Source organism: Amaranthus tricolor, chromosome 4, assembly GCF_026212465.1.
Source record: "Amaranthus tricolor cultivar Red isolate AtriRed21 chromosome 4, ASM2621246v1, whole genome shotgun sequence".
In the NCBI taxonomy this organism is placed as follows: domain Eukaryota; kingdom Viridiplantae; phylum Streptophyta; class Magnoliopsida; order Caryophyllales; family Amaranthaceae; genus Amaranthus; species Amaranthus tricolor.
Genome location: NC_080050.1, coordinates 25,016,932 through 25,161,110, shown reverse-complemented (window position 1 = coordinate 25,161,110; position 144,179 = coordinate 25,016,932). Strand labels below are relative to the sequence as shown.

General features: G+C 32.4%; 12 protein-coding genes across 26 annotated transcripts in view; 6 read left to right on the top strand and 6 right to left on the bottom strand.

Moving 5' to 3' along the window:
• Window positions 1–11,816, bottom strand: part of LOC130810300 (AP-4 complex subunit mu) — a 13,221-nt gene extending 1,405 nt beyond the window's left edge. Inside the window, exons 1-9 of one of the 2 annotated variants that reach the window (XM_057676303.1) lie at window positions 11,595–11,816; window positions 8,566–8,660; window positions 2,901–3,104; window positions 2,504–2,620; window positions 2,260–2,388; window positions 1,641–1,767; window positions 1,445–1,545; window positions 1,252–1,356; window positions 37–131 (exon numbers count right to left, since the gene is read on the bottom strand). In XM_057676303.1, coding sequence (XP_057532286.1) covers window positions 37–131; window positions 1,252–1,356; window positions 1,445–1,545; window positions 1,641–1,767; window positions 2,260–2,388; window positions 2,504–2,620; window positions 2,901–3,104; window positions 8,566–8,660; window positions 11,595–11,652 — 1,031 coding nt within the window. In that variant the 5' untranslated portion in view covers window positions 11,653–11,816. Of the gene's footprint in view, window positions 1–36; window positions 132–1,251; window positions 1,357–1,444; window positions 1,546–1,640; window positions 1,768–2,259; window positions 2,389–2,503; window positions 2,621–2,900; window positions 3,105–8,561; window positions 8,661–11,594 lie in introns of both variants that reach the window. The other variant, XM_057676304.1, reaches the window with a different exon arrangement.
• Window positions 11,817–18,589: 6,773 nt separating this feature from the next.
• Window positions 18,590–25,048, bottom strand: LOC130809674 (uncharacterized). Of its 5 annotated transcripts, none has more exons than XM_057675430.1 (8): window positions 24,929–25,048; window positions 22,663–22,981; window positions 22,470–22,561; window positions 22,337–22,379; window positions 22,138–22,194; window positions 21,973–22,027; window positions 19,957–20,045; window positions 18,590–18,982 (listed from the first exon to the last, which is right to left on the bottom strand). In XM_057675430.1, exons 2-8 carry the CDS (start codon window positions 22,807–22,809, stop codon window positions 18,860–18,862), a joined length of 606 nt encoding a protein of 201 aa, XP_057531413.1. In that variant the 5' UTR covers window positions 22,810–22,981; window positions 24,929–25,048; the 3' UTR covers window positions 18,590–18,859. The 5 variants fall into 5 exon arrangements, with proteins under 5 accessions (XP_057531413.1, XP_057531417.1, XP_057531414.1 ...); XM_057675434.1 differs by having other exon boundaries at window positions 24,944–25,029; XM_057675431.1 differs by having other exon boundaries at window positions 24,653–25,027.
• A 2,479-nt stretch (window positions 25,049–27,527) lies between these two features.
• Window positions 27,528–29,416, top strand: LOC130809672 (uncharacterized). The gene has a single exon (XM_057675427.1). The coding sequence runs from the start codon at window positions 27,841–27,843 to the stop codon at window positions 29,116–29,118; it is 1,278 nt and encodes a 425-aa protein (XP_057531410.1). The 5' UTR covers window positions 27,528–27,840; the 3' UTR covers window positions 29,119–29,416.
• Window positions 29,417–30,947: 1,531 nt separating this feature from the next.
• LOC130809673 (uncharacterized) lies at window positions 30,948–36,145 on the bottom strand. Of its 2 annotated transcripts, XM_057675428.1 has the most exons (6): window positions 35,895–36,145; window positions 34,605–34,764; window positions 31,981–32,049; window positions 31,703–31,778; window positions 31,549–31,613; window positions 30,948–31,458 (listed from the first exon to the last, which is right to left on the bottom strand). In XM_057675428.1, the coding sequence occupies exons 2-6, from the start codon at window positions 34,749–34,751 to the stop codon at window positions 31,375–31,377; spliced, it is 441 nt and encodes a 146-aa protein (XP_057531411.1). In that variant the 5' UTR covers window positions 34,752–34,764; window positions 35,895–36,145; the 3' UTR covers window positions 30,948–31,374. The 2 variants fall into 2 exon arrangements, with proteins under 2 accessions (XP_057531411.1, XP_057531412.1); XM_057675429.1 differs by lacking the exon at window positions 31,981–32,049 and having other exon boundaries at window positions 35,895–36,139.
• Window positions 36,146–39,678: 3,533 nt separating this feature from the next.
• On the top strand, window positions 39,679–54,252 carry LOC130811035 (MADS-box protein AGL24). 4 transcript variants are annotated; one of them, XM_057677180.1, is made up of 10 exons: window positions 39,685–39,810; window positions 40,367–40,436; window positions 40,570–40,774; window positions 46,197–46,275; window positions 47,427–47,488; window positions 49,798–49,897; window positions 50,006–50,047; window positions 52,928–52,966; window positions 53,293–53,398; window positions 54,055–54,252. In XM_057677180.1, exons 3-10 carry the CDS (start codon window positions 40,593–40,595, stop codon window positions 54,132–54,134), a joined length of 690 nt encoding a protein of 229 aa, XP_057533163.1. In that variant the 5' UTR covers window positions 39,685–39,810; window positions 40,367–40,436; window positions 40,570–40,592; the 3' UTR covers window positions 54,135–54,252. The 4 variants fall into 4 exon arrangements, with proteins under 4 accessions (XP_057533164.1, XP_057533163.1, XP_057533166.1 ...); XM_057677181.1 differs by lacking the exon at window positions 40,367–40,436 and having other exon boundaries at window positions 39,679–39,810; XM_057677183.1 differs by lacking the exon at window positions 54,055–54,252 and having other exon boundaries at window positions 53,269–53,408.
• Window positions 54,253–66,156: 11,904 nt separating this feature from the next.
• Window positions 66,157–82,305, top strand: LOC130811034 (probable ubiquitin-like-specific protease 2B). 2 transcript variants are annotated; one of them, XM_057677178.1, is made up of 16 exons: window positions 66,157–66,479; window positions 72,570–72,901; window positions 72,982–73,063; window positions 73,152–73,201; window positions 73,361–73,552; window positions 73,652–73,727; window positions 75,948–76,056; window positions 77,238–77,309; window positions 77,425–77,556; window positions 77,959–78,159; window positions 78,251–78,306; window positions 78,381–78,474; window positions 79,161–79,251; window positions 80,017–80,136; window positions 80,716–81,084; window positions 81,188–82,300. In XM_057677178.1, exons 1-16 carry the CDS (start codon window positions 66,335–66,337, stop codon window positions 81,758–81,760), a joined length of 2,694 nt encoding a protein of 897 aa, XP_057533161.1. In that variant the 5' UTR covers window positions 66,157–66,334; the 3' UTR covers window positions 81,761–82,300. The 2 variants fall into 2 exon arrangements, with proteins under 2 accessions (XP_057533161.1, XP_057533162.1); XM_057677179.1 differs by having other exon boundaries at window positions 66,169–66,479; window positions 72,741–72,901; window positions 81,188–82,305.
• A 5,496-nt stretch (window positions 82,306–87,801) lies between these two features.
• On the top strand, window positions 87,802–93,703 carry LOC130811032 (UDP-galactose transporter 1). Its single transcript, XM_057677176.1, has 5 exons — window positions 87,802–88,251; window positions 89,570–89,819; window positions 89,906–90,113; window positions 92,675–92,906; window positions 93,323–93,703. The coding sequence occupies exons 1-5, from the start codon at window positions 88,144–88,146 to the stop codon at window positions 93,542–93,544; spliced, it is 1,020 nt and encodes a 339-aa protein (XP_057533159.1). The 5' UTR covers window positions 87,802–88,143; the 3' UTR covers window positions 93,545–93,703.
• Window positions 93,704–95,631: 1,928 nt separating this feature from the next.
• Window positions 95,632–98,735, bottom strand: LOC130811175 (uncharacterized). Its single transcript, XM_057677366.1, has 3 exons — window positions 98,112–98,735; window positions 96,389–96,510; window positions 95,632–96,048 (listed from the first exon to the last, which is right to left on the bottom strand). Exons 1-3 carry the CDS (start codon window positions 98,481–98,483, stop codon window positions 95,898–95,900), a joined length of 645 nt encoding a protein of 214 aa, XP_057533349.1. The 5' UTR covers window positions 98,484–98,735; the 3' UTR covers window positions 95,632–95,897.
• Window positions 98,736–108,609: 9,874 nt separating this feature from the next.
• LOC130809815 (uncharacterized) lies at window positions 108,610–124,989 on the bottom strand. 4 transcript variants are annotated; one of them, XM_057675638.1, is made up of 18 exons: window positions 124,802–124,989; window positions 122,479–122,651; window positions 122,114–122,281; window positions 121,767–121,979; window positions 121,563–121,654; window positions 120,166–120,250; window positions 119,782–119,991; window positions 119,048–119,107; window positions 118,606–118,683; window positions 114,848–114,927; window positions 114,461–114,765; window positions 114,243–114,334; window positions 114,019–114,148; window positions 113,176–113,931; window positions 111,719–113,091; window positions 111,333–111,631; window positions 108,996–109,160; window positions 108,610–108,889 (listed from the first exon to the last, which is right to left on the bottom strand). In XM_057675638.1, exons 1-18 carry the CDS (start codon window positions 124,821–124,823, stop codon window positions 108,754–108,756), a joined length of 4,437 nt encoding a protein of 1,478 aa, XP_057531621.1. In that variant the 5' UTR covers window positions 124,824–124,989; the 3' UTR covers window positions 108,610–108,753. The 4 variants fall into 4 exon arrangements, with proteins under 4 accessions (XP_057531621.1, XP_057531619.1, XP_057531622.1 ...); XM_057675636.1 differs by having other exon boundaries at window positions 111,719–113,931; XM_057675639.1 differs by lacking the exon at window positions 118,606–118,683.
• Window positions 124,990–126,495: 1,506 nt separating this feature from the next.
• Window positions 126,496–127,213, bottom strand: LOC130811199 (serine/threonine-protein phosphatase 7 long form homolog). The gene is made up of 2 exons (XM_057677397.1): window positions 126,825–127,213; window positions 126,496–126,745 (listed from the first exon to the last, which is right to left on the bottom strand). Exons 1-2 carry the CDS (start codon window positions 127,176–127,178, stop codon window positions 126,656–126,658), a joined length of 444 nt encoding a protein of 147 aa, XP_057533380.1. The 5' UTR covers window positions 127,179–127,213; the 3' UTR covers window positions 126,496–126,655.
• A 6,790-nt stretch (window positions 127,214–134,003) lies between these two features.
• On the top strand, window positions 134,004–142,670 carry LOC130810243 (general transcription and DNA repair factor IIH subunit TFB4). 2 transcript variants are annotated; one of them, XM_057676224.1, is made up of 13 exons: window positions 134,004–134,164; window positions 135,973–136,110; window positions 136,193–136,290; window positions 136,380–136,659; window positions 136,859–136,905; window positions 138,521–138,558; window positions 138,641–138,686; window positions 140,898–140,951; window positions 141,034–141,102; window positions 141,362–141,438; window positions 141,549–141,644; window positions 142,338–142,450; window positions 142,530–142,670. In XM_057676224.1, the coding sequence occupies exons 2-12, from the start codon at window positions 136,080–136,082 to the stop codon at window positions 142,405–142,407; spliced, it is 906 nt and encodes a 301-aa protein (XP_057532207.1). In that variant the 5' UTR covers window positions 134,004–134,164; window positions 135,973–136,079; the 3' UTR covers window positions 142,408–142,450; window positions 142,530–142,670. The 2 variants fall into 2 exon arrangements, with proteins under 2 accessions (XP_057532207.1, XP_057532208.1); XM_057676225.1 differs by lacking the exon at window positions 142,530–142,670 and having other exon boundaries at window positions 134,018–134,164; window positions 141,362–141,415.
• Window positions 142,671–143,095: 425 nt separating this feature from the next.
• Window positions 143,096–143,956, top strand: LOC130810245 (uncharacterized). The gene has a single exon (XM_057676226.1). The coding sequence runs from the start codon at window positions 143,096–143,098 to the stop codon at window positions 143,954–143,956; it is 861 nt and encodes a 286-aa protein (XP_057532209.1).
• Window positions 143,957–144,179: the final 223 nt, after the last annotated feature.

Here is a 144,179-nt window from a genome sequence, read left to right as displayed (position 1 = left end):
AAAATATTGCTTATTTCACTCAGAGCAGAAGTATACCTAGTAGTATAACTTGGCAGTGGCATTTGAACTAGAATAGTGTTTGCAGTGGAGCTAGATGAAAATTCAGCATATATTTTAATAAGTACTTCAGCCTGTTCAACAAGAAAAAGATGAACTTCAGTTTATAAATAGGATAAAAGAAAAAGGAAAATTAAATAGACAGAAAACACTCTACATCCAGAAGAATGAAATCAAGTAAATTGAGATCTTTTCCTGGAAAATATGAAGAATTGCTGACACATGCATTACAAAGGCACATAAGATGATATGCAACGTGTAAACTGTAAACCATCACATGAAAATTCATTTTACACAAAATAGAGCATCCCTTGCTACAATCAACACTGAACCTAAGCGTCTTCAGTCAAAGAGCATTTTTTTTCTTGCATAACATAATCTAAACAGGACGAAGTACACATGGGGATCGTGTTGGGTCGTGTCTTGGCGGTCCTCTCATAGGAACGGGCCGGGTTTATAAAATCAAACCAAGACATATGCACAACACAAAATTTAGTTCATAAAATGGCAGGTTAAGCCTACAGGCTACCAGGCCGTACTCATGCCTCCCAAGTGCCAGCTCAACCTGTGCCTATGTACGATTAAATTCAAAAATTAATAATTTAAAAAACTAAAATTAGAAAAAATAACTTGATTAAACATATCAGAAAATATAAAATACAGTTTGAATTAGAATATAGATACAAAATAATCGTTAAATGCATAATCATGTATCTTTTTTATATTGATATTCTAACATTAATAGTCGAAATAATCGTCTATTTGTAATATTATTGTTGTCTATTTCATTTTCATCAAAAATTAGTCCATTCTGCAAAAACATTTTGTTCATTGTTGCTCCAAATACATTGTTTGTCATTATTGAAATGTAACAAATCATACCATTAAAGTGATCAAATCATATTTTTGGTTTTATTAGTCTCTTTTATAATTTCTAAACTAATCTTATCTTCTATGAATGATTATAAGTCCAAAATATTGATAAGACAAAGGGACACCCACCCTATAAAGTTTCAACCATGTGCAACTTCTTTTAAAACACTTTCAAACTTAGAGATGCAGTTAAAATTTATAACGCTCTGACACAAGTTTAACCCACAAGGAAAGTTCATTTTTACATTAAAAGGAAATTGAGCTATCGTTTTAAGGAAGGAAATACACAAACTTTTCAAATGTCATAATAATATAACGCACCTTGAGGGCTCCAGCTTCTTCAATCAGAGCTGTAATCCGGAAAGGGGGTTTGAACTCCTGTGTCATGCGATAATTCATAACTGAAAATTCTCCATCTGAAGGCACCTGTATATGTGAAAGAAACAATTAGACCCTTGTAAAATGAGGTACAAAATTGAACAGATTCTTGAATCTAAGCTGCACACATACTGACCAGGCTTAAAGTTCTGTCTAAATCAAAGGTATCAAGGTGTACAGATTCGTGAAAATTGCAGTCATCAAGTAGTACAGCACCAGAACCCGAACTACTATATCCTGCATACAAGAAAAAGAAGGGCTTCAGCCTATAGTGTGAAGGCAGAACACCACAAAATCTACATTCCCATAAACAAAAAAAAAATCATAAATACCATATCCTGAACTTCCACCTCTTCCAATCGTCACATCCTCATTTAAGGCTAATTTGATTTCAGGGTTACCAGTAAGATAGCTTTTCATTTGAATTGTTCCATCAATTTCTGAAGTTAAAATATACCCCTGCGAATTCGCACATTACATTTAGAACTTAAACAAAACCAGCAATGTATAACATTAACAAGAGAGCTTTCACCAGCTGCAGCTACTATAATGGTTCTGTATAACGCATTTTTACTTTGGCATGGCTGTTTAAAATTTTACTTTGATGGCATAATACAAGGTCTAAAAAATTCTTAAGCCTGACAACCTGAGCCCTTCCCTGCATTCCCTCTCTACCCCAGCCACAATCTCAACCGACGAAAAAGGGGGAGGGGGGGGGGGGGGGAGGGGCCAAAAACAGTACTGGTCTTGAGCAGTTTTTGGCATTGCTCAGTGTCCAAATTAGACATTAAACATCATATTTTGAAATTGGATGCTGATCTACAAAAAAGTAGCAGCTCTCAGATATCTCTACATTATCGCGCATCATGCAACTTAAAAAGTATGAAATTTAGCACTCCTACATGACAAAATATCATGTAACAATCAGATTTAAAAGAATACTGTGCTTACACTGGAACTGAAGGTCACACTTATCTTCTCAATGATATCAACAAATATTTCCTCTCTCTTCCTACCTCCGGGTTCATTTGCAACCACAGACTTAGTCACAGCAGTGCCAGGCATTCTTTTCGTCCCTTGCTACATGCATCAAGCTTTTTAGAGCCAAAAGAAATAAAATGCGCAGAAGCAAGCAGTTTAAGATGCAAAAAAGAAAATTCAATTTCAGGAGAACAGACACTTAATTCAGCCATACCATGAAAAGAGAAGCAGGGCCAAGTGCAGGTACGCGAGCAGCATCCACCACTATTGGCTCATTAAAAATATAGGATTTCAATACTTCTGTGGATGTTGTTTGCACATAACCAAAATCCTACACAATTCGACATAAATTTAGTTGAGCAGAAGAACACAGCCAGTAATAACAAGAAATCTAAAACCAAATTTTTATGACTAATATTCCACAAATTTTTCACTACCAACACATAAAAGATAAAAACCTCATGCACGAGAAGAAAGATGGAAATAGCATCCTCTTTTAGCAAATGTAACACAGTTGCAAGAGTTTGTCCACTTATTAGATATCATGAGGTTAGACCATGGTAGAAAACAAGAAGACAATACAAAGAAAAAATAAAGTCAACAGTACTTACTATGACTTCATCAAGCAACTCATAGACTAGTACAAAATTTCTTCTCAAAGATTCTTCACTTAGAATTCCAAGGTAATCCTTTGTAACACGTGCAATACGTTGAAGGAGTTCCATTATAAGTGAAGGTGATACGTTAGCTCTTGTGGTCGCCACAAACAGTAAACCAACAATCTTCACGTGGAAATAGTTGACTCCGTCTACATTCTGTTGAAGGCATCACAGGATGGGATTAGACTTTTCATGGAAAATGATAAATAATGATCGCTATAGCAAATGGTAATCCTATAAATAAGTAAGCAAAGATGCAAAATGAATGGTAAATCGGTAACAGAACTGGAAAAACTTCTTAAATTTAGGCCCTGATCAGTACCGCAGAAATGAACTTAAACTTTCCAGAACATTTAACTTATATAACCCATCTAAAAAGTTCAATTCCCAAGACAATTTTATATTATAGTTGACACATGGAATAAAAATGAGGATGTTACGTTACATAACGGCCGCTTTATAACAGATTTTGAACTTACCGAACTGCAAAACACCGTTATATAACAAGTGATGTAAATTCATGGAGTAACCATAAGTTGTTATTCTAACATATTAGCCATTATTATCTATTTATAAAGTGTATTAGGTTTAAAAGGTCTATAATATAAGCTTTGATGTAAATATATTTTCTGGAAAACTTGAATTACTATGATAAAAATGAATTTTTCTCAAGTTAATGATTCACATGCGATATCCGCAAAAACGAGTAGTAACACCGCAACGTGTCGCGTCCGTGACATCGAGACCGTTACCGCAATCGCAATGACATCAGAATTTTTTCTTTAAGTAGGAATATAAAATATAAAAACGGTCATAATGGATTGAAAGCAAAATACATCATCAATGTTTTCAAAAGTCTTGTGTGGATGCACAATTATCATCTCAACTCAAAGATCAATGTTACTCGGTTTACATTTCAGTTCAATATCCAAATATGATGCTCAAATCTCTGACACGTGTTTATACTTTATATAAAATTCACATTTCATTTGGACCAAAAACATGAAAAGTCTTGGTTCCTGATCATGTAACTATTTCTAACTCAAATATGGGTAGAACTCCTAACAAAATGCAAGTTAAAGGCAAGCAAGCCATTGACTTTTGTAACAGATCAGCCAAGATGGTAATCAAAACAACCTTTATTAATGAATACAAGAACAATAATATGGGACGTTCGAGTCTCCCAAACACTCCTAAGTTCGAGTCTCCCAAATACTCTCCTATCTTCCAAACATCCCATACTCCACTCTATTTATAAGAGATGGGAGGGGAAATACAAACAAGAATACAAGCTAATAAAAAACTAACTAACATAACACCCTAAAAATATAACTCTTAACTATTATTCTTTTACATTACATATGAGCCTAAGAATATACCATGTATGACAATACCGGCCGCCTAAAGATCCACCTTGTCCTCAAGGTGGGTAAAATGTAACTCGGGACCAAATTATGACATCCACACTCGAGCCATCTACAACTGGAGCATCTATAAGCCCGACCAAGTACGTGAGTGTGTCTTGAAGATTGTAGGTTTTGTAGAGGTGGGTTAGAGTGAGTGGGCTGAAAGAAATTGGGGTAAAAACATTTTGAAATGGGCTAAAATTATTCCCAATTGCAAAAGGTATTGGGCATAAAATGTTTTGGCCCTTTCTCCAATCAATTTTCAGAAATTCAGCAGCCCCTTTTGACACAAAATCGGCAGCCCGGTTCATTTTTTGATTGATGACGTCATCGCTGATGTCATCAGCACATCTCATTCCAGAAACAGTGGCGTCATCGCTGACGTCATCAGCAAATTCAAAGTCCAACCATTGTTGTCTTTCCGCAGAAATCAACCATTCCCACTGCTCTTCTTTAATTCCATAAACCCTAAAGAAATCAGCCTCCCTTTCCGTCTTCTTCCACCTGCCGCCGGCCAGCCAACACAGTATCACGGTGAGCAGACAATTTCCGCTGACCTTTAGTTCCTCACAGTCGTCGCCTTCACCTCCGTTCTCTTCTCTCTCCTTTTTCTCGCGAACCTCCACCCATTTTACTAATTCCGCTAACTTCCCAGCATCTTTGCGGTTGCCGACCCACTCGCCGGCCACTTCTCTGGTGGTCTTGCACCCTAAACCATCAGCCTCTTGCTCCGCCCAAAAGCATTTTCGTTCGCTCCCTTTTTCCCTCTCTTCAATAGAATTTCCTTTCTTCACAAACCCTATCGTTTTATCACCCATACTCGGATTTCTTGTAGCTGTCAGTGGTTCTTGTCGGCGGCGTCGCCGCCGCTTTTCTCGATCCCTGTGATTTCTTCATTTTCATTTTCAACCAAAGCCCAACTGTCTTGACCGACCTTCTTCTCCACGTACACCCTTCAACAGCATTCGTTGCCACCGCCTTCTCCATTGCTCGGATCCGGTACCACCGGCCGGGTCCTCCTCCAGACCCGCAACTCAAATGAGCTACCCTTCTTTCTTTTTCTTTATTTTTTTCCCCATGGCTTCTTTCTTCTTTATTTTCTTCTTTTCCCAATACCTTCTATTTTTCTTTTGGTTTCTATTCTTTTCTTCATGTTGCAAGAACATAACCCTCTTCTTGTTCCTCAACCCTTTCTTTTTACTCTCCCTCACTTCTGAATACTCTTCTTTTTCATGCTGTAATTGTTTCTTACTCCTTTCACTCAAGCTTATTTGTTCCTTTTCCACCAATCTTGAATCCTCTTCTTGGTTCTTCGATTGCTAATCTGCTTGTTCCTCACATATAACTGTCTATCTTATTTTTCTTCCCATACCTTCAATCTTTACACTCTCTTCCTAGACATCTTCTTTTCGTTCTTTATGGAATACAAATGCCATTAATTCATTTTCCATATCTTGATGTAAGATGAGAATACCCTTTGTGACTACATTCATGTTCCGAATCAAAATGTTCATCACAAATCTCACAAATGCCTTTTTCCATCTTTTCATAAATTTTATTTGTGTATGTTGTTTTGAATGAGTGAATAATATCATTCTGGGCAGCCTTTTGGAGCATATCTAACGGATGAATTTCAGCCCCGAAACCCTTAAAAAACGCATCAAGATCATCTTCTTGGGTATTCGGATTTTCCATTTCTTCCTTGGGAAAAAGATCTAGTGCCAGGGCCTTCTTCAACCTTATCAAATTCTGTTCCAATTGATCCATCTAGACTACCCACTAGATCGAAATTCTTGCTCTGATACCTACGTAACAGATCAGCCAAGATGGTAATCGAAACAACCTTTATTAATGAATACAAGAACAATAATATGGGACGTTCGAGTCTCCCAAACACTCCTAAGTGTTTCCACTACTCTCTCTAGTTATTTCCTATCCTCCAAACATCCCATACTCTACTCTATTTATAAGAGATGGGAGGGGAAATACAAACAAGAATACAAACTAATAAAAGACTAACTAACATAACACCCTAAAAATACAACTCTTAACAACTATTATTCCTTTACATTACATATGACCCTAAGAATATACCATGTATGACAACTTCTTGTACAATAGAGAGATTGTCTCCGAGAGCCACTAGTCAATATCAAACTTTTCCATATTCCCTCCATTGCCCCAAGCCCCCAACTCAGCAAATTTGATCTGAATTCAACACATACACATCTTCAAAAAAACTAATTGTTGAATGGATCGGAAGGACCGGGCCAGGTTTATAATGGGTCAGTGGCTTGTTAATGGATTGGTCTAAGTTTGATTGGGTCATTATAGGGTCGATGAAGTAGCAAATTTCTTCAAAAGGCATTATTTTCTTATGACTCGTACGCTGTTTCATGCACGGCTTGTTGAGGAAGGCATTATCTTCTCTAATCTGTTAAGGAACAGAAGTATAGAATGGTAGGACATACGGCAACCAACACCAATCACTTATACTTGAAATGGATAGTAGATACTCAACAACCCATTTCAACTCTATATTTACCCATTATTAATAAAAACTACTAAATATATTCCCCATAACAATAAATCGACCTTGTTGCCCTCAAAAGCCCTATCCCATAAGGCCACAACCACATATAATCGTAGTATAGAGAGTGCAAAGATACAAAAAACACAGACCTGTGTAAATAATTCCTAAAACCAAACATGCTTATGTGGCCAACCTTAGCCCAGGCGTACCCAATTATAAAAGGCAGATTGACCACCAAAAGCTCAAACTGTTCCTAAAACCATTTGACTCAGTTTCAACCCAAACCAAAAACTTAAGTATTTATATCTCAATTCAATCATTACCATCATTACTGGAAGAATTTTGTTGCACAATCCATTGGTTTCCAGCAAGCCAAAGCAAGACCTTTGTTAAGGATACATTTATTGTTCCCATGGCCATGGGTGCACTTTAAGAACAATTATTATGTAGCACTTCTATTCTTGGTTTACTTCTATTTATGAACGAAGTTCAACTGAAGCATGAAGTACATGGTTCAATAGAGAAGCATTATTGAAGATGCAAGGACCTAAAGAACTTAGGAAGACTACTGTTTTATGTCCAAGTCATAGAATGAATGCGGATCCAATTTCACCATATAAGATATCAAGGATTGTGATAATTTTAATGAAGATATACTGAAGAAATTCGAAGTGGTATATATATGCCTTGTATTAAAAAATACAATCACAAATGGACAATTGTAATCATGTGACATAATTCGCCTTATTTTGCATTTCCTTTGGTAAAACTAATCAATAAATTTTACTTTTGAATTTCTTCATTCATTTGTCCCCTCATTCACCTTTTAATTTTTTAAAAGACAAATATCTCGATTTACATATTGTTGCCAAATTTAAATTTCACGTTTATAGCACTATGCTTGGGCATGAGAATAACACAGGTTGAGCATAGGATAAAAAGAGAACAAACAATATAAGTTTGGATACCTGTATGCACCACCTAAAAGAGCGGAGAGTCGAACCAAGGGGACTTTTGAACCAATCTAGGGATGCAAAGATGACTTGGATAGGAGAAGTGAAATCTTATACAACAAAATTCACATACAGAACCAATAAAATAGACATATGAATTGAGAAGAAAACTTTGTGGATGATCACATAAGATGAACTCATAACTATTGCATCTAGCACTATCATCTACAATTAAACTTTTCACATTATTGTTGTATTTGTAAGGACAACCATTTGATTACTATAAATCCAAACTCAAATGTACATGAGAAAAAATTCCTTATAGCACAATGGATAGAGTACATTGGAAAATATCAAAATAGAGTGGATGGAGTAGTAATCCTATTAAAATTGATCTCTCCTATCTTGAGTTTTGTGTGCTTTAATAAGGTGAGAGGCAATAAAATTGAGAAGTTAAAAACAGAAACTCAGAGTTGAATCACACATCAACGGAAGATAGCAATTATTACATGAATGCTAAATAAAATTAACTGCTATCTCGCCAAAGAAAACAATAATCCTCTTTTGGACAATGATCACGTATCAACACATAAGATTAGAACTCAACTCACATGAAAAGGCATGAGTTCAGATTTTGAATCAAAACTTGACATCCACTATCCGAAGCATTACAAAGCTATCACAATTTCTAATAGAGGGGATGGGGAAGGAAAAAGAATACCTACAAAGACAGGCGGTGCCTCCTCTTCGCCATCTTCCTTCCAAAATTTAACCTTACGGAAAAATATTTCAGTACTTCCTTTGGGAACATCTCCACGATCTGTATTTACAACGAGAGAATAAATTATTTAAATTTTTTCTGAAATATCAAACAAAGTTTCCATCCCAGTACCAAACTACAAAATATTTTGGTCTCAATTATGAAAAAAGAAATATACAAATTGAAGATAGAATGTCAAGCGTACCAGTGACTTGACTCAAACCCAAAAGCTACATAAGAACCAACAAAATCACTTCTCTATTAAATAAAATTTTCCCTTTCTCTAACTTAGCTAAGATTTGTTTCTCAATAAAAAAATAAAAAATAAATAAATAAATAAATAAAATAAAATAAAAACTAATTAGCTTTCTTCAAACCATTCATAAACTTTAACAAAAAATATTCTAATTAGCCCTCTTGGGCTTATCATTTCATCTTCCTTCTACTTAAAATGAAATCAAAAGGCGCTCTTCTAATTGAACCCCGCCATATCTTAATACTTCCTATCTTAATCAACTCACACTTTTTTGTCACAATATAGCTCTCTTACTTTATCTCCCTAACTCCTAAGAAATCTTCTTTATTTAGATTAAATGTGTTAACATCTAATCCTACTACAATCACTATACCAAAGCCTACTTTGGGTTGTAGAAAGTAATAGACTTTCGTAAACAATGATAAGAAGTCCAAGAATCCAAAATCAAGAATTCAAAAATTGTGGCTATTTCATTGCACATCATTTAAACCTAATCTCAAAACACCCCTATACAACGCACCACAAAGAAATGATACATTTTCAATTCTCATAAGGGAACTATTCCAAAAAAGGTTGCTCGTGCAAATAATAATTAATACACTTCTTATGTTTAATTTTTTGTGGATAACCAAACTTGTCGATAGTTAAAATTTATCTAATTATGAAGTCCACATATAAGCCTACATTTTCATGGGCACCCTAGCCTACTAAAATTATGAGAAGGAAACGAGAAGCAAAATGAGTGTGTAGAAGGTGATTGCAAAATGCGTAAGTGAAAAATACCTATCCCCTATCTAATGATTTTAAATGATAGGCGCCCACAAAAACTCCCTCCAGATCAATAAGTTCTCACCAAGCCCCATTAGTCACGGTTTCATTGTAAAACCTCCTATTACTACTCTAGTCTCTAAAAAAGGAGCAAAATAAGAAAAAAGAGTGAGGGGAAGCAATGGAAAAGGCACTTTACATATTCAGGTATCCTCCCAAAACTTACTCTTAGACTACTTTACCATGGAAAAGAAAAGGGAATATTGCGCATTAGTACCCATTAAAGAAATAAAACAGGGGTAGAAATTTGCACAAAAAAAAAAAAAAAGAAAACATGTGTAATGGGTAGATAATGGATATCGATTTAATTTTACTAGTCCAAGTGCATCACAGTTGTTTAATCAGACATAAACTTGGTATTTTATTATTGTCTATTTACGCTAGGACTTTAGTTATAAAAACCTAAAAAAAAATAAATAATAGGGAAAAAAGAAGACGAAAGAAGACAGAACAAATCTAATGGATGCTCACACCAAATAAGCTTCTTTTGACTCTAACACCAAAAGTGGCTCTAAGACGCTCAACTTAAGGATTCGCCTCACTTAACCCTATCAAAGCGCCAAGCACATGCCTCGTGCCTTAGGCACGCTTCAAAGCACCCAACTCATGCCTCACAAGTCACACCTTAGCCCAGCTTTTTAAAAACTAAAGAGAGGATGCTATGATTTGAAAAATCACCAAGCACAATGCAACTCTCATGATCTTTTACTTACCATTATATCATAAGAAAGTGTTTGTCAGCTTTACTAATTGATTCACATAATTTCATTTATCGATAGGATCGTTTTCAGTCTAACTAAACACTCTCTCTGTCCCGATTAAAGAGATAAGAAATCAACTACCCTCTAATACTCAAAATGAATCCTGATAAATGAGGGCAAAAATGACCTGAACTTACAAAGGCCTTCAATCAACTAATAAAGTCAAGACGGTGAAGACCAGAATACAGAAAAAAGCACAATCATCCCGAAGCAAGGCTAATTCAACATAATGTATCAGCATTTCCCCCACAAAGAACAAACCAACCGAACTGTTGTTTGTAAGTGATAACACTTCACCAATCACCATCCTTTTTGTGGTCTGAAGCAAACCAAATTGTAGATTTTCTACACATGTAAATCTATTAGTATTGTTCCCAAACAATAAATGAAGAAAATATAAGTATCACTTGAGCCATTGAATTTTTTTCTGAATTTATAACTAAAATGATCATTAGAAAGAATGAGGAGACATGAAAAAACAATGTTTCGAAATTCTCATACCACATCAAGCCTCTAATTTCTCAAGCAACCTACGTCACAATATGACCTCGATGTCCACAAGACAATAACCGAATGGATTATTGTTCACAAGACAACAAGCCTAGTTTTCTTGAAATATATATCAGAATTACATGTGACTAGATCACAATAAACAATTAGAGACACTAAATCTACTTCATTAAGCCTATTTTAAGCTTTTCCCTTATAAAAAAATAATTAAAAATCAATCACTAGTCACTACAACCTCTTCAAACCACTTATACAATTATGAAAAAACGAACTCCTCCATTTATAGTACATATGATAAATGCTGATCACATCACACTCCAACCTAAAGCCATCTAGATCAAATCAACAGAATAATCCACGAGAGCGAGCATTATTTCTTCTTCATCCAAAAGATTCATTCAGATTCGTATGTTCTCTTAACAACAATATCAAAATCATGATTTCTGAACATAAATCAAAGTCAATCACAAAGCACCAAAATTCAACCTAGAATAATTTTAACAATGACAAAGGATAACACAAAAATGACAACTAATAGCATCATAAACCATAGATCTTTTACTGAACACAATAAACAACAATAATTACAAATGTGCATTTGGAAAATTTGATGGATCTAACGGAGAGAGAGAGACATACAATCACGGAATACGATGTTATCTCCTCGCTGAGAAAGAACGAAGAACTGAGAAATCATTGAAAATGTTAGTTTTCCGATCAAGTCGAAGGAGTAAAAATCCCGAGGGCAACCAAATGGTGCTTCTGTGCTGTGTACGAGTGGACGGCAGGAACGAGCACGGTGGACTGGTAACACAAATGACAAAACTTCTCTCCACCTTTTTTTCGTTGATTAAACATGAGATTTTTTTTTTAAAACAAAATTACCAAAAAATCTATTTTTTTATAATTTTTCTACAATAATCTCACCTATTAATTAATCATAAAGTAAATTGAGAATTAACTTAAAATTAGTGAAAAAAAATTTTAAAATTTTAAAAAATTCTGAATAATAAAAAAAATCAGAAATTTACTTTAACATTTTTTCAGAATTTTATTTTAATTTCTCTTATATTTTTTAAAAAATAAAACTCATTATAGCAAGTCATCCGATCATCGGATTTAATCTAGGTTAATATCCCTACAAATTGGAATTATTTATAGTTAATCAATAAATGAGATTATCATAGGAACTTTATGCACATGGTAACATCCAATTTATGCACTATCTAACTGCCGTAACATTTTCCGTTAAATTCTTGTTAATTTTTGTTTAATTCATCATTTTGTAAGATTTTTCCACATGGTAGCATCTAATTTTTGCTCTCAAATATTTAATTCACCATCTTAACGTTTAATTCACCGATTAATTTATAAATGCCCTTAAATATTGTAACAATTTTATTTTCATTCAAATTATTAGCATTATAAAATTCATAAGCTGCATTACAAACACGAATAAATAATTCAAAAGGCGCATTTTATAAGCTCAAAAGATGCATTTTATAAGTTCAAAAGTTACATTCTAAGCACTAATACATATCTACTTAATTGCTACAACATTTAAGGGTGTTGATAAATTAAGCGGTGAATTAAACGTTAAAATGGTGAATCAAACATTTGAGAGCAAAAACTGGATGCTATTATGTGGAAAAATCTTACAAAATGATGAATTAAACGGAAATTAACAAAAACTTAACGCAAAATGCTATGACAGTTAGATAGTGCATAAACTAGATTGTAACACCCCGTCATTTTTATGACGTCATTAATTAATTAATATTATTATTATTATCACTTTTGGAAAATTTATAAATATATTAAGTTATTTTGAATTAGTCTTAATAAATTCCTTTCACATACGAATTTAAATATTAACATATAATTATATTAAAAATACAATTACGATCACTAAAATAAAGAGGTTCGAATCAAAATTATTATTTTATTAATATGTGTGAGTACACAAAGGTGAGTCTCTTAGTTGAGCCTCGCAAGAAAATGAATCTAGATCAAATAAATAAATAAATAAATAAACAAATAAATAAAATAAATAGGATGAGTTAGGGTCTTAAGTGGGTGTTACTCCCTCCCTCGCTCAATTCACACGCCTCCTCTCCCCTTTCCTTCTTCCTTATTTCTTTCCCTCCTTCCTTCCCTTCTCCCTTTCCTATGTCGCCAGGGCTGGCTTTTGTGCCGCCCCTTGTGATTGTCGGTAAGTTGCACGGCACCTCCTGCAAGATTCCCTAATTCCTGGCCTTGGATCTCGACCCTCACCACAGCAACTGCGTTGCGTTTTTTTTTTCAACTGGCAAGTACACCACAGTGAACAACCGTCCACCCTTCCACCACCAGCAACCGCTTCACTCCCTGCGGCCAGCAACTAGCGGTTATGACAGCAGCAGCCCTGAGCTGTGACTCCATCCACCACTACACTTACCACTCCTCTCTTCCCCCCTTTTCTCTTGTTCACCTAAGTAAGCCATATCCTCTTCCCTAATTGATTTTCTCTTGTCTTTAATTGAAATTGTTATCAAGTTTATGAGTTTAGTATTGATTTTTGTATTATTTTCATTGAATCTTTTTGTGGGTAAGAGTTTGATTGATGAATTGAACATATTTATGATTTAGGGTTTGAACTGTTATTAGAAATTATGGGTTGTGTGTTGATTGCGTATTAATTTGGCTTAATCTTATCATGGGTAATAGAAATGGTGTTATCCTTTAGCATGAAACAATTAGGGTTTGATTTAGAAATGAGATTACTAGTAGTGTGTGCGTTGTATGCTACTTTGGTGGTGTTATGATTAATTGAATAACATGAGTTGTTTTAAGACTTGGTTAATTATTGATGTGATAATTAGTAATGATTTGGATTAAACTTGACTATAGTTATGATTTTAGTTGTTAAATTGGGAATAATAGTTGCTAATTGTGTAGTTTGATTGTTGCGAATTACAAGTACTCTTATTTGGTTGTTATTGAAGTCATAATGCATAATTTTAGTAAGCCAAGAGCATAATGTCAACTTATCGTCGATGGTTGCTAAAGTTACTTGTCGTGTTTTAATTATAATTCTTTCTAACTTTGGAGAATGTAACAAATGATATCGCGATTCGATAACTCTAAAATTTGCCTTATTGTTGTATATTTGTTATATTAAAATTATAAGGCTTAGTTGTGATTAGTTATTTATGGGGAACGCGAACCGATATACTCAAAATTAGTTGATGAAAAGGAATGATTCACATATGCTTTTACTTTTAAATTGGTGAAAAGACTTATGTTGTGTTGAGTTAATGATTTTGACTTGTATTGAATGAGTTGTGTACGTGCTAGAGTAATCGAAAAACTCATATTGAATAGGTGATAGTGGTTACTTTGGTATTTAGTTGGTATGACAAAGTAGTTAAGGGGATTTATTAGTTTTATTCCTAACTTGTATAGGTTTCCAGTTCATAAGAGGAAAATAGAACCTTAGTTGGGCGAATTTTGTAACTTTTGGTCGTGCAATGACGCTTACAAATATGTACACACAGTAATTAACCCTTATATACAATTTTCCTTCAAGAGATCATTGTTTATTGTTTGTTGTGATAATATACATTGTAAACTATGAGGTACTAGTGAATACACTTTATACAAAAAGCTATCAACTATGAAATCCTTGCGCTTAGAATAGTTATAGAGAATGAGAGTGTTAGTAGGAGGCGGGGACCACCCCCTTATTTATTTAAGAATTGGATTATGCCTTACTTAGAGTTAGAATGACTCCTTTATAAGTGAATTTCATATTTTGTTGTGTGGCTCAGTGGTTTTTGGCGTGTTGCTATCCCAGGGCGCTCATTAATAGTCGAAAGTGGGAGTTATTCCCATCTGATAAAGTATTAGATTATGATTAGCTGGCGTGACTCAACTGGATTATTTCCGGTTGATTTAGTAGTCCCCTAGATGAGATCCGACGGGATCACCGTAAGGGGGTATGAGCATGCTGCTTTTGTCATTGGGCGCCGAATGGCCGATACTGCCCCTTGACCGAGGCGTTACCATGCGGGCATTGCAAACCCCAATATGGTAGTCTCTTCATTGGTTTAGTACCCCAGTGTGTTAGTTTTTCTTGAAGGTAGGACCTGTGAGGGTCAGCTGGAGGGGGCATGAGCTCATACTTTGCCATGGGTGCCGGATGGCCGATAAGCCGTGTCACTATGCCAGGAAGTAGAGAAGAGATCCACTAATAGAAAGTTATTCAGTGATAGAAAGTTTATTCGTCGATCGAAAGTTATTTAATGATAGAAGGTTCATTCTTTGATGGAATGCTTACACATTGATAAAACGTTTACTCATTGATAGAATATCTACTCATTGATAGAATAGTTTATGCTAGTAAGAAGTGTGCCTAAGTTAAGTTACCTCAAGGGTATTACAAACTATGATCACACTTACCTTAAGATAGACAAGCTCTATAAGGTCATGTGTTATGTATTCTGTTAATGCCTTGGTTGAGTTGATACTATGCGTGTTTTGGAAGAGCTTATGTTTTGAAAAGAGGAGCGTGAAGACCTGCATTCTACCCAAAAACACATGGTTTGGGTTAGAAAGGACGTAATGAGATCAAGAAGTATAAGTGGACGATAAACGGTTACTATCTGTGCTTGCGTCTTATGAAATCATCTTATGTTGTTGTATAACATAATGTTATCTAGTAGTTGGCCTTATTATATTTGATGCTAGTTACTGACGTGTACGTGTTTGTGTTTATGTTTGATTGTTGATGACCTTCTATGATTGTCCTGCTATGACACATTGGTCTTTGGTCTAATGTCGAGCAGCAGGAGGATCATAGACAGGCGTAGCAGGTATTGGAGCTTCTCTTGCATTACATTGGGGGAGAGTGATGAGGGCGAAGCATAACCTGTGTCATACCGTTATCTTTCGATTTTGTAGCTCTTGTTATCTTTTGTAAACTTTGGTTGTATATGTTTTGTTATGAGACCTTGTGTCCTCCCTTGTATATTTGTATTTCCGCTGCGTAGTTTATAACTCTGTATGGTTTAAAGAGTTAAGTCATTTTAAAACGCAAGTTTCGACACTGGAACCACGATCCATGCTTGGCATGTTGATTTGAGAAGCCGGCGACGAATCACTCCACTGTGGTGTGAGATTTTAAAGGCAATGATGCCTTAGATTAATTTAATGTTTTTATTGTGCTAATTGCTCTACCAAATATTCGATTTTTAGAAGAGATCCTACCGAAATTCCCGCTCACCTTCTTAAAGTTAATATTTAACATTTATCCAAATTCTTTTCCTTTTCTTTTATGTAACACCCGAATCTCCTCCCGTCTTTTATGTAACAATTTTATTTTCATTCAAATTATTAGCATTATAAAATTCATAAGGTGCATTACAAACACTAATAAATAATTCAAAAGGCGCATTTTATAAGCTCAAAAGGTGCATTTTATAAGTTCAAAAGTTGCATTCTAAGCACTAATACATATCTACTTAATTGTTACAACATTTAAGGGCGTTGATAAATTAAGCGGTGAATTAAACGTTAAAATGGTGAATCAAACATTTGAGAGAAAAAACTAGATGCTATCATGTGGAAAAATCTTAAAAAATGATGAATTAAACGGAAATTAACAAAAACTTAATGCAAAATGCTATGACAGTTAGATAGTGCATAAACTGGATGCTACCATGTAGAAAAATCTTACAAAAGTGCTACCATTAGCATTTCATAAAAACTGAATGCTACCATGTGAAATTTCCCAAAAAGTTGGATTATTCTAAGTAATTTTTCTATTTCTTTCTTGTGATAAAGGGAAAGTTTAAATTTTAAAATTTGTTCAAAACTAGGTAAATTTTCCGTTTAGTTAACAGTACTATTTTTGTGATAATGGGAGTGATTTGACGTGTAAATTTTCATGATATGTATCATGTCATTCCCATTGTAATGTAAGTTTGATCATAGAAAAGATTTTTTGTTCACAATTTTCCATTACCATAAAATACCACATGCTTAAATGGTAATGCATTGCAATGAATTTTGTGAAAAATAAGATTGTTAAAGGAAAATAAGCATGGCTATTAAATTTGTTGAGAAATTGCTACCAAAATTACATTAACTTTTCACTACTATTCTCACCATTTAATATTGATTACCAAACAGACTGTTATGGTAAATGTATAGACATGAAAATTTAAACCTAATCGTATAATATTTGGCTATATATTGTTATTGACTTGTCATCATTTTATATTTATAAAAATATTTTATATTTATAAAATATTTTATATTTATAAAATATTTTATATTTTCTACATTATCTTTAATGGCTTTTCAAAAATGATAACATTTTGCTGCCTTAGATATGAAAACAATTCTTTCCATTCATTCTCTAAAATCATATCAGAATGTGATTAAATTTGGTACACGTACTCAAAAGATTTCTAATTCTCAATCTAATTCATGCATTAATAAATTCTTAAAACATTATGTTATTGATACTTTATATATTTATATGTTAATTAGTGTAAATACACGTAATTTTTTAACTTTTATATATATAGTAATTTAACTATTTTGATAATTTTTTCTTAGCATAATTAAAAATTATCACGTAGATATTAAATATTATTGTACTCTTATAAGTTATTGATATGTTACATCTTAATGCAAAAATATATATAACATTTTAAATTTTAATATGAATAATTGATTTGAAAGATGATAAATTTCTTAGTAAACATGTCGTGAACAAATTTTTTAAAAAATTTTAATATTGCGTCTATAATACTCATGTCGTGAACAAAAGTTCAAATTTAAAATTTTTGGTAATTTTTTAATAAGTTGTTTATTCGTTTTTACTTAGTTATTTTTTATTTATTTATGTGTATTTTATTTTTTTACATGTTTTTGACTATTGAGGCTTACTCTGATGATTAATCTATTGATCTTTTTTGAATCGAGAGACTTTTTGATCGGTTTTCCTTTATAGGTATGAATTATCATCTTACTACCCTCTCCAAACCCTGATTATAGTTTTTATGAACAGGATACACTAGATATGATAATAATGATAAATTTGTTTATTTATTTGATGTTATAAACTATGAAAAGTGTCCAAATAATATAATACAAATAGGTAAGTTTCTCACTTGTTAGCTTATTTCTAGCCGGCCTTATTTACTGTAAGAATAACATAAAATCTAATTTACAATTTACTCTTAAAAATATGTAAAATTGACACTTATTAGCTTATTTATTGTAAGTAAAGAACCTAAATTTAATACTCACATAGTCTTTCTCTTCCCTCAACTTATATCGTTAATAAAAAAAATAAAAAAATAACAAACTTAATCCTAATGAAATACAAAAACAAGCAAACATGCTCGATGTGTGGCCGTGTCTATGCAGGTTTAGAACATTTCCTGTAGTAGCATACTTACTTGGGACGTAAGCTTCAAAACTTCATCCCTCGCCCACGTGCACATACGACTTCACAAAACAACACGTACACATGTATCCGCGGGTATTTCTATGGCCCCATTCAACTTATATTTGTAAGAATCCGTCTAAAACTGGTCTATATAGTAATGATACTACCATATAATGCAACTAACACCAAGCAATTAACATGAAAAGGAAGAACTCATAGAATCACAAGTCACAATTTACAACCAATAATGAGCTCGCGGTGTTCATTCAATTACTCGTCCAATTCTGTTCTCATCTTCAATGTGATCGGAACAAGTACAAGAGATGCAATATAGTTCCAAAAGTAGCATGGGATAGGACACGAGATCTACAAGAATCAGACACTAAACCCGACAATCTTTAGGAGCCTTACAAAAGTTAAGGGTTTTGGTTCTAAATAATGTACCTAAAATGTAAAACCTTGCTTAGGGCGACAAAGATAGAACTCCATTTTTGAGAAATGGTGACCCGGAAGGAGCAGTTAAGCCAAGATCCTGCATTACTTTCAATCTCCTAGCACTTGCTTGCGGTTTTTGAGGAGTTTCGTCCTGAAACATCAAAATTTACACCATTTAAGTGGAAAAACACCACACAATTTAGAAATAAGATGAGTTATCATATTAAGTTTATGGACTTTTGACTTTGCGGAAAATCTTGGTTTCTACTGCTACCTAAATCTTCAGTAATTGACGGATATATTCGAATAATAAACGGTTTCAAGGGCTCCATTCAACATAGGTCTAAGAAGAGCACTACAGTTACATAATCCATCATATTTTTTTACCAAAAATTCAAAAAATTAAATTTATCTACCTCGTACATGTAGTTTCCTCTACTTCAGCATACAAATGAGTTCATGAAATTCAGATGCAAAAGATTTTATGTAGTGTTTAAGAACAAGTATTTCATTTCAAATTATAAATTTCAATTATGAAATCATAAATGATGAATTTGAGAATGACAAGATTTGGGTAGTCATTCTCAAATTCTCAACTTTAAGTACTTTAAAAATAATAGTGTGAAATTTGAAAATTTTTTATTAGCCAAACAATAAATTTGAGCCAATTTCAAATTTCCAAATGAAATCACCATTCTCAAACATGGTATTAAAGAATTTGAAGTATCCAAAAAAGAAAAAGTCGGTTGTCATCATAAAATTAAAGTAAAATCCTTAGTTATTGGAACATAACAAGTGAGTAATGGCCACATGGGGGGTTGGCAGGGGCCCGCAACCGATTATTATCGTCCACTCTTGTGACCAAGCATTTTAGTTCGGCCCATGCAGATTTTTTGATTTGTACTACTAGTATTATTACAAGAGTAATAGATAGAGGTTGAAGTTTACTTAGCATAACTTTTCTTGTGTTTTGTTTTTGCTATAGTTGTCAGTGTAAATAAATCCAAAACTTAAGCTTGTTCAACATATCACAAGAGACTGTAATTTACTTCATATAATCACAAATAGTTATCAACTTTATCCCTACACGATTAAATGTCCATGAAGAAGATAAAATGTACTCACATCGAGCTTGCTTTTCTTCTTCGATGCATCTTGTTCTTCAATTACTCTTTTAGAAAGCGATGTTTTCTCGTTGTCTAAATTGCCATTTGCTGCATTTATTTGGCATACATTAACGTCTTTCACACATGACACAAAATTCTACTGCTACCTAAGCAGACTAAAGCCTTATAAGATGAGCGTATTTCAAATCTATGGTGGATATGACTAACAAAAAAAAATCATTCAATTAACGAATTCAAATTTCAAACCCTTTTGTTTCACATAATAACACACTTCCAAGCAATCAAGCATTTCTGATATTCAGGTGATACGCTGTGCTGAATGCTTTTTCTACATTGAATAGTTCAACTTCTATACCAAGCAGCCTTTAAAGCATCTATGGGTCCTAAAACCCTAGAAAAGTTTCCTCCCCTCCTACCCCTAGCAAACTTTGCACCTTCGAAACTCTATTTTACAGCAAAAAAAGTTCGTATAAGGTAGAACTATAGAAGTAAATAATATGGAGGATGTTATCTTCGAATTTTTTTTTCTTGTGGCAAACGATCAGTTATAAGAGTGTTTAGAAATAAGGCTGACCTTTTAAAAAGGGACAGTCAGCCTTGTTTTGAAAAGTGCGCCTAGGCGTAAGGCGCTAAGAGGCGGCCACTTAAACGCCTCGTGCTTTGTGTATGCCAGATGTGATTTTGATAAATGACATGTCTTTGCCTACTATTACATAGATAAACCTCAATTCTTAGTTGTTTATTGAATGGAAAGCAAAAATACACCCCCTTTCTTGCCCTAAAGCAAAAATATGGGTTGACAAACTGATAAGCAAAAATAACCATAAAGTATCGCCATCTTCCTCGGTCAATGTATGATTCTGATTTAGATTTGAATTGTTTGTTTAAGTGTGTCACAAAACATTTCAAGTATCAAGAACCATTGTTTGCTTTCTTTATCTTTGTCTTTGTTTTAGTTTTTATTTCTTTTGTTAACTCAAGATCAAGACTATGTTATTGACTTATCAAGTTATCGTATGACAATATGTTCTAAAGTAGTGTTAAGCTTACTTATACATTATTATAATATAAATTTCATGTTATTTTAACTTTAAAGTATTAAATATGATCTAAAATTGATGTTGGAGCTTTTTGGCGAAATTGTGCGCCTCGCATACAAAAAGTCCTAAACTTTGTCTTACTCCTTGTGTGTTGGAAAAAAGGTCTTTTGCGCCTCGCGCCTCTTAAAAATAAGCACTCAATTATTCACCCAATTAGCAATAGCATAGCAAGTGCAAAGGAAACAACAACAATGCCAAAGTTTTAATCCTAAAAGATAGGGGTTGGCTAGCATATGCAAGGAACCTATATTTAAATTAAATTGTGAAAAAACAAACTTAAAACTCAACTATATTCATTCCAATCTGTTCCAATCCGGACTCAGGAGTATCTAGATACAAGGACTACAGATGAAAGAGAAACCAAAAAAGCTTAATTAAACCGAGTAGAGTGCACTCACCCATAGCGATCTAGACCTCCATTAATTCGACTTAGGTGAAAAAGACAAACACTAACCTGTAACAAAATAATTGAAAATAAAAAGGAGACATCTTTTGGAAGAAGCCGACTACATAACCAAATGATTATTACATAGCATACCCTTGGATAGTCTCAATCCTCAAGGGTGTGCAAAATGTCCAAGCACAAACCCTTAAGCAAAGCCATTCAGAAGATATATATCATGATTCATAACATTACTAGAATAAAAACCCTAAAAAAATTTTAAAAGAATAAATAAAAAAAAAAATTTATTTTCAAGTTAATAGACATCAAATTATAAAACTTAGTGTCTTTCTAAAATAAATACGCATTATATGACTCAAACAAGTGAACATAATGGCACCTAAGACCAACCAAAGCAAATCACAAACATCAACCATTGCATGAAGCAGTAAAAAAGAACGAAAAAAAAGCATAAAAGAGGATTGCAATTAAGGGGTGCTGGAATCTAGATCATAAGAAACTGTCAGCTGACCTTTGGATTTGGCTCCTCGTGCGTTTCTTCTCCCAGATTGCAATTTAGAGAGTTTCTATGATCACATCCAAACATTTAAATTCCGATTAAGGCAAAACATAATACTTAATCAACATCACCTGAGCACGCCCAAGTAACAAACTTTAAAAAGGAAAACAAAACAACCTGCTCCAACGCCTTCATAAAAATCTCCCTTTGAGTACACTTATTTTGCTTGAGAACCTAAAATTTAGAATCACAATAATCAAAGAAAGGAAAACGGATATTAGAACTTCGAAACAATAACAGTTGGTTTGAACATTCAAGTTTGAACACTTTCATAGAAACCATTAGTTAACAAACATGATTAAAGGCAAAAACTCACATTATTAAACTCCAAGAGACTGCTCTCAGGGTTCATGTATGAGCTGCAAATAATTCAATTATACGTTCAATTATTGGCCGTTCAAGAAACGCATAACAGAAAACTCAAATAAAGAAAGAAAAGATTCACAGACTAATCATAAGTTCCATATAGGCGCACAAGAACTTCACCCCTCTTTCTCTTGGACGGTTTAAAATCATCACATACTGCATTCTCATCCACAATCTACTTCAAAATAAGGCAAAATGAGTTCATAGACTAACAATTATATCGATTTTGTCTTTTCTAGTTTAGCATTACAAAAAATCATAGACAAACATTTGAACCTGTGCGGGCCACCATGAACCACCTCGAAGCTTGATCCATGTCATATTTCCTGGTCTAAACTCAGCACTAGACTGCTTGTCCCGAGCTCCACTAATTTTACTTTCAATGAAGTGGCCCTCGCCATTTGCAAGCCCTTCATCTCCCATAATTAACCTTAAAATGCAAAATTATCTAGCTACACAAATTTATACGCCGTATACAAGCAATCACAATAATCCTGCTTACACTGACCTACAAATTACAAGAGATTATATCCGGGTTAAAGTGTATCTGAATGCATTACTCTCGCTCCTTGTCAATCTATCGTCTCATGGAACCCTGCATTTTAGGTAAATCATATTTACATTAACAAAAGCTAATCCAAAAAACATAATGTATAAGAAACACTTAAGAACTCACAAGACAAAATTGTTTTCACTTAAAGATTGTCCAACTCCCAATCGACCTCAACTTATTACTAGTAATATATGAAGGTCCATACCAAAGTTTGAAATAAACTAATACTTCCTACATGTCTAAAGAGGATGAGGTTGTGAAACAACAGAACATACTAATTTGTCCACTACATAAACACATTAGTCACCAAACTCACACATAATTTGAATAAAGACAGTAAAACTTTGTTTGGATTGAGGGGATCGGAGCCTGGAGGGATATATTTCTCCTGTTTAGATACCAATTTTGGCCGCATTGAGGGAATTCTAATCGAGAGACTCTTTGGTGCATCCTCCTTTATGGGTATGGGTTGCCGTCTTCCTTCACTCCCCGGAGTTTCTATGAGCGGAATACACTTGATATGATGATGATGAGATACCAATTTTGAAAGTGAGGGATTTGGAAACAAAGATTGAGTCCCTTAATTTTGTTGATAACCAAATCTCACCAAATGTTGAAAGCTTTGGAAGGAAAATGTTATTTCTCTTCCTTGTGATTCCTTTACCTATTAAACAAACAAGGGAGACTTTCCCATTATTCCCTCCCCTTCCCTTCCCTTCCCTTCCCTTATGATACACAAACAAAGTGTAAATTCAGGAACGAAACTCAACCAACTTAAGTAACAGGACTTCCAATTCCAACTCCACAAAATCTCCCATTTATTCAAAAATATATTTAATTAGGAAGGGCCACATAAGTTTTTTTCCACAGGATTAAGATAATGGTACAAGGGCATCTATCAAACACCTTATAAGCATTAAACAATTAAACCCAAGATTCTTAGACCTAATTTGGATCCAAACCCCATTAGTATTCTTTACTGATCCTATCAACGAGGAGGGTTTGGCAAAAGTCAAACCAGCAGATACCAAGTCAAATATTCTTTTAAATTTGAACATTAGTACACCCATTTAATAGTTTAAGCTGATAATGGTTGTCAAGCAAAATTATACCTGATCCACAAATCTCCATTCCCTAGTGAATCTTACCATGGCATTTTAGGCTTATATAACACACTATATAAGTAAATTACAAATTTTTACAAGAAATTTAGAACCACTCTTCAAGAACTATGAACTATCTCAGGAATTTAGAGGTTTTTTTAGAAAAACTCAGAAAAAAAGGAAGGGTTTCTCGAATCAGGAAATTGCCAGAAATCGCAAAAAGAACTAAAGTGGTCTTCAAATATGAAAAATTTATCTGTTTAATTACTGAAAAACTCATTGTTCTCATCAGTCTATGAGCAGATACACAGGGAAGATGACGATTTCTAAAAATGAATAAATAAATAAAAGGCAAATAAATGCGCCCGTGCCCGCGCACAGACAAAATCAAGTCACATCCACATGACACATAAAATAATTAAGTCAAATAATCCAGTTAAGCTAAAGCAAGCAAATTAAGGAAATGGAGTACATAACAAGCTATTTCTTTCACCCTTTAAGAGCACAAACCCAAAACAACATTGACCCATAAAAATGAAGGGTTTCTTTTGGGGATTTAGTAGATTTAAAGGGGAAAAGTAAAGCAAAATAGGAGTAAAAGGGAACTAACCAACAAAGATATGACATAAAAAGGAAGATACCCGTTAGCTATAAGCCATTACCCAGAGAAACAATGACCTGAACTGAACTAAAAAGAGTGAAGACTAGAGTGTCAAAAGGGAAGAAAAATTATTCAAATTTGAGGGGGAAGAAGGGTTTAAGTATAAAGATGGAATCTTGAAGATGGGATGATTATTGAGAATTCAGAAATTGGGTTAAGGGGTGATAGAATTTTGAAATTCAGCTATTAAATTAAAATAAATAGAATTTATTAATACAATAATACCGTTCTTTTTCACACCTAGCTCTTGAGAAGTGAGATTTGAGAAGCTATGTATGCTTGCTGACATTCTACATCGATGGGAAAAATGACTTAATGAAGTTATAACCATTTATTTGATTTTCTAATTTTATTGATTGATTTTACAAGTTATTATAAACTTGTTATAAATATATTATTTAAAAATAGTTTATTTATGATAATAAGTTATTTTAATTATTTATTTTATTATATTATAGTATTAAATTATTTGATCATCAAACACTGTAATTAAAATAAGCTAAAATTATTTAACAAATTATTTGTGAAATAGCCATTGGAAGAAGAGACCTTTTGCTATTTTGTTCGGATTGATTTGGTGTACTAGTAATTGGTGACCGAAGACTACAATTCTTTATACCAACTTTTTGATTTTTCTTTCATAAATATATAAACAAAAGAATATTACTTTAACAATCACCAAACTTTTATACCCACCATATATTCTCTCTTGAAATTTTCATAATTATTAAAAAAAATTGTTAAAGTATCCAATTATGTGTGCCTATTTATAGAGAAAAAATAAAATTATTGGCATATATTTTTTTTAAGTGTAAAAAAATTAGTGGTTTATAAATTACATTAACTATAAATAAGTTGAATCAATAATAAAAAACAAATAGGCCGTGAAAATTATAACAAGTGGTAAGGAAGAAAAAAAAGTTATAGCCACTTTTACAAAGTATAAGCATTGTAACCAAGTTGTTGGATTCTAAGTGCGGATAAAAAGGAGGGTGAGTAGTAGGTTGAGCTTGATAAAACTTAGTCACACTCTATGATCATGAACCGAAAATCAATCCATGTTCTGCACTTCTTAGGTCTATGGAATGTAGATGAGTAGACTAGAGTACTAATAGGAGTATTAAACTAAGTTGAGTAACGTAAAGCAACTTACAAAAATAATATAACTATTATTTAATAATTAATATATTAAACTAATCGAGCAAGCGAGTATACACACGGGTATTTTTTCTGTGTCGTTACCCACCCGTTTATTTTGGGAGGCGAGTAATTACCCGCTCAAATTTTAATTTTTTTGAAAAAATATTGTCTAAATCCGCCCATTTTTCGAATTGGGTAGGTCGAATCTCGCGGGTAGCCCTCCCTGAACAATTCTAATTGAAATAAATTGTTATGATGGATTGGAGAGATAGTATAAATTTATAAATTAGACTAAAAAATAAAAGTGAGACCATTGCCAAAAAAAACGCACATTAATTGAACAAATTAAAATAAGTAGTCCAAAATGAGAGGGACATAACGATTAACTTTGAAGTACTCCCTCAGTTAACTTTTTTATTTTAATACTACCATGGAAACTCTGCAATGCACGGTTCTTTTAACATCGTCATATATAAACATACGATATTAAATTATAAAGTCAGAGATATTACTCAGTAGCAATACTTAATATTGACAGCTGTATGTATAAATTAACTCTGTAATTTTGAAAATTATCATCAATATATTATGCAGTATATTATATTCTTTAATTTACTCAATTTAACGCTAGTCAAAGATACTTTGATGGTATAAATATAGCTCAAGATCAAATGCTATGTTATTTTTCTTTACCAATAAATGAGTTTAATTTGGAGGAACTCTAAACACTTGAAAATTTCCAAGCTTTTTAGTTTATATTCTTTTTATTTTAGGAATATTCTATATGGTAAGCACCAATTATTGCAAAAGGCGAGTGGTAGCAATTCTTTAAATTTTTTTCACAAAATAGCACTCAACTATTGAAAAATTAATTACAGTAATATTATGGAGGTAAAAACGTTTAATTTCCGATAAGTTTTGGAAAAAGTCATAAATGCCTCTAATAAATCCAAAATGTAAAGCCCAACTTAACAAAAGTTAAACTTAAGGGAAATGTATTTTAGTTAATTTTCTAAGAGTTGAGTGCTATTTTGTGGAAAAAAATAGGGATTTATTAGGGGCATTTATGACTTTTACCAAAACTTAACGGGAATTAAATGTTTTTATCTACATAATTTTATTGTAGTTAATTTTCCAAGAGTTGAGTGCTATTTTGTGGAAAAAAAAATTAAAAAGTACTACAACTCGCCTTTTGTCATAAGTGGTGCTTCCCGTATAAAATATTCCTTTATTTTATTACGATACGATTCCTTATCATTAAATTGTTCTTATCACATTCTTTATTCTTATCAATATATTTTATTAACAAATTCTTATATAAGACGGTCTCACCACGACACATGTCCCATACTTAGGTATGATAGCCCAATAATTGAAATTTTAGCATAATAAGCCTGATATATGGACTCGTCTAACAGTGAGGCGGTTTCGTACAAGGGGTTTTATTTTAATTCTCTATTATTTTCGCACCTAGTCTCTTAAGAGACCGTTTTTTTTAGGGAAGTATCTCAAGCCTAACCCATTAATGATTAATGCATACTTACCGTATTATTAAGCTTACTTACATTATCCTTAATGCTTATTTACCATAATCTTAATGCATACTTTCAATATCTTAAATGTCTACTTACATGATTCTTAATGCTTACTTATAATATTTTAAAAAATATATAATGGACCTGTCCAATTAAAGATGGAATCTCAAGAAAATTTTGTTTGTTCACACAATTTAAATGAACCCACATTTTGTTTTGTTATAATTAATCTACAATGTGCCAAATTGTGAAGTAGATTACTTGTGTAATCAAAATAATCTGCTCAAACAAAGTTTGATTAATTTCCTTTCTTATCTGATTCTCCTCGACCCTCCTCCCTTCCCCTTTCTTCTTTCTCCTTTCTCCTGTAAAAATTTACACTCCTTAAACTTAAAATCCCAATATTTATTTATTTTTTTTGAACTCCAAAATTCATCACTCATTTTCTCTCTCCTCAAGAAAATGGACCTCCATCACCACCCTCAAACCAACGCAACCACCACCAACACTAACAACCCGAATCCAAGTAGAGCAGAAGCAGAACGTCTACTGGGTATAGCTGAAAAGCTTCTTCAGACCCGAGATCTAACTGGGTCTCGTGAATTTGCCCTTCTTGCTCAAGAAACGGAGTCTCTCCTTGAAGGATCCGACCAGATCTTGGCTATAACTGATGTTTTACTCGCTTCGGAAAAACGGGTCGTTAACAATCGCCACCATGATTGGTACGCTATCCTTCAAACTAATCGTCAATCTCTCGCCTCGGATCCGGATCTCCTCAAGAAGAATTACCGCCGTCTCGCTCTTCTTCTCCACCCGGATAAGAACCGGTTTCCTTTATCCGACTCTGCTTTTAAGCTTGTAGCCGATGCGTGGGCCGTCCTTTCGGATCAATCCAGGCGAGGATTGTATGACCACGAGCTGAATGTCTACTCAAAGGTGGATCTCCGTCAGCAACCTCAATCAGGACCCGATAAAGATAAATTACCGGTAAGACGGAGCCCACGCGGTGGGGGACCCGGTACAGGTGGTGGTGACGGAGGGTTAGATCCCTCACCAACACCAGTTTCCCAGCGACCTATGTCAGGTAGCAATAACAGCAACCAATCTCGAACCAGTGCTGGACGAAGATTCGGTACTGGTAGCAGGCTGGCCAATTTCTGGACAGCCTGCCCGTATTGTTACGTACTCTATGAGTACCCTAGGGCATACGAAGACTGTTGTCTTCGATGCCAAAATTGCGAACGAGCTTTCCATGCTTCGGTATTAAGCTCACTCCCACCATTAGTACCAGGAAAAGAAGCTTATTATTGTTGTTGGGGATTCTTCCCTTTGGGATTTTCACTTGATAGTAATGCTAATAGCAATAAAGGGAAAAAGAAGATTAATTCTGATACCAACGATGTGAATAACAATAGTGTTAACGGTGATAATACTACAAATAATCATAATCTGAATTCGGGTTTTCCAAATTGGATGCCGGCTGGTATGTTTACAACACCAGTAGCTTCCGCTGTGCCTCAAGGAGGCGGGGCGAGTATGAATATGAATATGAATATGAATGTGCCGAATGTGAATGTATCTGCAACTGGTGGGTTTGATATGTCAGATGGAAGTGCATCAGCTGGTTTTGCTAATAACAGTCATAATAATGCTTCAACCGGATTTGGGACTGTGCCGATGAGGATGAGTGGTGCTCCGGGGACTAAAAAGCGAGGTCGCCCAAGGAAGAATCCATTGTAATGGGGTTGGATGGGGAATAGCATGAAATTTTTGCTGGTGAAAATGTAGGAAGGGATGAAAATTGTAGGAAAATATGGAAAGATTTGTTCTGATGATGAAATGAAGAAATTTGTTGATGGGGATTTTAAGCTGTTGGGTTTATTGTTTTTGGTTTAAAATTTGAGTTTTCGAATTGGGTTTTCGTTTCTAAGTTTAGATGTACTTTAAATTATGTAACTTTTAGTACTAACCACAAGAATTATGTAAGATTGTAGTGAATTAGTAATGGTAGAGCTAGAGAGCTCTTGTTTTGTTTGTAGTTGAAACACTATTTGAGCTACTGCCTGCTGCTTACTGCCTGCTAGTGGAGCCCACTAGTGGAAGGAAGTTCATTTTTATGAGGAAGTGAGAGCTTTTGCCTCCTTTCAGGGTCAGGGAGAAGAATTCATGGTGGTTCATGTAAATTTATCTTTCTTTATTTTATGCTTAATTTGGTTATGTCACTTTGTGAGATAGGTGGTTTCACGGGTTAAATAGTCCGATAGATATGAAGAGGTCGTCTCTCATGAGAGTAGTTGATTGACAAATCATACTTGTTTGAATGAGGGTTTAGACAACACAATATAAATATTCTTGTTATGAGGTCGTTTCATTAAAAGACGATCTCTCATGAGAGTATTTGATGGATAAATTCACACTATAGTTATTGAGGGTTTAAGCAACACCAAATAAAAATATTTTCATTTATCGTGGGTTACGTCTTTATTAGATCTAGTTTGTATTATTAAAGGATAAGAAGATCAGGAGTTCATCAAAAACTCAATAAGGATGACAATGGTTAGGATCACAATTGGGATTTTGGAGAGGATATAAGTGGATTGAGAAGTATTTATAGCACTACCATCAATACCACATACATTAGACTTGAATAAATATTAGATGTAAAATTGGTAGCAACCTCATGCCAAGTTGGCGTTTAGGTGGTCACTCTAGAAGGCGGCTCGATTTAATGTATCTGCTTCAATCCTGACTTTTCATAACTCTTAAGCCAAGACGACTCTAGATTCCTTTTGAAGAAAGTTGGCTTAACTTTTCCTTCTATCTTCAAAATTTAGATTCTTCTCTTCAAATGCTACTTTTGGTTTTCCAATCACTCCTTATACATAGCCCACTTAAACTTTAACACTTTGAACCATCGCCCACACATCAATCAACCACGACTCAAGGCACATATATAACACACATGTTTCGTTTAGATCCGTCTTTTGATGGAAAAAAGGGGAAAGAAAGAGAGTTTTTCTTCTAAACTTTTGAAATAATTTTATTCAAAAGATAAAAAGTATGTCATTTTATTTTTTTATTTTTGTCCTCTTGTTTGTATCAGTAAAATGATCTAGTATTGTAACTTCCCTAAATTCTTTAAAAACATAATCAAGTTTGGCAAAGCAAATGTTACTTTTTTTTTTCCGGGTGAAAGACTTGAGAATTCCTAACAGGTAAAGAGGAAAAGAAAATTAAGCATCGTTTAGGTGATAATTAACTCTTGTTCCAAGGATAAAAGAAAAATCTTCAACCATTATTCCAACACAAAATTCTCGCACCACATGTTCTTAAAGCCTTAAAGGCAAGCTACCAGCGTACTAGAGAATGGAGAAGAGTTGGTAGTAGCACTCATCATATATTCCTACTTAGGCTACTTCCTTAGGTCTATATGCTCAGATCAACTAGCTTAGTGGGCTAGTACAAGGTGATTCGTGAAATTTATCTTGCAAGAGAGAATCACTCTACTTTTAGATTTTCTAACCTATAAATAAATCAGCTCATATTGTATGACATCATCTTACCATGAATTGAACCCAAATAATTAGCCTATTTTTGTAAATAAGAAAAATAAGGAAAGGAATTCAGTCAAAATCCAGTATTCATCTTAAATAAACCCAGTAAATATTCCAACACGAATACTAAATGCTCTTGATTTCCACTATATTGTGTTATAAATACAGTAGGTAGTAATAGATTCACTTTTTTCTGAATTGAAGATCCATAAGCCAGCTGAAACCCTCACTAGAGCACCAATTGATTCAAGAAAAAAGCAGCATCAATGAAAATTTGCATATTAGTTGAGTAACCATCCTTATTCCTCACTAGCTTTCGCCTCTCGTTAACCCGTAACCATCCTTAAAGAATTTTAAGCAACAATTGAAACGCACTACCAGTACCCATCATCAAAGAGTCAAACATAACGAATTCCTCCAGTCTTTGGAAAAGAACCCATTTTTATGATTGAGGTTGATCTTTGGACCTTGGTTTTGTGTATCCAAGACTGGTTAACTTCTCCATCAGCTTCTTCTCAGCACCAATCTAATAGCCAAAAATTACTTTTTTATTTTTTATTTTTTTTTTTTGAAAAGTCGAGAAGTTTGAAAGTTCAAATTTTAATTGAGAAAAAACCTCCAGCATCGGGTTGTTCTTTGGGAGATTGCAAGCGAGCATTATATTCAACCCAGTCCGAAGAACTGCAGTCAATTAAATCAGAAAAGCGCTCATTCTCAGGGTGAAAACAACGTGCCATCCGGAAGAATATCAGGGGAAAGTAAAGAGTTACCTAATCGACGGGCAATGCCAAAACCAGTATTATCAGAGGTGCTCCCAAGAATTGAAGTCACACTCACTGAATTGTTCTGCATAGTAAACAGAAAATGGATTTTGGAAGAAACTACTACAAACACAATTACGTTTTTAAAGAAAACATGATGATAGATAATAAAAGAAAAATTTTCCTTATAAAAAGAATACTCTTTAAGCAAACATTAAATTTCAAAGTTTTATGAGTTCTCTCTAAAATCAGCACATACACATATTAACTGAATGTTTGTAGCTTACAGGTCGTGTTGGGGCAGCAGCACAAAGAGGTCCGAGTTTAGTAGAGTAGCAACCAATCCACACATAAATCTAAAATAACCATCAAAACCTTGGTTAGGCAAACAGTATTTCAATGATGAACACACCTAAATACAACCTAAAAAGCAATTATTGATAGTGACAGTCTAATCTATACCAGCAGTTCTTTAAACACATTCTAACTATTTATTATGAAGAGCAGTTATAACTTACAACAAGTATCTCACATTCTAAAATTAACCCAACTGATGGTTAATTATTGTCCAATCCTCTTTCCTCCTAGCCTTCCCAAGCACTACAACACTTTCATTACAATCTAACACTCCCTAAGTTTTCTCTTTCCTAGTAAAAGCACCATTACCAATCAAGCAAAAAGTTCTCTCTTTTTGAACATCTCACTCCTTCCCATTAACCATCAGTTGGGCTATTGCACTCTTCTTTCCTTAAATCTTAAACTACCTCTTGGCCATAGTCTAAAACCACACAATGCTGAAATTACTCTCCAAAACACAATCTACCAAACCAAACATCTAAACTACAATTTAAATTTGTATTCGAGAGATGGACAATAATTCAGGGGATAAAAAATAACACAAAAAGATTAACACACTTACTTAACATGAAAAATGCTTTCAAAAATTAGTTATGTAAAAAATTTGTAATATCAGTACTCAATTAATGATTATCAATAATATGTCATGCCATTTCATGATCACTTTTTGACATGTCTATGATATAAATCTTAGGTGGTTGTCATAGTCAACATTTCTTAGGTATTACGTATTACAGATAGTTTAGTTTCTTGAAACGTGCTAGTGTTGTAACTTTCTAACTCTTAACATGGTATACAAACCATCAATGGTTCTATTTCATCTCCACCATAGCCCTTAAACACGAATTTCTACTGTTGCTCATGTTCACTTAAAATACATCCTAAGTTATGGCAACAAACCCTAGGACTCCAAATTAGTGACATTATTTTTGCTGATGTAGACTTAAGTTTACTGATTCCCTTTAATTACTTTCTTCTTTGTAGTTACAAAAAGAATTAGTCTATTATGAGTGATACTACTTTGACCAATTAGATTGATGTGTGCAATATTATATGGGTTAGTATGTCTTACTTCAGTCTTCAAGTGGCAATTATGTTCAAGCATAGTATAATGCAAAATAAGCATAGGAGTTTGATTATGCACGAAGAATTCATCATTAACTATTTGTTGTTGAGCCTTGATCATTAACTCTATTGGGTGTTGAGACTTGATCATTATCTCTATTGGGTGTTGAGAGTTGAGACTTGAGAGTATCGTTGTTGTCTAGAATACATACAGGGTATATCTTGTAACACCAGAGCGTAATATGTTTCCTATATCTAGTCAGAAGCACAATTAAGAGTTTATGGTTACTGGGACTGCAACGAACTGGTATTTACAGATTTCTAGGAGTTATATCTATTTAGAATAAAAAAATTGGAGTTTTCCACACATTTTGTGTGTAGAGCAACTCTAAAGTTTGTAGGTAAAACAAATTAAAACATTAGATAGAAAAATCCTAAAATAATAAATTAATTTGATAGGGAGTGAATCCTCTCTAATATAGTCTAAAATCATCTCTTAATTTAAGTGTTTGGTGAGTTAACCATACTGACAAATTAAAACCACAACGGTAACATAAATGCTAAATCCTTAATCATAGAAGATTAGAGTCGGATACATGAACCAAGAGATTAATTCCATAAATCAAAATAATAATAAAGGTTATTTGATAGTCCTTGGTGTCCAGGATCAAGAACCCATGAACGAAGAAAAAAGGGTGAGTGGTTAATTTTCAAATGCAGGTTCCTAACTTGTGCAATTTCATGTACATCGTCCAGGGCCAAGCTAGTTGGGTTAGCAGCCCTGACACCACCAGTGGGCAGCAAAGGGGAAGGTCATATATTAGTTTGAGGTTGCGATGCCTTGGAAAAAAATTACAGAAAACTATATTTTTACACCAATGGGAAAGTGACACGCGGAGAATGTGACCTTACTGGTGAATTCTACGTGAGTTTCAATTCACCAATCAAGGAAAGAACTACATAAAGGCATGAGGGTCGGATTAAAGTAAGTTCATCTTAAATTGGGATTGTTTGGAGAAGAGTATCATTGACAGCTTTTCCTGATTTATTAAGTAACAATTAATCAAGCACAAATAAGTTGTTAAAAGACTGTCAGCCCGCACAATATTAGCAACTGAGACTTAACAAAGTTAGTTTTGAAAGGCGCACCAATTTTAGCCTTATCTTATGGTTTGGAATTCCCGAGCATCGTATAGTGTTGAGAAACTCAAATGAAATACATCATTATTCCTACCATAATTAGCATCAGATTTGCTAAATGAACCTATATTGAAGTACAACTCTATTTTACGGGCAAAAGGACAGAACAAAATCATTAACCTCTTCAACAATCTCGTTGGTTGGTGCTATTACTGCCCTCTCATGAAAGTATGGACTATCAATTAAACCTTCACCGATATTAAGATATGTGCAATCAACAATAACAGCAACTGGATCAAATACATCTTTTATCAAAAGGTCTTAAGATATAACTTAACAATCAAGTTACCTGTTTGTTAAGGTGAATTATCTGGAAATCAACAGTGGTTTCATCAACTAAATCACTAAAGCAAGTGATGTCCACATTGCTATCTATGCTACTGCTAACAACATCTTGACAAGATCCCTCTCCAGTTTCTAAGTGATCCATCCTCATAGTCAACTTGTACCTGTTGATGTCATGATGCTCAGATTAAACATCAGAACAGATGAAGCTTCCCACATTATGTTTTTTTGTAACTTATTAATGAAAAGGTGCCATAACTTAGGAAAATACCAAATATCAACCAAGAAAACTAATTAACACATGGATATCTAGCAATCTAAGGAATAAACACTGAATGCAGAGAAGTGGCCGTGTATTTATACAAGGCCTAGAGAACATTTGCAAACATGAGTTAGAGTTACTAAAAATTACTGCTAGAGAGCCTTCAAATTTCTACACGTACAACACTAATATTGATTTTCTTGTTTTTATTTTTCAAATTTGTCAGACTTTAATAATGTTCTACAAATTTGAGAATAGGAATCTAAAATAAGCACACTAAACTAGCAAAGCAAGAATCAATTATGACAGGTGTGAGCCTTCAAATGGTTTTAGGTATGATAAGACTCATTACTTACATATGAAAATCTGACAACTTAGCCAAACTCCAATCTAAAACGAAAAACGAAAACAAACAGAGACAATTTGCAAAGAAACTTACAGAGCTAGTATATTTGAAGTCAAAATCAGCTTTAATGCTCCATTGCAATAGGTAGGTACCACAGGGTACTGACAGTTAGTAAATTTTCATAATTTGTGATGATGAAGTACAAGACGATGAATCAAATTAAAACAACTAGCCAACAATCATAGCTTTATATTATAGGATCGAAATAAAAAAAGGTGCAACAATAATGAAAATAACTCATATTTCTCCACTCAAACTTCAATCCAAAGGAATTTCGGCTAATTTGTTACGGAAGTCTCTGTACCCTTAAGTTATGAGAGCAACTAAAAGACATTGAAATGAATACTGGTGTTGGGTTACAAATCATTAACAAAGTCCAGGAACATAGAATCATAAGAGCCGAAAATCATTAACAATATACTCGACAAATACCACAAAAAAATACAGATCAAGAAAATCAAAAACAAATCAAGAAAAATCAAAGTTCATCAAAATAAGGGTTTGTGATATTTCCTAATTAACAAATAAAGAAAAATAAAAGATCAGGATAATAGAGGATGTTTTTCCGAATTCAGACAACAAAGATTGAGAAAAATCACAGATCATGAAAAAGGATAAAAACAAACCTTGACAAAATGAGAACTTCGCCTTCAGAGAAAAGCAAACACTTCGGAAAACTTATTAATGATTCTCAGAAGTTTGAATGATCTGTGATTGTTTAGTAACATAAACGTAGAGCATTTGAGAATTAGAGGAAGGAAGAACAGTACTCTGCCGCTCTAATTGGAGGGATGTGGGAAAAGAGGGATTAGGGTTTTTTTTAACAGTATGAATGAATAGAGTCTACAGGTGTTTTTTGCATTTCCAAGCTTCCAGCAGTAAGCGCTAAATTTAAACTTGTCTACTTAAATCTAAACAGGTCAGGGGGTATCCTGGTAAATGTGCAAAATTTAAAATTTTTAAGTTAAAAAAATAAAAAAAATGAACCAAATAATCTAACTTTCAAACATATTTCAAAAGTAAGCGTAAAATTCTCAAATCTAAAGTTTAGGTCTGTTACTGCGAACAAGTCAAAACAGGTCAAATAGTTGTTCGCAGTTACTAACTGCGAATAGCTATTTTGTCTTTTTTGAAAGTTGGATTATTTGGTTCATTTTTTTGATTTTTTGACTTAAAGATTTCAAATTTTCGTAAATGTGTTATGTGCCTCATAATTTGACCCTTCTGAAACGGGTTGGAAATCCGACCCGTATTTAATATTGGGGTCAAACGGATCGGGATCCCTATGTATTTAATTATATATAATTTTGTTTTCTTCAAAGCATAAAAAAAATTCAAACTTTACATGGTTAAACAAACCAATCAAACAATAATAAGCACTATGGTGTTCATATATAGGTACTCGGTGGGTACTCAGTCAGTCGAAAAAAAATTTTCCGGATCATGTCCCAACCCGATAAATCGAGAAGAATAACTGAGATTCGATTTTATTTGTTGTAATTTTTTATGTAAAAATTATTTAACTTTTTATGATAACTTGAAGAGGATATAGTTTTATACTTTTGATATACAAGTATATATAGTAGCACCGGCACATCTTCCACAAAGCAACAATTAGGCCATCAATATTTTGTAATTGCATTTTTGTGTTATTCTACTATGATGTTAGGTTATGTGTAGAAAAAGCAATTAGGCCAATTGAAGTTACTGTCATCTTGTGGTAATATAGTTTAGGTGGCTTAGTTTTCCCCGAGTAGTTGTACAAATTAGCCAGACAATTCACATCCATCTGGTTCACAACATGTCAACACCAACCTAGTTGTAACATAGGCTATGATGACATATTTATGGGTTTACTGATTAACGGATACCCTATAAAAAGTACTTTATACCTTATGATCCAGCTTGATAAAGACAAGTCGAATACCCAACTCACACCTTACAATATTTAAAAAAATGACCAGCAATTTAAGATGCGGCTCAGCAGAACGAATTAACTAGGAACAAATGAGTAGTATAGCTGCATAATTAAATTGCTATTACAAAGCATAAAAAAGAGAGCATTTGTAACTTTAATGCTCACATAAAGATAATGCATAATTAAAGATCATCTAGCGTGTATGTTAAAAAAGAGCATTATTTGTTTTTGCCCATAGAGACGCCAAGAACTTAACTTTCTCTCAAATGATATCCAAAGGTAATATCCAATCATTAAAAGTTATTTGTACATTCCTTTCCAACCAGACATACCAAAGGACTGCATAGCAGTAGCAGCAACATCTCCACAAAGATTTTAAGCTTTCTCTTATTCTCAAAGATCCACAGATTAAAGAATAGAAAATCTCCAATCCTTCTAGGATCAACCCAAACATCTCCACTTATCCGAAAGAGCCTCCAATCCTTCTAAGATCAATCCTTCTACAATGCAAAAAAAGATGATCATTATCTTCACCATATACGAGGCACATAACACATTGATGTGGGCTCAAAGCTTTATCTTCCCTAAAACCACCAAAAATGATCATTATTAGCTAAGTTTATGATCAGGGGAAAATCTAATGAGTGATTCGGATTGTCAAATGATAATACTTAAAAAATGTTAAAAGTTTAATAGTACTCTATAGAAAGTAAAAAATTAATTTGGTTGTTGGGTTGTTTGTGTAGTCACCTTCCATACACGATGCTAGGGATCAAACCTTGCCATTAGCAATAATTTTTTCATTTTAATTAACTATGACAACCCCAACAGTTAGGACAACTATTATTTATTATTTTAACTATAACCCAAAGGGGATCGTAATGGTCCCTTTGGGGGTATGCATACTTTAACTTTAATCCAAAGGGGACCCGAATATTATTTATTATTTTGCTCGATTCGCTGAAAGTAAACTCAACTATTGTTTATTTTTTATATAAATTAACCTATTGGATATATTTGCTGAAAATAAACTCAACTATTATTTAATTTAAAATAAATTCACCTATATTCAGTATAGTTGTTCAAAATAAACTCAACTATTATTTTTTCCTAATTGCTCGACTTACAAATAAAATTTAAAGATGGTTATATAATAGGTGTGTTAATTTTAATAAACTAGTTTTTCCATGGATCAAAATTCACTTTTATTTATAACATTATATAGCTAATAGGTGAATGTATTTATACAATAGATATAAAATTTACGAAAGTTCTACATGGTAACCCTGAGGTATTAGGTTTTCCACATGTGGTAACTAAAGTTTTTTAAAATTCATGCAGTAACACTGAGGTATACCCAATTAAAACTCCGTGGCCTTTTTTTACTAAAAAACGTTTGAAAACTATCTATTAATAAGGAAGCCTTGTTTGTGAGACTCAATACGTCCAAAATTATCCAAAGATCATATTCCACTAATTCCCTAACCGTAATTTCCAATTCTCTAATTTTTCAACCCTAATTCCCTAAGCCTAATTTCCAAATTTTTTAAATTTTGACAACAAATTTCAAACATTTAATTGAAGGTATTGATCAACTTCAATTCAAAACTACCAAGGTTTTACAAGAATTTCGTTTGGTTTAGCAAGCAATAAAAGTGAGAAGCTTTAATATACAAGAATTTCAGTTGTTGGTGGAAAGAAGAAAAAATTCGAAAAAAATCATTTCCACTGCAGAACAGTTTGAAGAAGGAATCTCAATTTCATAGTAAAGGAGAATTAGAAAAATAAGATTTGTGTTTTAGGAGAAAATTTAATTTAGAAAACAAAAATAAGATTTGTGTTTTAGGGGAAAAATGAATAAACTATTTAGAAAAGAGGTGAGTATACATAAAGATACAACCAACCAACAATACTAGACTCGAAAATTAACCTTCATAAACATTTTTTAGTAAAAAATGTCTCGGAGGTTTATTGGGTAGACCTCAAGGTTATCGGATGGATTTTTAAAAGACTTTAGTTACCACATTAAAAATCCAATACCTTAGAGTTACCACGTGGAATTTCCTAAAAATTTATTTTCACATGATCAAGTAAATATCAATTTATTATTGACAATTTTTCTATTTTTTAAGTGCCTCTTTTTTTGCCATTCCCCGGCCTACTCCACTATTTTTGTAAAAGTGATTCTCATTATCGTAAAATAGAAAACAAGTTTTGTCTAAAGAAAAAGGCAAAAAATTATTCGGAATAATCTCACTTACCAATCTGTTGTGATTTGTGAATAATCTCTACGATTGATTATTTCAAAATAATCCGAACTTTATGTATTTTTTGATTATAGCCCTCCTTGTCAAATGTGACAAGAGATGTTTTCAGCAAAAAAAATATATAAAAATTAAATTATTTAAAAATAATAAAAATATAAATTATCAGCAGAAAAGTAATAAATGAAACTATTCACAACAATTTAAAAAAAAAATAAAACACCAGTTTTGTGTATAACTATCCTTATACGCTGCCTTCGTCATCTACGGAGTGTTTTTTTTTTATATTGATAAGTCCCTCCGGAAAACTGTGTAATTCTGTCCATTGTCCAGCAATAACTCATTTGACTCATCACTCAGGTAAAACTCTCTTCTATTTCTCTTTCTATCTCTTTTCATTGAAAAAAAAAAGGAAACCAGATCTCAATAAAAACTTACTGTTTATAGAATACATTTTATATTATATTTTATCATCTATTCTGCCCATCATGTTCCTCTTCTATGATTGGTTTATGCAATAATTTCTGTGTTTCTCATCTAGGGTTTCTTCTTTTTTTTTTATTTTAATTTTATATAACTTAACCCTCATTTCTCCCTCTTTTTATCAATTCTCTTTGATTTTAGTTCCATTCATACAACCTCCCTCTTGCATAATCTATATAGATCTACAATAATCATAATGATATACAATATATCCTGACCATGAAAACTATGATCAAGATTTGGAAAAAAAAGAAAGAAAGCAACAAAAATTCATACCCATGAAGAAGAATACAATGAAAGAGTCTCTCGATAGATCTAGAACAATACCAATTTTTTATATTCAATTTCCTTAATTCCTCTTTTCCATAATGTCTCTCTAGTGGTCGAAAATTTTCCATTATCGTAATAAATATTTAATTTTCATCATCTATAGGTGGTAGCATGCTAGCTAGCTACAACCTCACCTGTTGGGGATTCTTCAGCTCTATCCGATAATTAATCCAGTAATTACATTGAATTATAAATTAATTCCATACTAAAAGATCAAATTAGGGGAGAATTGATGAACTGGATTCGATTCTCATCTAATTTTTCCATTTATCAATCTTAAAATCTCTCAAAAATAAAAAATGGCAGGAAGGGGAATTTCATCATCAAAAATGGCAAGAGAAAAGATAAAAATAAAAAAGATAGATAATATAACAGCTAGACAAGTAACCTTCTCAAAGAGAAGAAGAGGGATCTTCAAGAAAGCCGAGGAACTCTCAGTTCTTTGTGATGCCGATATTGCCCTTATCATCTTCTCTACTACTGGCAAACTCTTTGACTTTTCCAGCTCCAGGTATCTTGGATTTTTCTTTTATTCTTTTTTTTTTAATTTCATTTTCATGTTTTATATATAATATATGATTTATAAAATAATTATTTTATTTTAGGAGTATATATATAAATATAAATGTCATTGTTTTTTTTCATATTTATCTTTTGCTGTCCGTACGCGTGAAATACATGCTGATCTTGAAAAATATTGAAGGCCATCAAGTATGAGCACCACTCATTTAGATTTAAATGTAAAGATAAATAAATGTAATTTAAATTATAAATGAAGAAATAAAAAGTTATTGTATTAATTATTAAAACCTGTTTTACATTACATTTTTAAGAGTATTTAATTTAATTGAAAATTTTCTTGCTCTCCTTTTTTATTTTTAGTTATTCTTAATCTTTTGGGATTAAGTTTTGATATTTTTGTTATTAAATTTTTAAAATAATATTTTGTTTTTAAATGTTTTGCCATTTTGTCCATTCTCTTAAGCAAGCCAAAGATTGTTCTTATATTATCTGATTTCAAAAGATAATGGGTTATGGTAATATATTAAAAATTTATATTTCAAGTAAAATATAATTATTTTAGGAGAATATAAATTTAATGATAGAAATTAAATATGGAGTAGGAGCATAATTCTATAGTTTTTTCCATTTACTCATACGTAGTCCGTACACTTAATTTAAGTACGTGCTAATTTTGAATATTGACGACTATGAATTAATGAAATTCAAACCCCATTCATTTAAATTTAAGTAAATAAAAAGTTAATTATATTTTTTGTTTTGATCTTAATGGAGCCAAATTTAATTTCAAATGATCATGGTTATAATACAAATTATCATTTTATTGAGTTAAGTAGTTTTTGAAATTATTAACAATATTTGCAACAAATATTGAATCGAAACTATTATTTTTAACAAGAATACGTTTACTTAAATTCAACTTAAAAAAATTGATAGAGTAAATTGAAATCTATCCATTTGTTATAACAAAGATATGTTTGCTTATATTCGATTTTTAAATCTATCTTGGTAAAGTCAATTGAAAACTCTCCTTATGTAATGGTTGTTATTTGAGTAGTTAAATTAAATTGGAATACATATAACAGAATTTGTATCCTTTTATGTAATTTAACCTGTATTAAATTATAGGCAGAATCAGCAAAAATATAAAAGTACACAGCCAGTCTTGTATGAGACCGTTTCACTTTGAGACGGGTCCATATAATTAATCCATTACTTTAATTAATTACTTTAAGGTCATAAATGATCGTTTTAAGGTTATAAATAATCATTCTAAAACTACAAAAATTAATTATTTTAAAATTATAAGTAATCACTTTAACGCTATAAGTGATCGTTTTTAGACAAAAAATGCATATTGAACCAGCCCAATAGAAATCTAATAGAGATGGTCACACTGTGAGACAGTGTCATTTAAAAGTTAGTGAAAAGTATAAGGTAGAAATAGTTTAAGGGTTTCTCTTTACACTTGATATAATATTTCAATTGTCTACAGTAGAATTTCCTGCTTTAACTCCATTAAAAAAGACAGTAGGAATAGTGCATTTCACAAAATAATTACAAAAATGTTCATTTTGCCTTACTGGAATGATCAGTGAAAAAAAAATCTGATTCGCAGTATAAAGTCATTATTGGCAAGTCTTTTGATGGTCCTTTTAAATAGTTCATTCATATTGATATATATGGTCATGCTAGCTCATTGCCAATTAGTCCACAACAAGTACTCTTTCCTTCCTACAAGTACATGTTATGAAAATATCAAGAAAAAAAAAGAAAATAAATATATTTTTATAGAAAAGTGGCGAAAGATTTAAAAATAAATCAAACACGTACACAAGAATTAAAGAAAAAATATAAATCATAATAAAAATTAAAAATATATAACATTTCATAAAACGAATTAAAATAAAAAATACCACAAAACTGTTAAAATAAAAGATTTGTGGAGATTAAGTAAAAGAACTAAGCCTTCATGAATGATAATGAGATTACTGTTTGCAACTTGCAAGTAGACAATAATAAGTACATTATTATTCTTTCCTCTCATAATATTTGCTACATTATAAAAATATCAAGAATCAAAAAAAAAAAAATTAATGTTTTATAGGCATAGATGGATTTATAATTCAACATTAGAAAAGCTCTTGTGCTACCTATAAATGTTTTTTTAAAAAAAATATTTTTAACATTTTTCCGTATTAGTGGCTTAGAAATTAGGTTTTTTCCTCCTTACGCTTTGGGAGCTGGGATTATTATTATATTATTTTGCTTGTTAATAATAAATGTTTTGTGGGTTACTCATTTTACAAATAAAATTCTGTCAATTTTTTGAATTATTTACTTTAATAAATTGGTTTCACTCATAATTTTAGATTTTAGATCCGTAATTATTTACAGGAAAGTAAGAAAAATATGTAAAAATAGTAAATAAAACATGTGGATAAGAAATGATGAAAAAGTGTGAGCGACAACAAAAAAAAATATATACATCTCATAGAACAGATCGAATTAAAAAATACAGTAAATAAACTTGAACAAATAGTAACGTAAAATAATTGACTGCCTATAAGATTACGATGCTGTTTTTATTCTTTTGCATAATTGTAGTTTGTACACCTGGCCTCAAGGATTTTATAATTCCAACTGTGTTCCTCTATACTACTCCATTACATACTACTCTCAAATAGTGATTTTGCATTATTTAATTAGGATAGAAATCTATATATATATATATATATATATAAAAGAGAGAGTTGCAGCTATTATTGTGAGAACTGTCTCTTAAAAATAGTTAAAATAAAAAGTTTATATTTTTATTTTCTTTTTAATTTAAATTAATTGGCTTATTTAGCCCATATATTCAATGTGTTTCTCGGAATGACTGTCTCTCACAACAATTTGTGATATAATTGTTTTTTTATCCTCTATTGGTATCAGAGCTAATAATTTCTGATCAACTAGAATATAAAATTTACATTTTTACAAAACTTGCGAGTTCAAAAAGAATGTTGTTGAATTAGAGAGAAGTTCTAATAAATAATTTTGATAAACTACTTTTCTTAAGTAATTGGTTTTAGGATGAAACTTCATTAGGTTTGTGTATCTATAGTTAATTTTTCTCTTGTACGAGTTTTGTGTACGTTGAAGCTCAATAACAAATTTATTAAGTTTAAATATTGAAAAGATTAAAAGTAGATAGTACAGTCCATTCCCAAATTAAAAAATGAGTTAAAATAAATAAGACAACTCAAAATAGAAAATATCGACCCCTACTTGTGTGGATTGAGCTGATGCTAAGGTAGTTTAGTTTAATTTTAGTACTAATTAGTTTAGTATTAGTAAGTTCAACCTATTTTAGTCTACTACTAATTAGTTTAGTTTAATTTTGGTACTAGTTAATTTTAATAGTACTTCAATTTATTTTAAGTTACTATTGCATTACTACTTTATAAACTCATTCCGTATAAGTTTAGTTATATTAATTTTTAATAAATTTCATTCAATTCAATCGAGTTTGATTAAAGATAAGTTGATCCAATATAATATTAGTTGCTTGAGACTAGTATAGTACGGTGAAAATCGTGTCTATATATATTTTAGTACTTACAATTAATAGTTTTAAATGAGGTTTTATGCAAAATTGCAATTTTTTGCTAAGTTTTGCTTTATACAACATCAATACCATTGTGTTAGAGTCTTAATTCTAAAAACTTAAGTCGACTATATAAACCAATATATCTAATAATCGTTTATATGGATTCTTTTTCTCCATTAATTTCAATTCTCTACCATCTTAATTTTAAGTCTAGATCCTTTATATTTTTTTCCAATCTTTCCTCCTAGTCATATTTGACATTCCTCGTCATTTTTTAATTAAGTCTTTTGAGCTTCAACTTTCGATTTTTCTTACTAGTTTACTAATACTTTGTCTTTGTACATGTCCAAACCATCTAAATTGATTCTCTTTTGTTTTTTTTCCTTAGTATTTGCAACTCCGTCCTAAACTCTTTCTTATATCTTCGATCCGAATTATATTCTTCAAGGTATACACACTCATCCATCGAATCATTTGCATCTCTGTTATTCTCATCTTTCTATTATAATTCTTTCTAAAAGCCCGACATTTAGATCTATATAGTAGCTTGATCTGATGATCATTCTATTAAACTTGCTCGTTGGCTTTAAGGACACATTTCTATCACATAATATTCCAATGTCCGTTGTTTATTTTTGTCACTCACACTTAATTTTTTATGGGTCATATCTTGCTGGATGTCCTCACTACTCTTAAATATGAACCCAAGTTATTTGAAGCATCTAATGGGAGTGATATCTTTCCCTTCTAGCTTCATAGTGCCTCTCGTAACACTTTATGTACTCTGTCTTTATTCGACTAAATTAAAAATATTGTGACTCCAACTCTTGTCTTCATTGTTCACCCTAACTCTTTTTTCCATTGTTCGAACTTAGTATTTACCCCTCATTAATTGTGATTAATTAAAAAAACATTTATGGAGATATTTGAAATACATGATTTGGGAGTATATATTTGAAGCTGTCATATGTTTTGTTCACAATTTTTCATTATCACCTATATTATCTCGTTTTCAAATTATGATGCACTAGTTTGTAATCTCGTGTAATGCACAGATTTTAGTATAGAGACATATATAAATAGAATTTTCAGAGATAATGCAAGAAAACAAACTCTTTTGTTTAAGAAAAGTTTGTAAATAGTAAATAAATACATTTGACAATGCTCTAATTAACAAGTCATCATTTTTTATTTTTTAACTCTTTTAATTTTTTTATTAACATTTATAATTATGATGATAATTTAAATTAATATACTTTTCAAAAATAATTTTTTACTTATGTATATAAATTTTGTTTTTTTAAAAAATTAATTTATTTATGATTCTTATTTAGATATAAAGAGTTAATGTAATAATATTTACTTACCTAATTTAACCTTAAATTTATTTAGGAAAATAAATTGTCACGCATAGTCCTATCAAATTAATATATTTGGCAAACCTCTAAGTAGTCGCCATGTGTTATTTTGTAGTTCTTTTATTAATATTATATTATAATATTTATATTTATGATTATAATGATTTATAATCGGAATAAAATTTGTGTACAAAATGAGATGATTAGAATATCTACCATTGTCTCTAGAGAAGACTCGAGTTCAATTTTTGTTATTTTGCAGTTGTTTTAGTATTATTTATATATTATATATATGACTCCAACTTTTTTATTAGTAATCAGGACTATTTTTATGTTATTTGTATGATATATATTTTTATTCTTATTCTTATTGTATTGTGGTTGTTTATGGTATTTTGGTTGAGTTACCATTTTTGTTAAGTAATCAGCACTAATTGCTTATGTTATTTGTTGTTAAGAATGAAGGATATTTTGGCAAGATACGCTGCGCAGACAAAGAACGATGAGAAGCCAGCAGATTCATTCCTTGAATTGCAGGCATAAGTCTTACATCTTCTCTATATATTTACTCTCAATTTTTTCCCTTTGATTTGGCAAATGAATTTAACTTATTTTTATGGTCCATTCGGTTGTCATTTTAAATGGTGGGTATCATAATGAATATTTAATATTATTTTGGCATTTTAACCTCTTGACAAGTAAATGGTTATGCTTGTTTTATATCTAATATTTCATTTTCTGTACAAAATTTATTTTGATCTATTATCATTTGAAGATGTGGTATTCCGTAATAATGAAAGGTTGTAAACAAAACTTTTTTATGATCATTTTGCATCACCATAGGAATTCCAAGGTATATTTCATGAAAATTTACATTACAAATCATTCTCATTAATTACCACCATTTAATATTAATAATCAAACGGCTTGTTAGAATAAATATAAAATAATTAATTTCATATTCAAATTAGTATGTTATCTTTGAATTTTATTAATTGCTACACTTGAATAGTAAGTTAATTAACTAAATATTGTTTTGTTTCTTCTTCATATGTAAGAAAAATTATAAATAATTAAGTTAAATCTTATATAATTATCTAAATGCATATATTTTTATCATAATATAAAATATAATATTTTTATAATTTTTTATTATACACTATTAACATACACTATAACAAATTTAATTTTTTGCGACATTGGATTTATTGGCATTAAAAAATGGCACTGATTTATATTTTTAGTGTAATAATTATTGTTTTTTAAATTTCACTATAAAATGACTTAGCAACATTTTATTTGGTCTTTAATGGCATATGTAATTGTTACTATAGTCTATAGTAACATTTATGAGAAATCTCACTAAATCCTATATCGCAAAAAACTTTTGCAAAATTATTTATTATGTTGCTAAAGGGTTTAATGAATCTCACTAATCTTCTATACATACTATTAGAAATTAAAAGTAGCGACATTTAATTTAAATGTCGCTAAATATATTCCACTAAAAGCAAATTACGTTGTAATGATATAGTGAAAACAAATATTGTAATAACTAATAAAAATTACGTAGAGCAAATAAAAAAATCTACTAACCCATTTGGTATAATATTGGACTTAGATTAAATCAAACAAAATACGATGAATAACATAATAAAAAAACTAATTGCTTCTTGTTCATTATGCAGCTAGAGAACAGCAACATTGCTAAACTTAACCGAGAGGTTGCAGAAAAAACCCAGGAACTAAGGTAAGTTAATTAATGATGATAATGATGTTGCCTTTAATTAAAATTGTTGAAATTAACAATTAAATGTGTCCCTATCAATGATTAGAGACTTTAAATAAATCGGAAAATAAAATAGGAATAAAAACCCTAATTCAATGGCTTTACATATTTGGGGAAATTGGGGAGAGAGAAATTAAAGGTTTGATTAAGGATTAGGAAATTGATTAATTCTAATTTGTAATTATTATGAGTACATTTTCATAATTACTACAATAAACATAATCATAAAAATAAAGAAAATGCAATATATTGAAAAAATGAATTGAGTAGGTAAAACCGATTGGACTTTTTATCGTGAAGAAGTAGTAGTGTTCTAAAGTCATTTTATATCACTTATGGAAGTCCAACACACCTTATGCTAAATGGGAATGATATTATGCAAATTTTCATGAAATGTATTATATTATTTCTGTGGTAATGAAAAGTTGATCATAGAAAAAAAATTGTTCATAACTTTTCATAACTACCAAATAATACATCTCTAAATGGTAAGGTATTGGTATAAATTTTGCGAAGAGAATAAATGAGATGATTGAAGTTGATAAATATGACCATTAAACTTTAAAATATTTTCTCTCTAAAATTATACTAAGTTTCAATACCATTTCCACCATTAATACCGATTAACAAATGGCAAATGCTTAATTTGTATTTTATTCAAATTAAAACTTTGTTAAATGAGATTGTATTTTATCAGCTTCAATCTAAATTTTATTATAATTTTTAATTATGTATTTTATACGTGCGAAAGTAAATGAGATACTTGAAATGAATACGAGAAATAACTTGATAAGCTTGTTTCAAATGACAAAAATTTTAACTCAAAATAATTCATTTTATTAAACTAACCTTCTATTAGAGTTCAAATTATATTTTTAACTAAAAAATGTGAGTATTTTGAGAGGATAAACAAACATACGAATTATCAAATGAAAAATATACTAATAGTATTTGAGTTAGCGATTAAAGAATTTTTTTTGGAGACGATGAATAAAATTTTAAATTATTTGTTAATGAGTCATCTCAATCAAAAGTTTAAGTTAATGGTTGAGGGCTTGAGGCCCCTTAATATGTTATATATTTTAACACTCTATTATACGCGATTCTTTTAGGTTAGAAGTGTGGATACAACACAGACCTTCTTCATACTCATGTTAAATATTCCACTTTAAATGAGAGATGGTTTAAATATTCCACTTTAAATGAGAGATGGTTAAAATTCGAACACGTGATCTCTTGTAACGTTGGCTTCTAATACCATGTCAAGAAACCAACTCAACCAAAAACTTAAGCTAATGATTAAGACTCTAAGATATATTATATATTCTAACATTATTAACATCAAATTTTGCTTGCTTATTTGATTATTATTATTATTATTATTATTATTATTATTATTATTTAAATGTAGAAAATTGAGAGGAGAGGATCTTCAAGGTGTAGATTTGGAGGTGAAAGCGCAAGCCTCAAAGAGGTTTAACAAAGAAAAACAAATGAAAAATATAATGCAAAATGAACACAAGTGTTTATGAGGTATCTTGAATACCTCCCCCTCAAATATAGTTTATTAATAAACCTCCCTTATCTTGAGAACAATCTCTCAAGATCACAAATACTAAAGCAAAGTAAGAACACTCTCAAGTTTCTAACAATGCAATAGCCCTCTCAACAATATGTGTGTTTGTGGTGAATGTTACTATTAGTGATGAATCCTATTTATAGCCAAGATATTCATCACTCTTAGTATTCCCTCATAAATCACCATAAACTCACATGTAACATCCTAATTAACTATGACAACAAACATTACAATAAACAATAGACTAATGCACGAAATAATTGCATAGTCACTTCACATTTTGACCAAAACAGAATCCAAAGTAGTCTGCTGAACTTCCACTCGACCCGAGCCACTACCTCGCTCGGTCGAGCGAGCTTCCAGAGAAGCTACTGACTTGTTCTGCACACATTGCTCGACCGAGCCAACACCGCTCGACCGGTCGAGCAACACTTCACTCGATCGAGCGGTTGGTCGAGCCACTCACTGTTCTGCTTCTTTATTTGTTGCTTTGATCAAGCAACTCTCATCAATCGTTCCAAACCTTAAACCACCCATATTCGACACATCTTTATCGACCCTCTCTAAAGTACAAGACAAAGCATGTTTGATTATATGTTTAAAGCTAACGTCATCATTAAGATTATTGGTACTTGTTTTAACAGGAGGCTTATTTGATTTATGTTTGATTATTATTATTATTTAAATGTAGAAAATTGAGAGGAGAGGATCTTCAAGGTGTAGATTTGGAGGAATTACAAAATCTTGAAAGGTTGATTGAGGGTAGTTTGTCCCGGGTTCTTGACGTTAAGGTTCGAATTAATTAATGAACTTTTTGGGTTGTATTTTTATTTTCTACTTCTATTTATTAAATTTTAAGCAATTATTTGTTTTTTTCTTATGCCTTTATTTTCATATAGGGAAAGCTTATCAAGCATGAGATTAAAACTCTCCAAAACCAGGTAGAGCACTCTCTTTGTCTATGTGAAAAAGCTTTGTTTTTTTTTTTTTGTCTTTTTTAAAATAATGACTATTAATATTTAAAATACTACTTATCATCATCATCATCATATATAATCTACTAATTCATAAACACTTTCTGTTAAGTGTCACTATTACAATGCATTTTGCAAGCACTTTATGTCAAGTGTCACACTTACAATGTTAGGTTGTTGTTTTAGAAACTCATCTCATCATCTTCCCTAAATTCAATGCAAATTATCAATGAAGAGTTTTATTTAAAGTGATTTTTAATTGTAATAGAATAATTGACATTGACATAGACTCAACAAATTCATTTTAATATTAATATTAATAATGTCTTTTTTAATGTTAGGCTAATTAATATTATTTAATTTTATTTAACCACTCCCTTCATATTCCCTAATGCAATGCCCTATAAATTGAGAATTTGAGAACTAAAGTTAAAGTAGTATATATTACGAGTAATTCATGCAATCTTATTTATACTTATAAATTTACAAGGAGTCATCAAAAGTACCCTTAGTATGTATTACACAAACAGAACAAACATGTAGCAACATCATATGATACGATTAAAGATTTTTCAATTACTATTACTTTCAAGTTTCATTGGTCATCAAAAAACATACAAGTTTACTAATTTAAGTATTCATTTCAAGATATAATTCAAGCATCCGATTTAAGCGATAATATCTAATCATACTACTGTTCAACTATATCACTATGATAACATCCTTAGCACTTTAATTAAGTATTATTATGTATTTGATTACACTTATTATAAATTTGATTATGCTTAATTGATAGTTATCATACATTATCATGAATGGTGAAAGGTTCTATATGAGGACTTTGTTGAATTTTGTTAAATGTCTTATATATTATGAACTCAAACAATCTATAGAAAACAAAAGTGAACCTACACTGTGCATAATACGGATATAATACTAGTATTTATTATATTAGAAACACATGGATCTTATCCTAATAGTCTAACAACTCATTTGGTAAGTTGTATTAAACGGTGGTAATGAGAATGAAAACTAGTGTAATTTTGAAAAATCTCTTGCTACCTTGATGGTTATGCTTGTCCAACTTCAATAATTTCATTTTCTTCATAAAATTCATTCTCTTCCACTATCATTGGAAGAAGTGGTAATAGAAATTTGTAAAAAAAAAATTATCAAATTTTCATTACCATGGGAATGACATGGAACTTTTGATGACATATTACACTATAAATCATCTCTATTATCATCATTTGGTACCATTGACCAAACGTACCATAAATACAACATATTCTATTCTCATTGATCAAGTTTTATATTTTTATTAATCTAATTTTCTTTTCTTTGCACTACTAATCTTTTCCCTACTAATTTCTTTACTGAATATGAATTTCATCATGTAATTGAACGAATTCTTTTTAATTTAACTTGCTTATCATTTTGTTAGTAATTTAAGACGAATATAATAAACAAAACTTTACCACTTCCTCTTTCTCATTAATTTTGCGACAATTTGATTTTGTTACTTCAAATTTTGATAGAGTTATTGTTGGAGATTGAGATGAAATGTCAGTGGATTATATAAACATATGTATAAGAAATAAGGAAAGAAATTGACCAAGTGTAGATAAATTAATAATATAGAATATGAGAGTACTACTAAACATGCAATGCAAAAAAAACTCAAAAAGATATTAGTAAAATTGTAGCAAAGTCAAATGACAGGAGGTGTCTAAGACAAATATTAAAGGTTAATATAAATTTGAGATTATTATTGGTAGTTGCTAATAAATCATTATTATTTGTTAAAATATACCCTCTTTTACAGGTTGTTCGTTATTTTCAAATATTTTATTTGTATTTTTTTTTATTAGTATGAAAAATACATAGCGTAGATTATATAACATTGGTTAAGATTAAATGATTCCGACCATTGAATTAACTATACAAAATTAAAATAATTGCTTGATTAGAGTTTAAGTATGAAACTTAAGCTCTAATGTTACCAAGATTGAAAGGCACGAAGTAACTTTAATGAACCGATATAATTTCAATGACTATTACAATGTTTAAAGGAAATAAAACAATGCAAAAAGAACACAAAGATTTAAGGAGGTTCACCCAATGATGACTTTGTCTTTCGTAGTGTGTAGTTACTTGCTTATATTATCACAATTGAGAAATATTACGAAAGATGTAAGAGAATGCAAAGGCTATGTGTTTAGGCTTAGGGGTTTGTGTTTGATGTGTTTGGATGAAATGAGCTCCCTATTTATAGGGGAGATCACACTAAATAACATTTAATACATTAAAGCTATGAATAAATGATAATAAAACAGCTCAAAGCACTTGAAAAGTCAAAAAACAGCATCCTAGGAGCGTCAAAAGATCCGCTTGACAAATGCAGAGGCTCGCTCGGTCGAGCGGACTACAGGAAGCTACTGGATATATTTTGTCTGCTCGCTCGACTCACCCTGGAGCTCGCTCGATCGAGCGGTCGGGTTGAGCGGCCTTTAGTGGGCATTCTGATAGCTTTGCTCGACCCAGCATAGTAGAGCATCTTTTCCACTTCTTCATTAAGATTTATAACTCCCATGTTTAAGTCACACACATTATTCTCTTCATTCTTCATTACTTTAAGAATTATTCCATCACGTTCAATATACATTAAGTTACTCGCTTAAAACACCCATTAACTTACTCCATAGGATTCCATCCTATGAGTTCACCCATAAATGCACAATAAATTGGTGTACTCAAGTCACCATAAATCTCAACAAAAATAATTCGGAAGATTTAGTTGGTCATGTTATTGCTTATATTGGAATTAACTGAATGCTGGAAGTGCAGGGAGCTTTGCTAATGGAAGAAAATCAAATGCTGAAAAAGGTGAATCACCCTCAAATTTGATACGTCTTCCGCTCTAAATTATTTAGTAACTATTAATTAACAATTTTGTTTACGTAATTACTACTTAATTATGTACAAGAAATAATATAGTTATGTTAGATCTTGTTTGTTTCGTATTAAAATTTAGTTTTTAAATATATAAGTTTCATAAGTTTTTATCGAGCAGAAATAAAGATATTTATTATTAAATTATACATTAAATAACGCATCAAAATAAATGTTGCAAATAATTTAAAAGGGATAAAGTATTTAATAACTCATTATAGCTCAAATCTTTGTAGTTTCTATACCCTTCTTTGTTGTAGATGCTTGCAATATCACAAGGAAGAAAACCAGTTGTCGTAAATCAATCTGAAACTTCTACAATCATCCATGAAGAAGGTGGTCAATCTTCAGACTCTGTCACAAATGGTTGGTGGCCCATTTACCGGGGATGATACCTCACACACTTCTCTTAAACTTTGGTTAGTTTTGTTTTATTATTATGCTTACTTAATAATAACTGGTCTCTCTGTTCCACAAATTTTATCGAGCTTGAAAACCAAAGAATTAGAACACATGCTTAGTGCTAAACATGAAATTCTAACACATATCGCTCGTTCGAGTAACCTTCAACACAAACTGCTTGTTTGGCATGAGATTTGTCCAAGTCACTACCTTGCTTCCCTGCACTTGCATGTTAAAATTGAGATGCATATAAACTAGTTGAAAAATTATATCATAGAGTAAGTTTACTAAAGATAATTAATGAACTAATATTGCATTTGTTGGGATGAGTTATCCCACGTCGATAAATTGAAAATGGTGTGCACGCTTTATAAGCTATTAGAGACCTTCTTCCCATTGTCATATGATTTTGGGATGGTATATATCTCCTTGGCTTATGAAGTGTGTGCACTTGTGTCCCCCCGTTAATATGCTGACATTCACAATAAGTCCAGTCTAATTTAACAGCATTGAGCTTATTTTTAAGAAATTTTAAACCGTCAATGTTTCTAATATTTTTTAAGGGTTAAAAACAAAATTAAATAAATGAAAAAAATAACAAAGATTATGATCTCTTGCAGGCTATGCCTATTTTGAAGAAGTGATAAGTATCAAAATGCATTGTTGGGGACTTGGGATAATATATGTATTCATTACATAATGGACCTAAACAATTATTGTTGGGCTTGATGTAGTTTAAGATTGTATAATTTGGGATGAATTAACGTGTAAGGTACTTAAAGAAAGTTCCTTCAATGTTGATTGGATTATGGTGGATACCATGAGACATAAATCCAATTATTCAAGTTTCATCCATGTCAAACGTGTAAGCTTCTACTTTCTCTGTTCCTTTAAATTTATAATTTATGGAATTTAAAGGGATGAAGAGCTTTTTTTTTTTTTTTTATATGTAATTCGAGTAAATTTAACCTTTAAAATTCCCACGCTTTTAAACCTGCATCCAAAAAGTATAGAGAAATACATTCTTAAACCCCATATATGTGAAACAATTTGATTAGCTTTTTAATTTTCTTGGCGATCATTCTATAATGGTTGACTCCAAACCAATAAGTAAAATAAATAGTACATATTTATCAAACTTGTATATAGTTTGAGATACTTTTTAATTTATCTCAAAGTATAATTTTTTTAGATGTCATTTACTATTTTAAATAATAATTTATTTGCTTCTTATTATTTTTGGTAAATAAGAAAAATGATTCAAATTTCTTAATAGTAATCATTGCATGAAATTGCTTGATTATAACTATTTACTTTAAAAGTTAACTATTATAAAATTACCCTTTAATATGCCTTATTACCTGTTCTTATCATCTGTTTCGTATAGTTCGCATCATTCCAATAAAAACACCTTATTTTCAATTTTCAAACCATCCCATCTCTAAAAAATTATTGTTACTTCCATCAAAATACATAAATTTAGGGTATGTAAATAGATTATATAATTTTTGTAAATTGTAATTGTATATAAGTATTTTTAAATGTTAATATACTCTTATGTTTAATAAAATTATTTATTTATTTAACATATAATATGTAAATATATGTTTAAATTTTATGATAATTTTAAAATTTAATTTTATTGCTATCTATATCATCTTAAGTAATTTTGCATTTGTAATCTTGTTATTATTTGTGATATTATTATAATTGTTATTAAATGATTTTTATTATTTATGTTGATGAAGATTGTTATTATCATAAATTCATTTTATTGTATTCTTATTAAACGTCGTATATTTTATTTTATTTAGAATTTTTTCACTAGCGACCAAGCAATGGTTAATTTATGATTTTTTTCTAAAGGGCGAATTTGCGACCAACTTTTGCTGAAAATTTAATTTATATATATACTTGTGATAATATTTCTTATTTGTTTTTTTTATTTGTCATGGTATCATTTATTTCATTTACTTATTTATTTAAATTATTAATGTCATATTACCCTAATACCCTTTGACTTTTCGTATTGACCTTGACTTTTGGTCAATGGGCTTTTTTTGAATTCCCCAACCTCCTTAATTGGCCCATGAGCTAGTAACCCCCAAATACCCTAACTTTCCCTGGGAGGTAACCTCCAGATTGACCTAACTTCCCTTTTGACAACTACCCATCATTCCTCATTCCATGGTTCCCCTTCTTTGGTGCTGATAACTGCCCACTATCACCCATAATAATCAACCTCCTCTCAGAAGTAACTTCTTTTCCACCACTATAAATAGAGACAACCATCAGAAAGGAAGGAGGATCGGAGAATAACCCTCTTAATATCCTTACTCATACCCCATTTCATCAGCCTACCAAAATACAAGCAATCTCAACCCCGATATCTTTGTTCCTGCATTCAATCTATAATCGTTTATTCAATAGTCTCACATCTCCGTTCTAACTTGAGCGTCGGAGGGGTTTTCCGGGAGATCACCCCTCGGACAAGGCTAACGCGTTGTATTGCAGGAATTCAAGTCGCTTCCTTCCACGAATCGCCGTTCCTGATAACGCTTCCGCCTACGATATTTCAAGTGTTTTCCACTTCCTCGTTTCATCACCGAAACATTATTATTTATTAATAATATTTTATAAATTATTTTGAAAAATAAATATTCTAAATGATCGAAGTTAGACTTACAAACGGTTTAAAAGTTGAGTGTTTAATATTAGATTCATGGAAAGGACAGAAGAATTTTGGAATTTTGTAAGGAGAACTGATGTCAAAGTTTTTCAACCACAAGAGCTTGATATTCATGTGGTAAGCGGGTTGAACAAAAGGGAGTTTGGGTTAATTTGGTTTACTAAATTCTAGTAAATACTTAAATGAGAATAAATTAAACAGATGTTCTTGTGTGAGTTTGTCTTTTTGAGAATCCTTACAAACAGCCTATCACCATATTTAAAAATAGAAAAGACTCTACCTACACGCGTTTCTAGAAAACTACTTTTTGACATAACTATCGTTGAATAAAAAGCAACATCGAACCATTATATACGAACAAATCAAAACAAAAATAATTGAATCATCAAAGAGCATAACAATGGAAAATTTAATGCTTAAATTTAATTAGTATTTATCTCAAAATTAATTCGGAAATAATGCAAATTTTTGACAAGGTATAATTGCTTTTATTAATGGCTAATATATGAATTTGAATAAAATTCTGATATATAACATGTTGATGATTTATACAGATTCATCAATTAACAATTTGATGATCTTTGATGAAAATAAAATTGTTTATAATGTACAAAGTAGGTGCTTATGGTATGCAAATTAGGTGTTTATAATATCTGATGTAGGTAATTATTATATGCAAAGTAGGAGTTGGTAATTTACAAAGTAGGTGTTTTATACTATGTAAAGTAGGTATTTATGGTATTTAACGTAGGTGTTATTATATGCAAAGTGGTTGTTTATGATATACAGTGTAGGTGTTCCTGATATGTGAAGTAGGTGTTTATGATATAAAAATATGTGAAGTAAATGTTTACCTTATTTAAAGTACTTTTTTATGTTATGTTAAGTAGGTGTTTATGGTATTTGAAGTATGTATTTTTGGTATGCAAAGTAGGTATTTATCCTATGTGAAGAAGATATTAATGGTATTTGAAATAGGTGTTTATTATGTATATAGTAGTTTTTTATGATATGTGAAGTATGTGTTTATAATATGTAAAGTAGGTATTTAATATATGCACAATAGGAGTTCTTGGTATGTAAAGTAGGAGTTTATGATATGTGAAGTAGGTATTTATGGTATGATTATAATCATACAAGAGATCATGGTGAACATAAGGAGAACAATGATAACATTTATAATACAAGTAACTAATCTAGCACAAGTTAAAATTTTTGTATCTCTTGAAGAAGTTATAGCTCAAAATTTGCAAGACCTTGATTATTTATACTTATCAAATGCAAGAGTACTAGGATTTCATATAAAAAAAATTTAACTAAAAGATCGAATAAAAATAAACTCATCATTTAGATCCTACAAAAGAAATACAAGAACAATCTACTTCATCAAAAAAGATTAAGCTTGTTTCACATCCAAGTTGATTGTAAGGCAAGTGTAAGAACAAATCTAGATATAGCTAGTGGCCTATACTATATCAAGCAACATAGAGTCTTACACACACATGAGTTAGCAAGTGTTGAATAGCAACACTGGAATAGATAAGGGAGGCATATATGCATTGTAAAAAAAAAATACTCTTAAATCTTTTGAATAAGCAAATATTAGACCTACTATTGCTTATAGATATTAGTCACAAGACATAATTTTCATATGAATTTTGTTAGCTGTTATGTACTCCCTCCAATTCATAGAATAAGGGGACATTTACTTTTTCACACTATCCAATGCACTTATTCAATGCTTAATATCTCTTAATATACATAACGAAATATTATAAAAAGTGGATATTAATAATCTTTGCATTGAGACAAATTAAGCAAGATCTCACGTGACTATGTTTTAATTTATAAATTAAGAATAAAATACAATTAAGAGTAATAAGTGAATAGTGTCAAAAAGTAAATGTCCCCTTTTCTATGAATTAGAGGGAGTATAAACTTTATTAACATATGTTTATGGTATCTGAAATAAGTGTTTATGATATGTGAGGTAGGTATTTATGATATTTGAAATTGTATAGTAATTGTCTATAGTATGCAAATTGTGTGTTTAGGTTATGATTATTATGTGCTCTTAATATGTGAAATAGATGTGTATGGTATGCAAAGTAGGTGTTAATAGTATGACAAGTACGTTTTATGATACGTGAAGTAGTTGTTTAAGATTTGTGATTAAGGTATGTATAGTAGGTGTTTATCCCATATTAAGTAGGTGGTTATATATCTGAAGTAGGTGTATGTATAAGGTAGGTATTTATGATATATGAGCTTGTGACGTAGTTATTTATGATATGTAAATGTATGTATTTATATATGGTATGAAAAGTAGGTGTTTATGATATGTAAAGTAGTTTTTTATGGTATGTGAAGTAGGTGTATATCATATATGAAATAGGTGTTCATGATATGTGAGTAAATGTTTATTATATGTATAGTAGTTGTTTATCATATGTATAGTAGTTGTATATGGTATGTATAATAGATATTTATGATTTGAATTCATTGTGATTTAAAATAAAAACAGGCAAAGGATGAAGACAATAGAAGGTGGAGATTCACAAACAGTAATTGGTCAACTCATACAAGAAGCAGAGAAGGATGTCAATTTTTCTTACCGTGTAAAGCTCAATCACTAAGGCCAAGATGCAACCTTATTTTGGCGTGATCATATGATGAGAGTATATTACAAAATTTATTTAGATGTAGTTATATTTGATACGACATATTGAACAAATCGATACAATCTCATATATAGACCAATTGCAGTCATCAAAAATCATTAGGGTATTATTAGTCTGTTATGTTTGATTGTGATATTGATGAGAATGTAGAATTATTTGAATGAGTATTATCAAACACAAGAAAGTTATGCATAATAATTCTACAATGTCGATATTCATCGATCAATATTTTGCAATGCATTTATTTTATATCTCTTTTAAAATACCTACTTTATATGGTTTGAAAACTAATTATATCTAGTCATAACACATATTTCTCTAATTTAAAAGGTATTTCCATATGCTAAACGTAGATTACGCTTGTGGTACTTGTTAAAAAAATATATTTGCATTTTGCATGTTTTGGATCATTAAAGTCAAATGCAAAATTCAAAGATGATTTCCACGAGTGTTTGATGGGTTGCAATGATGACCAGGAATTTAAACGGTGTGAGGATAACATGGTTACAACTTAGAACATGAAAGAAAACGAAAAATTTTACAAATGGTTTGATTGTTGGTATAAAATACGTCACAAGTGGTGTACCAAATTGACAAAAAATTTATTCTTAGCAGGTATATTTTCTTTACAAAAAAGTGAGTACAAACAGTGCATTGGCTTTAAGGCCAAAAAAGTAACAATTTTAATGCAATTTTACAAGATTTTTCAGAATACGGAGAGATGGAAGAAAAGAGAGATTGACTTGGAGTTCTATTCAAAACTAACTTCCAATTTTCGAATTGTTGGTTTGTTGAAGCATGTATCAAAGGTCTACATTGCCACCCTATTTAGAGACTTTAAAGAAGAATTCAAGACAACTATATGATGTTTTTGTATCTGAGGTAAATCAAGTGAAATGATTACATAACTAAAGGTATGCTCATAAATTTTACTTTATAGAATGTCTACTTCACATGCCTTAAAAACCTACTCCATATACCTTAAACACCTACTTAACATACCATAAATATCTAGTATACATATCATAAACAACAACAATACACACCATAAACACCTACTTCACATACTATAACCACCAACTTCACATTCCATAAAAACTTACTTCAGATACTATGAATAACTACTTCACATACTATAAACACTCACTTTGAATACCATAATACCTATTTCACATATCATAAACACTTAATTACCTACTTCACATACCAAAATACTTATTTCATATAGTTTAAAACACCTACTAACAGTACTTTAAATACTTACTACAACCAGTGTTAATTATTAATAGGGTTTGCCTAGATGTAACTACCCAAATTGTGTAGAAATAGTGACTTACCATAATTTACAAGGTGATTTCAATGTATAATACCCTTGCAAAAACTTTAAGGCAAATGGTTAGTGTTGTCATTACTTGTGGATATTACATAACCAATTTATATCTAAAATACCTGAAAAATACATACTACCATATGAACAAAGTTTGCTAAAAAGGAAGTATTGAAAAGCATTTTCAGCGATAAAAAAAGCTTATAATGAAGACAATAATACACAATATAAGTTGGTGACACTACAATAGAGGCACGGTATTGGTTGTAAGTTCTATAATCTTATTCTAAAAGCACAACATGATGAAGATGTTAAAAAAGTTGTTGAGGAGCAATATCTAAAGGCATATGAAGCTGTAACAAAACTTAAAATGTGATGTAATATCGTCCAACAATAACAAATACAACCAACAATTATAAATGAGCCATTTATTGTTTTTGATCAGAAAAATCAAAACCAAAAAGAAGAAAATGGAGATTTAAATGACACTTTGAGAAGATAAGTCAAACATCTGCAAAGAATAAGGACTTCTATATGAAAAAATCAAACAAACACATTATATAATGCATATTATGAATACTATTAGAATTTATGGATATATACGGTACCTACTATCGATACTGTAAACACCTACTAGGATTTTTATAATCACCTACTTTGCATATTATAACACCTAATTGAATATAATAAAAACCTATACTAATTATAAGATAAACACCTACTATATTTCCTATTGGCACCTAATTTGAAATATAAATATACATACTTTTAAGGAAAAATTACCTAGATTAATCCAATCTTTTCACGATTTTTCTACAATAATCCCACCTATTGATTAACCATGAATAATTCCAACTTTGGAGAGTATTTTCCAAGAGTAAACCCAGTAACTTGATGACTTGCTATAGCAACTTTTATTATTTAGAATTTTTTATGTAAATTTTCAAAAATTTTCTCTAATTTACATTAATGTTCTGTTTACTTTTTTATTGAATTACCTACTTTAGCAAGTAATCGAATTGCCCAAGTTGACTCTAGACAAATGCCCCTTAAAGTTGGGATTATTCATGGTTAATCAATAGGTTGGATTATTGTTGGAAAATCATGAAAAGGTTGGATTATTCTAGGTAACTTTTTCCTACTTTTAAAAGTATAAACTCGAACTTAAATACCATAAAACAACCACTATAAATAATACAAATACCTACTTTACGTATCATTAAAACCTACTTTGGATACCATAAAACACCTACTGTAATGCCTACTTTACATAATAAACACTTACTTCACATCATATAAAGAGCTACTATATGTACCATAAACATCTACATTATATACTATACAACACCCAATTCACATATCATAAACACTTACTATACATACCATAAACACCTACTTCATATACAAAAAATATCTAATTCATATATCATAAATACTACCTTTTTGATATTATTTACATTTTATTCTTCTTCTTCTTCTTCTTCTTCTTCTTCTTCTTCTTATTATTATTATTATTATTATTATTATTATTATTATTATTATTATTATTATTATTATTATTATTATTATTATTATTATTAATCTATTGAGATCTTTCATTTTTTACAACTTGTGTCTTCCATGTCATCTTCGATCTTCCTCACCCTCTTTTTAAGTTTCCCGAGCTCCAACTTTCTATTTATATTATTATTGGTTTGCTAATATCCTGTCTTTGCACATGTCCAAACCATCTTAAAAAATTCTCTTTCATATTTTCCTCAACATTTGCAACTCTCTTGAACCCTTTTTTATATCTTTGGTTTGAATTCTATCTCTTAGGATATGCCCGCTCATCCACAACCCCCTACATTTCTACCAAGATTCTTTTAAATACCCAACATTCTGATTCATATAGTAGGATCGGTCTAATGGTCGTCCGATAAAACTGTAATATTTGAGAAATTAATAATTAAGATGAGTGAATTTAAGAGATTTATTAGTGCGAGAATGACCCTAAATATACATAACATAAACCATTCTCAATTTATATTTCTTTCTTTTTCTTTTTTCTCTTTCCCTTTTCTTTTAATGTGATAAATGTAAAAAAAAATAATACAAAATAAAAAAAAATAAACCCCTTTCTTTTTCCTTATTCGTATGAACTCAAGGAATCAGGCACCCATTCTTTCTCCTTCATTTGAAACACATCAAAATCCAAGAAAACCAAGAGCATCTTCTTCCTTCTCACCATTTTCTGGGAAAATGGCTGATTTCTTGCTTGGAATCTGCTACAATTGATTAACATTCTTCCTCATTTGATCCACTGATTTTTGAGTGCAACCCTTGTAATCTTGATATGAAGTTTTAAGGAATTCAGCCTAGCATAGCCTCCTCCTTTGAAGCTTTCCTTCGAAAAACAAAAATGGCGGGATTCACACCTTCTTCTTCCTCCGGAAATTTCGAAATCTAGGGCATAAACCTTTCCTTTTTCGCACAATAGGGCAAAGCTGAGCCCTAATCCATCTTCTTCATTTGATTTTTTTGAAGCAACAACAGGTATATTCATCTTGCCTTCTTTACCTGATTTTCGAATTAAATAACCAAACCATAAATCACTAATTTCATTGAGCATCAAGAACTGAATAACCAAGCTTTCCATTCAAGCCATCAAAACCTAACTACCCTTTCCCCATTTCTCTGACTTTCGCAGAAGGCAGTGGCTACTGCCTCATCTTTCCCTTGATTCATTGCTGCCAATTCAGAGGTAAAAAAAAATGTATTCCTCTTAATTTTGATTCTGTTTTGATATTCTTGTCTTTTAATCCTCATAAATATCGAGATTATCAATCTTTTCTATGTTATTATATTTTCTTATTGTTACTGATCATAATATTATCCCCACATTGAGATTAATTGGATGTTTTGAGAAATTATTATACACATACTAGTTCTCTTTAAATTAGATGCGTCTTGTGGATTGATGTTGAGATCAAGGATTTGTTGGGAAAAGTTTATTATTGATAAAGTATGGGTCAATTTGATGTTCTTGAAAGTTTTATAAGGTTCTTTGGAAGATTATTGATTTTGAATTTGAATGTCTACTTTTGCGACTAAGGAAACTTATATAGGGAAATAATGGATGTTGGATTGAGTTTGGTGGATCTTGATGATTAGTATCAAATGTATGAGCATAGAAATTAAGAACATTGATCAAAAATGTTTATTATTCGTAGGGTTAATGATGATTTGAAGGTCTTGAATGAATTAGGAGATACTTTGGAAAATCATTGATTGTGGGATGAAATACTTATTGTTTATATTGATTAGAGGATTTGATATTCTTGAGGAGATTATTAGATTCTTTTGGATATTCTTGATTTTGGGTTTAATGATTAATTAGAATGTGCATAATTCTTTAATGATTAGAATTGCTAGAATAGAATCATGAGTGTTAGGAGGAGATGTAATATATTACATGTAGTATAGTAGCATCGAATGCTCTTTGGTGATTATGTTTATTGTTATGATTCAGGAGACAATTTCTCTGCGAAACCATTCTAGCTGTTAGCTGTGAATCGATCACGGCTCTTTGAAGCGTCTTGTTGGTGAGTAGTAGCAGTCCCTTAAAGGGGTCTGATCAGACTGCATTCTTGAACATAAACTTTTTACTAAAGCTCTTTCAAAATTGTAAAGTGTTGAGACAAATGTTGTTGTGAATGTTTATGCTGATATTATGATATGGTCAATGGATCGGGCTTGCGAGCTGGTCATTGACGGAGTTGAGGAACATTGTTCCCTGCTCCCTGTTTGAAGCCAATTGTCATTGAGATATTGACTAGCTTCACCCGAGAGTGACATAGTCTTAGAGCTATGGATTCCTCTCAACTAGACTCCCTGTGCGCACATAGATGTAGGGAACTGATGTTGCTTTTAAACCTATGATTTGAATTACTGTGTTTTGTCGTTTTGGATTGTTACTTCTCATTCAGTTTAATCTGATCCTCTGTTGTTTCCATCTTTTAGCTTGTCTACAGATCGGAACCAGTCGGGAATAATGCATTAGCGGAGGTGAATAGAGTTTCCAAGGATGTAAATTGAGCTGAGTACTTAGGAATTATAGATTTGTATTAGGAATTTTGGATAAATGTAAATTTGTTTTGGCTGTGCTGGTTATATCGGACTTGTAGAGAATTGTATGATTATCTTGTGTATTAGTTAGATGTTGGTTTTGGGATTTAGCTGAGTTAGTCACGTTGAAGAGCTTGTGACCCCTTTGCTTGAGTTTTGGAAGTGTGATTTCAATTTCTTGGTAAATGAACCCCGTGATGACCCTGTTTACTCGGTCAATGGTAAGACGGGTTTATATCTTTGGTTTGAATTCTATCTCTTAGGATATGCCCGCTCATCCACAACCCCCTACATTTCTACCAAGATTCTTTTAAATACCCAACATTCTGATTCATATAGTAGGATCGGTCTAATGGTCGTCCGATAAAACTTGCTCTTTAACTTTAAGGGCACACCTTGATCATACTATATTCTAATAGTCGTTCTCCGTATTTGCCACTCATACTTGATTTATATAGGTCAGATTTTGTTGGATGTTCCCATTATTCTGTAATATGATGAATTTAAGGTATTTAAAGCATCCAATTAAAGCTTTTTCCTTCTCTTCTAGTTTTATAGTGCCTCTGGTTTTCACGTTTGTGCTATAATTATACCCTCTATAATCTGTTTTGCTTCGATTTAATTGAAAACATCATGCCTTAAACTCATGTTTATATCTTTCTAACTTTGCATTACCTTCTTGAAGGGTAAAATTTCATACGACATCTACAACAGAGTAAAATGATCTAATACATAACAAATTTAATCATACAAAATTCTATATAGAAAAAGTCACGATCATTACTAAAGAGATCAAACATTGAAGTTTTCTCTCGATCACATCGCTTGTTTGATACAGCATCTACCAAGAGGGACTTTAGATTTTGTGTTTCTTTGAAATTGAGATAAATTTGATACTATTGACTGTATTAGCAAAACTGACACCCGTGATGACGTCATATATCTTTTTACCATCAAATTGATAATAATATTTCAAACTCTCACCATAAGAGACTTTAAAACCCAATATATGGGTAGGTTGAATCTAATAAATAAATAGAATACCTCTATAATATAGAGAAAATAATTTTTATTTGTAACTAAAAACGAAAAAACAAAAATAAAGAGATTGGGGGGGTTGACCATGAACATAAGGTTTGATAGTAGCCCACAATTAATAATGGAAGCTAGGATTTTTTTTAGAGAAAAAGGAAAGAGAAGAAAGCAAACGTTAGTCAAATATAAATTGATAAAATTTTAGGTGAGACTGTCTCTTTTGTGAGACACTTTTTACAGGGACGACCCAATTATATATATTTCTTTTATTAATTTTGTTAATTAAAATGTCAATTTCAAAAGTTAAAAGACCTATTTTAAGACTTAAAAATCCAACTTTAGGTTTTAAAAGACCAACTTTAAGATCAATTCTAATATTTAAAAGACCAACTTAAATACTTAAAAGACTCATTACAAGATTTAAAATTTTCATTTCAACTTCAAAGTAGGGTGACTAAAATTTTGAAATTGAAATCTTTAAAACAGACCTTTAAGTTTTAAAATTGTCCTTTTAAGTCTTTAAATTAATATTTTAAAATAAAAAAAAAATTAATGAGTATAGGCTAGTGGTACAGCTTAGGCCGTCTAGCAGGAGATTATTTGATATAAATTAGTAAGCACGAATTCTATTGAGAGACGGTCTCTTTAAGAGACGGTATCTTTGAGAGACCATTACTAATTAGGCCGACCCATTATATATTTTTAAAATATTCTAAATAGGCATTAAGAATGATGTAAGTGGACATTTAAGAAATTGAAAATAGACATTAAGAATACGATAAGTAAGCATTAAAGATATTATAAGCAGACATTAAAAATACGATAAATAGGTATTAATATTTAATGAATTGCACTTGATCAAAAGATCATCTCTCTGACTTTCGTTTTAAGCTGATTTCCAGAAATTAGTCATTCCACCTATAAATAACATCAACGAAACGTTTCGTTCAAATGATCATCTTTTCGCAAATCCAGACTCTAAACTAGTCAACTCCATCTTATTCTCTCTTCATTAACCCCTACTTTGCGGAAATTAGGGTTCCTAGAATTCTCATGAAATAATGGAACAAAGAGATTTAAGCGTTTATGATTTCAATCCAGAGGATGAATTATCCGAATCTTGTCAACAGTGGTCTAAACTTTCAAACCCTAAATTCGATTCGGATGTTTCAAATGCGATTACCAAGTACCGATTCCTTCAACATGGTATAGAATTTTTATTTCAGCTCCTCAATGTTGCTTTATTAGGTTTTATGTAATTTTTTCATGTCTACATTTTAGCTTTTCTGAGTTGTTTTGTTATTTTTTGTACCTCTTGTGTGTGTGTGTGTGATTGGATGCATTCTTTGTCTGTCGGTGTATTTCATTTGATTGAAGGAATTTAAAGTTAGCTCTTTTTTGCATCGCCTCATTTTTTTTTGTGTTTTTTTCCTGAATGTTTTTCTGAAAAAAGTATAATTTTGATAAAATGTGATGTATTGTTGTTTAATTTGAAGATATGGGTGATCAATTGTGGCACCGGACTTTATTATCAAATACTGGATGTTACTTATACAATTTTTGGATTAGATTGTAGGAAGGACAACCAGAAGAGTTGATTTTTGTTAGAAGTGCGATCAGGACTATTGTCTTTGTTATCCATGAGAATATGAAGGCTGTACTAGTGATGAACTTCTATAAGATGTTTTGCTTTAAGTTAATTGTGGCAATTTTATGGAAATTGGCAATTTTTGCATTTGCCTGTTATTGGATGTCCCATCTCTGAAGTGTTGAAGATGAGTGTATCGATTAATTTATGAACTTCGAGCAGGTCTTGTATGAACTTGGTTCACACAAAAATATTATGCACCACATTAAATTTCAGGAGTGTGAGTTAGAGATTGTGACTAAGTGAAGTATGGAATGAGGAGTATGAGCTTGTGAATGGAAGAATAAGAAAGGATGCACGATAAAAGTGGTACGGATGAAGCCTATATTAGACTTTTACATTCATTTCTAGGTTTATCTTAAGAATAATTTTTTGAATTGTTTATTATGATGGAAAAACTTAATGAAATCACCTTTTAGAATTTTTCAATAACACTAACAATAGCACCATATATAATTATGTGTTTTGAAAAGCCATTTTAACAAATTTTATCAAGTTTGATCACTAATTTTGTGTTTGGATAACCAGTTAGGAGATAAAAAAAAGGAAGAGAAGGAGACGGAAAGGAAAGGAAATGAAGGGGAGAGATAAAGAGGGAGAGTGAACCTTGTTTGTTTAGAAGGGAACATAAGGGAAAAGAAATGAAATCACGTTTTAGAATTTTTGAATAACACTATCTTATTTTAACAAAAGCACCATATATAATTATGTGTTTCGAAAAGCCATTTTAACAAATTTTATCAAGTTTGATCATTAACTCTCTGTTTGGATAGCAAATTAGGAAATAAAAGAAAGGAAGAGAGGGAGACGGAAAGGAAAGGAAAGGAAATGCAGGGGAAGGATAATGAGGGATAGTGAACCTTGTTTGTTTAGAAGGGAACATAAAGGAAAAGAAATAAAAATAAGTGTTTTCCCTCCAAATCTTTCCACTTTAGGAGATATTGTAATTAGGTGGGTCTTGGAGGTAGGAAGAGTGGTTGTTCATTTTTTTGAGTGTCTGTGTATTTGTATTGTGTTTGGGAATTTGGTTTTATTTTAAAATGGGTACGGTTATTTGGGTAATTTGGGTAATTTGGGTTAGGGTAATTTGGGTAATTTACTTTGTGATGAGTGTATGTTCTGTTTTGGGAAGTTGTCAAAGGGTGGGTCACTCTACTCCCATGTGGCTCCTTGATATGACCCATCACTATCAGCTTTTCTTCTACTTTTACCCCCAATCTAAGGCCTCCTCCATTGTTGCTGGTTCTATTAATCTCAACTCACCTGTATTAAAATCTCCAGCCCCTGATGAAATTAGTGAGCAGAAATTCTTCACTAACATCTTCTTCCATGTTCGAGGATAGGTGAATGAAACGCTTCGTTTACTCCTCCACATCTCATCTTGTCTCACAGTCAGCCATTTCTCCATCATTGAACCTCTTTTACGACCCGGAAAATGTTTGAGCATCATTTTCTTGAGGGACCTCCAACTAGTTATGGCTTTTCTTTTGTTCTCCCAGCGAAACCAAGCTAGGGCATCCCCCTTTAGCCCCACTACAATTGCTTTGATTTTCTCCATCTCGGTCATCTGATAAAACTCAAAACTCTTCTTGGCCTTTACAATCCAGTCCTTCGGCTCTTCACCTGAAAATATGGGAAACTCCAATCGCCTCAGCCTCTAGTTGGTATTTTCTCCATGGTTTTCGGTATGTCCTCCATGGTTTTCATGTTGCTCAAACTCCACGATAATGGGTTGATGATCTGGAACTGTTTCCGTCCCTTCATTCTTCGGTGTGGGTTGATTGTTGGAACTGAGTCCCTTCACTCATACTCGACACCTTAGCCCCAATGATTTTTACTTTAGTTATAAGTATACCAATTGCGGACTTTAGGTTTTCTTGACCCTTGACATAGCCCTCAATTTTCTGACCATAATCAGTGTTAAATTGGGATTAATTCATTTACAGATTTTGCATCATTTCGGTAATGCGATTTTCCTAAGATCCTTGTAGATTCGGAATGGAGGCTTGTAATGCCAACACATTTTCTTCTAGAACTTTGATGTGATTGGTGTTGGTTTGTGTGGGGGCCATGCTAGCTGCACAATGCTCTGATACCACTGTTATGGTGTTGGTAACAAATGTTCGCAACTGAATACAAGAAAAGAAAGTACAGAAAGAAATAGGAAGAAGCAATAGAAGAAAAGAATTAGAAGAGAGAGAAGAAGGGTAGAATGCTTGTATTATCATAAGAGAACAGTGTACTCCCCTGAGATCTTAGAGTGGCTCAGTAACTCCCACAAGGTATTACAATAAGATATTACAAGCATAAGAAAGATCTACCCCTCCCAAGACTATTTAAAGGAAAGTACATCTTTCTAGAAACCATTAAAATGCACCTCAACATACTCATAAGAGAGAGATTCCCTTCAAAAACAGAATGCCAGCAAGGGGTCTTCTAGCGTCTTCCCTTTCTAGAATAAGTGTATTGTATTGTGGGCCTTGGTACAGCTAGGTCCATGACACTTGCCTCATCTACATCATCCTATATATCTTTATCACATTTTTTGGAATCTAGTTCCAAACTCCTCCATGAAAGTTCTTATTTTTTCTTTGTGAACTGCTACTTTTGTCTTGGTTTTAGTGTTTGAAAATATTTTGCTTGGTTTTCTTCATTTTTTCATTTTTCCAATGCAAGATGACATTCATTCTTTTTCTTTAGTGTTGTCGTAGCCTCCTTATTCACTGCGTTATATCATTAATTACCATAATATTGTGTAAGCTTGCAATGGAAGAAAGAAGAGATTAGGGATTAGATAGAGTGAAGAAGCAGAGGTGTGGAACAATTATAGATGGGAGAAGAGCATAGAGTAAAGCAAGAGAAAAGAGAAATATGGGAAGGGTAATTCATAATCATTTTCATTTCATATCCTAACCAATTTACATCATCGTATATATATATATATGTGTTAACAACCATCAATCGTATAAAGAAGATAAATCTTTGGTGTTAAATTTTGGAGAAGATAAAGGAGGATCCATGGTCATTCAAGAGCCCCATTAAACAAGACCATTTCATGATTTCTTCACGCTCACCTAGGTGGGTTCATAGCCACTAATTAAGCATGTTCTTGGACAAATATGAAGGAGTTTGAAATACCCTATAATATTGCAACTACCTTTAGTGATGCAATGTCTGGTGGCAACAAAATCAAAATGTGTCTCATAACAGAGGAGGAGGAGGTTTTCGAAATTGGAGTTTTCCATCTTTAATCATAATTGCGAGTTCGTGATAGTTAAATTTGTTTTTGGGTTTCACCAGTTGAGTGAGGTATAAAATGTTGAGGTTACCCTAAGAGAGCCAAGAACTGGTGAGTGGATTATAAAGCCCTAACTCTCGAGCACTTCTGATTTGTCAACCAAGGAAATCTTTATGAATAGTAAAAGAAACAGTGGTAAATTATCACAAAGCGTTCATCGAGAAAGCATCTCTTATTGAGAAGGTACCTGAACCTGTTCAAGAGGCTTTTTTCATTAATTGAAAGCAGCTCCAATTGAGAAGCTACCTTTAGCTATCCGGGAACCTTTGTTCATTAAAACAAAGTTAAAATTTGCCAATGTGATCAACAAGAAGATTGTAACTTATGCAAAGATAAGTTCAACAATTTAAATGAATATTGTTCTGCAAAAATAAGTCAATTAAAAATAGGAAAAATTATCCAGAATAATCCAACCTTTTGTTGATTTTTCTACAACAATCTCAACTTTTGATTGAATATGAATAATACCAACTATAACGGGTGCTTGCTAAGAATGCAACAAGGTAACCTTTTATCTATACAACAAATCATTTTGCATAAATATAAAATATAAATACAAAATTAAATTATAAAAAAATGGAAAGAAAAAAAAATTAAAAAGAGAAATCAAGTAAGTTTATTTTTTGATTTCAACTTTTCATTTTTAATATTTTTGATTTTTATTATTATAATTTTTGTAGCAATTAACCTGCAAAAATCAGTCACTATTTGGGCAACAATGTTTTTGGATAAGTGACCCTAAAATTGGAATTATACGTGGTTAATAAAAAATTGGGATTATTGTGGAAAAATCAATAAAGGTTGGATTATTCTAGGTGAATTTTCCTCAAAAATAAGTTTAAGTAACAATAAGATAAGTTTAACAGATATATGTCCAACCAAATAGTAAAGGACTATTAGCCAAATTCAGTAAAAGAGAACACACCCTTAGAGGTAAAACACAATCTGGATTTGGTCGGTATCCCTTAAATCTTTCATTTCTTATCTATTTTGTACTGCGGAACAAGGGAGATTAGCCTGCTCTGTCTTTTTTTTGATATTGAGCAATGTTGTGATTGGTGTGACTTGAGTGCACATTTGATGAGGTGCATTCATGTGTGACCTTTGGGATGGAATCCCATGAATGTGTTAAGTTGGTGTATTAAGTTGATTATTGTGGTTTATGATGATGATTAAAGTATGGATTAATGAGGAAATGAAGTATGAGTTAATCAAGGGAGTTATGGGACTTAATGAAGAAGTGCAAAGGTTTAGTTCAAGATGCTCTACAATGTAAGGTCGAGCAACTACTGACAGAAGCCTTCTGAAGTGTCGCTCGACCAGCTCGCTCGACCGAGCGAGCTTCAGGATGGGTCGAGCGAGTAGATAGAATGCAGACAGACACTTCCTGTATCCCGCTCGACCAGGCCGCTCGACCGAGCGAGCCCCTGCTTTGGTCGAGCGATGTTTTTGATGCTCCTAAGATGCTGTTTTTTGACTCTTCAAGTTCTTGGAGATGTTTTATTATCATTTATTCATAGCTTTAATATACTTAATGTAACTTAGTGTAATCTCTCCTATAAATAGAGAGCTCTCAATCACATTGAAAACAATCCACAAATACACCCCAAGCCAAACACTAGCTTATATCTCTTCTCTATTGTAATTCTCCATATTTGAGAGTTCTTTGAACTCCTTTTGATAATATAAGAGATACTACACACCGGAGGACGTAGCCTTAGTTGGGTGAACCTCGTTAAATCTTTGTGTTGTTTTATTGCTTTATTTTCTCCTACAAACATCGAAATCATTGTTAGCGTAATTTGTTTGTCACTATAACTTCATACACTCGATCTTGACAATATTGGAGTTTCAAACACATTGTTCGAACTCTAATACATCGTCGTTTTCAAGCAATTTTCTGAAAGATAAAGCACAGCATTTAGATTGCTGCTCAAGGTCAATTGGTAAGATATATTCCAGTTTTTGTTTGAGTTTCATGTTGAATAAGGCAGCGATGATACCTACAAAGGAAAGAACAGAGAATCATTTCTGTGTAATTTTAAATTAGATGGGTGTGCAATCTGTGGTTTTAGGGAAATGAAATGTTGTACATATATTTATCTGGTCATTGGTTATAGGATTCCAATTATTATTTTATGCTGCCAATCCCATCGTTTGAGATTAAAACTTTGAGCCTTCTGTTCTCTTTTCTTTTTGTAGCAATTTGGAATTCCTAATTGCAAATATTGTGATAAAATTTTTTGCTAGTTGATTGCCTTATTGAATTTTGTAGTTAATTTTTGTGAATGTCTTAGTTTTATCTCCCTTTTAGGATGATTGGTAAATTGACTGCCTTATTTGTCATCAGCTTCTTCTGGGTCAATCACTCGCATGAAAGAACTTCATACCGTAGAACAATTTCATGTTGTTGCTATTGATGATGATGATTGTGGTTACGTTAATATTGTTTCTGGTGGTCCTCAAGATTCACCCTATACCACTGTTTCTAAACAACCAGAGGTGTTTGGTGTTATGTCAGACAGAAGCTTGCATCAGAGCTGTCATGTTAGTGGAGATAATGTAAAATCTGAAAATTGCTCTTTGGATATGGAGATAAGAATTGCCTGTCCCTTTGGAGTATCTTCAGAAAATGGTCATATGACTCATATCAGTCCCATTAACCCAGAATCACCCTGCAGTGTATGCTGTTATTTTCCATGTATTATTTTCTAAATATATGTTTTCTGGCTTAAAAGTTCACGTTCTGTGGAAATCTGCAGAATGGTTCAGTTGATGCTGGGGCCTCAGATGGTTATGACAGCTCGCAAGAGGGCTCTCCTCCCACCTCTGGTTTTGAGCTGGGTGAGAATACTGTTATGCCTCTTATGCATTCCTAAAAACGAGAAAAGCATGTTTTGATTTTATAAAACTATTCTGCTATGTTTTGCAGTTCCAATGAATGGACTTGCTCAGGATCAATCAGCAAGTAATTTGAATATGGTAATCTCTTTGTTGTTCTTATTTTGAGATGTCTTATTGTTGGGCATAAGCCTTTGTTGTGTACTGTATTATGTATTGTTAATGGTATGCAATTAATGTCTTTTAGAATAAAAGCATCAGTAACACAATGTTATACTGACGATTATATGCATATGGCAGGAGAAAATGGATAATGTTATTCCTACTGATTATGTCTACTACGGCGATAAATATTATCCTGCATGCCTGATAGTTTTTTCTGATACATCTCTTAAAATTGAGACATCTACCTTGGAAGAGGAGTCGGGAACAATTGGATTTGAATGGAATATTGAGGACATTCATGGTATTGAGTCACATTGGAGTAGCAAGGTGATTTTCAGAACTTTCTTTTTTCCTTAGAAGCACATGTCTACTCTTGCTTTTTAGTTGAATAGCTTATCTTTTTATGTTGATGGTGTTACTTTTCAGACTCTTATGGCAAAAGTGAAAGTTCGCCTTTTGACCAAGGATGCAATGCTAGAAGAAAATGAACACAACCCAGCAGGTTTGTTTTGACGAAGGTCTTTTTGAGAAAATTATGCGAAACCTAGAGAAAATAACACTCTACACATGATCAATGCTAGAGCAAAATAATAGGCAAACCCCACTTAAATGTAGCAAGAATTTAAATCAAATTCACAATTAACCAGGAAAGATTGAGACTTTCCAACAAACCCCAAATAAAGAAGTCACATCAAAGTGATAATAATAAAAACAAGAATCAATTAAATAGTTGCAAAATTTACAAGAAAGTAATCAATAACGACTAGACGCAAAAGTCAAAGATCAAGAACAAGTAAAGAACACACATGTAGCAAAGATAGTTGATTTTCAAATGGGGTTCAGAAACAGAACTCAATGCTTCCGGAATTCTAGACTCTGAGTTGCTGTTGCTTCACGCCTGTTGAAGAGGACTTAGGCAGCAGTTGAGCAATTTCTGCTGAAGGAGTGAAGAAAACTCCGGATATGGCAGTGTTTGTGACTGTTGAAGAAGAGAGTATTACCTAAAATTTTGAGAGTAACGCGCTAGCCCGTGAAAACTTGAATCGTTTAACAGTAGCACTTGCCCCACCTTGTAGGCTAGTGTATTAATATCTTCTTGTTTTGTACCCATACAATTGTTCTATGTTCTATCTTACAACATTTTCAATTTTTATTATGATTTATGATAGACAACAAGTAACTCTATCGCCATTGATATTCTCCCTATGGTTGTAGCCTTCCTTGTCATGGTCAAGGATTGATCTGGATTGCGGAATGTGGTTATGAACGATATTCACCAATTTTCAAAATCTTTTGGTTTTGGGTTGTGGAACTATTCAATTCGGATTGAGGTACGATTTGGGGTCGATTACATAAAATAATACTTAGAAAAGTAAGAAAGTCAAAAAAGAGAAAAGAGAAGGAAAAAGAAAAGAAAACGCACTTAGAGTGCCCTAATTTATTTTTGAATATTAAAATTGTGTTAGAAATGGGCTTAAAAATTAAATAGGCAAATAAGTTCTATAATTATATTTTGAAGTGGTTGCAAAGGCAAAGTACAAGAAAATTAATAAAGAAAAGAATATAGAAAAACGTAATACAAGACATGAAAAAGAAAGAAATGACGTTGAAAAATGAAATGTTTTTGGATTAAAGAAAACTTGTACGTGTAGGTGAAGTTAAAAAAGACACATTCTTCTTCTCAAAAAGAGTACAATTAGAGAAACAAAAAAAGAAAAACATGGTCGAGCAGAAGCAGAAAGTCAAAACTGATCTCCGAGGAAATAAAAAACCCCTCGTGCAACTGCTCCCTTCATCCCCATCGATACCATCCACCGTGGATACAGTCTCCAAGCGATCCAAATCTCGAATGATCCACGATTGGGAACAAACATTCTGGATTGCGGGTTGCTTGTTGAACTATCGATCCCGGCTACACTAATTTTGAATTCATGGTCCAATTTGACTACAATTTCGTTACTCAGGAGTCAACTTTGCCCCTTTGTTCATTCAAATGATTTATTCTTCTTTAGTTTGGATCATAATAGCTTTAATAAAATGGCTCATTAATGTATGTGCACTTCTTTTGTGTGAAGTTGATGACGTTTGCAGTTATATTATTACATGGATAAGGTTGCATTCATCTAACCCCTAAACCCTTCCTAATCCTAGGTAGAACCTTTGATGACATTGGGTGATAGAATGTGGTAGTTTAGAAGAAAGGCAACAAATTGGATGCCTTTCCTTCCGCTCTTGCATCTTAATATAAACACCTTGAATAGTTATACGAATATACATTATGTTTAGCATCAAAATTAATAACTAAGAAGTAAGAAGAATAATTATGAAAAATATATCATGTCCTTTATTTGATTAGTATGGAAATATAAAATGCTAAAAAGCGAGCCACCTGTCTTGCCTCATGCTAGGGACTGCCAAATTCCAAGTTCTTGTCCACGGCACATTCGCAGCCCACAAGTTTGTGTATCTTTCTGTGTTGTGCCTGAGTACATGTCATGCCTATACTGCCCATGTTCTGGCTCAGTTTGCGCCTATCTTACCCGCTTTCCCATTCTTGACTTCCAAGGAAAAAAATAACAAAGAAAAATGATGGAAGTTCTTTATTATAGCAATTTACAACAAATAGTGTACATGTCAAGACAATGTGTTAGGTTGAGAATTTGAGGCTACATTTTTTTTATCACCAAAGTTTGCCCGACCAATACTTATGTGTCATGTGCAGGTGTTGAAGTGTTAGAATTTTTGGTTCACGATCCTCTTTGGCCACAGAGACAAGACTGGATCATGTCTCTGGATGTGAGATACCAAGCTGTCTGGAGCAATGGGCTGAAGTGAGTTTCTTTTTTTCAGAGTGGGAAAATATTTATGTGTTCATTTTATTTTGCTTTCTTGCCCTTTATGGCCCGTTTGGTACATGGTATTAGAAGGCGGTAATGATAATAAAATTAAGTAATAAAAAATTTGGTTGTTTGGATGCCTTCAATGGTAATGGATGGTAATAAAATAAGGTAATGAAATTACCAAAAAGGGCCATTTTTATTACCATCAAACAACCTGGTATTAGGCTGTAATGGTAATGAAGTATTATTGTGGTAATAAAATAAGGTAATGTTGTTTCGAGCTGAAGAAAAAAAATAATGAAGAAAAAAAAGGTAATGTATGTAATTATCCAAAAAAATATTATTATTAAAAAAAGAATCATTAGATAGAATAATTTAGATACAATAATGCTTTTAGATACAAATATACAATAATGAAACTAAGAGTCATTACCATTTTTTATTACTAACAACCAAATGCAATCAATGGAATATTATCTTCCATTACCATCCTTTACTCATGCACACCAAACAAAAGAATCTTCATTACCAATTCTCATATCCATTCCTTCATTACTAGTCATTACAATATTTCATTCCCATTACTTCATTACCATCAACCAAACGGGCCGTTAGAGCTTTACACTTTTTGATAGAATAATGGAAGGAATCATAGAATTCTACTTTCTTTTTGAACCTTATCACTTATGTTATAGTTACATGTAAATTTTTTGGTTGCCTGCTTCAAATTTTCTGAGGGTTCCTCAAACTACCTAATATAAATGTTTTGCTTTATTGAGCAAAGGTTTGAGAGAAAAAATGAGTCTCATAGCCTAGGTATTATTATCCCAGCCAAAATATTAAGTAGGCTCGAACCCATTATTTTCAAGTGGGCCTTGTTCGATTCCTGTGCCCAAATCGCCGAATTGTGCCCATACTGCTTACTGCTCAGGTTTATAAGTGGATAACTACAACAGAATAAGTACAGGAGACAAATTCCTTTTAAATGGAAAACTTATGTATGCGAACGACATTGGGGTTAGGTCTTCAGCTTGTCCACCAATTTGTTATTGCTAGTAATAAATGTATCATACTTCGTTATTTCATCTTGTATTGCTTTGTAAATAAAATTATGTTTGTAATAGCACCTTACTTTTTAGTTTCCTCTAATGCATATACGCTTTTGCATGTAGCGGTAATATTTGTGAAGGAGGTCCATTTCCTTTAGAGAGTAGCGAGTCGTCTTCAGATCCTTACATTCCTAAGTAAGTGGAATATGTTGAACTTGAGTTGTGAACTTGATAATTTCCTTTTTTTGTTCTGACTTGAGAAGCTTGATGATTTATTTGGTTGCTTTCGCTGTTTGCAATCATGTTGCAGCTTTGAGGACCCTTTTGATCAAGTTATCTACCCCAAAGGAGGTGTAGATTCTGTTTCAATTAGTAAATCGGATGTGGATCTGTTGGAGCCTGATACTTTCATTAATGATACCATCATTGACTTTTATATTAAGTAAGTCTACCGCCTGATTTTTTTTTTCATGTTGGAATATAATTTGTTTTCTTTAGGAGAACCATTACTGATTATTTCTTGCTTGCTGTATAGCAATAGTCTTGGTTATTTCTTTATGAGAACCATTATTGATTTTTTTTAGCTCATGTAGCCAAACCTCATATTGTGTGGATGAAGGCTTTGCCATCATTGTAGTGTTTGTGAAAAGCTGACCTGTATTTTGGCAGAGACTTAATGCTTTGTGATGTTTTTCCATACTGTGGACTAAGGCTTTTTAATCATTAGCAAATATATCTAGATGTTTTCCAGGAATTTTAACAATTTAACACTTTATTTACATCTAAGATAATTTGACCTGATATCTGTGGATGTTTATGCTCATAAACTTTTGCTTCTAAACAGATATTTACAGAACGAACTTCCTCCGTCTCAAAGAAGTAGATTCCATTTTTTTAATACCTTCTTTTTCTGCAAGCTGGCTGAACCAGGCAAAAACCCTTCTTGTGTTTTTGACGGCGAGGCTGGTTTTCGCCGTGTTCGGAAATGGACAAGAAAAGTGAACATATTTGAGAAGGATTACATTTTTATTCCAGTCAATTACAAGTAAGAAGCCAGTTATGTACATTCTGATCTCATTCAATATAATATTTTTTTATATATTGATTCTTGACTTTTCCTGTCTTTCTTTTTCCAGTCTTCATTGGAGTTTGCTTGTCATATGCCATCCCGGTGAAGTTGCTGCATTCAGTGGTGTGTGCCTTTCGTTTAGGCAATCTAATCTTGCAAATTTGATAGTGTTTTTTGATTAACTAATATGGTTTCAGAAGAGAATGTGGATGAATCTGTGAAGGTTCCTTGTATATTGCACATGGACTCTATCAGAGGAAGTCATACAGGGCTGAAGGATCTTGTTCAGAGGTATTCCCCTTCTGCTAGGATCTTGTTTTGAGACATTACACTGTAGAAGCCAGCTATAGTCTTTAGTGTTTAAAATGCATTTGATGAATTTCTTTATTAACTTTTGAAAGTTCCTATTTGCGTGAAGCTTTAGACATTTCTTGTGGTCAAAATTAACCATTTTAAGTCATGTGTATGGTTCTGTCTTTTTCTGATGAGGCTATTTTGTTCATCCATCACTTGTATACTTATCCTAGATTGACCAAAACCCCTGATGCTGAGACTAGGTGTTCATTCCAAGTTTACCTTGTTGATTTTGTTTTTACTGGGAAAGCACCAATTGCAGTCACTCACTTGCCAAATAAATAGTAAACTAGTATTATGAGGAATGCTGGAGGAGATATGTACCAGTATAGTAGATGCTTGCATTTTTCTTCTTTTGACAAAGTTGATTAATTGCGTTGAGTGAAAGTTGGGTGCTCATCTCTTCATGCGTTTTTTTCATCGTTGCCTTCTCTGCTTCTGTTTGTTTTTGTTTGTGCTTTTCTTCGGACTGCTGGTTGCGAATCCAGTGATATATGCGACCTAATGGAGATGGTTTGCAAGTTGCATATGCTTTGCTGTAGTATCATTTACCATGTTTTCCTTGTAAATATGCATGTTGTCTTCATATTTAAGTTTTGCCTTGGTATCTGTTGGAATCGCAGTTATCTATTGGAAGAATGGAAAGAGAAGCGAAAAGAGACAACTGAGGATATTGTATCAAAATTTTCAAACCTGCGGTTTCTTTCACTTGAGGTACATTTTGGATTTTTAGGCTGGATTCCAGTTGAATTCTACTTGACTTGTTGAATTCAATGATAATGACTATTTTCAATTCAATATGAAACGATATACTACTGCCAGACAAAGTATTGGTAACTTAGTTCTCACTTTGCAAAATAGTCAAAGAATGACTTGCTGAAATTAGTTGTACTCTTGTAATGGTAACCTTAGTGTTGAGTTTCTACTCTGTCTATCCTTTCTGTATAATTACTTTCTTGCAGTATAAGCTTGTAAGTCATAGATCATACATCTTTGATGTTTCCTACTTTCCTACCTGTCAACTAATGGACAGTCATGTAATTTTTTCTTGCTTGGACCATATATCTCAGATTTAACATCTCCAGTGATTCTAGCATAGCTAAGCTAGTTTCCATGTTATAAAAAACCTGCTATATGACTCTTTTAAGTTTCCTGTGCTAATCTTACCTTTCTCACTTCATTCCAACATTTGGTACTTAAGTGGACATTTTTGTTTTTCGATTTTCAGCATTTTAGAACTAAAGATCAGAAATTGTACAATACTACTATGATGAATATATTTTTTAAAAAGAGATAAATAACTGATTGAATTTGAACCCAACTCAATTATCACCACTTACATGCATGCATATATTATACATGCATACCATCTTCGCCTATTTTTTATACGTGTAGTCCTAGGATCCTCATTTCCTCTATTTCCCCATTCTTTGTCTATGCATGAATGTGATTCACTCATTAGTTTTCTTTCTGTGACAGCTTCCTCAGCAGGACAACTATACTGATTGTGGTCTTTTCCTGCTTCATTATGTTGAACGCTTTATAGCTGAAGCACCTGAAAACTTCAGTCCTTTCCAGATCAACAAGTTTGATAGTTTTGTGAGTCCTTTTTTTTTACATATTTAGATCTAGTGGATGCCACCTTGTAATAAAAGAGATTTTGAATTGCTTGTACTTGCTATCTTGCGTATATATTGAGTTTGACTGTGGCATTGTGTTATATGAATTGCATGCTCAAAAATGTGTCAGCTATATGGTTCTGTGCTTGGAAGTAGAAGTAATGAATGACATGCATGTTTTTTTGTGACGACTGACGAATGATGGCTAATTATTTGGCGACTTGCTATTGGAGCATTTGATGCTTGGCTTTTGATTATAGATGGCAACACAGTTGTCCTTCAGTGCACATTCTCTTGATTGTCTAACTCTTCCTCCATTACATATTGCGTGTCTTAAGTTGTGAACTCATGTGAAAAGTGTCTTTAGATATTGGCATAGTGCAATAGCATTCCAGGTGGACTAGGGTATCAAATTGAAATTGAAATTCAAAATATACTATTTTTATTTTTTCATTTGTGTTCCACGGTGAATATGGTCAAAAGGTTGTTTTGATGTATTTGAGTTTGTTGCAAACTTTTTGCTGGTGAAATTTTATAATGAGGTTTTGTATCCTTGCAGCTAAAGCCTGATTGGTTTGTTCCCAGAGAGGCCTCACTTAAGCGTGTTTATATCCAGAGATTGATTTATGAGCTTCTAAAAGGTTGTCCTCTAGAAAATGCTTCACATTGCAATCATGAATCTCAATCATCATCATTACTAGAAAACAAAGAGAATGACAATGACACAGCTACAGCGAGAATGAGCCGAGGGAAATCATGGGATACTTTACATTCCCAACCTGTTCCAGGGATGGAAATGGGTCTACTGGATATGTCATTATGCACTAACGTCTCAAATTTGGGTATGAGAAACCTTATTGAACAGTGTGAACGGTTTGGTGAAGGAGCATCGATTGGACAGCCCGGATGTCCTACGCCGCCAATCAGGGTGAGCCATTTCGGAGCATAATATTTTATTTTCTATGGAATTAATTTTCCGCCAGACCTCCCAAGCCTTTCATCTTGAACTGATTTTGCATGTTCTTGCACAGGAGGAAGGAGCTTTCGATCACCTCGCCCCTTCGACCTTGGGTCAAACTTTCAAATCACTAGATGGTGTGACAGCAACCGCTTGTCACATTGATTATACACCTGGAGATTTGAACCCAGGGTTCCCATGGGAATCAGAACTGTCGAATCAAGAATACCCTGAAAACAACTCCCCACCTTCTCCAAATCACTCCTCTGATGACTCTGAAGACTTAATGATCATAGAGCCAGAAGTTCAAGGTCCCGATAATGGACAAATTAAAGATCCAGATGAACAGAAAGATGTAGATAGTTTGACCGAAAGCTATGCTTCTGCTTCTAGTGATATGATGGAGACACCAGCCGAGGATTCGCAAGAATTGGCTAAAATCTATGGGAACAATGATCTGGATGAATTACATACTAGTAATGGTAAAGAAATCGAGGATCCATCCGATCCAGATCTCGAGAACATTGATGATGACGGAAATGATGATATTGCACACACTAATGAAGTGGTTGAGGATTCGTCTTCAGACTTGGATGAGGAACGAGCCCCGAAGAGATTACGGCTTACATCTCCAGGCGACTTGTAAGAAGCTTGTCTAAGGAAATGCGGATGTTAGAGTCCATCTATAAATGATGTAAAATCTTTTGTAGGAGCCATTGGTTTTTCATGAAGTGTGCAACATACAAATTTTAGGTGTTTGTAACATAACAATGCTAACAGTTAATGTAGATGTCTGGTTCTATTTTATGGATCCAGTCAGCTTTCGGACTGGACAGTAATATGTTATACGTACCAAGAATGAGGCTTGTTGGTAATAATCAAGTTAATTCCCAAATAGTATTTATAGGTTACTAAACTGAAATATTTATCACCCAATTTGCATGTTTGTTTTAATAATCTTAAGATCTAAGGTACAAAAAATCTTGAAGAACTTGATTGGGATGTGATCAACAATTAATGCTTGGAGGGGTTTATATGCAATTTTATTTTTGTTAGTGATAACAAATAGATTGTTTTCGATTGATTATTGTTTGGTGAATGTTCACAAAATTAATGTGTTATTTTACTATAATTATTGCTATTCGAAACCAAAGAGGTGTAAATCTTTGTGCCCATTGATGGAACATTGATGTGATCTAATTTGAATGCTTAGTGAAATCAATTAATCATGCTAGGGGTATTGTAAGCATATAAATGAATGAAGATAATTATTATGCATTATTTTAACTTCTTCACATTATTGGTGAATGAGGTAGGTGGAACTAGATGAGAGTGTGGGTTTCTTGACCTTTACTCTACAAATCCACTAACCCAAGGGCAACGATAAAAACCTAGGCCATGATATTGATTATGCAACTATTAAGAGAGTTTTTGTAAAAAAAAAAAAAAAAAAAAAAAAAAAGCCCGTTGGCCCAAAACAATTTCTACAATAAGGTTCTTGGGAAAGTATTTTCCAAAATAACCTTATACTAATTCAAACCTCTAATTTTGACGTTGTTCGCTATTAGTAATAACAAATAAAGTCGAGCTATATATATAAGCTAACATTTCCCATTATTTCATTATTGTTGAAAATTTGAATAAAATAAGATGTTTTAACAACTTAATTCCAAAAATAAGCTTCGTGAAAACTTAATTCCCAAAATAAGTGTCCGTACATCCAAACCTAGCCTTGGAGTCGACTTAAATTTATTTATTTATTTATTTATTTATTTTAAGTCGTTGTTAGTAACAGCGACTTAATGCGTTTTAAGTTTTCAGTTTTCAGTTACTTTTTCATTCCAACCTACGAGATTAAAGAGTTGACCAGTTAACCTTAAAGTCATTGTTACAAATAGCGACTTAATGAGTTGACTGGTCAACTCCCTAAGTCGCTGTTAGTAACAGCGACTTATGGCTTTTTTTTTTTTTTTTTTTTTTTGTCTTTCGCTGTTAGTAACAGCGATTTACTCCAAGGCTAGGTTTGAATGTACAGACGCTTATTTTGAGAATTAAGTTTTCACGAAGCTTATTTTTGAAATTAAATTGTTAAATAATCTTATTTTATTCAAATTTTCCAAATAAAGTCGAGCTATATAAGCCAACATTTCCCATTATTTCATTATTATTTTTGTAAACTCTAACTCCAACCAAAAATATCTACTCCCCTTTTCCTAAAAACTTCATTAAAACATCTTAGCATCTTCAATCCTCTTCTCTTTCCTTCAATTTAGTTATATTAAAGTATTTTGAAACTTGGGTTGATTTAAGGTAAAATTTACTTATTATTTTTCGTTTTTTGTTCATTTTAGAGTTTATTAGTAATGTCTTTGTTCCTTTCGATATAAGCCACAAATTTGCAAATTAAGCTCACTTATTCATCCCTTTTTGATTGAAGGTCCTCGTTTATTGATTTTTGACTTTTTTTTGTTTTAGATTTTGAATATTAGTAGATGATAGTGAATTTGAATGATGTAATTGATTTAAGGTTTATTATTTTGAAATTTGTACTTAATGGTGATAGTATATGTATTTGTACTTATTATATCTTGTTCATGTCATAGAGTTAACAGTAGTTTGGATGTAATGTGTTTTACATTAAAAATGTCATCTTTTTGTGTGACTATATTATATTTTTAGAATGGAGAAATTAAAACAAGTAATATGAATGTTGAGTATGTTGGTGGTACACGTAAACTATTTGTAAGCAATTTAAACATGACATTGGATGAATTAAAACTTCATATATGCTCAAGAATTGGTATTGACTCAACAAATAGTGTGAAATTGAGTTTCAAATATGGGATGAATGGAAAATTTTAGCATATCCCATTAATGATGATGCGTTATTAGAGGGTATTTGAGAGCATTTAAAATCTACACATATTCCTTCTTTAGAGTTGTATGTGAAATAAGTAAATGTGGAAAATGAAAATGTGTAAACTTTAGAAACACAAGATATGAATGTAACTTCTTTCATTCCTTCTCCTAAGCCTATGCCATTTCTAACCCATAAAATCTAAACCTTTGTGCTATCGTCATCTTATACTCCTCATGAACCCCCAAAATCAAACTTTTAGATGACATAAGAGTTAACGTAATGTAAACCACCTTTTGCACATCATGGAGAATGTCTACGTCACTTAGCAATTTCAACCGACACATAGGCAATATAAATCTGGAGTTTTTTAGTAGAATTGCAGAACAAATTAAACAACATAAGATCATCAAAGGCCTGAGAGCAGTTGAAGTTGTGAAGCAAGATGTCATTTTTTTGGATAGATCAGGTAGGTGGTATGTTTAAATGGTGTATATGTCATGAACGAGGACATGGGCACGATGTGACTAACACCAACCTCCCGAAAAGTATTCAATTATGTGTTGAAGGGTGTTTATTTCTTGCATGTGATATCACTTGAAAGTGCAAGTAATTGGAGAAACGATAATACCATGTATACTTCTTACGCCTCAAACATCATCATCATCTGTAACACTAAGAAGGCCAACTTTCAAGAAATCGTAGCAGTTGACTATATACGAGGCTTATATTAGGCCTCTGATAGACAACATGGCATGGCCTCAGTACTTTGGGTTTAAATTGAGACATAGTACAGTTTAAGTGCGCTGGTAAGGAAGGCCCAAGTCAAAGGGGATATCAAATGAAAGAAAATTTGAAATCTTTAAGTCAAAAATTAAAAAAATGAACCAAATAATCTAACTTTCAAACTTATTTCAAAAGTAAGTGTGAAATTTCAAAATCGGAGGTTTGGGGCTGTTCGCAGTTACTAATTGCGAACAGTTCAAAAAAGACAAAATAATTGTTCGCAGTTAGTAACTGCGAACAACTATTTGACCTGTTTTGACATGTTCACAGTTAGTAACTGTGAACAGCATGCTCCACAAAAACAGGTTAAAATAGCTGTTCGCAGTTACTAACTGCGAACAACTATTTTGTCTTTTTTGACCTGTTCACAGTTAGTAACTGCGAACAGCCCCAAACCTCAGATTTGAGAATTTCACGCTTACTTTTGGAATAAGTTGAAAGTTGAATTATTTAGTTCATTTTTTTGATTTTTTGACTTAAAGATTTCAAAATTTTCTCAAATGAAATGGACGAAGGCATAAGCAAATGTAATGCTTGTCGTCATTGTCATAATGTAGGTCATAACAATAGAACTTGCCCATCCATGTAACACTAAATAAAAAAAAATCACAAACAAGCAAACTTTTCTTTACGTTGAAGTATTCTTTTATCTACATATAAATATATACGAATAATCAAGCATACATTTTATTATAAAAGAGATGGATCAAACAGCTTCAAGACCTCATGATCTTAGCTTGTTGAATTATATATTGAAAATACATCAAACATAATCAATGAATATATTGAAATTTCTGCAATAAGTACGAGATAGTTTCATTAATACTCAAAAAGAAACACAAAGTACATCACTCATCTTTAGAATAATGATCATACTATACAATATTTTAAACTTTTTAAAAAGTTAATATACTATCCGACATTACTCCTTGAATTCTCTTAATTCTCTTTGTCTCTTCCCTCATTTGCACCGTTAGAACATCAAATTGCCTTTTCAAGCTAACTACATCGTTTTGAAGCTCTTCTTTCTCCTTATCAAGCTTTATAATTATATTTTTCTATCATGTGTGACCTTAGATTCAACTCACCTGAAGTAGCTACAGCCCAATGCTTCATTATTATAAAAAGAACATGCAACAGAATAACGACTTGGATCAAAATCGCTCTAATTGTGACGATATTCTACTTCATAACCACAGTAGCACTTCTCAATGCTAATTGATTTACTAAGGTAACCCAAATAAATAATAACATAAATTATAGTTTTATACCTCAATTTCACTTCACAACAAAATGTATTATACAACGATTGAAACATAAAGTTAAGAGAAAATATTGAGAGTTAGATGGAATGAAGGTGGGAAATCAATTTTTTTAGGGAACCTTTGTTCGGTGTTATTAACAACGAACTCACTAACGACTACTTTAAGCATTATAACGTTTAGTTCAAATAGCGAAGAGAAAAGGTCAATAAAAAGCCAACTAAGTCTTAGTCTCTGTTACTAACATCGAGCAAGGGTAACCTAGTAAACAAAAGTCAAGTTATTGTTCGCTCTTAGTAACAATTAACAAGGTGTTGACTTGGCTACCTTATTCGTTGTAACTAATAATGAACAAGACTTAGTTTTTTTGTTTTTTTTTTTTTTTTGGAATTTTTGAGTCCACCTTTTGTTATGTTCATTATTCGTAATAGCAAAGTAAAGCCAAATCTCAGGTCTGAATCTAAAGACGCTTATTTTAAAAATAACATTCTAATGGGCTAATTTTTGAAATTTTTGTTGCAAATTAGCGTATATTTTTTTCTTCCAATTTTCACTACCAAGCTAGGTAGATGTTAAGTCATTAAAAACATCATCTAATGCATGCCTTCTTAAGCTAGTAATTGACCCTTAATGATTCCAAACTAAGTATAACTTCAATAAGAATCACAAAATCAACTATAATCAATATGATAAAATAACACTTGTGCACCTTCTTGGGATAGCTTATCTACTAAATTTCATTGATACAACATACATTTTAAAGCTAATCAACTCAAACTTGAGCACATTAACCCCCTATATTTGATGAGCAATTTCACCCCAAACCCTAGAATAGAACTTACTCATTATATATAATTAAGCATGCCAAAATAAACAAAGATGCTAAATTAAATATGATGAGATGAACGAAAAATGAAATTAATCACTCTCCCTCAGACCACGAGAACCATTCTGCAATTAACTCTGAAAAACGCCTTAAAGCCAAGAACTACCTGCACAACAAACCAGAGCTCAGAGGGGGAGGGAAACAAAGTAGAAAAAGCGGCAAAATGCAACTATAACATACCTAAAATGAAGTAATATGCAAGACTATCCTATGAGTGAGATGAATCTCACTTATCAAGCATGACTCTATTTTTGTTAAAAAAAAAAAAAAAACATAATTTACTTAAAAAAATCAAAGTTAAGCTTCTGATTCATTGTAAAAACAAAAATTGCAAGTAAAAAATCAGAATGAGTGGTAGAATGACATGTGTCACTTTTAAGAATAGTTTGACACGTAAATAGTTATTGCGACTATTATATAGATTATATTTGTACGAAGTATTTGGGTATTTCTATTAGACGGCAATAATAAGACTGAATTTTAGTGTGTTAAAAAGCAATAGAATATGTTGCGGGAAAGTGCTAGTCAAATATTGATATTAAATTATTAAAATTAGTCTAAGTATGAGATTATTCATAGCTAGAATGGGTGAAATGTTGATTTTTAATATCAATTTGGTAAAAAGTATCTTGAATAATTCAATATTTTCATGTTTTTTCTAAAATAAATCCACCTATTAATCAACCATGAATAAATTTTCTTAGACTAAACTCGATAATCGGATGACTTGCTATAAAAAATTTTATTTTAAGAAAAGAATTAATAAATTAAAATAAAATGTCGAAAAAATGTAATAGATAAAATTATTGTGGAAAAATGATGAAAATATTAAATTATTGTAGGTAATTTTTTTAAGGGAAAAGGCTAAATAGCGAAGATACAGACAACATGAAATCACACAAATCTCTTCACATACTATTTTCTCCCTCGTGTCTAACCCTCTTCCTCTTCATGACACTCCAACCTCTTCTCATTTTCAATTTACAACTATAACAATAATAACTATTACAATTGCAATTCACAATTATGTATTGTTTCATTTAAATCCTATATCTTTCACACCCAAAAACAACAATCAATCTGTCCTTTCGTCAGTTACTTGTTGCTTGAATTGTGTTTTTGTTCATTTGCCTATAAATTAGAAGGGGTTTTTTGAAAATTTAAAGGGTAATATAGGAGTCAATCAATCTGGGTCTTTATTATTTGGATCCGTGAAGAAAAAGAGAACAAGAACATAAATGGAGGAAGGGCTTATCAATTGGGGAGTCATCAGATCTCTTCTTGCTATTGTTCAATGGTGGGCTTTCAATGTCACTGTTATTATCATCAACAAATGGATCTTTCAGGTCATTATCTTTCTGTTTCCTTCAATTGATTAAATGTTAATATAGGAGTATTTTTTAGCTGCTGCATTTCAATTTTTAAAAATGTGTACTTTTAAGTTTTTCCTTTAATGCCTTTTTACATTTCAACATCTGAATAAGAGAATTAACCCATGGCTGAATTCCATTTAATAATTTGATAATTTGCTTTTGTGTTTGTTCTTATGTCCATTTTCAATGGGTTGAATTGTATAGTTGTTTGGTTTCTAATTATAACAGGACTACATTGATAAATCGTGTATACATGCAAAGTTGTAGACCATGTTTGCTATCAGTATCATTCTTAATTTTGTGTTTAATTCGAAACCAAACTCGGCCTATGTGAAAGCCATTTAATGTAATTTGATGATGAAATTTGTGTTTCAGTGTTATGTACATGTGTTTAGAAAACTTCTCTTTCTATTTGATGTTTATGTCACTCCGTCAAAAATTTTCCCATCAAAGAAGGTGGTGATTTTTTTTGCTTTGGCAAATTTAGGGTTTCTATAAAGATGAAACTAGGTCTTTTGTGCCGGTTTTGTACTATTGGGTTTCATTTTATTGTTGAGGAATGAGGATTATAAAGTATGTTTACAAGAATGATCATATTGAGAAGTTTAAGAATTGCTTTGTGCTGCATTGTAATTTGTATAGTATTTTGTTACAAATAAAAAGGTAATCTTTGGCTTGATGTTACTCTTTTTCAATTATAAGCCAAGCATATTATTTATGCCTATTGTATTTTTTAGTATTAAGAAGTTGGAACCTCATCGTTAGCTATACAATATTTTCAGCAAACATTGCTAAAACACAAATTTTCAAATTAGACAGTCACCCGGTGAGACCATTTTTATTGGACTAGCCCAATGTACACTTACTGTTTTAAAATGATCACTTATAATCTTAAAGTGATCAATTAGAAAAATAGATTAATTATTTGGGCTCGTCGTCTCATGGTGAGACGGTCATACAGAATTTGCTATTGCTAAAAATAGAAAGTCCTTGGAACAGAAAGAGGGACTTGCTTTTAGCAAAATTTTATCTATGGCATTGGGGCAATGGAAAGTTGTTGGGGAGAAATTGATTTGAATTGATCATGAATGAGCAATGAAGAATAGTCAATTAGGACACTTGGTTTTTTGGAGTCTCAGACTCTAATCAGAAACATTTTTATGTCAATTTTAGATTAGATCTAATCAGTTTAACTCAACATTGTTGATCAGATGTATACAGTATTTTCTTGATTGTTTGCAAGTCGAAAATCTGTATGAATATTAAAACTTGATGTTTTTTGTTGAAACAGAAACTGGATTTCAAGTTTCCTCTTACAGTATCTTGTGTCCACTTCATATGCTCATCTATTGGAGCTTATGTGGCTATAAAGATCTTGAAGGTAAAACCTTTGATAGCAGTTGAGCCTGAGGACCGTTGGAAAAGGATTTTTCCCATGTCGTTTGTATTTTGCATCAACATAGTCTTGGGGAATGTGAGCTTACGATATATACCAGTCTCTTTTATGCAGACCATTAAATCCTTTACTCCCGCAACAACAGGTTGGTTGTTTGAGATCAAAGGTTTTTTTACTCGGCTTTGAGTTTAGATAGTTTTTATCACTTTTTCTGAACATAAATTGTAACAGTTATTTTGCAGTGGCTTGTTTGGAGAAAATACTTCGAGTGGAGAATTTGGGCTTCTTTGGTCCCAATTGTTGGAGGGATTCTTTTAACTTCTATGACTGAATTGAGTTTTAACATGTTTGGGTTTTTGGCTGCTTTGTTTGGTTGTTTGGCGACTTCTACAAAAACAATTCTTGCAGAGTCTCTTTTGCATGGATACAAATTCGATAGGTACTTTTAATTCTTTTTGTTTCTTATTCCCTTTGTGAATGGGCTATTTTTTTACTTCTAAACCATGTAATCCGTGGTGGTTCTATCTGTTTGTAAATTTGGGTTATTTTTTAGGGGACTGTAAGGGTTGTAAATTGTGAACTTATGTGCCTCTCATATAATTTATATTTTCCATTAGAATAGTTGTGAAGTCTTGAGAGATAAATTTTGAAATGAAGATATAATAAAGGGTTTAGAAGTTGTAAATATTGAAGAAAAGATCGTTTAAGATGTTTTGGGCATGCGCAAAAGATGAGTTTCTAACAAACTGATAAGGAAGATAGAAAGTTGGTGCGTGGGAGACTTAAATGAGGACAAGGAAGACTGAATATGATTTGGAGGACAGGAGTGGAAAAGGATATGAGGGATCTAGACTTACAAATTGATATGGTAGAAAATCAAAATGAATGAAAAAGAAGAATTTACGTGGACGACCATTGTAACTGATATATTGGCTCATGTAGCCAATCCCTAATCTTTTAGGATTAAGGCTCTGACATTATTTTTATTGTGTATCACTGTCGTGTACATGCAACACTAGTCCTTGCAACTTGATATGATAAATAATCATTATACTTTATCTAACCTCATATTCTTGAAAATGTCGATCTTTATTGGTAAAAAAAGGCTATGTGAACTTCGTTCTCCTGCCTTGCTAGTGATTCTTTGTTTACTCTTTCTATGCTACTATACACATGAAGCGCCTGTAATCTTTTTAACTGCTTCGTGCTTATCACATATGGGTTTTAGATTTTTTTTTCGTGATGATTCTCCCTTGTAACATTACGTATTTACATTAGCATTGTTTACATTACCTCAATGCTATTGGTGGTTGCCAGCTTAGTTTGATGTGCACAACCTTACCTTTGTTAGTAATAACATCTAGGTTTTTTTTATTGTCCCTTGCTACTTGTAGCTAACATCACCTACATTCACTTAAAAAGGAAGTGCACATGATTTAAAGAGCATTTAAATATAATTTGATCTTATATGCATCGATGCAAAGTTGTGGTTTAGATTTTTTAACCTAGCACTTTACTTATTTCACAAATTTGTCTTTCTCATTCGACAATTTATTAAGCATTGTAATATTTATTGTAATTAGTAAAAATCGATTTGATCTACGCAACTTTGTCCTTTTATTTGAATTTGTTTGAGTTCTATAATGGTCATTGAGGGCCATTAGCATATGTACTAGGTGTTATAAGATAATCTTTCTATAGATTCTATGTAATTGCTCTAGGTGTTATAAGATAATCATTCTATAGATTCTATGTAATTGCTCTAGGTGTTATAAGATAATCTTTCTATAGATTCTATGTAATTGCTAGTTAGGAGTGCAATTCGTTAAGCAGCCAAAGGATCATGATCCAAAGGCATCATTATAAGAACATAGCGTTCTAGAGCCCTCTATCCCATGTACTCCTATTTTTGAATGGGAGTAGCACCGCTTGAAGTGACGGGGGAGAGGAAGTGGAGATGTATATAAGGAAAGAACATTTTCTCTATAGTAAATTGCAACGGTGTCAAAAATCTGAGGAAAAAAGTAAAGGTTTTCCTCTTTTAAGCTTTTTATTTGAAAACATTTTTGAGGCGTCATTCTTTCACATTTGCTTGATGTATTTCAATATGGCTTTGCAAGCGAGTCAAGATCTATGTAAGTCCAGAATCTTTAATTTAATCAAATTGAACTTTTAATGAGTTTTAGTAAGTCATAGTTATTTTTTTCTTGGTGAAATTATTTTATCAGCTAAAAGCAGCACTGAAACTAAGATTAACTGCAGGGAATCAGTAAAAATTGTTTTGATCCATACAAATTAGTTTCTATCTTTTTTTTTGTGGGAATTAGTTTCTATCTGTTAATATCAGTAAATCGGTAAAAAATTAGTTGTCAAATAAAATTATTTTTAAAACATTAAGTTTTGATTCGGTAACAAGTTGAAAGAACAAGGTTACTGATTTATTTCATTGGACGACCCGTTTGATTGATAACCGATATAATTGAGCCTAAGCCCCCGCACAAAATTCATGAGCTTTATATATATAATTACACGTAACTGTCTCTAGTTCATTATATGCTAGAGCGAATTTAGGACTTAATAATATTTTGGTAGGACTTAATAATCTTTTGGTACAAGGTGAAAGAACAAGATCATGATAAGATATGGTTGTGTCTTAGGCAAGATTTGAGAGATCAGATGTGGGACTTCCCTTTTCGAGGGTCTTTCTTTTGTCGGGTCTCTTATATTTAGGTGCTCATGCTCTGTAATCTCATTGATTTTGTACCCCTTAAATTATGTTCGATCGTCATGTGTTTCTGTTGTGAAGCTAGCAGGACTGAATATTTTCCTATACCCATTCCAGTATCTTCCTTTATGGCATTATAGAAGTACTTGTTGAGTAATTTGCTTCCATCTTTACCTTTGCTTTGCCTCTGTATCTGCCTTTACGCATTTTCTTCTTTTTCATCCCTAGTAATCTGGACCTAGTTTGCGACTAATTGTGGTGTGATGTCTACCCAGCATAAATACCGTCTTCTACATGGCACCTTTTGCGACCCTTATTTTAGCAGTACCAGCTTTGGTGCTTGAGGGTCCCGGAGTGATCGTATGGCTTAACACCCATCCATCAGTTCTGTACTCCCTGATAATTATCTTCGGGTCCGGAGTATTGGCTTTCTGTCTCAATTTTTCCATCTTCTACGTTATTCATTCTACTACAGCCGTCACTTTCAATGTTGCCGGAAATCTCAAGGTGAGCTCAAAAACTTCAGGTTTTTGTGTTTTGTCATTCCATTTGATATGAATAGAGGTGTTCATTCGGGTCATCAAGTTGATTTTGGCTCAACTGTTTCGGGTTGGTTCAAAATCGAGTTTGTGTCCACATTGATATTTATATAATTTTAAATTATTTTGAAGTCGGGTCAACTTAGATTCGATTACAAGGTCGGATAAATGTATGGTCATCGGTTCTGTTTTGAACACCTCTAGATATGAACTTGGTTCCATCAAGGTTCAGGGAACCTGAACTAGAACCGGCAAGAGCCGGTTCGACTCAGGTTCCCCTGGGGTAGAACCAGAACCGGACAGTGGCCATGAAAAATGTGCGTATGTGCTTTGTTTCACTTTCTCATTATAAAACACGAGTTTTTATTCGTTTTCTGTCCCCAGGTAGCTGTAGCTGTTCTGATTTCCTGGCTTATATTCAAAAACCCAATCTCGGGTCTAAATGCTGTTGGGTGTGCAGTAACACTAGTTGGATGCACGTTCTATGGCTATGTACGGCACTTGATAACACAACAACCCCCAGGAACACCACGAACACCAAGAACTCCGCGAAACTGGACAGAAATGCTTCCTCTTGTGAATGACAAGTTAGATGACAAGGTTTGAGACAAGTAGTATTTTGCAGGTTATTTAAGATGCTTTGGAACAGTTTGATAGGAAGATTACAGTGATGAATATCATGATTTATGCCTTGTTATGTAGACATGATTAGATACTTATATTTTCTAACCCTCTATTTATAATATATACAAGTATATTTAGAGATATACTTACCTTTTTCCTGGTCATTTTTCTAGATTTATCCTTTTTTACTCTTTGAAAAATTAAATTAAATTTTTGGAGCTAAGAGAATAATATGGTTAAGCTTGATGCATTTAGACTTAAGTGGTAATAATATTTAACTGTAGTTGGTAAATAAGATTAAATAATAAGTCGTTGAAAAAACAAGTTGATCAAATTAAAAGGACTATATTTGTTGATAAAAAATAGTGGAGATTATTACTAAAATAAGAAATGGTGAAAAAAAAAATTTTAAAAAAAAAATGAGAGGTATGAAAACCTTTTGATGACATGGAGATGTAATTCTTGATTTAGTGGTGTTGAAAGCAATTAAATGGAGTTGAATAATTTTGAGTTTGTTTTATCGTCAACCCAAATAATAATTTTTGTTCACAATGAGACATTTTTTAATTAGGCCAATTCACTGATAATGTCTTATTTTTATTTTTGTCATTCTTTTTATCCTTTTACTCTTACTACAACAACACAATAACACATAAATATCAATGTCCTTTATGAAAAACGAGAATTTTCCATCCACTTTTAAATGGTCTCCTACCTCTCCTTGGTTTTGGTGTAAAATCTAAATTCACATTTTCTATGAATAGAAGGGAGTAATATATAATAAATTTTCACTTTTATTTATATATTTAAACAAATTCAATAGGACTTAAGAGTATATTGTTTGAAGTTTGAGATTTTAGTTGAACCAAATATATTATTTATTTTTACCTTATTATAAAATATTGTGATTAATTTAACACGGTTTTTTTCATAGCAGAATGGAATTGGACAAATCAAAATGGAAGAAAAGAAAGCAAATTCTATAATGGTAGGTTTTCCTTGATTATTATGTAAAATGTTTAGATTTTTTTGTATGAATAATAATTTTTTTCTCCAATTTTTTCTTTTGTTACTATTTATTATGCCATTTTATTTGCTCTTAGATTTCCAACACTAATCAAGACTAGAAAAGGAATAACAACCTTTATGTTAGATTAACGTGACCTTAAAAGATAAAAAAAAAAAAAAACATTAATACCTCATTCTCTACTGAGGGTCACTTTGGTCGAAACCACATTATTTGCTTTGATAAGAATATGGTTTGTCGTCATTTAAGTTTTTCAACTCTACTCAAACTCTAATCTTAGGTTTTATAAGCAGAATATAACGGATATGATAAATTAATAAAAATGACGACGTTTGTTATTATCTATAATTTGACCTTCTTGAGTCAATTAATATAATAGTTTTCGAATTCTACAAACCCAAATTTGTTGAAGCATCTTTGAGCATTCTTTAAAGTTTTACTTGCATTGATTTTCTTACAAGATTTGAAGTAAGCTTTGGTTGCCTCTATGTTTTGTTTTACTTACAACACTACATTCATATTCAAAGTCCATAAATTTGAATAATAAATAATTTCTATATTTAATAAAAATAATTAGTATAAGAAACACAAGATGAAACATAAAATTGTCTTATCTAACTTTACATTACCTGCCCATATTGATTTATTAAACACAGAGTTTATACCTCACAAATATCAATGCTCCTCATTGATTACCATAAAATAGCAGAATCAGATTCAAAATCCAACCAGGCACCATAATGTCTCACAAATCTAAAGGTACTCTTTTAATTATTTAATTATACCATTGCTTACCACTCTTTTTTCAAATACTGACCATTTCTGACACTTTAATTACTCTTTTTTTTTTAACTTTTACAGAGGAATTTAATCAAAACAAACTGATCTTCATGATGATGCTTAGATCACATCTTGTAATCCAATTTGATTTAATCAGATTTCAAAAATAATTTATAAAATACAATTTAAACACAAAATTCTATTTCAAACAGATCTAAAACAGCTGACTCAAAATCAATCTGATAATCCGAATAAACACCTATTTAGATGAATACTTGAATATATATTAGTAGTTGATAATTAGTTAATTACATAATGGGTCATAGTATAACCCCAATATTACTACATAATTAATAATCTTAATTAATAGGAGTAATGTTCTTCATTCCTTCTACAATTCTACAGTTCTACATGTTTTATATTCCCAGTTTAGAAAATTAATTAATATTACTACCTCTAATCAGAATTAGGAAATTACATAGAAGTAATTATTAAAAAAAGTGAGATTTATTTTTAAAAAATATATGTTCAGGCTAAGAGCCAGAAATTCTTTTGCCATCTGGTGCTGATCAGGTAGCCACCCATGCCTTTGCTCTGCTTTCTAACACCAATTGTCAAACACTCTGCATTGTTGATGCAATGTTCCACAAAATCCTCAGAATTGCTTACTCCAAATAGACTGCCCAATAAATCATTGATTACATTAAATCAAATATTAATCAATATTTAATTATACTTGCTACATTATAATTATTAACACTATTTATCGTTTAAATTTATTTCATATATTGCAGCTAATATTATAGTATAAATTTTTTATAACTTTTAGACATGCATAGTTTAATTCATATCAAAATAACACATTGTATTACGTAAAAAGTTAAAATATAACGAGTTTAAGGGAAATGAAGGGAGGATGTATTTTCTAACTAATCAGATGAGATTAGACTTTGATTAGACAGATCTGTGAGTAATTAATGTGGGAGATTTGATTAGGAGTAATTAAAAATGGGACCCACCAGGTGATTATGGGAGAGGGTTTCTTCTGGCCTAGAACCAACACAGATGCCTCTAGTTTCTTCACTTGGCTCAATACTGTTGCTAGCTTTGGACCTTGTATCACCAATGCTTCTACTTCCACCTTAATACAAGTTTATTATATCAACCTCATTATATAACCAAAATTAAAGAGTATAATTACATGAAAATTAAGAACTAATCTCACTTATTAGAGTTGCTTAACTAAATTAAGTCCACTATTCCATTGAAATTACGTTTCTTTTCAATCAACTCTAAAAATACGGGAAAATTGTCAATAATAAATAACATTAGCTTGATCCGCATGGTTTATTTTTAAATAAACCTACCTATTAGTTAGTTTTGCTATAATAAAGTCATATATATTGTTTATAACCATCTTCAAAGCTTCTTTAAATCAAACAATTAGGAATAAAAAATAATTGAGTTTATTTTATTTCAGCAATTATATCGAATAAGTGGATTTATTTAAAATGATCAATAATTAAGTTTATTTTCAGCGGGTCAAATAAAAATTAATTTATTTTTAATAATTCATCTAATTAAAAATGAAATTTGTTGTTCTTGATTTTTCCATATATTGTTCACAAAGAAAAGTGAATAAATTTACAAGAAATAGAAGAAAGGTATGATATTCCAAGATTATTGATAAGCATACAAAAAGAAACAGCCAAATTTTCTTGGAGTACTTTAGCTAAGATTGTAGGAGTAATTGACAAAACTTAATAATTTGTTTTACTTTAAATGGGACTATCAAAGATTTATACAAAGTCCTTCAAGGAGAAAAGATCCCTACTTTCTATGTGTACCTAAAATCAAAAGCACAAGTGGTTGGGAAAAGATTGAAAGAGTGGCCTCAGCAAATCAAATTTCTAATTTTACCCAAAAAAACAGTAAAATACCCACATTATATTGGAAATTTATGATAAAAAAAAATGCAAATATTGAGTAAATAAACAAAGTAAATATACTAATACAAGTATATATACTAATAAAAGTGGGCATAAAAACATTATAAGCGTTATTTTTGAACAATAAACATGTAAATTATAAATAGAATAAACATGTAAACTCTTAATTTCACCAACCATTTATTAGAAAAAACTTTTAAAGGTTCATTTTCTAACCAATATTCATGTAAATTATGAGTAAATAAATAGAATAAAATGTTAACTCTTGATTTCACCTTATAAACCTTACATAAACATTGGCATACTAACTTTAAAAGCTTTAATTGTTTTTACCAAAACTATGTAAATTATGAGAAAATAAATAGATTAAATATGTAAACTATTGTTTTCAACTAGACAACTACTATATAAATTTTTTTACAAAAATATAAAAAAAATTAAACCATCGTGTTCTAACCCAAAAACATGTAAATTATGAGTAAATAAATAGAATAAACATGTAAACGCTGGATTTCAGATAAATTTGTTAACGTGCTTGTACATAAGAAGACCCGTATAAGAAGAGAGTTGATTGGATACAAACCCAATGAGATTTCATGCTAAAACCAATCAGTATTAAGAGGAGTAGCCCATCAAGTATATATATTAGTCGACTTCTCTCTAATTCTTCAAGTTGAATCACAGTTATTTTTCTAACATTTACTACCATCCTAACATGAGCATACTAACTTAAATAGCTACATTTTTCAACCAAAAAACAAGGAAAAAACAGAGTAAAGAAGAAGAAAGAAACCTCAGGTTTGCAAGCCTTGCAAAGAGAACCGAGGGAGCTAGCAAGAGTAGGAGTAGAAGAAGAAGAATCAGAAATAATATGAAGAAGTGTAAGGCAATCACCCTTGTTGGTAACATGAGTAAGGGCCCACATCATTGCATGTTTAGATCTTGAAGATTCATCAACAACAACCATTACCCTTTTTTGAGACATCATTCCACTACCATTATTACCAAACCCATATTCATTTCCATACATATTATTCATTTGTTTCCAACAAGAACCCATTTCACCTCCATAAGAATACCTTCTATGACTACTATTACTTGCCCATCTTCTTGATGTTGATTTCCAGCCTTCTTTGGCACTTAATTGTCTTAAAATTGAACCCATTTTTACAGTCAAGAAATGGTTGAGACTTGATAGAGAGAGTATTAAAATGGGAGAGTTAATTGAAAGGATGATTATTGATTTAAAAATGGTGGGGAATGGAGCAGAGGAAGGGTAAATGGGGTTGCAGATTGCAGGTTATACTTTATGAGAAAAGGAGTACTAGTAGGAGTGTTCACAGAAACAAGTGAGGTGAGAGATGAATATGAAGACAAAATAGTGGACGGGTGGATGGATGGGATGTGAATGGACGTATCTATGCTATGGGAATTGTTAATGTGGGATCAAATACACATTGCATTGTTTCACCATTTTACAATTACAAAAGGTCCTTAAATTCTTTTTTAACTATAAAATTTATTATGAATAAACTTAAATTATTAATAAAAATAAGTTAAAAAAGTAAATATTAATTATAAAAAGAGAAAAAATAAATAAAAATCAAAAAATGGACCTAGTTGCACATTTTATATGATTTGAACTAGGCCGAGTCACACAGTTTATACGACTGGATCTAATTTTTTTATTTAATTAATATTTTATGTTTATTTCATTAATTTTTTTATTTTATTTTGGTTGAAGATGTTTTACAAAGAAGCGGAGCAAAAGAGAAGAAAATTGTTTATATTGCAAAAGTTTTATGCTGAAATTTAATACATGTTCACTCTTTTTTGCCATAACTTTTGATAGAAAAATTACATCAATACAATGTTCGTGCCACTAGAAATTAGACTTAAAGAACTTTAGTACACGGGTGAATGACCCAGTCACACAAAATACACAACTGGACCGCTGTAGTGTCGCACAAAACTTGCCAAACCAACCCCTAGGCGACATTTTTTTATTTTATAAATTTGAAAATTGTTTATAACTAAATTATATTAAAAATGGGTTAAATTGGATGCATGGTAATAAATTATGCAAGATAGTTTGAGGATGTAGAGGAGCTGAATGAGGTTGCACTCAAACACTAATTAGAGCTTTCTTCAGCAAATCTCGATTAAATTGCACATTTAAAATTTTAGACGAATACAGAGCTCAAAAGCTTACACTTACCGCGACACCCACACACAAGACTTACTAGTTGTATTGATAAACTTGGGTGGACGTATTTTAAATAGACTTATATTTGATTTAGGCCGAATAATAATTTTTAAAAAAAAAAAATTGGAAAGAAAGGGATATGATGAGGTCGGGAGAAGGTTGTGTTATGAATGATATACTCTAATTGTGAATTTAGGCTGGCTAAAGAAAGTTCACAGGAATCACTGGCGCGGGTTGTGGCTTTACTCTGCTAACAGATCTACTTAGTAATATTTCTTAATACTTACGTCAAATAAACTTTTACACGATCTAATATATTTGTCGAATCGTTTATATTTAGAGTTATTATACATAATTAAAAATTATAAAAATTTGAAATTATAAAAATATGCGACGAGATGAATAAAACAAGATCCCACATGACTATTTTTTTCTCGTATAATAGTCAAAATATGTAAATTACTATCGAATGATGAATAGTGCGAAATTTGGTTTGGAGCAAGTAATATGGAACGGAAAAAGTATAATCACTTCACATTAGTTTTTTTCTTTTTATTATAATTATTATTTCCTCCGTTCTAAAGGTGTTATACGGGCTATCGGGTTAATTTTGGGTCAAGTTTTTCGGAACTGTTGAAATCTGGCTTGTGTCCATATTTTTTTCATAATTGTAAATCCTTTTTGAATTCGGGTTCAGTTATATGGTCAGGTAAATTTTGAATTATCGAGTCTGTTTTGAACATCCCTATCTAATTCAATTATATTTAGCTATATTTTTCTTATTTAATCATTTGAAATTACTTATTTTTGGCATAAAATAACTATATAAATGTCTATTTTATTTCTGTTTTTTCCTTAGTCTCTTGAGAGACTATCTCTCTGAGAAACGTCTCTCAAACTCAGCCCATTAAAGCTTAATGCTTACTTTTACTCTACATTTTCTTTTATGGACCAATTCAATTAGAGATGGTCTCTAAAAGAGATTGTCTAAATTGTGAATCAAAATTTTTACACCCATCTTTTCTTAAGGTTTTAATGGTCTTTTTAACACAAAAATATAAATGTATTTAATTCTTATGTAGTAGAGCCTGTATGTAACTCATAAAGAAAAAGTTTTAATAAATAACAGATATTTATGAGGTTAATAAATTATAGGATGTGATAGGATGAGAGTTGTTATTTTAATTTTTTTTTTTAATTTTATATATTTTAATATTATTTTTTTGTCTTTTTATGGTAATTTAAAAATTATAGTTATTAATTAGGAATTTTTGAGAATAAAAAAAAATATTATTCTCGAGAAAAACCTATGCTTTTCTACTGCTACTATTCCCATTCACAAGAGATTCTTTTTTTTTCTTCCTTTTTGGCCATTGTTTTTTCTCATCAGTCATGATGTCTTGGCCTTTACATTATTTTTGGTTATTTCTCTGTTTATATCTGTGTTATTTAACACTCATATGACGTATGAATGAATTATGATGCAGCCTCAATGAACTATTTTGGAGCCAAGTAGTCTTTTATTTGATGTTCCTATTTTATTTTAGGAATGATGTATTTGTTGTTTTCCAAAATAATATTTTTATATTATATTTTTGGATATAATTTGTTTCACTCATCTTAATTTTAACATTTTTATAATGATTATTGTTTTCATATGTTTTTTATTAATTTTATTTTAATATTTTTTAATATTTATCATCTAAAAGCGCAAGCCTCAAAGAGATTTAACAAAGAAAAACAAATGAAAAAATATAATGCAAAAATGAACACAAGTGTTTATGAGGTATCTTGAATACCTCCCCCTCAAATGTAGTTTATTATAATGAATTCAACAGTTACAAGTATAATAAACTCCCTTATCTTGAGAACAACCTTTCAAGATCACAAATACTAAAGCAAAGTAAGAACACTCTCAAGTTTCTAACAATGCAATAGCCCTCTCAACAATATGTGTGTTTGTGGTGTTGTTACTATGGGTGATGAATCCTATTTATAGGCAAGGCATTCATCACCCTTAGTATTCCCTCATAAATCACCATAAACCACAATTAACATCCAATTAACTATGACAATAAACATTACAATAAACAATAGAAGTAATGCACCACATAATTGCATAGCCATTTCACATTCTGACGAAATCAGAATCCTATGTAGCCTTCTGAACTTCCGCTCGACCCGAGCCACTACCTCGCTCGGTCGAGCGAGCTTCCAGAGAAGCTACTGACCTGTTCTGCACACTTCGCTCGACATGTTGCTCGACCGAGCCACTCCCGCTCGACCGGTCGAGCCACTCTTTGCTCGACCGAGCGTCTGGTCGAGCTGCTCACAGTTTGTTCCTCTTCTTGTTGCTTTGATCAAACAACTCTCATCAACGGTTCCAAACCTTAAACTACCCATATTCGACACATCTTTATCGACCCTCTCTAAAGTACAAGACAAAGCATGTTCGACTATATGTTTAAAGTTAACGTCATTATTAAGATTATTGGCACTTGCTTTAACATCATCTTTGTATTTTTCCCTTAGTTCTTATTTTATATTTTTAATGCTTATTTTATTGCTCTTTATCTCCTTCATTACTTTTATCTTTATTTTTACGTATTCAATTTATTCTATTTGTAAGTTGCAGGTTTCTCTCTCTTTGAAGACCTTTCTCGAGCCGAGGGACTCTTTGACCGCACTCTCCTCTATGGGTATGAGCTGCCGTCGTTCTTCCCTCCCCATACCCTGATCATAGTTCTCTATGAGCGAGATACACTGGGTATGATGATGATGATAAACGTTATTATCAGCAAATCTCCTGTGAGACGGCCGCATACGTGTGACCACTCACAGGTTCAATCCATATTTTGAAGTTGCCATTTTTGAATCTTGAATTGGACATTTTAAACCATGAAATAGACATTTTAAGTGATGAATTTGACAAACTTTAAACCACTAGAATAGACATTCTAAGTCTTGAAATAGATATTTTATAGAAAGTAGGTAAGTAAAATATAAAATTAAAGGTTGGAGTTGGGATTTATATAGTTAGAATTGGCATTTTAAGTGGTAAAATGAGTATTTTAAGGGTTGAAGTTGATAGCTAAAAAATTAAATTAAACCTCTGGAGAAGGGAGATTGAGGCTTGGGGTAGGAATTTTAAGTGTTAGATTTGACTTTTTAAGTCTTGAAATGAGTGTTATAAGGCTTAAATTCGGCAAGTAAAAAAATTTTTTGATTGCACACATGAAACGGTCGCATACAAGTTTTGTGCTTTATTATTCAATAAAATACTTGGTCAATAGGGACTACTAACTAGAAATATAAAGTACGTAAGATATTCATCAAACGATATGAAGAAATGAATAACCAAATGATCAATTGTTAAATTTCTATTATACTACATATAAGTGTGTGTAAACATCAACTAGTAAAATTGATAGAAAATTGGAGCTCGAATAATCAAATGATCAATTATTAAAATTAATACAACGAAATAAATAAAATAAAATCAGACATGATTATATTTTTATTTTGTTTAATAGGCCAATATGCAAAAGTGTTATAGAGAGATCACATCACTTTGGATATTGGGTTTGTAAGATTTAGTAGTGAGTAGTGAAATCTGATTCAAACGAAACCCGTGAGTATTATTATGTACATGATCTTATCTTGCTCGATGAAATGACTCCCTTTTCAATTTTCAAGTTGTTGTTCGTATAAACGTGAATGTGAGTGTGAAAGTGAAAGATGACATAACAAAGGTGGACCAATAATTGGGATTTGGGACTTAACTACTTACTTTAGTCCAACCAATGCCTTACTTTTTTCGCCTTAAACAACCATGCCTCCATATGGTAGCTCGAACCCATAGAGAAAAAAGTTCAAATTAGGAGTTCTCGTATCCAATGTATCGCGCTTATAAAAAAACTATGATCAGGGTTTGAGGAGGAAAGAAAGGCGGAAACTCATACTCAAAAAAAAGGATGTGGCCATAAAGTTTCTCGGGTCGAGAAAGATCCTCAGAAAAATCCTCAAGAAAAAGAGGTTCGTACAACGAAAAAAGACCGAGTGAGGCAAAATCTTTTAACCCGCATCTAACCACACAAGTTTAACCCTTGAAAATAAACTTAAAAATAAAAATAAAAAACCATATAAATAAAATAAAAATAATTAGATAAATAACCAAAAAAAGAATAAAATTGTAAAAGGCAAACAATAAGAACCGTAAAATGAGTCCTATATTTATCAAATAAATGATATTTATACTTTGTTAACCAAATGAATTAAAATTGTATTTAAAAGCTAAAAATCACAAAAGCTTATTTTGTTTCAATTAAAAACGTTACTCCACAAAAAGTATTAAAAAGTCTTAAACTTAAAAGGTATTAGCATAAAGATCACCTTCTTTCTTAGGCCAATAAACTTTTTTCCAACTCATATTTCCATGGCCCATACTATTTGCTTCACCATGCCATAGTTAGACTCTATAAATAGCATTCACATGAACACACTTAGAGAGAATAAACAATAATTTACACCAAAAGTTTAAAAAGCCAAGTCGAATAAGAAAGATGTTTCACTTGCCAAGATCTAATTTTAGAAGTCATTTTATTAACCTAAGCATCACAAACAACAAGAAAATTCTTTTAATGAATGAGGAACACCATAATATTTAAAGGGAAACAAACTCATAGCAAAACTATTATTATTATTATTATTATTATTATTATTATTATTATTATTATTTGTTCAAATGATATTTTATTTGGCTTTTGATTTTTTATTGGTCAAACGGCTAAAACACATTTACTAAATGACTATTTAGTCAAAACAATAAATTGTTACGAATATTTTTTTTATTGACTTTTGATTTTTTTTACTTAGGAAACATTCAATAACTGACAAATAAGTTTTGCCAAACGTCTCCATATCATATATATGGCTTAGATGGTTAGCATAAACAATTGACTCATTAACCAATATTTTCGGCTGATAGACGTTTGATATGCCGCATTCCATCATTTCTCAAACCTTAATTAAGCTTTTTATGTATATGTGCGGTATATACTGAACATGATGAAGATAAGCCAATAACTATGGGCTAAAGAGTCATTGTGCCCAATCATGGTAGAGCTAAGATTTGGTAGTACTTGAAAGCATGCATGCATGCATGTAATGACAAACAACAATGATGGCATAAAGCTGTTTCAATATACTTCGTATCATGAGAACTCTGAATGGAGTAGCAAGTATTGATATGATGACCCTTCTTCCCTTCTTCTCCAATTGTCTTATTTTCTTTTTATGGTCAAATTGTCTTGTTTTCAATCAACCAAATTTATCTTTATGTAATTTCTTGTGATGTAATTGTAGTAATTAAGTATGAATTACTTACAATAAATAATAATAAATTATACGTAGACTATTTTTTTGTCTCTTTCAATACGATTTTAATTTGTGAAGATCATAACAAGATGAAGTAATATCATTACAAGGCTTGTGCTATGCTAAATGATACTTGACTACTTCCACTTTTTTTTATTGATGCTCTTATAAGAAATATTGATATAGATTAAGAAAGATAATTTTTTTTAAATGAGAAAAATGATAAGATAGATAGTGTAATTTATGTAAATTTTGTTTTATTAAATAATAAATAATTACAGTAAATGTAGAGACTATAAACATTTGGAAAATAATAAAATAAAATTAGTAAAAAACAAGTGAAAACCATAAATATTATAAAGATATAAAATAAAGTTAATGGAACATATATGAACACCATAAGCATTTAAATATTAATATTAGAAAGGTCAATATTAATTATGTTAAAAAATTATGATATAATATTAATCAAAATGATTAAAGGTATTCAAAACAGATCCGACGATTCGAAATTTACCCGAATTTGATTTAACCGGACATAAATATGGATTAATAATTATGGAAAAACCAACATGGATACAAGAGTCGATTTTGAAACGACCAGAAAAATCTGACTCGAAATCAACTCGATAATCTGAATGAACATGTCTTAGAATGATAAAAGAGAACATGATAAAGGAGGGAAGGAGAAGTAAATTAATGGATGGCTATTGATACTCCATTTCTTAGTCTTGCATTGTCGATTGTTATCATTGTTGGAAGCTTAGTACAATCGTACCCATAACTGGCAATATGATGATAATTGAAATCATGCCCAACTGCCTATTTACTGCTTATGAAATTTTGGGAAATAAATTATATGAGTTTCTTGCAGGACTTTCAAAACCAGAACTCAACTTGGAAATAAATAAATTAATTAATCAATTAAATATTATCAATGGAAATGGAAACAACCAAACAACTTTGAAGCTTAGACTATCCATTTTCATGTGTTATTCTTGAATAGTAGAATCTTTAAATCTTAATATGAAACTTTAACTACAAATTCTTATCAAACTATATCAAAAATATATTTACATAAAATCTTGATAAACTCGTAAAGTATTAATAAATAATTTTTAAATAACAATTTTTAATAAATTTTAGATTAAGATTCTTAGTGTTAAAGTTATTATTGGGTCTACAAACTTACATAGGAAAAAAATTGGAAAGATAAAAAATAAACAGTTACTATCTTATTAGACGGCCTTATTCGTGCAATTGGCCTTTGCCCAATTTGTTTTAAAATATTCTAACATACTAATTTTAAGAGTTAATTCGACAATTTCAAGACTTAAAAATACAATTTTAAGACTTAAAAGGTCAATTTCAAAGTTTTTAATATCAAGTTTAATGTTTGAGTCATTCTATTTTGAAGTTGAAATGAAAATTGATATCTTGCAATTGGTCTTTTAAGTCTTTAAATTGGTCTATTAACTCTTAAAATTCACATTTTAATTTGTAAAATTGGTAATAAGAAATATATACAATTGAATTGGCCCAATAAAATACGTTTTACAAGTGAGACGATCGCACCCAAGTTTTTTTGAAAAATAAAACAGGAGTAATCATTTTTAACATTATAAAAGCATTTGTTCCTGCTTTGAGTCTCATATTTTGTATATTCTCTCTATATCAATTATTTTGCTAAAATATCTTTTCTTGCACTATCATTGTTTAATAATGGTCCACATAATATTTTTAAATTTTTTTATCACATGTAAACTAATGGAAGAAGAGAACTAGATAAAAATCAAATCCACTATTTAATTTTGGAAAAATAATACTTATTTTACTTATTGTTTTTAAGTATAATAGTTGTTTTTAGATAATGAAATAGGTGTTTTTACATAACGAAGCAAGCATTTGAATTAACAAAAGTAGGTATTAAAAGTTGTCATGTTGGAAACTTAAACTAGTGATTAATAGTACGTATTTTGAACTTTATAAATACGTAGGTGTTTTAAGTACTTAGAGTTGGTGTTTTAATAACATTTTAAACTTAGTGTTTTTGCTAGATAAAGTTTACATTTCCACTATATCCGCTAGACGTTTGAAATAGTTTTGATAGGCATTTGATACTGTTAGAGTAGTAATTTTTGCATACTATAGTAGGTATTTGAACTTATTATAATAGTCCTTCGAAACAAATTTAGTGGGGATATTGAATTATTTTAGTAGGTGTTCTTAATTGTCATAGTAGTTGCATTAACTATTATGGCAGGTATTTGTAATCATCATAGTCGGTCTTTTTGAATATGAAGTAGGCATTTTCACTAAGTAATAAGCATTTAAAATAGTTTTTGTAGGCATGTGAAACTAGTTTTGGTAGGTATTTTTAGTTATAGTAGGAATTTTTAACCATCAAAATAGGTATTATAAATTTTCATTGTATACTTTGAACTAGTTTTATTTATTGTTGGAGTTATTTTTTTCTTAATATAGTAGTTGTTTTTAAACAATGAAGTATGTGTTTTTACTTAATGAAATAAGCATTAAAATTAGTAGGCAATTTTAAATTGTTATAGGCATTGATAAACTATGTTGTACTTGTTTGAATTGTGATAGTAGGCAATTTTAATTATCAAGTTAAAAGTAGGCAATATAAATAGTTATAGTATGTATGTCTATTGGTTATAGTAGTAGGTGTTTATAATATTTTCAAAAGGCATTTGAAAAGTATATTATAAGTGTTTTTAGTACTTGTAGTAGGTATTTTTACAAATAAATTTAAATGTTTTAATTATGTATTCACGTCATCAAGCTCTCATCAAATTTTTAATTGACGAATCTATCTAAATCATCAACAATAATATTCATTAAAATTTGTAATGAATTCAGAAAAATTAAAATTGAATTTGAAATTTTAAAAACATGCAAAGTCATGCATTATGTTATTGGATTGATTTTGAGTTGTGAAATTATAAACTCGATCATCATTTCTTTCATCTTGATCCTGTTCAATTTTTTTTTTGTTTTTCGTAGTTCTGATTTTCTTGAATGAAAGTAGTTTTCTCAAAAATTCACGTATGAGATTGTTTTTTGAGAGACGAGCCTAGCCCAAAACAAATAAAACAAAGGACAAAGAGTAGTTTTACAATAAACATAAAAAAAATGCTAAAAGTTGATGACTGAAACAGTAGTCTTTCACCCTAATAACTAGAGGCACCAGCAGTAACAGGATCAAGAAGCACTCATGGCTTACCATGTGATGATGAACAATTATATGATGGTGATGATGAACGATTATAAAAAGGAGGAGCTGATGAAAACAGTGTGGAAAGGAGAATCGCTCACTGTTACAGTGTTACTTACAGCGTGCTATTCTCCTTTCATAATTTTTTTAATTCTTTTTAATATCTTAAAATGACTCGTTACTAAAGCGAGGGATTCCTAGCCCATATTACATTTAAAAACGACATGTTAGCAACAAAGACCGCTTCCTTGTTCCAACTGCGGATAAGAAATTTTGGAAATTAGTTTTAAAAAAGCCGGTTTTTAAAAAACTTACAAAAAAGGGTCGATATTTTCAAAAATCTTGACCTTTCACCGATCTTAAAAATTAGTACTCAAACTGATGGTGTTGTTGGCCTCAACTTGAGGAATTCAAGAGACAATTGCCACCAATATTTGAGAACTAATACTCCTTAGTCCCACTCAATTAGCCACATTTAAATTCAAAAGCCCTCGTATAGAAATTCGAAATGAAGGATCAATATAAAGATCAAAGTTATTCTACTTATCTACAATAGCCAGTTATTAGAACACAAAAATAACTACTTCTATTTGCTCTATCAACAAGATTTTTTCTAACCTATCTAGAATTGGGAGCTTCATGCATCGATTTGGAGGAATCCCTTCCAAAAGAATTGTACTCATTAAGCGTTAAGATATCATCTTGCGACAAGTCTAAGGCACTGCTGCTTAAATAATTCTTGACAATCCGAACCCTGTTGAGCACAAAACTTGGTTCAATTGCAAATTTGTAATTACAGGTCAAGAAAAAAGATATACAGTGTCCAAACCTTGAACAAGGTTGATTCAATAGTAACTCACCTTCGCTTTGATTTAGCGGAAGCTTCGGCCACCCGGGAAGTTTCTGATCTCGAAATGTGAGCCAATGAAGAAAGATAATCGACAAGTGCATTACCTCTCGTTGTCAAGTAACATTTCAAAGGAACAACCAATTCAACAATATTCTGTAAGCATGTCTCCCTTTCTCTGCAATGGGCCAAAGCACATTAATTTCAGAAATCTAGATATCTTCCATCAAATATGTTTATCATAGATAAGGGGAAAAGAATACAAGAAAAAACTGGAGACCGGAACTTTTAAGAGTTTGACATATATAACTAGCTAGCCACTACGTAAAGAAGATCCTATACTACAAAGATGACTTTTTTTCTCTGGTGCATGGAGCTAAATAGAACAGAAAATTGACAGTTTCTCATTATTGTATTTTTGTGATTATTCAAAAGATTTAACAAGGAAACATAACAGACATTTGTCCAGCACACAATAGTCCCTGTCCTCCATCCTTAATGTCTTGCCCGCCAATATTCTGAACTATGACTGTCAGTAGACACTAACAATAAGAAAGCCTTATGGATGTTTTAAAAGTACAATAGTCATAGCATTCAATCAAGGCAGTGTCTTAGCACTTTCATGTTTTATTGATTCAACTAAGGTACTGTGAATGAAGATTATGTGCAAATTCTCTACATAAAAATAGATGCGCAACTTCCTTTGCACTAAACCGATTCAACAGGGTGGGTTAGGGTAGGACAATTATTATCCCGGTCAGGTTGGGATAGGTAAAGCCTTAATGGATCAGGTTGGGTCAACAACCTATCTAGTTTGGCCCAACCTGGCCCATTAATTTTTAGTTCTTTTCTAAATGACCTTTTACTGGAATTTAATCTTTCTGCAACATTCTTTCATCATGTGTCAGCATTAGCCATGCCCATAATACAGCAACTGTCAGCATGTGTCAGAATTATACATGCCCATACCACCATACATTCTGCCTTCTAATCCAATTTCTTTTTTCCTGATAAAAAATTTCCATGCCTGTCGTTTACCTAAACTTTTCAGGATCAGAAGAATATGACATGAGATGTGTCCGCCATGTGGCACAAGAAAAGGAACAAAAATGCCCCGAATTCCGCTGAAGGTAACGAACCCAAAATCCCTGATCCCTCATTCTCTCTCATGGCTTCCACATTCTCTTTCACTTATTTCATCATCTAGACAACACATTAGACCTTAGTTCCAAAAGGCGGAAGGAGCAAGGCGTAGCGAGACACAGAAGGGTCATGGAGCCAAGGAGCAAATAGCAAGGCAAAAGCATGAGCTATTCGTAGGCGAGATACACTTTTTGGATCTAAAGCTTATAAAACAATTACAAAGCATATTCAATACTTGGAATTAATAAGATATTCGGATTAAAATTGCATAAAAAGATTAAAATATTCGTTGTAATTGCACTAAGCCACTAATATAGAGAAAAATGGCACAAAAGACGCCAAATCCACATTATAAAGTATTTTTTCTAATTAGTATCACATTGTTATCAAAGCGAAGAGAAAAAATTCCAAAAAAATCCTTTCAAAAAAAGATGAAAAAAAAATCAAATAAGGGGAATATTGAAAGAAGAAACTAGAAGAAAGTTCAAAATAAAAATCAACAAAATTAAATAGACTGAAAAACGAAGAAAAGGAAAATTGAATGAAAGAAATTTTAGATAAAGAAGAGAAAATATGAAGAATCCAAAAGAAAAAGAATTCAAAAGAAAAGATGATAGAAGGGAATAAGAAAAAAAAAGGTATGTAGCGATGGTAGTGCTTCTATCTAGCTAAGTTTTAGAATTGCCCCCCCTCTTTTTCTTTTGCTATCTTCAAAACTGAGATCTTTTTACTTCTCTTTCCAAGAAGACAACTCTATATTGTTCAATTTTGCACTCACTCAAAATACAGAAAAATCCACTACAATGGCAACGTTAGTTTCAAATATACCTCATTTAGAATCCTCTTATTTCCAAATGAAACTAAGAAAGTTTCTAAAAGTTATATGATTTAGTTATCTAAGAGTGCATGTTATGTCAGATAATCATTTAAAGTTTATCACTGAACTGATACAGATGCAGGCAACCATGAGAAAGAAACATGTTATGTGGCCAAAACGGCTGTGAGGGAAGCTAATATTAGCTACACAGAAGAAATTTAAAACATCACTTGTTTAAATATATGTGTTATGTGGCTGAACATTGGAGCAGATTCATGTAACTCTTGGTTCTGGCACAAACGGAATACAATATAGAATTGGAACATTGGAAACATTTTAAAACTAATGCAGTATCACAAACAAGCATACTTGTATAGTTCAGATCCTGACCTTGTGAATGAAGTATCTACTGTAATTGCTTCTTGCTTTATAGTTGTGACGCTGTCAGACGATGAATTTTGACTCTTATTTAGACTCAATAGCTTTTCTAACGCCAGTGAATTACTAGTTGACACAAGCATCTCCCAACCAAGGTTTAGCTTGCCCATGTTTAATTGCAAGGCATAGATATCTTTTGCAAACGAGAAATAGCCATATTCTGCTATTGAAAATGCCATATGTACTTGGCGATCATGGCACCCACAAATATAAGTTTCCTCACTAAGACCTGTCTCCTGACCGGTCAAATCCTGCCACCATAAACAATTGTCAAATGAACAGAAAAACATACACTATAACATCAAAATTCTAAACACAAAACAATCTGAGATGCTTACATTGATTATGAATTCACGATCTTGACGTAAAATTTCACCCTCTGAAACAAGATTGCTCATCCTATAACTCAGCTCCAAAAGTTGGAGCGCATTTTTATTCTCCGAGATAGTATACTGGCTCAAATCTGTCTGCCGAAGTTCATTCCACTTTTCCTGAACAGGATTTTTTACACCCAATGAAGAGTTGTTAAAGCTATTAAATGTCTTGGAGAAATCCATACGACTGCACTCATCCATCACCGGACACCTAGAAGTGCTGAGCTCCAATTGGTCTCTTTCACTTTGAGAATCTCCCATTTCCTCATCTCTAGCAGTCAAATTTAAGTCAACACCACAAGGTTTATAAACTTCATTCCCAAGAATTGAAGGTTCAAAATGGTCAACAGAAATTGGTGACACAAATTCTATCAGATCTGTTCCTGATCGACAGTCTGTTCCATCATTTAATTCAGTCTCTGGAACAAAAGTTGACTCTGGTACATACGACATGTCAACTGACTGGCACTGATCAATTACAAGATTAACATTTGTACTATCTGAATTCTGGCTCTGGTGCTCCTCTGCTCTTGTTTGAATAATCTGCTGTACTTTCCCATCTACTGGATTCAGATAATTATTGGCTACTGGACAACCTATGAGATCAACAATAGCCATATCAGGCAGTTGATTTTTGATTCTTTCTGTTTTTTCCTCTTGGCTATTTAATTGCTCACTTGTCAGTGTCAAATTATCATCTTGTTTTACATTAGCTATTTCTGGATGCTGCTGTTGGCTTTTCTCTGGATTCACTATTCCACAGAATTGGTCACTCAGTTGTAACAAGGGACCATCTACAGCTGCACTATTGTTGTGATTTATATCATCTTCCAGTGCATGTTGCCGCAGGATTTCCTTCTCTTTAGGCTCCACAAAATGAAACAGCTGGCCATTGGAAGGGTTCAGAAAGTCACCCAGAGCTGTATAGCAAAGAGGATTGAGATTTCCTGTTTCTCCACTTTGCTGCCGACTTTTCTCCACCTTTGTCCTGCTACAGCTAAGTAACTGGTCAAACAATGGGTTCAAAGAGGCATCAGCTGCTCCGACACCACCAAAACTTACATCTCCGATTGCATCGAGACATTTTTGGGGTTCTGTCATGCTAGTCTTCATGCGTTTAATGAGTTGCCCAGTTGATTGATTCCTTGGACTATCTATTGGATCAGCATGTTCTGGGTGTGGAAACAGGATTCTCTGTACTGTCGTCTTAGCCTCTCCACATTGTTGCACCAGGTTCAAACACAGATTTGTTGCATTTGCTGTCTCTATTTCCTCTCCATTTTCTCCTCCACCATGAAAAGGTTGATCAGCCAACTGGTGTCTGGATTGATGGTTCACTGACAGAGATTGACTTACGTTAGCTGCCATACTTCCATCCCTGGCATTTACTAGCAGACTATTAAAAAGGTTCAAAGACTCACTGGTGGGCCCATAAGTACTTCCAATACCATGTCCAAATTCTGAATGCTGATGCTTTTGTTCAGCACAGAGTAAAAAAGGGCTAGTGAATTGGTTGGATATATTATCCGCAGCAAAAAAGTTAATATGATTGACATGTGCTGTTTCTGAGGACTGGTGGACAGCTGATTCTACTTTCATTGCTTCAGAGTGAAGTAACTGCGCACCATGCTCATGTGAACTCCCCTGTAAAGCCGATTGAATGACTGGAAACTGTGGATGAACTGCAGGGATTAAAGCATCACTATAATCACAGGATAAATTGCCTGAAACAGCAAGATTATCATGATTGCAGGTCTCATCTTCAGAATCTGACAGCACAGTATCTGATTTTCTACGTTTATTACGACGAGTGAATGCTACTGGAGATCCTGAAGTGTTGGAGAACTCACATGTATTGTTGAATGCTATAATATCATAGTCTACTTGTAAAGAGCAGTTTCTGCTTAAAATTTCTTCCTTTTTTGCCTCAATGCTAGCTTTTTCACCTATACCTAACTTGAGTGTATCATCCACATTGATATTGCCAACCTCTTCTTCCTCAATAACTCCTAACAAGCAATGACTTCCGTCCAATCTGCTCAATGATTTGGCAACCTCTGCTTCAATAAACTCAGATAGTGAAGAAGGCAACTCCCAAGGAATCAGTTTAGGCAATATACGGTATCCAGCTTTGAGATCGAACATCAAAGGACAAGATCCATTTTGCAATTTCCCCTCTGAACTTTTTTTAAAAGAAAATCATGTGAGAGAAATTTTATTGAAATTAAGATTCAGATAATAAACTTCACTCTGAACAATCTTACCTTTAGTGCTTTGTTTGTTTTGGCACCAAAATTGAAGATGCATCAAAGTCTTACGAATGTCACCTCTGCAAAATTTGACACATCTCTCAATGAGATCGGGCTGTATGTTGGCTTTCTCAGCAGAACAGATCTGCAGAATAAGATATCAATCAGAAAATCCATGAGTGCACGAAAGCTCTAAAGGCATGAGGTTGTAGAATGCTGTAACAATCATAAATTCGTACCAGATATATATGGTAAGCCAGCTCCTTTACTGATGGCATAGTGAAGCACACTTTTTCTCTATCCAAATTGTCTGGCAGTGGCGGGTTTTCATCTGAAAATGTAAACTGTGAATAATTTCACATTCAAATAAATTGGAGAACATATCAGAAAAAGGAATTTGGCTCTTTAGTTTTTAGAGCACAATATGTGAAAAGTTATCTTCACTAGTAATTCTTACTATTACTGGTCAATATCATTGGCCGTTTTCCTGTATCAGCAAGTTGTTGTATGGTAGAAATAAACCCACGATCATCGCATAAAGTAACATCCACATCCTCGAAAAGTATCAAGGTTTTGATGTCACCTTTGTCACAAGAGAGTCCACTGCTATTACGGTTTTGAGTTTTAACATCACTCACATCATCACCCTCTTCTAAAAGAGATATCACTTCAACTAAACTATTGTTCAAATATTGTACAACAACTCCGTTTGTAGATACTGGTGAAGACCTGAAGTTGTGCTTACTAGGACTTTCTTGAGACCTGGACAACACAAGAGGTCAGTGTCTGGAGAGTAAGTCAGATTATCCAGAAAAATTCAATACAGCAAGCATCCATGACAAACCGCTTCATGCAATGCGAACCTACAGCTTCTCCAAACTTTTGCTTAAGAAGAGCTCCATTTCGCCAGTCTGATGCATTAACCTTGAAATAAATTAAATAACATGACTAAGCAGCAAATAGAAGTAAATCGGTGTAGCTACTTTAGACTCGGTATTCAGGCAAAAGTCCACCATTGATTCCTCAAAATCTATGGAGAACCAATTGTAACCAAAGTGTTCAAGTGTCCATCGACAGAAAATTTGAAAAGAATGGAGTCTTGCTAAAAGTATAGGTGGGTGAATGCGTATTAGTTAAATCCCTGTGTATCCTTCTTATGAAAAAAGAGATCCAAGGACTAATTTGTCACAGAACACTACAGAAGCAAAAAAAAACAATACTAAAGGCTTAATCTCAACAATACAGGGTCAACTACATGAAACAAAGCAACATGAGAGATCACCACTAGAAGATTATACTTTATCGACCATAGTCCTTATCTAATACCAATCTATCTATAATCAAGAAAAACAATTTCAACAATCAACCACATTTACTGCCCTCCATTTTGTGATGAATTGAGTCAAAGGGTCCAACGGTATTTTCAACATTTCACTATTATTAGTGTCTATGTTTTGTTAGTTAGAATAGCCTTTGCTTTAGTATTTGTCATTTAGGGCTTAGGCTATATAAAGAGCCACGCTTGTAATAGTGATTAGCTTTTGAATAGTAAATAACAAGGATTTGTGCTTTTAGGAGTTATTAGGTAGACTCGAAGTGTCCATACTATCTAGTCTTGGTTGGTGTATTACAAATGGTATCAGAACCGTATGATTTCGATGACCGGAGACTCGCCTGCGACGACATAATATGAGAGACAAACTATTTGAAGTTGCTGAAGCAGTATAATCAGTTGACTATAGCATTGCGCAAAAATATAAGGGAAGACATTGAAGAGTATAGGAGTATGAAAGAAAATGTCAAGAACATGTTTCAAAATTGCAAAGAACTTGTGACGAAAACACCACCGGTGAAAATTAGGGTTTAAAGAAGGGATTAAGGATAAAAGTGTGGAAATCCTTAACAAAAGTGGCCAAGTATTAACTAAAAAATCAAAAAGGGGAAGAAGTTAGGGGTTCAAAAGAAAAGAACATGAGAAATTCAAGAAAAAAAAAACCATAAAAGAAATAAGAAAAAAGAAAGAAGGAACCAAGAAGTAGTAACGAGAAGGAACAAGCGGGAGCATGTGGAGGCGTGTCAGGCAGAGCATGTGGAGGGGTGTGGGGAAGGCCGAGGGAAGCTGCGAGTAATGGGTACCTTGGAAGAAACGCAAGAAAAATGAGTATTATTTGTCTATCCAAATAATCATGAAACTAAATCCTGGCAAGTCCACAAAATTCAATAGAGGAATTAGATTTGATTCAGCAGCGAAACCCTAGCTTGATTGGGGGGTCTATCTTCGCTGATGAGGTGGTGAACTTGACGGCTGAAAACGTGAATATAGCCAGACCAGGTGGTGGTTCTGGGGAGTTGGTTGGAAGCCGTTGGAAGGCGATGAAGTCGACGGTAGCGGTAGACAATGTGGATTTGGGTGAGAAAAAAATGAGAGAAGGGAAGGAAGACGAACGTGACGGGCGGCTGGAAGGTGCTTAAGTACACCGAAAATCATGGGAATGCGTCGGCAACGTGAAGAAGGTAAAAGAGGAAGAAGATGGCAAGCGACGTGAGAGTATAGTTGCCTTCCTTAGGGTTTTTGGTTTTGAGGAGAAAGAGAGAATTGAAGGAGAGAAGAAGGGAGTTTCGAAGAGGGAAGCCGGGAAACATAGAGGGCTCACCGACGCCGTGAGGACTGCAGATAAGGCCGAAAATCTTGGGCAGCTCACCGAGAACTTCAGGTGGTTCACCGGCGTTGGAGCGAGTTGTTGTGGAGGAGTCGTTGTTTTCTTAGGGTTGGGTTTTGAGGAGAGAGTGAATAATAAAATGGAACATTCAAATGGGAAAGGCATTATCCAAGTTTGTGTAGGCTTAACTGTTGAACATGGGAATGACATCATTGATGACGTCAGCAAGCTTGGAAGTTATCACTGGGCTTCTGAGTTTTGATGCCTTTCTTATTTTCATTTGGAGAGTAAACCAAGTCATTTTCAGCCCAAGAACTTTAAAGACTTTCAACCCATTTAAGTATTTACGATCCATTTTTTCGCCATCTACTCACTTTAACCCGCCTCTACAAAACCTATTGTACACATAAAACTCATTTTTAACCACCTTGAGGGCAAGGTGTAACTTCAAGCGGTCGGTAATGTGATGAATGGGGTCAAAGGTTCCAAGGGAATTATCGACATTTCACTATTATAGTCTTTATGTTTTTGGAAAAATTACCGTGAATAATACAACCTTTTGTTAATTTCTCTAAAATAATACCAACTATTGATTAACCATGAAAATACCAACTTAGGGGGTACATTTTCCTAGAATAATACGAACTTTAGTTTGTTAACTAATTTACAATTTTTTTTTTTTCTTACTATCACCTATAGTTTGATTTTTAACATATTAGGGATTTTCTAGGAAAATACCCCTTTAAATTGGTATTATTCATGGTTAATCAAAAGTTGGTATTGTTGTAGGAAAATAAGCAAAAGATTGTATTATTCATGGTAATTTTTCCTATGTTTTTTTAGTTAGAATAGCCTTTATTTTGGTATTTGTCTTTTGGGGCTTAAGCTATATAAAGAGCCACCCTTGTAATGATGATTAACTTTTGAATAGTAAATCATAAGGATTTGTATTTTTGGGAGTTATTAGGCAGACTCGATGTGTCCATACTATCTAGTCTTGGTTCGGGTCTTAACCGGTGTATTACACATTCATTCTTATATATTGTCATATGATCCTACAAGTTCCAAATTTTTATACCATTCTTCACTATTGTTATTCACGTAATTCTTTGGTCTAATTCTTCCTCTTATAAGCCCCTCCACAAACTTGGACCTTTGGAACCTTCACAATAAGCAATCTAGAAATAACGTAGAAGCCTTGTCAAGATCTACATAGATTTCTAGTCAAAATACCATTATTGGCTAGACATGATTTAGTATTACAAGAGCCTTTAGATAAACAGTATCAACAACGTAGGTCAATCTTTTTAACAATAGAACAATTACACACACCATTATGTAAGCAATGTAGTCGCATTAGCAAATAAAAAAAAACATGACAACAAAAGAAAATTCATTATCTTTTTGGAAGGGCAAGGATGTAACATAGCTATGGTTTAGACCATTCATCAAGATTAATTAAAAAGGGTATTGAACAATACGGAAAAATGCGGAAACATGGAAACCTTAATTAACTTCTCAACTCACGTATAAGCAAAAAAGTTTGGAAAAATTAAACTATTCTAGCAACAAAAACCAAAATCATAACCCTAATGTTAGGTAAAAATGGTAATAATGAGAATGAATTTTTGGAGTAACTGTACATGGAAAGCCACACCCTAATGTACATGGTAATGAAATTTCATCCATAAACAAGTATGCATAAATTCCCTTCCCACCTTTGTTATAATGGAAGTAATGAAGTTTTATGAATAAAACGAACATGTTAGAAGTTTGACAACCATACATTGGATGTTTGACATGGGAATTTCCGTTTGCAAATTTTTTCTTTAATTAAAAAAATGAAAGCATTTTTAAAAACATACTTTATTATTTGCAACATTAGTTAACAAAATCATAGTTTCTAGTGTTCAAAAACAAAGTTCAAAATTAGAAATTGTACCTTAGGGATAATTTGGTACCTTTTCCAAATTCTACAACGATGATTCCACACAACATGCAAAAGTACCTTTTTATGTCCCTATATACATTTGAATGAAAGAAAGATGGCTGAATGTAATACTTGGTCCTAAAGCCACATCACTAGAATTTCAATTCATACGTCTATGGGTTTCTCTTTTGACAGGCCTAAAGCCAAATCGAAAATAAAAACCCAACAATTTAGCATAGTATGTTAGACTATGCCCTTTAATTAAATAAAAGCGTTTCTCTTCTCTTCTCGTCTTAGGAAAAATTTAATAAATTTACCTAATAGTACGAAATGGATTCCATCTATGATCAATTCAATCCAGATAAAAAATTATAGGGGTTTACGGATTTTGGTATCCCAAACTAGCTACCCAACATGAATCGTAAACTTGTCCTCAATAAAGTAATATAAATACCTCAATGACTTGGAAACCTTGCTCTTCTGCACAAGCATAAATGGCTGCTGATTTTCCACTCTACAAGAAGAAACAAGAGCTTAGTGAAACTATAACTACATTCATAGCTTCTAGACTTAATATCAGGACAAAATAGATATGGAGATTACATTCACATTTGATTACAAATTTTGAAACTAACAAATAAAATCATCTAGAGTGAACAAACATCCTTTTCTGATATCATGATAACACACACACTATATCAGCCATACTGACCAGATGAGCAAGCTATAGAAATTGCAATTATAGTAGGCTCATTTTTATAAAATTTAAGGAATGCTCAATGGCAAGACATGGATACAGCTTTAACCATAAAGGCTGATAAACGGAGTTAAACGGAGCTGTGTGGATCAATTTGCATGACCTCTACACCCATAATTGCATTTATTATGACTTATTAGCTGAATTATCAAAGCAAAGCAAGAAGGTACTGCTGAGAGATTGTTCTCTAAGTACTTCTAGCAACTATGGGAAGCTAGTTAATTAATGCCTCAACTAATAATAACACTAGTCTGAGCTAGAGTAGTTTTATTATTCTTTGAACATGACAATGTAGGATTTCAAGAATGCACTTCAAGACAGGGAACAGAACAGCTATGTCATACAAGATATTTCAACAAAGATTATGGTTGAGGCTAGAAGTTTCATATCATTCTACAAAAACATAAAGTGAAAACTGAAAAGGGACATACCCCAACAGGCCCTGTTACCAAAAGGACATTTTTCAAGCCAGCTACTTCCTCGTATTCTGCATCGGAATCACTATCACATGAGCCATATTCTTGGTCTTTTATCAAATGTTTGTCATCAGAGTAAGAACTTTTCCTAGAACGAAAATCCATTGAATGCCAAAGCTGTAGCCAGTCTTTTATAAATTTCACAGCCTCCATGTTACCACAAACCTGCCAATGTCATCTGAGGAAATAAGAGCTTATTCCAATCAAACCAGCAAATTTTTCCCGTAAACCAATTGTAAAAAAATTAAGAGTTATTTGTGTCAAGTTTCTTCAAAAAATTGTTAAGGCACATGATTCATTTTTTAGATGGTAAGATAACGATAAGATTGAAGTCAAGACCTGGGACGCCTTTTCTGGATGATATTTGTTTGTCCACAAGCTATTCTCCGAATAATTACCACGATTGAGATAGTAGGACATTACACTGCATGTCAACCATTTCCATTAGATTTTTTAGAAGAATCATATCTTTTAACATATAATATTGCGTACAGAGACAATAATGGGAACTTCTCAACACTAACGAAAAGCAGAGTCAATATTTATTTTTTATTGGATCACAATATCAGATTTTATTTGTTGGTTTAGAGAAATACGATAGCAACAATATCAAAGCCTTAATTATAAGAGTATGGGGTAGGCTTGAACCCAAATACATCAACGTAAATGATTGTCGCTTACAAAATTTCATTTATTTGGTCCTATCTAATATTGAACCTCAACAATGAAAATCAATTTCAAAGATCATCCACCTATAATCTCCTTCTCCGTTCATTCATATGTATTCTCATATGCGCCGTTGTATATCGAATCTTCATATCCTTCTTAATTCCTACTACACATACCATACTTGGCATATTTCTTCCTCTTCTAAATTCCTCACATAAAGGTGCAAAAACAAGATTGCATAGTATTGTATTGCCTAAATGTAAAGATTTACAAATCTATCAAACTTGCAAAGGCGTAAAAAAACCCATTTTTAGACAGACTCAAGGGATGTTCATGGTATAGACCAAAATCTGGCTATACGACAATCACAACATCCTCGTAACAACATCACCATAGTCGTTACCAGAATCGCTACAAAGACTGCATTTTTGAACTCTACCTTGAAGCTTAGGATAAAATTTGAATGAGTAGAAGGCAATAGCAGCTAAAGGAATTGAGCTTTTATTAATGTTTTAAACACATGCACATCAGAGATGAGAATATAAAATACATGTTGAACCACTTTAGGGTCCTTATAGACAACCAAGAAGTGATCTCTTGGTATCCATCAGAAACAAATAGGATTTTCGTACCCTGATCACCCTCCCTGTTTCTTTTTTCCGGTTGACACCATTACTTTTGTTGCATCTTAAAACTGTTCCACTGCTGCTTTTACAAGTTTCTTTTCCACGACAGTGCTATCATACCTTCAAATATGTATGCAATACAGGTCTCCAAAAAAATCGTTTCTAAACTCTACAATTTAAGCTAAAGCAACGCAACTTCCTAGAATGAAAGCACAATTATCGCTTGTAACAAACACAAATACAAAGCATAGGAACATATGAATATAAAGAAGCCATAAATCACTATGAAACAAATCAAATAACCCAAGCTCAGCTAAAGATAGGGTATGTCTTACTGAAACTGCTAGACTAAAAGAAAAAGCTCCATAAAGGCACATAGCCACGTGATATGACACAAAACAGGAAGTCCTATTTAAATTCAAAAAGAGACCAGACAACCACCTTTCTAGTGGGGCAGCATTTATCTGCTCAACAAGTTGTGAGCTGACGTAGCCAGCAGTGTCATGAGTACAAACCTTGCTCACTTCCAAGTCCTAGCAAAGAAACATTCAATTATAGCAGCAGGTGAAGTGAAAATCAAATAAGGTTTATTCGATTGAAACCAATCTTTCCATGCAACTTCACAATTTACATCAGCAGTTTTACCTTCTCCATGTTCTGAAATGGGTCATTTGCAGTTAATTCTTCATCAATAATTATAGGAGTGACAAATTTTGAACCGCTTAGAGTACCATCAAATTTTAAAGAAGTAATAGTTCCTTCAAAAGAAGAAATTTTGATTTCTTCATTACAGGTTGTCTTACCGAAGACCTCATCATCAAAGGTCCAATTGCACCAATCAATGAGTTCAAAATTATCCTGTAACATCCAATGTCATAAAGAGGAAGACATAGTCAACAACACAACATGTGATATTAGCATCCCCTGAGACTAAGAAGGAGATATGAAACGGCTTATTAGAATACTTGATCTAACATTACATGCCTGCATACCTTATCATTTTCAAACACGTGAACAGGAGCAAGCTCAACATTTCTCTCTTTTTGTTTACCCAAGCACCCATTATTCACCACCTCAATTCCCTCCAAATCTTTTTTACCTACCTTCCATGAGGAAAAAAATGGGTGTATTTGTTTTCCAGCAAATATCCGTGAATTCTCCTGTTTAGAAGTGATAGTTGGTCATATAAAACTATTTATATATGTTAAGAGAAACCTAATCCTTAGACAAGTTTCACAGTATGCATGTAGTCAAGAAACCAACATAGACTTACCACTCGACACCAAAAATTAAAAATAGGAGTAAATTCATATCCAAACAATAGGAATAAATTAGATTGGAGATGATAAAAGCTAACCTCAGCTGTCTTTTTAGCCTCCAGCCACAGATCAGGGACAGGCTGCAAAGATTGCGGAGTAGCTGCTGGATTAGTTGTTACCTTGGATTTTGATACGGCCTTAGTGCCATTAGTCCTTCTATTTCTTGCTGAAACACCTTGCTTTGCTTTCACTTGTTGGGGACTTCCATCAACTACAATAATAAACACCATATCAAAAAATATTTTCTCTAAGAAATGGGAAAAGGAACAAACATCATACTAAGCAATCCTTGTCAAAACTCAGCTCCTGCATTGATACTTTAATCTATTAAAAATTGTAAGTGTGGCATAACGAGTTTAATCCTTGGAGGTTATGTTGACCACCAAATGACTCAAAGCAAGACACACTATGTCGTGAGCAATAATAGGGGTGCAAGGGGTTCAATGCATTGAAGTTGAGGCTTCAAGGAAGTAATGAAGGAGAGTCTTTGATGTGACATGGTGATGGAGCAACAAAGAACAAGAAGTGGAAGTTATGAAGAATGCCTTAAACAAGGCAAGAGGTGCATTGAACAAGGCAAGAGGTGCACAAGGAATGCCTTGAACGAGGTATGGGATGCATGAAAGGTGCTTTGAACAAGGCACACCACTATATGCTCCATAAATTCACAATCTTTTAAAAATTTAATTGTGTACCTAGATTTTATTTAGAATATACAATGTAATAAAATAAAATTAATATCCTAAATTTTTTGTCAATTATTTTTAATAAGAATATGGAGAATCGACATAAAGTGGTACCTTGTAGATATGGGGCAGGCGGGTATGTACGGGGGTGGGGTGGGTGGATATGGATTAAGGCGGTGGATATGGGGCGGGTAAGACCTCATACGGTCATACCCACCACCTAGCCACTACCTAAGGCGAGTAGTAATTTTCATACCCATATCCACCCATATCCCACCAAATTCATACTGATACCCAGGCGGCTGCAATGTGAAACCCATATAATTTAACCCGTCTACCATCCCTACTAATGAGCTGTAATTCTTTACTTTCCTTAATAAATGGATTCCCTTATGTGCCAAAACCAACCCATTCATATTTTTCTCTGTAACCAGTGCACAACCTCTAGTCCTTACAATATGTCTAATATGTTTTGAAATGTCCCCTAGGAGCTGCAGATTTTGATGTCACACTGCAATATTCTGAATTGCCACACGTGATAAACCATGGCTATTAGTGTGGAAAATCGGGCTTGTCTCTGGTGCTAATTTAAAATTATCCCATTTGGACCATTATAATTGCACATTATATACTCTTGAGGTCTGATGCCCAAACAAAAGCTTATATTACTTAAAATCTTTTTACTCATCTCTCTTTCAAAAAGACAAAAGAGTGACAAAAGAGTGTATTGCTGCTATTTTGTCTAGTTATTTTGTCTGGGTTATTTTTGATGAGTGATTATGTAGTTAACTTTGACATGATGGTGTGTTAAACTTAAGAAAATTTTAAATGCAGAGTTTGGAGTTTCTTTTTCCTAAGTCATGCTTCGTGTTTTCTGCATAATTTAAGCATGGTTACCATTTATTACTCTAGTAGATCACTGAACACCCTCTTTGTTGCTTAGACACTCATGATCAGCTAAAACTGAAAACAAGAATGAAGGATTTAGTGGACATTGATTATGTTTACTAGGACAATCCTCAAGCTTCTAAAAGGGCGGAACAAAAAAAAAAAAAAAAAAAAAAAAAAAAAAAGTGATGTTAATAGTTAAAAAAAAGCCACAATCAAGTGTTTTAAAAAAGTACATTCAACAACGATTAATTACAATGATTAATTAAGGCAATTTTCCACGTCGAGTTTTCATATTTTGAAAACCACACATAGTATATCATTTGATAAATTTTAAAACAAATCACATTCATATTAAGTTATAACAGTTGCATTTAAAAACTATCGGTCTATCGGATATCTTGTTGCTCAACTCTGGTATCATTAATCACAAATTCACGATTGAACTATCTAACTTATTAATATATTAAAATTTGAATAATACAACTACAATACAACCTTTAAACTATCAAACTAATTAATCAAAATTGCTATATAGATGAACAAATGAAAAACCCTAATTTTCTTTAGGCCCTAATTTACCTAAGAAGAGAACTAAAAGCCTTAATTTACTTAATTTACCTAATTTACCTAAAAAGATAAACAAATAAAAAGCCGTAGTTTACCTAATTTTTTAAAACCCCTAATTCACCTAGGTTGAAAAAATACCAAAGAACTAGGAAGAAAACGTGGATTGGGGACAGGGGAATGGGGAAAAAGAACTAAAGAAAAGATCTAGATGATTTACCTGATATTTTAGGTGAGGACATAAGGTTGTTGGTTGCTGGCTGCGGAGAAGAAGACAAGGTCGTGCGCCTGTACCGCTGGTGCGCCGTGAGGCCTGCCGTATTGGTTGCTGGCGCCTGGCAGCCTTACTAAGATGAAGGAAAAATGGAAAACAAGAAATAAGTGAAATGGGGAAGGAACAAGAACTGTAATAGGTTGAAGGAAGAGTTAATAGGTAAAAAAATCTACTCGCGGGAAAGTTCATCCTGCGGTCATATTTTTTTATCGCTACTCGCTCATTTAAAGCGGGTGGACCCGCAAATAGGTGGATATTTATTATATAAAAATTAAAAATATAATACAAATTATAAAATTAAGTTTTAATAACAATTAAAATATAATGTACATTGTATAAAATACTCAAAATACATAAAAAAATCTTAAAATACACAAATTGCATGATAAAAAATAAGTTGGTTGATCCAACAAAAGTCTTGCATCATCGATTTATCTTACTACTAAGTACAAAGTCCATACATATACCTCCTCCAATCATAATAAGTTTTAAAAAATTATTAAAGTATAGTATAGATACTAATTACTAAAGTTGGGTATGTAGTAGTACTAAACAGTAGACTAGTGACTACTAGTTTCATAATCAATAGAATTAATTATTTAATAATTAATATATTAAATTAAGAAGGCGGGCGGGTATACCCGCGGGTATTTTTTTGATGTCGCTACCCGCCCATTTATCTTGGCAGGCAGGTATTACCCGTCCAAATTTAATTTTTTTTAAAAACGTTGTCCAAGCCCATCCGTTTTTCGAGTCGGGTGGGTCGAGCCTGGCGGGTAGCCCACCTATGAACAACTCTAATTAAAATTAACTTATTTCCAAATGTAAGCGTCTCCAGCCCCAGAACTCAGTTTTGGTGCTAACTGCGAACAAAGGCAAACTGGTCAAAAAAAAGTCAATCAAATTGTTCTCAATCAAATGTTCGCACTTACTGCGTGCGAACAGAGGAAAACTTGATCAAACAGGGTCAACTCCCTGTTCGCAGTTCGTAAGTGGGAACAACCTGTTTGACTATTTTTTGACTTGTTCAAACTAGCCGTTATATTGTCAAACTAGCCGTTAAACCAATCTTCTATAAATACTAAAATCTTATAACTTAATTCATTCATTCATATTCACAAATTTATCATCCTAAGTTAAGGTAATTTTGTTAAAGCTTGGAGATTATGATAAACTAAATAAACATATATATACAACTAAATATATACAAATGTTTAACGTATACAACTAAATAAACATATATATATACATAGTAAATCAAAACCTAATCATCACCCTTATCTACGCTATCCAACTGAGTTGGTCTCCTACGCCTCCTACGGTAGTAAGAGGCGTTCGTGTATCTGTAATACCCCAGATTTAGCTTGAAAAAGGATTGATAAACTACTCATATCAACAAGGTGCATCTTCTTTTCATGGGAGCCCATTTGCTAAGAACTGCACAGTTAAGCGTGCTTGGTGGGGAGCAATCTTAGGATGGGTGACCTCCTGGGAAGTTTTCCCGGGTGCGCACGAGTGAGGCCAAAGTGCGCTGGAAAGACTTGTGTTGGTTTGTGGGGCTAGTCTACAGTCTCCAAGAGTAGTCACCAGCGGTCCGAGGGGCCGGGGTGTTACAATATCGCTCTGGTAAGGGAGGGGACTGGTATTGTGATGGCTGGGATGGCCCAGCCTACGAGGTCCCCGCAACGTCACCGAGTATGACAAGTTCATCTTCTCCAAATAAACGTCATGAGGAAGAGATGAGGCGTGCACATCGGCAGTAGCAGGTGATGACTCCGCAAAGACTTCCGGTATGAAGTGCTAAAATTGCGTGCCGAAAAGCATGTCTTGCGCAATCTCCCGTACTGACTCCTCGTGGCTAGACCGGATCACGGCTGGCACACCTTGTGCCTGCAATTAATAATTAGTTAATGTAATATTATATTATGTAATTGGCAACTTAATCATTTAAATGCAAATGAAGACTTACAAATTGGATCATCGTAGGCGCAGTAGGAGCATACTGTGCCGCTGCAGTAACGTCACGTGGTGTCATCCATCGGGGAGTGATGGAGAGGAACCACGGCATGTAGTCAGGTGTAGTAGGTGCGCCAACAACATCGATTGGTGCACCTTGGGCTAGTAGCTCCAGTCTCTGATCCCAATGAGCGATGTGGCCTCCGTTGATCTTCGTCCAATTCGTCGTACCCTGATTCTTGCGGGAAATAAGGTGCAACTCGGGTTCAATGTCGCAAGGTGGTGGAATGCCCTGTACCAACTCATATTGGCGCAATACACGCTCCGGTAGATGTACTTCGACAATGTCGAAGCATATGAGTGGCATAGAAACCCTCCACGCACCTGACTGAATCCACGAATGCTCGGGCACAGCTGCGTAGGCTTCAATAGGGAACGGATCCCACAAAAACTGTAATATATGTTATGAAAATGTAAATGATGTGTTAATTAAATTGCAATAATGTTAATGAGTAGTGAAATCTTTACCTGGTTGGGTTGTAGCAGGTCTAACTGGTCCCGGTAGAATCCTAAATCGGTCCCTGTGTGTTTGCGCGTTCGGCGCACAAAATTCTACCATGATCCTTATGCAGCATCTGGTAGGGGTTGTTGCGGAGGAGCAACTTCACCACGACCAACACTTCTGTAAGGTTGGCCGATCAGAATATGCTCCCACGCCCACAACTAACAATTGCAAATGTAATTAGTATGTAATTTACTAATATAAATTATTATTAATATTATTATTATTATTACCTGTAATATGGCTAATGGTCCTGCAATATCTCTGACATTCTTCTGGGCAGCACCACAGAGCCTCCTGTACAAGTACCTTAGGGCCGCGGAACCCCAACTATACCCGATACAAGGTGAATTCAACTAGTGTTGTCAAAGGTAAGAAACGTACACCCTTCATCACATAGTTGAAAACTTCAACTAAGTTCGTGTTAGTAACGTGATGTAGGATCACCTACATCTAATTCTCATAAGCTGGCCAAGATCAATATAATGATACATCAAATGGAAGACGCTCAAATTCAAGGTCCAAAGCTGAAGTCCTTTAATTTCGTAGTCATAAACTAAGTCTTCTTTTTTGGGTCGTATTATTTAAGTCTTTTATTTTATTTCGAATATTTGAGTCCTTTTGTTTTCTTTTACAATAAAAAGTCTTAGAGATGATTAAGCCAGGTTTAGGATCAAGCTTAATCATGTCTCTTGTTTAGTTAGTTGAGTTGTAATTTTCTTTTAAGTCTAGTATTTATTTTTGCTCAATTGGGTTCGAAATTTACAAAGCGTGCGAAGCAAGAATCAAAGCAAACATTCAGCCATAAAATCAACAAAATGGCTGAAAATCATCAAGGATATATGAAGATTATTGAAGGACATTTGCAAATCAATTCAAATCAAGTTGGAGACTTAAAATATAGTTGTTGGAGACTTGTTTTTATCCACTAGATTTAAAAATATAGTTGTTGGAGACTTGCTTTTATCCACTAGATTATAAAATATAGCTGTTGGGAGTTTGCAAGTTGTAATCTTTGGTAGCTGAATCCTTTAGTATAAATAGGCTACTTGCGCTCTTGTAATTCATTCACTTCCATTACATCTTTAATACAAACAACCTTTGAGCATTTCTTGTTCTTTTTTTGCAATTTAATTTTAACTTGGAATAGTTGAAAGTAAGTTGAAGTTCCTTTGCTTTTCATTTTTTTGGCTAAAGATTGAATGTGTTCTTAGGAGCCCATAGCTTTAATTTCGTGGTGAATTCTGTATCGAAATTAAAACTTTGGTTCAGCCATTTTTAAGTTGTTCAATCAACATATCTTTCTTAATTTTCATTGTTTCAAACCACAAAAATCACAAAACAATTCCATTACAATAGAAACCAATCAGCCTTATTTATTGAATTCGAAACTTCAAAATACAAACGTGTGTTTATAGTTTGGTTCTTTTTTAATACATAGCCAACCTATATCATAACGCCATACCTATGACCTCCATCATGACACAACGACCACTTAGACATCTCACCTACGTCATCAATCCAGAAAATTGCCTCTCGTTTTGCAATCCCGATTGCCTTCAAGCCATTCATTAACTTAGCTTGTTGTATTTGCTTAATAGTTATACTAAACAACTTCTTCAGTTGAACATTACCCATAGCACGATTAAAGTTGCTAAGTGACATAAGCAAAACCTATGATGGGCATAAGGTGGTTGCCACTCCGGCTCTTCCGTGGTTTCTAAAATACCCACGTGTGTATCAGAAGTAACGCATAAACCCATCCTCTGTGTGACATGCTTACGAATACAAGCCATGAACCACAACCATGCACATATACACTCCTTCTCAACCAAGGCAAACACTAATGGAAAGATTCCTTTATCACCATCTTGGGAGTGACAGTCAATAAGGTATGACGATACTTACCATACAAGTAGGTGTCGTCAATGGCGATAAGAGGTTTACAATGATTGAAGCCCTCAATGCAAGGTTTAAAAGCCCAAAAGACACATTGGAAGGTTCTAATATTAGGTCGCACATATACACCCGCGTCATTGTCTTCCTTAAAAAACCACTCAACTACTCTAATATTAGAAGAGAATAAGAACCTTCCCAAGTTCCATATATGGACAACAAGGCTTGTTGCTTAGCACACCACACTCGCTTATAATTCACTTCTATACTACAACGATCTTTAACCATCTGCCGAACGACAGATACCTTAATTGATGGGTCTTGGAAACATAGTTTCTAATCACATTGTTAATAACAGAAGATGTCAAGTGAATGTTTCCAGCTGAGACAGTGTCACTACCCAAAACACAAGACCCATGCTTATCATTTTATGTAACAATACGCCATGAAGATGAATATGCATCAAGCCTAGCCCTAAGTCTCCATGAACAACCCCGCTTACAATTCAAGGTAAGGATGGTTTGGTTTGAAGTCTCCGTTCTATACTCCACATTTCTACGAATATGATACACTCTAACAGCTTCCAACAACGCTTCCTTACTATCAAACGTCATACCCTTCTCCAACTCCCCTTCTTCGGTGTAAGTGGTATCACAAGCTCAGGTCCTCCCAAGAGTTGTCCTCCACGTACTCATATAGAGGCGGACATAGGACATAAGGTGTAGGAGCAATGACTGTAGGAATGTTGCCTAGGGTCATGTCATTTGCTAGGGCTTCCTCATCCACATCCACATCATCTTTAGAAGGATCGTCAACAAGCTCATTACTCTCATTACCATCATGGTCCCATCTTATTACTTTCTCCTAAGTTAACCATTGAATCAATTGGAACTTGATTCGGGGGGGTTGAGAAGGAGTACAAGATGGTGAAGGAACAAAAGGATTTTGAGTTTCTTGAGTTGATATAGGCATAGGCGTAGGAGTAGGATTAGAAACAACTACGTATAACTCCAAAGAGGGAATTTAGGTAGACTTTGAATGCTCCCACATAGCATCTATAGCCTCATCATCCTCAACCGGAAAAGGTTAGCAATTGTCCACTCATGGCATATTTAAAACTTATATTAACGGTACTTCTAATGGAGTCCAATCCAATATTAGAACATATAAGACATTTAAACTCATTCAAATCCATGTTCGAGTTGCGAGTTGCATGCAAGCAACCTACGTCTACCCCCAACATAATGAACATTGCTACTACTTTCTCGAATAAAACCATTCCAAAAACATACTATAGCCACACGAAATGAAGTCATTTTTACATGAATACAAACAAAATCAACATTATTATCAACTTCATGCCAATACAAGTACATTGTATTCATTTGATTATAATCTTTTTGATATGTAAAGTAATAAAGTCATGTATAATATTAAAATAATAATAAACAATAAATAGTATTTCTAACATATAATGTAACTAAATCAATTAATAAATAACAACATCAAAATTTCTAATAATATATAATGTACATAAAATTCAAGTAATAAATCAATTAATAAGTTCATAAATAATATTTCTAATAAGAACATCAAAATTTCTAATAACATATAATGTACATAAAATTCTATTGCTCATCAACAACAATACTTCAAAAACATCAAAATAAAGCTATTAAAACAATTAAACATTACCTTGATGAGTTGTGGATGACTTAGAAGAATGTTGATTTTAGAACTAGTGACCTATATTTGAGTATATAAGCAAACTTCATTAAAACCCTAAAAAACGAAATAAAAACTCAAAAAAACGCATAAAATTTTACCTTTGTGCAATCTAGATTATCCCAGACTAAACTGGAAGAGCTAATTTGGAAGAGGAATGTAAGAATTGATGGATTGAAGTAGTCTAAGAGTGGTTTTTGAAAGGGGGAAGTCGACTTTTAGGGCTTAGGGTTTTTAATTTTTACTGAAATGGGGAAGGAAGAAAGAAGCTGCTGTATTTAGGCACGATGTTGTTCCAGTTACTAACTGCGAACAGGGTATTTGGTCAAAAAAAGTCAACTACTTTGTTCGCAGTTAGTAAGTGCAAACAACTCCTTTAACTTTTTTTGAATCAAACTCTTTGTTCGCAGTTAATAAGTGCGAGCAGACCCATACCTCAGGTTTGGAAATTAGGCGCTTACATTTGAAAATAAGTTGATTTTGCTCTTGTTTGATGTTTTTTTTTTATAATTAATCCTATCTATTTCAAATATTCGAAGAGTTAAAGATAAATGTGAAAAAGAAAAAGAAAGAGTAAAAAGATAAACAAAAAAAAGTTAATAGGTTTTTTTTAAAAAAAAATTAGAAATAATATAAAATCAAGATCAACCGAAGATATAAGACTTTTGGGAAAGGGGTGCATAAATACAAAGTCACCCATTAAGCTTAAGTTCTATCTAGCTACTAAATGAGCAGCTGAGTTACTATTTCTACTTATGAGATTACATTTGAAATCAACGTAAGAAGCTTTAAGCCTATTAATGCGCTCAAACAGTAGGAATAGAGGAGCACACCCCTTAATCTGATTGAGGATGCCATTGATCACAAAGAAATTATCCCTGTTTTATGATAATGTGAGAGTACCCAAACATCAAAGCTAATTGAAGTCCGTAGCAAGGCGCAACTAATTCACCCAACTCGGGGTACCAATATGCACGCACTCGACGAACGCTTGTCATTAGAAGATGGCCTTTATCATCCCTAACAACATTACCCAAGCCATATCACCATCCCCCGCAATATTAGCATCGACATTAAGCTTCATCCAGTTAGTAGAGGAGGGCTCTAGCTGCTTGAAATTGGACAGTTCACAACACTTACGTTTGTATAAACATGAGCAGCATAGCTGCTGTAATCGTGTACACAGTAGCAAAATTTGCAGTAGTAGCTTTGAGATAGGGGGAGCTGCCTTCGAAGATCTTCTGATTACGAACATACCAAATGACCTTGAAGGTTGAGACAACAACAAGTATAGTTTGGGTTGAACACTATTCCTCTAACCAATGAAATAAATCCTTAAAAGAATTCTTTGGTGCCGTAAACATCAATTGATTAACAGGGTGATCTGTAACACCCTCATAATAGGTCGGACTTTTGAAAACACCTTTAATGAAAAACATGAGCCAAAACCTACTCATGGGAGTGTTACCGCCACATCTATTTCTAATAAAATAAATGTAAGGCTTAACGACTAAGAAATAACTTAGTAACTTTAAATCTAACAAAGGGTTTTACAACATAAGAAAAGACTGAAACGCAATCTATGTCTATATAAAATTTAAACAACTAAAAAAAATTTTTAACTGAAATACGACTCTAATAAAAGCTATATTTCTAAGTGATCCTCACTCCATGATTCCCACGTAATCAACAAACTGCAACATAAGAATGCAAGAAAAACAAGGGAAAAACTCCCAAAATCAGAAAATTGAGTAATTTCAACTCCATCCCGTAAAACGATTAAGTTTGAAAATAGTTTAAGAAAATAAAATATAATTAAATTTAAAATAATTTTAGAAAATAATATATAGCTGAGTTTAAAAGAAAACAATTTGAGAAAACAATATATATAATATCACATAAACCAATTTATTAATTTGATATTTAATAATGACAAACACATAATCAATTTTTAATTTGAGGGAACGAGAACGCCAGTACGTAGGCCGAGGCTTTACCCCTATACCTACTTCATCAAGAGGTCGTCACCCCAAATAATTCAAGGCCAGCAGAGTAGAAATAGAAGGAAGACCAAACATCGTATCAAGTATCAGAAATAGTAATACCTGTCGGCAGCTATACTAACCAAACAGGACAACCTGTTCATCGCCCTTATACTTGGATCACAACAAATATAAAAGCTTCATTTCCCTCGTGTTATACTTTACGTGATTTAATATATATTAATAATTACTCGCGAGCACACAAACATATAATCAAACATACATTATACATTTTATTATGATCATAGGTTTCCCAAGAAAAATATATCTCAAGAATATTCAATTGCAATATTAATATCATAATATTTTTCTCCCAAATTCAATCGCATTTAAAATTATTATTAAAATAATAATATAACTTTCATCAAAATAATAATATTATAAGTATTTCTCTTTCAAATTAAACCGTATCTAATTTCGTTATCAAAATAATAATATAAATTTCATCAAAATAGTAATTATAAATTTAAGTTTGACAAAAATAATAGTAGATATAATTTGAGAATATATAAGACATAATATCATACAAAATAATGTTACATAAAATCATGCATTCTATTTAAACACATTAATTATCACTTAGCACATAATACTAACGGGATAGTCCTAATTAGATGGACATTGAGAATTCCCTTGTTACGCGATCCTAGACAACGTACGCTCCTAATAATCTCTGTCTACGAATCCGCTGTCTACACGAGAAAATAATATATCTCAAGTTAATACCCCGATCAACCCATATAAATAAATTAAAAGACTCCTTTTCCTTTTATATACTCTATTTAAAAAGAATAATTTTAAATATGTAATTTAAAATTTTAAGAGTAGTATAAAAGAGCAAGAATTTAAATAACATAGTTAACTCATTTTATTATAAGATTTAAAATTGTAAGGGTTAAAAGAAAAGAGAAAATAATAAAAAAAAAATAAAGAAATCATGATTACTAAAAAAAGAGAAAGGTGGGTTTTGATCCCAGGATACCCACGAAAAGAAAGAAGAAAGGGAAGGAAGAGAGAGAAGGAGAAAGGGAGAAGGAAGAACGAGAAGGTGCCGGCCGGCGGTGGCTTCGGTGGTCGCCGTCGCACGCCGGTGATATCCCGGTGACTGCTTTATCGCCGGAAACTAAGGTCAGAAATAATTTTTTTTATCAAATACAAAATGTGTAGTTTGGATTGAAATTGGTAGAACAATATTATAAAGAGATGAAATTACGTACCTTTAATATCAAAATCTTGCCTTTTCTTTGATTAAATTTTAAGCAATTGGAAGATGGAGAAAGAGTTTGTAGGAGAAAAAGGAAGTGTGGGTAATAATTTGAATGAAATTAAGGGTAATTGGTTTAATTTATAATAGGTAAGTGAGGTTAGTTATAAGATTGAGAGGGAGAAGTGGGAAGTCATTTGTTAATGAAGAGTTATTATTATTATTTTTTTTTTAAAACTTCTGAAATTTATTTATTTATTATTATTATTATTTAAAAAAAACGGATGTTACATGATCAATCCAAAACTCAAGTATTGATTGGCACTCTATTAGAGAATGACAAATATCTACGGAATCACACTTTGTTCATCGCCAAACTACCTTTGCTTGCTCTCCTTAAAAAAATGGCGAGCCTTAGGGAACAGTCAAGACTCCACAAATTCTTCCAAAGGTGTGAGTCCCTCAAATACCGCCCTCTCTCAAAACATTTATCACAAAGACTTAGGCCCTGTTCTCTTCGTCTGATCTGATTGGATAAGGTCTGAATTTACTAAGGTCTGATCTGATCTGATCTGATCTAGTCTGATCTGGTCTGATTCAGTCTGATCTGATCTGATCTGGTCTGGTCTGGTCTGATCTGGTCTGATCTGGTCTGGTCTGGTCTGATCTGATCTGATCTGGTCTGGTCTGATCTGATCTGATTTGATTTGGTTTCATTGAGTTTGTTATTAATAGTAGTAGTTAAATTATTATTATTATTATTATTATTGTTGTTGTTGTTGTTGTTGTTGTTTTTATTATTATTATTATTATTATTATTATTATTATTATTATTATTATTACATACTACATAGTTTCTCCATCTAATAATAATATACATACATTACATGCTACAAATTAAACATCAAAAACTACGATGTTTCTGCTTCTCTTTGGATTGATGCCCAAATATGGTTGGCTATATTTAGTTGGATTCTATCCATTTCATTCTTGCGCTCTGTGTTAAACATGTTGGTATCACTTCTTGGTTCAATGTTAACCCCACTTGATATTTGGATACCTAATTGATGTAGGCGAATAAAATTATGAAGCGTAAATGTTGACACCATAATAGCCAACTGATATTTGATCTCCATACTAGGCATATTTTTCAATATCTTCCATTGATTTTTTAGCACTCCAAAGCATCTCTCAATTGTCGTACGCAAGGATGAGTGTCTGTAATTAAAATGTTCAAGCATCCCTGTAGGAGGTGGACCAACACAAAACTGAGGCATATGATATCTAATATCATCATGTTTTATTGGACTGAGGTATCCTAGAGTGTTATTATTATTATTATTATTAATATTATTATTATTATATAATAATAATTATAATAATAATAATAATAATACTAATATAATAATAATAATAATAATAATAATAATAATAATAGTAATAATTATAATAATAATAATAATAATAATAATAGTAATAATAATAATAATAATGGTATGGTCTGGTCTGATTTGGTCTGGTCTGATCTGGTCTGATCTGATCTGGTCTGATCTGAAACTTTCTGATCTGATCTGAATAGTTCTGATCTGATCTGATCTGATCTGATCTGATCTGGTCTGATCTGATCTGATTCCAATAAGAATAAGTAATAAGTCAAAAAAATAAGTTGAAGAGAACACCTACTTACACTTTCTTATTTTTAATCTCATTCCTTATTTCAATTGGCTTCAAGCAAACAAAGACTAAAACATTATTTTGAGAGAGTCACATATTGCCAAAACACCCCAAGTAGTACGAGAACCATTGCAATACGACTTCCAACGCAAAGCTCCAACGACCATGGCTCCCATCGCTTCAAAGCTCTACACTGGTAAAACTACTAGCAATTCTTCAATTTTCAGATTCCCTAACAATTTCAGTTCCCTCAATTCAAACAAACTTTTTCCTTGCAGATGATGTAAGTCTAGTGGTGCTACTACTCGACACAAACCCGTACTTTTGGAATTCTTCATTTTCATCTTCTTTCTCCTTCTCCGACTCTCTCTCTCATGTAAAACCCCTTAACCCTAATTTTTTCCGTTCTGTCGTTACTCATTTCTTTTTCATTAATTTTGTTTCTTTTCTCTCTTATTCTTGTAGGTTCTATCATTTGTCAATTCAATTTTGCTACTAAATCAGTTAAACCAAGTAGTGATAATTGCTACTGGGCATAACACATGTGGATACATTTTTGATTCATCTTCATTGACTTCTACTGATCAAAACTCCAATGATGTTAAAATGCCGGCGTTTTGCTCTCAAGCTCTCAAAAAATTGGAGAAATTTATTGATGAAGATGAGAGTTTGGGTGATACTGTTAATGGTATTAATGGTGTCGGTTCCTCTCTATTATCTGGTTCCCTTTCTATGGCCCTTTGTTGTATCCTTTCTTTTGTTTAATTTTTTTATTTTTAATTAGGTGGAAGTAAATGAATAGCGATTGTTGGTTTGCAAATTGAACCTGAAAATTTTAAACGATAGCAAGACTTTTGTGGATTATTATTTACATGTAGTGTCCTCTGAGGTTATTGTACGAGAACTTTTTGGTTTTTGTTTGAATTAACTTTTTGTGGAATTAGATATTCAACGCATTTTTCGATCAGGGCCACTTCATCCGCAGCCTAGGGTGAGTTTCTTGATCTTGACGGTCTTTTGTGTTTTTGATTTGTAAGCTTGTGATCGTTGGTTATGTTTGTATTGATATATTTTTAGCTAAGTGTTAATATCAAATATGAGCATTTTGTTTATTTATATAATCTCTCATTTTGGAATTAATGATCAATTAATGGATTTTTGTTTAGCTATAAACTTTAGTAAAACCAAAATTGGTAACTATTGACGCATATTTCGAGGTGTTAGAATTGTATTGTAGAGTTAAAAATTCTCAAAAAAGCAGCAACAATGCAAACCACTCAAATCCTAACATAGAGTATCAATTTGTGTTGAGTTTTAAAGCAACTTTTGATAACTAAGCTTGGTTATCCGAACACTCAAAACATCACTAAGAACTTCTCTTGAATTGGTGCTCTACACAATGTTTGCATGTTTATTAAGAAAATCAAGTCTTTTTATTGGATTTTTTGTTTTGTTATTATAAAAATTAAATTCAAGTTTTCCATTGAGTTGCGTTCCATAACACTCCCTTTTGCGTGTCAATAGGGCTTTTTAAGATGCTCATTATAGCGCTCAAATATTAATTCTCCCATCATCATGAACACCCATATTAATGTATGTACAATGATCAACTTGTAACTCCTTTAACATTCTCCTTTAACATTCATGAACCTAGAGTCATTTTGACTTCCTCATTTAGACGTGTAGTTGACTGTCCAAGTAGGGTTTTTGTATTAACTTTTTATACTTCACCATTCACCTTGCACTTTCATACCTTGACTCTTGATAAGATTTTGTTTCTCTTGGACTAAGGACTTTTTTTATACATGGACCTTATTCAAGATCTCGAACATCATTTGAACACCTCTAAGAATTATCCTTCGTAAGTATGACACCCACCTTTGCTGCTTACTCTTGTACTATTGTAACTTATGTTCTATGAAGTAACTAGGTCATGCATCAAATTTTCATATTTACTTTCTTCTATAATTATGCATTCTTGATTAGCTTTTATGTCATGTCAATTGGACATTTTCAGTCATTCCAAAGTGTTGTATACAGAATGCATTTAATTACATGCCCAAATCCTTCTAAATTGGATCCTAAATTAGTGGTGAAGAAGGATTTGAAGTACACAAATTAGCCATTCTAGAAGTAATAATAAATAGATTGTCTCTAGTTTTGATTATCTATAACAACATATTAATGTTTATTTAAGCAGTTCTTGCCTGTGCAAGGTTTGGGGGTTGATATATGCAACTTTTCCATTATAATAACAAAGTGGTTGTTTTCCGTTTGGCCCTTGATTGCAAACATCATCTACAACTTAACATAAGAATCGCAAATTTGAATGAACTATTTTACTACATTTTATTTAAATTCGAAACTAAAGAATTATAATTCTATGACTCCATTGAGAATAGACGCACTAGTTTTGATTGTCTCTTAGACATGATTGGAGTTGCTTCTTTCATATTTTAAGACTTACACGGCATAGGTGTGTATGATTTTGGGTGGCACGTGGCACCCATTATTTGGTGTCAAATGAAGAATTCTAGCTGTTGTTATACTTGTAACTTGAGATAAATTTGTTGAAATAATTAATAATTTATGAGTTCTACTGGCAGATATTATGCCTACATGGATCCCCTGATGGACCTGAGCAGTATGTTCTTTTTTCTTTTTTCATTCTTACTTTTTGTTTGTTTTACCATTAAAATATTAAGTGTTTTTTTATCTTTTGCCAGATATGTTGCTGTGATGAATTCCATATTCTCAGCTCAGCGTTCCATGGTACTGCAACTTCTATTTGCTATGCAGAGATTTGTTTAGTACTCTAGTTCAATGTTTTGGAATTCCGAAACATTTCAAGTTGGTTTACCTAGAAATAGGGATAAGTTCACGAGTAAGTTACATTTTCCTCTGATAATCCTTTGCCGTGCAACTTTGGGAAAATATACTCGTTGCATTACTTGGAAAACAACAGGTGATACGATTTAGGTAGTTTATCTTAATTATTATATTATTTTCCTTTCTTAATTACTAAAGATGACAACTATTCGTAGGGAAGGTTTTAGAAATGCTTTTGGGAGTTCTCTTGTTGTCATTGCAGGTTTCCTGTTGAGTGTGTATTATCTTCAGTTTCTTTGGTGTAGAAATTTGCTCTTCATTATTTGTAGCATACACATCTCAGCTACCCATATCTTTATATTGTGATCTGATTTAAAATCCCTTCTCATTGATACATTTTCTCTGGATAATGGCTATGCGATAAAGTTTTCTCTTTAACTTAAAAGGAATTCCACGTTCACATAAATCTCAGTGGCACTTGTCCACTTGAGACTACCACGTTAATCCTTTGCGTCATATCTTGGTTGTAGTTCTTTATTGCTCCAATGAATCTTACAACCAGTCTACTTGATTCCTTTGTACCAAATTGGCATCCTATAATATTCTCCATCTTAGTCTATATCCCCTCGATTCCTACTTGTGTTTCACTTTTCTAACTTTGTACTGATCCTTTCTTTAGTCTCATGATTGTTTCTCGAAATGCAATACGGTGGGGATGTAGGACGGGAACAGAAATGCAGGTCGTTATCTATAGTGACTCCGGAAAGATTGTGTATAATAAATATCTTTTCTTCATATCATATATATATATATATATATATATATATATATATGGTCAAGTTCCAGTGAGAACTAAGCTTATATGAGAACCGTGAGAACCAAAATCTCCGATAAAATATGTGTTACATTTTCACAGAAAAGGTGTTACTTTTGCACAAAAAAAATTGTTAGTTTTGTTTTTTAAAAAATCTGATACTTTTTAGCAAAAAGTGTTACTTTCAGAAAAAATATAAATACAAAGTAACACATTTTTTATGGAAAAGTAACAACTTTTTATATAAAAGGTAACACCTTTTTGTGAGTTCTTTTTAGAATTTTTTTTTTTAAAGTAACACTTATTTGCCTAAAACTATCATCTTTTCTTTTCAAAAAAAAAGTAACACTTTTCTGCCTAAAAGTAACACCTTTGTTAAAAAAGTAACACTTTTTTGTCATGCAGATTGTTTCTCATGGTTCTCATATAAATATGGTTCTCACTTGAATTTCTTCATATATATATATATATATATATATATATATATATATATATATATATATATATATATATTTTAAATTTCTGAAAATTTTAAAGAATAAAAAGAAGTAAGAACAAAAAAAAATGTTCTCCAGATATTTTGGTGGAAGCTTGTTGTAAAAGGATGCCAAAATTTTTCTCAAAAAAAAAAAGAATGGATGCCAAATGAGCTATAAGGAGATGTAAAATAAATCATCCTCAAGTTTTGTTGTTGGAGACGTACATTTTGCAGGTTGTAGTCTTTAAAGATTTGCCACACAACCCAGTGCAGTACTGTTCCGCAATCTGGATCGATCGACCCTGCTAGATTGGAGATCAGACAAGCGTCCGGTATTGGGGAATCTCATCCACCAATATAATACCTTCAGCAAACACCATACACCACAACACTTTTTAGTTATTTTAGAAATTGATGACTGAAGGAGACAAAGTTTGAGTATCTCTAAAGCCCCTTGTCGGATATTTGTTTGTATTATAACTTAGCAGGCTGTATAATAAGATTTGGGAATAAGCTGAGGAAGTAAGTAGTTGAAATCCATTGAATCACGCTTTGGTTCTATTACAACTTGATGGTAGAAAGGGATACTTCAGCCTGCAAATGTTTTTAGAGATTTGTTTCGGGTAGATGATGATATGTGTTTTTGCATTATCATCTGAGCCTGTGTTGTTTCTTTTGTGTTTCTAAGGCATCATTCATTAAGTTCTTACACTTTACAATTTCTTTCACTCAGTAAAGCCTTCCTTATAGCAATTAACTTTTGTAATGACACCCTTATCTTCATTATAATGGGACATCATGAATGTAATTGTTGGATCTTTGGCCTTGTATAAACTGATACCTGTGGTTGATTTACATGTAGGTCCCCATTGATTCTTGTGTTATAGGAACACAACATTCTGCTTTTTTGCAGCAGGTAGCATAACTCTTTTCATCTTTAATTTTTGGTTTTATACTTTTATATTCACTCTTACTATGCAGTTGCTTTTGAAATACAGGCATCATATATTACTGGCGGGGTCTATTTGAAACCACAACAATTAGACGGGTTATTTCAGTATCTTTCTGTAAGTTTCTGTTTATTTTAATCATGCACCCCTTATATATATCATCTCCCCCGCCCAAAAAAATAAAAAAATAAGACAACCTCGCTCCCCATGTTACCACTTTAGTGATTAAGACTACCTTGGGATAAACCTGCTGTATGTCCCTGCAATTCTATGGCTGCCTTGCAACCTTCGGCAAGGACATTGAGTTTCATTCCCAGCCTTTTTTACAGTCTTCTATGCCTTACTGCGTTTGGCTTGATTTGCTTGAAATATGCAGACTGTATTTGCAACTGATTTGCACTCGAGGAACTTCATACAGCTTCCAAAACATGTAGGCATTGATTTCCGTGCCTCGTAAGTTATTTTTGCTTCGCAATATGTAAAAATTTTAGTGTTTTATATCTATGATTCGCCAATAATATGAAGTTATTGACTTTTGCATGTTCATCAATACAAACTTGCAGGTGTTTTTGCCACAAAAATACGATCGATATGGGTTACATATGTTCGGTATGCTTGTCAATATTCTGTGAGCATCACAAAAAGTGCTCAACATGTGGGTGAGTGATATTCTCCCAACTGCTAAATTTCTATTCGTATCCTGCAGTTTTTTGAATGCTTGAAGCTACCGCCTTTTTGCTGTTTTTCTTGGTCTTTTTGTAGAATTATTGTTTTTACTTATTAAGGTTGCCTACATCCAATCCCCCCAACCCTGCCCATCTGTGATGTACTTAGTGGTGACATTGGGATAATGGAGTGTTGTTGCTTATAACTCGTACTATTATTGTTAAGGAGCATGCTTAGTAGTATGCATAAGCAATTTAGTTTTGCTCAGTGTAAGTGCAATAGTAGTGGATGTGAATCTGATTTGATTAGTTGCTTCCCTCCTTGTCTTGTTCTGGTGAAATTATAGAGAACTACATAATGAATTTCTCTCCCTTCCAATTTAGCTGTGATTTAGTACATGACTACATGCTGATTAGTTTTAATGTCTTAGTCCAAGCACCCTTAGACTTGCTCTCTGTTAGTTACAAGTCAATTTAGGTCGTTTGACATCCTTTTGAGTGGGGCATGTTCATAGGCTAGGCTAAACAATTATTTATTGGTACTAGTCAAAAGACACTGCCAAAGTATCATGGAATCAATTCGTTCTCAGTTTCAAGTGCTAGAGTCGTTCATATACGGGCCTTCCTATACATCATCTGATACTGATAGCATCTCTGTTCTACATTTTTCTTAATGTGAATAAACAGGTCAGAATATGGTCGACCCCAGACGGATGTGTCATCTTCATCAAGTAAGAAGAGAAAAAACCCATCATGATGCATGCTTCCCTGCTCAACTTTGTTATTTAGCTCATGCGATGGTATTGGCCTGTTACTTTTACCCTTTTTTTAATCTATCAAATAGCTCATATCTGAGGTTTGTACCAAATTTACTTGCAGGTCAGTTTTCGCTGTGATCATGCAGACCTTGAAATCTTTTTATTGAAACTTTTATAAAACCAATCGTGGAAAATGGTACCAGGATCACACAGCTTTCTGATCCTGCAGTGACTTCTGTGTTGGCCTAGTTGGTTAGGAAATGTTTATCCCCTACAATTTTTTGCCAAAATATCAAAGTTTTTTGTCTCATTGTATTAGCACCAGATAGCTTTTTTGATTGCTTCGAACAGTTTCATAGTAAGCAGAATAGTTTCTATTTTCTGGACAATTAATTCTATTTTTGTACTGTGATCATTTATGTATATTTAAACACGTAAAATAGAAAAAAATAGTGCTTTAAAAAATCAGAAGAACAAGACAGGCTTGATTTGGATTATGACCTGGTGAAAATAGCTTGTAAGACGTATAGAATTTGCTGGGGAATGTGGACCCATTTGCTTAAATGCAATCGATTATCACCTACCATGAAAATTTGTTAGGTAACCCATTTATTTGATTTTTAGTCTGGTCTCTATAAATTTTCTGGATCTACCCTATCCTATTTCATCAATACAGCATCTTCATTCATGGATGAGAAGAACCTCCAACAACCGCTGCTTCCATTGGTAAGCCATGCAGCGTCCACAGAAAAAACTTCATCTGCTACTGATACCAACTTTGCGGGCCCATCATTGAACAACGGCAATGAAATCATGTCATCCAACTCTGTTATTGTCCGCCTTCTTATCTTCCTCTTAATAGGGACCATGTCTGTATGGGTGAACCATGAGTCGTCTAAAGGTTTCGTGATTACAGTCGTCAACAACATGAAGAACACTCCGGAGGGAAAGAAATTCACACTCTTTTATGTCTCCAACGACCAAGCTATACGGTTAGTTCAAAGTTCTTCCACTTTTGCTGCCAAAATTCTTTTTCCTAGTGATAGTAGCATGCCTGAAAAGCTCATCGACCAGGTCGATGTCCAATTAGTAAGCCACAATTTAACCAATTACCATACAGTTGCTGTCGAATCTTTTGGAAACAAGAGCAGGTATGCACTTTCTATAAGCTCTTTTGTGATGGAATTTAGTGATTTTAAGTATAGAATCAGGAAGGAATTTCAAAAAGGGATGGCAGAAATATTGCTGTTTAATCTGCAAAATAAAGCTCCCAAGAGTTTGTTAGATGGAATGGTAGAATATATAAGTAATGCTGCGGGTTTTGGTGTTTCGGAGCCAATGTTGAAGTTCAAAAACACCCGAAAGAAGTGTTGGGAGGACGAAGATTCAAGTTCGGTGGCAAAATTTTTGGCTTATGCCGAGGAAAAAAGTGAAGGGTTTGTTGGGAGATTAAACGAAGAAATCGATAAAGTTGGTTCGTTTGAGGAAATAATGGATAAATTACTTGGAATACCTGCCATTCAATTGTGTGCATCGTTCCATGATTAAGAGTCAGTTTGTTAGTATGTGATTGTTTTGGGTGGTTGTTTTCTGTATATCCATCTTTTTTTTGATTTACACCACGTGGAATGAATAAAACAATTATACTTCTTATATTCATGAAGGTTATTTTTTTTCTCGTTCTTATATGTTAATTGATTGTTAATATTTGAGGTTGAGATGACTTACATTTTTGGAAATAAGCAGGTATTTATGATTTTTGTAAGATTTT

Excerpts from the sequence above, each read along its gene's own strand:
- LOC130810245 (XM_057676226.1), top strand. The coding sequence starts at position 143,096 with ATGGATGAGAAGAACCTCCAACAACCGCTGCTTCCATTGGTAAGCCAT.
- LOC130811035 (XM_057677181.1), top strand. The coding sequence starts at position 40,593 with ATGGCAAGAGAAAAGATAAAAATAAAAAAGATAGATAATATAACAGCT. Across the intron at positions 46,276-47,426 it reads ATTCATTCCTTGAATTGCAG|CTAGAGAACAGCAACATTGC; the intron begins GCATAAGTCTTA and ends TTCATTATGCAG. Across the intron at positions 50,048-52,927 it reads TTAAAACTCTCCAAAACCAG|GGAGCTTTGCTAATGGAAGA; the intron begins GTAGAGCACTCT and ends CTGGAAGTGCAG.
- LOC130811199 (XM_057677397.1), bottom strand. The coding sequence starts at position 127,178 with ATGCCACTCATATGCTTCGACATTGTCGAAGTACATCTACCGGAGCGT. Across the intron at positions 126,746-126,824 it reads CGCCTACGATGATCCAATTT|GCACAAGGTGTGCCAGCCGT; the intron begins GTAAGTCTTCAT and ends TATTAATTGCAG.
- LOC130811032 (XM_057677176.1), top strand. The coding sequence starts at position 88,144 with ATGGAGGAAGGGCTTATCAATTGGGGAGTCATCAGATCTCTTCTTGCT. Across the intron at positions 90,114-92,674 it reads CATGGATACAAATTCGATAG|CATAAATACCGTCTTCTACA; the intron begins GTACTTTTAATT and ends ATGTCTACCCAG. Across the intron at positions 92,907-93,322 it reads ATGTTGCCGGAAATCTCAAG|GTAGCTGTAGCTGTTCTGAT; the intron begins GTGAGCTCAAAA and ends TTCTGTCCCCAG.
- LOC130809673 (XM_057675428.1), bottom strand. The coding sequence starts at position 34,751 with ATGAGGATGGATCACTTAGAAACTGGAGAGGGATCTTGTCAAGATGTT. Across the intron at positions 32,050-34,604 it reads TAATTCACCTTAACAAACAG|ATTTATGTGTGGATTGGTTG; the intron begins GTAACTTGATTG and ends TGGTTATTTTAG. Across the intron at positions 31,779-31,980 it reads CTGCTGCCCCAACACGACCT|AACAATTCAGTGAGTGTGAC; the intron begins GTAAGCTACAAA and ends TTTACTATGCAG.
- LOC130811034 (XM_057677178.1), top strand. The coding sequence starts at position 66,335 with ATGGAACAAAGAGATTTAAGCGTTTATGATTTCAATCCAGAGGATGAA. Across the intron at positions 73,553-73,651 it reads AGTCACATTGGAGTAGCAAG|ACTCTTATGGCAAAAGTGAA; the intron begins GTGATTTTCAGA and ends GTTACTTTTCAG. Across the intron at positions 73,728-75,947 it reads AAATGAACACAACCCAGCAG|GTGTTGAAGTGTTAGAATTT; the intron begins GTTTGTTTTGAC and ends TGTCATGTGCAG.
- LOC130809815 (XM_057675636.1), bottom strand. The coding sequence starts at position 124,823 with ATGTCCTCACCTAAAATATCAG. Across the intron at positions 120,251-121,562 it reads AATGCTGCCCCACTAGAAAG|TGTAATGTCCTACTATCTCA; the intron begins GTGGTTGTCTGG and ends GTTGACATGCAG. Across the intron at positions 114,335-114,460 it reads AATGATATTGACCAGTAATA|ATGAAAACCCGCCACTGCCA; the intron begins GTAAGAATTACT and ends TTACATTTTCAG.
- LOC130809674 (XM_057675430.1), bottom strand. The coding sequence starts at position 22,809 with ATGGGAGATGAAGGGCTTGCAAATGGCGAGGGCCACTTCATTGAAAGT. Across the intron at positions 22,562-22,662 it reads GTTCATGGTGGCCCGCACAG|ATTGTGGATGAGAATGCAGT; the intron begins GTTCAAATGTTT and ends ATTTTGAAGTAG. Across the intron at positions 22,028-22,137 it reads TTATGAAGGCGTTGGAGCAG|AAACTCTCTAAATTGCAATC; the intron begins GTTGTTTTGTTT and ends ATGTGATCATAG.
- LOC130811175 (XM_057677366.1), bottom strand. The coding sequence starts at position 98,483 with ATGGGTTCAATTTTAAGACAATTAAGTGCCAAAGAAGGCTGGAAATCA. Across the intron at positions 96,511-98,111 it reads GCAAGGCTTGCAAACCTGAG|GTGGAAGTAGAAGCATTGGT; the intron begins GTTTCTTTCTTC and ends ACTTGTATTAAG. Across the intron at positions 96,049-96,388 it reads CCCTCTCCCATAATCACCTG|TCTATTTGGAGTAAGCAATT; the intron begins GTGGGTCCCATT and ends TTTATTGGGCAG.
- LOC130809672 (XM_057675427.1), top strand. The coding sequence starts at position 27,841 with ATGGACCTCCATCACCACCCTCAAACCAACGCAACCACCACCAACACT.
- LOC130810243 (XM_057676224.1), top strand. The coding sequence starts at position 136,080 with ATGGCTCCCATCGCTTCAAAGCTCTACACTG. Across the intron at positions 138,559-138,640 it reads TCCCCTGATGGACCTGAGCA|ATATGTTGCTGTGATGAATT; the intron begins GTATGTTCTTTT and ends ATCTTTTGCCAG. Across the intron at positions 140,952-141,033 it reads ATTCTGCTTTTTTGCAGCAG|GCATCATATATTACTGGCGG; the intron begins GTAGCATAACTC and ends TTTGAAATACAG.